The sequence below is a fragment of the Schistocerca gregaria genome, chromosome 8 (genome assembly GCF_023897955.1).
Source record: "Schistocerca gregaria isolate iqSchGreg1 chromosome 8, iqSchGreg1.2, whole genome shotgun sequence".
Classification (NCBI taxonomy): domain Eukaryota; kingdom Metazoa; phylum Arthropoda; class Insecta; order Orthoptera; family Acrididae; genus Schistocerca; species Schistocerca gregaria.
In genome coordinates, this window is record NC_064927.1 from 379032725 (window position 1) to 379176903 (window position 144179).

Genomic DNA, 144179 nt, shown 5'->3' on the forward strand with positions numbered 1-144179 from the left:
TCCAGGGTGCACGTGTCCAGTACGAGCCACACACCACCTGTAGCCTTTTCCACAACTACCAAGGGATTATTCATAACGCTTTTACTGAGTCTATTATTTTATTATCTACCATTTTATTTATTTCCTCCCTAACCACTTCTTTTAAACTCACTGGTATTGGGTATGGTTTAGAGAAAAATGGTGTCTGATTAGCTGCAGAGAATTACACTGAGGTGACAAATGTTATGTAATACCTCCTAATATCATATCAGACCGCCTTTAGATCAGTGTAGTGCAGCAGCTAGAAGTGGCATGGACTCAAGTTGTTGGGAATCCCTTGCACAAAGTTAGACCAATGCTGCCTCTGTAGCCTTCCAAAATTCGAAATGTTATCTGGGAAGGAGTTTGTGCGAGGACTGACATCTCGATTACTTCTGATAAATGTTCAATCGGATTCACAGTGTAGTGCACTGTCATCCACAAAAATACCATTGTTGTTTGGGAACATGATTTTAGATGTGTACAGATCCTGATTGGGAAATTTTCAGCCATTTTTGAAAAACCTTGATTTTTTGTTGTGCTATCTGTTAGACAGAGAGAAGAAAATTTTTGTTCATGAGGAGATAGTGCAGATTTTCTGGAAGAGTCTGACAGAAAGCTTAACCTTGTGATATTACTTGGTTCTTTCAATATGACATCAGTTACTGATTTTCCTATTCAGGTGATACAGTAAAGCAGCATACTGATAATAATTTTTTTGTAGACGAAGATAAACTGAATCAAATAAAAACTTTTGCTGTTAAGAATGGTCTGTCTGATTATGTTACAGTATGTAACATAGTTCCAGACAGTAATTTCCCTAAGAAAACAATGAAATATAATTGTAAGAAACCATCTAAAAAGCCATGGCTTACTAAAAGGATAAAATATCTTGTTAAAAGAATATGGAAAGGTATCTTATAGGCAGAAGAAGGAATGTTCCAGAAACAATGAAACATTATAAAAACCACTGCACTATATTAAGAAAAGCTATTAAAACGTCCAGAAGTATATGCATTATGTCTGAGATTAGCTGCTTTGATAATAAAATTAAAACAATGTGGAAAATTGTTAAAAGAGAAACAAGGAAACCGAGAGCACAGGAAGACTGTATTTCTATCAAACTCAATGAAAAGTTTAACGAAAAGCCATAAGCAGAAAACACTTCAAATAATCATTTTTGAAGTGTTATAGAGAAAATAGGATCTAACTATTCATTAAAAATATGGGACACTTTATGCAAGAGGCAATACCTATGCAATTTGATAAAACTGAAATTCAGTCCACCTCACCTACTGAAATTAAGACAATAATAAATTCACTCAAAAGTAAAAGCTCTCATGAAATTGATGGCATTTCCAACAAAGTACTAAAAGCTTATTCCCAACAGATAAGTAGGATTCTCAGCCAAATACGCAGTAGCTCATTGAAACAGAGCACTTCTCCAGATCGACTGATATATGCTATTGTTAAACCATTGCATGAAAAAGGCGTTAAGTCTGAAGCCAACAACTATAGCCCAATCTCAGTTCTGACAGTTTTATCCAAAAGTCTTGAAAAACCAATGAATTCATGAGTAGCATCACATGTTTGTAAAAATGGAGTACTAACAAAATGTTAATCTGGTTTTTCAGAAAGGCCATATATACTTTTACTGATCAAATATTAAATGCTCTGAATAAACAAACATCAGCCATTGGGAAATTTTGTGAATCATGAAATTTTTGTGGATTAGCTTAAGTATTATGGTATGAGTGGGACAGTGCACAAATGGTTTAAGTCACATTTAACTGGAAGAATACAGAAGGTTGAAATTAACAGTACAGATAGTCTGCAAAAATCTGTAGAGTCCTCTGACTGGGGAGGTATCAAGCATGGTGTCCCACAGGGATCAGTCTTGAGCCCCTTATTGTTCTTAATATATATCGATGACTTGCCACTATATATTCAAAGCTAGTTCTTTTTTCTGATGATACAAGTATACATATATCCACTTATGAAATTTGTTATTAATACCTCATCCCAATTCACAACTGATAGTGAAGTACACAACTACAACACTAGGGGAAAGGTTGATCTTCATTATTCTGGGTTAAATCTGACTTTTGCACACAAAAATCTTTGGTCATTTGCCAAATAGCATTAAAAGTCTGACAGACAGCCAACCAACATATGAAAACAAATTAAAAGAATTTCTGAATGATAACTACTTCTACTCAATAGATGAATTTTTAGATACAAATTAATAACTGTAAAAAAGTATTATACTATGTAAAGAAAACTTATGTTAAACTGACACATTCCACATTATTACGAAATGTCGCAATCATGATCTATGGAACAAGTATTAATCTAATATAATGAAGTTCATGAATGACTGCAGATGGTCTCCAAGAAGACCTTGTTCCCAGCATAGTGTAGTAATGTTTATATTACTCTTCGTTTGTATCCTATGACAGCTTGTAGCAGAAATGGCTCTTCTTTATCAGACGTTATTTGTCCTCTAGCTTTTTATGTTCATTGAAGATCTTACCTGCTATCACCTCCAGCAGAAGTATATCACTTAGATAGATACCAGAGAGCTTCGTATTAGTTTGGGTGACTTATCATACCACTGAACTTTGTACAACCTTGCTGGAGAGGAAGTAACGTAGCATCAATTCTGAAACCATCCCATACACACCATTTCTTTGAGCTGTGGTTTACACAGTGAACCAAATATTCCATATATTGAAATACCTCTTTCAGCTGCACAGCAAGTCCAATTGCAAAAGCTATTTTTTTGTTCAAGAACTCCATGTACTATATTTATGCAAGAGTCCAACAATCTGTGCACTGAAGACGGATTCGTCATGTTTGATGATTAAAGTCTTGTGTGGGGTTTGTCGAATATGAATCTTGTGGTGTCATCTTGCAAATGCAGTCGCCATTGTAGATGCGTAACTAATAACTCCTCCTTAAGCTTTTATACGTCCAGGTCTGTAACTGGGTCAGTCAATAGTGTTGGGTAACTTAACGCTGTTCTGTCTGTAAGAGATCCATGAGGGTACATAAAGCATCGATTCTGAAGTGACGAGTGAGTGAGATAGTTGTAGAGTAACTGTGGTGGCGTAGTGGGTGGTTATACGTTGGACGTAAAAGGTAATCATTTTGACCAAAAAGTGTATGTGAGAATTTGCAGAGCCAATTATATGCGTTTGTATCTACTGTATCTGGCAATAGATTTGCAGTGAGAAAATATCTGTACATCAGTATAACAGCATGTGATGATATTTCGTTGTGTTGTACCTGTGTTGAGATTAGACATGTAGATGTGAAATTATCGACTGTCTCCAATGATTTTAAAGAGAATGTATTACTTTACATACTGCAAACTCATAGTGACCTTTATCATTATAAAACCTATGTTTCCTGAGTATAATTTATTGAGCATCCAAAACTGTTTGTTGTGTATCCCATGCTGAAACCACTCTTGCTTGAACATTAGGTTATGGTCACACAGTTCAACAATTAGCATCCAAAATTTAGGCATTGGACTTACATGTTCAATATTCACAGAGTTGTTGAGTTGTGGCCATATAGTGTTTGTCCATTGACATTAAAGGATCAGTATCATCATCACCGGAATTGAGGACGACAGAGGTGATAGGAGGACTGAAGATAGTAGGGAAGGTACTTCTTCTTAATTATGATATACAGGTCCAGCAACATATATAACATTAGGATATTTGATAGTTCATTACATCTTATTCATCCCATGCGGTGGGTAAACTATGCAACATAAACAATCATCCACTGGCTACTTTTTCTCTCCGCACAGTAGGGATTCTAGCTCACTGTTCTTTACAGTTGTACTCGTACACACAATCTACAGTGCACACATCTGGCACACAACATTTTTTTTATCTCTAAAAGTGCACTTGATTTAAAGTGATTTTTTTTCTTGATCACAGATGTTAGATTGTTCGTTGACCACTTCATTGTTATTTTTCCACATGCCTAGAAAACTTATATGGGTTATTAACTAGTTTACATGTCACTTTACTTCCCAAGATGGTAAACTGTCTCTAATGACCTCATTATCTTCTTTCCCAAGATGCTAAACAATGGTAACTATGAAGCTTACATAGAAGATGACTCAGTCCTAGATGGCCATAGTTACACAGATTGTCAGCAGTAAATAATTAGTTTCTGAAGGAAATAAATAATTTGAACCTTATACTAAGAAATTAAATCCTTTTGTTTGCTGGTACTTTAGTTTTATGCAATACAGTATTAGGAAATTTGCAACAAATTAAGATGAATTAAAAAACTACAGAACAAAACAGCGTCTTGTACATTAACTAATTTTAAATAAGTAGCAGTATTAAAACTGTGGTATAACAACATGTGTACCGAACAGTGTGGCGCAGTGAAGGGCACAGACTATTTCCTTCTCTATCCTCCCATATTCTGAGTTTGTGCTCCGTGTCTAATGACCACGTTGTCGACAGAAAGTTAAATACTAATCTTCTTGTCCACCTCTAACAATAGACGTACACATACAGTATTCAGGCCTTTGTTTATTAGGCGATACAAAGTGTGTCGTTAAACTCGAAACTGCATTATTATACCTGCACATGTACTTCTGTTGACTGTAGTTTGTAAACGCTAAACTGTACTATTCTTACTTTATTTATTCAGAAGAATAATCTGGATGATGTCCTCAAAATTATACTATATAGGTGAGTGTGTTGGTTATTTGACGTTGAATAATAATTATTACCAGTTTTGTTTCGGCCTACTGTGGACCATGGGAAGGAATGGGTTAGTTGCTGGTCTTTTCTTCTTTACCCAGAATATCTTCATTCTTTCACTAAGATTCCTCCTTCCGCTGTCCAAATGACAGAATCCATGGAATGTGTCAGTCTTCATTCGAAACAGTTCTTTATGTCAGATCTCTTTCCGATTGATCCCAACTTTCCTCATTATTATTATTACTACTAAATCTCATAGCTGTTTCTAAGACAGACGACTTTCCAGTCTCAGAGGCTGCATTTTAAAATAATGTATTCCCACAACCGAACTCGAGGCTCAAAATACACTCCTGGAAATTGAAATAAGAACACCGTGAATTCATTGTCCCAGGAAGGGGAAACTTTATTGACACATTCCTGGGGTCAGATACATCACATGATCACACTGACAGAACCACAGGCACATAGACACAGGCAACAGAGCATGCACAATGTCGGCACCAGTACAGTGTATATCCACCTTTCGCAGCAATGCAGGCTGCTATTCTCCCATGGAGACGATCGTAGAGATGCTGGATGTAGTCCTGTGGAACGGCTTGCCATGCCATTTCCACCTGGCGCCTCAGTTGGACCAGCGTTCGTGCTGGACGTGCAGACCGCGTGAGACGACGCTTCATCCAATACCAAACATGCTCAATGGGGGACAGATCCGGAGATCGTGCTGGCCAGGGTAGATGACTTACACCTTCTAGAGCATGTTGAGTGGCACGGGATACATGCGGACGTGCATTGTCCTGTTGGAACAGCAAGTTCCCTTGCCGGTCTAGGAATGGTAGAACGATGGGTTCGATGACGGTTTGGATGTACCGTGCACTATTCAGTGTCCCCTCGACGATCACCAGAGATGTACGGCCAGTGTAGGAGATCGCTCCCCACACCATGATGCCGGGTGTTGGCCCTGTGTGCCTCGGTCGTATGCAGTCCTGATTGTGGCGCTCACCTGCACGGCGCCAAACATGCATACGACCATCATTGGCACCAAGGCAGAAGCGACTCTCATCGCTGAAGATGACACGTCTCCATTCGTCCCTCCATTCACGCCTGTCGCAACACTACTGGAGGCGGGCTGCACGATGTTGGGGCGTGAGCGGAAGACGGCCTAACGGTGTGGTCCCCTACGGCACTGCGTAGGATCCTACGGTCTTGGCGTGCATCCGTGCGTCGCTGCGGTCCAGTCCCAGGTCGACGGGCACGTGCACCTTCCGCCGACCACTGGCGACAACATCGATGTACTGTGGAGACCTCACGCCCCACGTGTTTAGCAATTCGGCGGTACGTCCAGCCGGCCTCCCGCATGCCCACTATACGCCCTCGCTCAAAGTCCGTCAACTGCACATACGGTTCACGTCCACGCTGTTGCGGCATGCTACCAGTGTTAAAGACTGCGATGGAGCTCCGTATGCCACGGCAAACTGGCTGACACTGACGGCGGCGGTGCACAAATGCTGCGTAGCTAGCGCCATTCGGGCCAACACCGCCGTTCCTGGTGTGTCCGCTGTGCCGTGCGTGTGATCATTGCTTGTACAGCCCTCTCGCAGTGTCCGGAGCAAGTATGGTGGGTCTGAAGCACCGGTGTCAATGTGTTCTTTTTTCCATTTCCAGGAGTGTAATATAGTCTGATTGTTCACACACTTTACTTGTGACAGGGGTGTAATTTCTGCCCTGGAGTCCTCAAACAGGCTCTAATCAGCCAGAACACTGTGACCACCTACCTAATAGGCGGTTGTCCACCTCTGGCAAGGATAGCAAGGATAACAGCGACCATTCGTCGTAGCTTGGAAGCAATGAGCCTTGGTAGGTCGCAGGAGGGAGCTGGCACCACATCTGCACACACAAGTCACTAATGCCCATTAATTCCAAGGATGAGGGCGATGAGCTCTGATGCCACGTTCAATCAGTTCCCAGATGTGTTTGATCGGGTTGAGATCTGGCGAGCTGGGGGGGTCGGCAAATCAATTGGAACTCGCCCTGTGTTCCCATTATACTGTTGAAAAATGCCACTGCCGTCAGGGAACCTGATCTAAGGAAGGGGTGTACGTGGTGTGGAACCAGTGTACGATATCGCTTAGCCATAATGGTGTTTGCACGCGCTCCACTGGACCCATAGATAACTATATGAATGTTCGCCAGATCATATTGGAGCAGCCACTAGCTTGTTCTATCCTACAGAAAAGTGGTTCCCCGAATGACGAAGGATTTGCGGCCTCTGATCTGCATGATGATGTAGATATTAGGATTCATCAGACCATGCCAACGTCCAGTGCCCACTTCAACTGTACTTGCCAATGTTGTGGTGTTAACATTGGCACATGCATGGGCCGTTGGCTGCAGAGGTCCATCCTTAGGAGTGTTGTGTGGGCTGTGTGTTCAGAGACACTTGTAGTCTGCCTAGTATTAACACCCAGTATTAACGTCTGATGTTAGTTCCACCACAGTTCGCCACCTGCGCTGATTTATCAGTCTGCCAAGGCTTCAATGTCTGACATCTGTAATGAAGGGTGGCCGTCCAACCCCAAGATGTCTGGACATGATTTCACCATGGGTTGAAGACACTCACCACAGTACTCCTTGAACACCCGACAGATCGTGAAGTTGCCGAAACGCTCGTTCCGAGCCTCCATGCCATCACAATCTACCCTCGTTCAGTCTCATATAAGATCGTTCGTCTTCCCCATTCTACACATGGACAGCACACTACATGCACCATGCGTTTGTCTGACTAGCAGACATTCCCCGCAGGTGATGCTGCTATTGTGCAGACGAGTTTATATCGACAGTAGGTGGATGGTCATAATGTTCTGACTGATCAGTATATTTCACAAGTAATATGATAACTGTTTATTAATGAACTTTCTCTCATACAATCCTAAACCATCTGAAATTCTACCTCAGACATAATTCCCTGCCTGGAACTTTGGCCATCATGAAATGGCTAACTTCCAGTAGTGTTTGTCCGTGGCAGTGAATCTTTTTCAGTTTAAATTACGCTTGTCCGAAACTTTTATCTGTAGATTCGTTCTGGCTTTCTGGGAAGTACATATTGCATCAACACACGTAGAACGCATGTCTGCACGCTCTTCTAACTATTTATATTTTATACTTGAGAACCTGTCATGGTTTTCTGTGGACACATCAAAGACGCTTGTGTATTGTTTTTTGAAGAGAGCGCCACCAAGGTCGATGCAGAAGGCAATTGATTGCTATGAAAAAATAGCAGTTTCAAAATAATTCCTTCAGTTACACTACTGATTCAATCCACTTACTGCTGGGGATATTCATTTCAGACCATTCGTTCCTTACCTCAAAATACATAGATTGTAACCCACGGCCATCGGTAGAGTTTCAGTCCTGAAGGTTTAGGAGACTCTGCATATACATTTTGAATTATGAGCAAATAGTAGAAAATAGAAAGAAACACTGGAACTACAGTACGTGGCAGTATGAAATAAAACGTCACCACCACATGAATTGCTCTCGAGATGATTTATCAGTGTTTATGACTTAAAGAAGTCAACAATGCTGCATGAATGGTATACTGTATCTCTGTAGGTTATGAGTGAGTGATACATTTATTCTTTGAGGGAACAGTGAACTTGTGATGTCTTGTACCTTCAAGATACAGGTCAACCAACCAAAACTGAAGCCACTTGAGAAATGTAAATCATATTTTGAATGTTGAACGTTCTCACTTTCTTCACTCTTACGCACCTTGTTTTAGTTGCGTTGCTGGTGTAGATGTAATCACAGAATGACTTACTTGCTTAATGGTATGGGGATAAGCTAATAAAATAACAGGAATACAAGCAAATGGTGTATTTGGTGAAGCAGTAAAACGTAATTATAATGTTGCTTCAGCTGTGGAAGAGGTATCGGACCTGGAGTTCTTCTTGGCCTCAGTGAAATTTTGCAGCACACTGTTCACAAAGAAAACAAGTTATTAACATGTGTTAATGAAAGTGTATTATAAGCAATAAATTTCTTCATCAAGAGCTAATTTTGTTTCTTTTCGTACGCTATTACACTTATGTTTTTCTGAAGAACAACCGCACTTCTTTCAAGGAAACTACTCTAGTATTATAGTTGAAAACCTTTGGAAACTATTTCTTATTTGCTATTTGTCTGATCATACTGGAAGATGTATGTGGTATTCAAACTCCCAAAAATCAGTTTCTCACTCCCCCCTCCTCTACCCCTCCTTCCTGCTTATCTTTTAGGCTAGTGCACCTAGAGAGGCAGGATATGGCGAACAGTGGCTTAACCGCATCGCAAATAAAGTACCAGTCCATTACGGAATTAGTGTAGTTCTACTGGTTGAGTTGGCGCAGTGGTTAAGACACCGGACTCTCATTCAGAAGGATGGTGCCTATACCCCAGTCCATACATCCAAAGTTAGATTTTCCGTAATTACAAAGCGGTTATGGCAAATGCCAGAATGATGCCTTTGAAAAGCTTATGACCAAAACGCTTTCCCATCCATTCCCACTTCGAGGTGGCACTCCATCTACACTGATCCTGTCGTCAACGCAACATTATATCCTAAATTACTTTCCTTTTTAAACGTAGTTCTCCCTATCTGCTGTTGGCATTGGTGCTGCTACCTGTTACACGTAGTATTCTCAGTACGGTGTGATGTAAATTACAGTCAATGTCCTCTGCTATGACAGCATGTTTCGCCAGTAGTTTCACAAGTCAGGCTTTCTTCTTTACCTAGGTTTCTTTTATCGAAAAATAGTTATTGCTTCTTGTATACCCACACCGCCAACTCTGTTTTTAATATCGTCATGAACCATTCCTTTCTTTTGCTAATTTTTGAGTTTCTTGGGCCTTCTCGACTGTAACAACTTGCTGTATGGACATACGCCTTATTTCTTACGATTTCCGAGATAGAGCAAATTTAGTGTAGGGGAAGGCCTTGTACATTGGGCATGTATTTTTTGGGGGCAGTCGTAGTAAACGCAGAAATTGGGTTTCTGATGTACTTATTTAGCAATTTCATTACTTGTCTCATTTCTCATCAAATTAATCACAGGACATAATCATTTTATCTAAATTCTATACTATAGAGACAATTTTTCAAAATGTTGTATTTGGCTCAAGATACAATGTGGTCTTGTATCATGAACCACAACTTGAGATAAATGTACGAGTCACATATTACGAACAGACACTATTGTACATAAACAGAAGGCTAATAAACTGAACATCGAAATAAACACACATAAAAGTTATTTTTCAGGCTATCCTATGTAACATTTATATATTGTTAACCGCTTTTGCCATATTGTAAACGTCTGTGATCATAGTGTAATATCACCAACTGTTTTAAGGTATAATTTTACTCCCATTTCAGGTAATGATTCATAACCTAAAATAATAAATTGTCAGGAAACTCACAGCATGGTTATTAGGATAAATGTTTATGGTATGTATTAAACATTTAACTTTATTATTTGTGCGCATGGTGATATAACAGTGAATTAAAGACAAGAAAATTACTTGTAGGTGAGAAACAATGATATACAGAAACTTCCTGGCAGATTAAAACTGTGTGCCCGACCGAGACTCGAACTCGGGACCTTTGCCTTTCGCGGGCAAAGCTGTGGGTACCGGGCGTGAGTCGTGCTTCGGTAGCTCAGTTGGTAGAGCACTTGTCCGCGAAAGGCAAAGGTCCCGAGTTCGAGTCTCGGTCGGGCACACAGTTTTAATCTGCCAGGAAGTTTCATATCAGCGCACACTCCGCTGCAGAGTGAAAATCTCATTCTGGAAACACTCCCCCAGGCTGTGGCTAAGCCATGTCTCCGCAATATCCTTTCTTTCAGGAGTGCTAGTTCTGCATGGTTCGCAGGAGAGCTTCTGTAAAGTTTGGGAGGTAGGAGACGAGGTACTGGCAGAAGTAAAGCTGTGGGTACCGAGCGTGAGTCGTGCTTCGGTAGCTCAGTTGGTAGAGCACTTGCCCGCGAAAGGCAAAGGTCCCGAGTTCGAGTCTCGGTCGGGCACACAGTTTTAATCTGCCAGGAAGTTTCATATCAGCGCACACTCCGCTGCAGAGTGAAAATCTCATTCTGGAATGATATACAGGTTTGTAGGAAATTGAAATAATTCCTCCTTGCTCCTGTAACAACAGCTGGCTATACTCTTACCATAGCAGGCAACGGCTGGTGTGAAAAACACTGAAGTTAGAAAGCAATGACCAGAGATAGATTATTGTCTCAAGGTGTACACCACTTTAAATTACAAGCCTTTTCCTTACAGTCTTTTTTATTTTCTCTGTTATTCAGTACATTGTCATTGTTTACAACTTACCACTGTTGTATATAAGTCGAGACGAACAATTTTATACCGGATGCTTGTGATCTATCAAATCGGGAAACTACTGCAAACTGGCCTACAAGAATTGTCTAAGCTACAGCGCATGCAAGTGGCGTTAGGATTTCAATAGTCTCTCGCTCTCTTAGCACAAACTATTAGAGAAAAAATCGGTAGTAACTACCATGTAGGAGATTTCATGTGTTTTAATTTTGCGCTGCGATACGTTTTTGCTAGAGGCAAAAGTGACATTAATGTGAACCTATTTCGGAAAACATTTGGAGTAGGGCATATGTCCATACGAAGTTTTTTGCTTGGAATGAGTGTTCCTGTCCTATCCCTGAGTATTGACCATGGCTCCTGGGACATACTGTATAGTTCAAGCAATTAAGTCGTCAGCTATCGCCCTGTCTGGGGCTGTAGCATATCTTGCTCTGAATGACCTTTTTCTATGACATCATTGTTCTAGAGTCTAGTGTCTTCTCTCACGGATTTCAATTATGGTGCTATAAAACAGAGGCCACAGACTACACCCTTCTTACCTATCCTGTTATAGTCACATTTCGTGTTCAAGACAAATGACTTTTGGTACGCTTCTGTACTAACTTTACATATAAATATAAACTTTTCGCAAAATAAATCTAGGACGACGCAGTATGTTGGTTGATTCTTTTAGAAAAGTATAAGTAGTGCAACAAAGCCGTTTCTGGGACAAATAAATTATAGAAAATGATGGCTGGGTTATCCTTATCCCCCCACCCTCATGACATAAGCCACCCCTCCAGTGTTGGAAATGGTGGAAAATTTTGACGGGAAAAGGTCAATGGGCTACCTTCATTAACCTAACCTTCCCTTCCTTCCCCCCCTCCTACGATGTCACCCACCACCTGCCAACACACCACCCCTGGAAATGGTGGGAAATGGACAGTCTCTTTGCAGCTACTAGAGAGGAAGGATAGTTAGTGTACTTTATTTATTTTTGCTGGGAAACTGAAGATCGCTTTTAATTACACATCTACATGCTTCGTGCTACACAATGAGTGCCTAAAATCGCAATATGGATGAAAATTGTCGATGTCACATAAATGGTGTTATCCTGCTGGAAAAACTTACAACACTAATCGAAACTAGTAGCAGGCAGACTCAAAATAAATAGTAATTCTTCATAGGACGCTCCTTTTACCTACAAGTCAGAATAAGTATCTCTGCTCCATTTGTGAATTAGTGAGAAAAAGACTCAGTCTACAACGATAACTGAAACAACCCCTTAAACATAAGCGTTCTGACTTCTAAGACATTCCTGAGCACTGAGGGAAATGCTTTCTGCAACCAACAAATGCTGGACTTGCAAACCATATCAAAGTTCCTGTCTGCTGACCATCCAATCATACCTACTGAGCAAACACATGTTTTGACATAGCTAAAGTATCATGAAAATCCTGTGCAGCACTATTTCATAGGCAACATTTCCTCGTCCAGTAAAAAAAATCTGTTGTTATTTGTTACGTCTTGCAACGAAAGACGCTTGCTTACCACTCTAGGTTGTGAATCATATCCATGGCCGCTGCCATCCTCCGTCATATAGTATAGCCACCTCCCACTATGCTGGCACCAACAAGCAGTAGCCCTGACTTATTCCTCTAAGTTAAAGTTCCAAGGATACGCTGTGTAGTAAGAACATTCACATCTCTGTTTAAACACCAGACAGGTTGAGAAGTCCATCACCATCCCCACTAAGAGCAAAGTTAGGTCAGGAATACGTTGCACTGTAGGCCATGTATTTCAAAAGACAATGGAATTTCTGGCACAGTCCTACAGATGAAAAAACTGCGAAAGAAAATGAAGTCGTTTGCCTAAGAACCACTACACACCATCCTACCTGGGAGAAAAAGAAACACCGCTGTGGTAATAATTATCATGAAACAAACGTGTCCCGTTGTAGTATGTGCTTTTATGAAGTGGTTCAGGACCGCTGTGCATTGTGGGAGCAGTCGTCGGCACTGTCTTCTGTTGAATGGGGTGCCTTGTAATGGACCATGAGTCCAGTACATAGACCTGCTGAATATTGAGAGAGAGACAGTGAGACTTTTCTCACTCTGTCAGACAAGTCTGACATCATGGATCACGCCCCCTTACAGTCGGACAAGGGATTTTACATCCAAAAAACCTTGATATTTGCTTAGACAATCGTGAATTAATATACTGACATTACCTGCAATATCCGATTTTACATGCAAAAAACAATGATATTTGTGACACTGAAACGTAATAGTCTAATTGAAACCCATTTAAACACGTAAATTTTAAACATAAACATTAATTTCAGACATAGAGGAGTATGGACATATGTACTTGTGGAAAAGTTATGAAGAAAATAATTATGGAATCATAATTACACTAATGTGTAGAAGTTCTGTAAATGAAGGAAACATTTTCCATGAAGAGAACTTCTATTAATTAATAAAATATGAGTCTGCATTATTGTAATTTCGTATTCGAGAAATTATACTCGAATAAAATAACGGACACAAACTAATATAGAATTGTACTTGCTGTTCTGAAGCAATTATAAGTTTATATATATATATATATATATATATATATATATATTTAGTTTTTATATGTTAATTTTAATTGCTACTTAATTAAAAAATCATTTAAAACAATGCTGAGGATTGTTTGGGGTTATTAAGAAAGTATAAATAGTTACAGCGATATTGGAATGGGTAAGTCAGTCTGGTTTTGGTTTTTGAGAAGTGAGCATGTAGCTGCTTCTTTTGTATTGTAAGAATTGTTTACCTTTGTAGTAATACCTTAATCTTGTTTTGAAAGCACAATAAATAATTGAAACATAATATAAAATTGATTTTTAATTTTAACTTTTCTGAAGTTAAAATTTTTATAGTTACCGTGAACTTAGGACTTCAGCTGCGACAGATCTTCTTAAAGGATGAGTACCGTACACAAAAACCCTAATATACATGTTTAACTTTAGAATAGTTACGTTTCAACACTTTTATACTGAAATCATCGAGTATCGTATGAAAATTCCCAGAATTTCATGTATGTTCACTTTGCTTGCCGGAATATCTAACCATTTACGTAACTGTTCTTAATATCAATCACATGTCAGTATGCTACCGATCTCCTGCACAGTATAATTCAGAAGATAAAGGGTGGAAATTACATCTCTGGAAAGCCGAAACTTAAGTGTGATCATTGAGTAACTATAAACTTATCTGTGAAGATTTTTACGCAAAAACTCAAAGTCAGAGGAAACTGGTAGTTCCAGTCGTATTTTTTAATGAATACCGCTGTCAAGTACATAACAGGTTTTAGATCATTCTTATACATTACAAAGTCATCCAAGGTTTTAATGCTCGTGTCTACAGGACCAGCAAATGTCTCTTTCACCAGTGTTTCATCATCTTGATGCTATCAACACATCACAATCGATGTTCTCTGAAACGAATAAAGACAGCAAATGCGTAGAGCGCCAGTATACCTCACAGTCGAACAAGAGGCTTCTGAAACTCTTGAGACCTGCCGCACTGACAACACAAAGAGGTACGACGCTAAGTTGTCGAAACCAAGTCCATCCTCATTCCGTATGCATGTGACATTCGACAATGAGGGAAGCTTCGGAAATACCTCTTCATGACGGCTGTGGTTCTGGAAATATCTATTTCCTACATAAATTTGTATCCTTCTTATGACTGGACATAATTTTTTGACATGTAATCTTTCATACCTCTACAGCTGGACATGCACTGAAAACGCAATTTTCCACGTAAAAATCGGGGAATCTACACTCCCTTATGACCGGACATAGTCCGTTCACTTACCACCCACACTACTTTTTGTACATGTCAAAACACAGAGCATAGTAACTTTATGCTCCAACACACACAAATTTCAGACAAGCAATAGAGTGATGTACCCTCCACCATGCACTGCACAGCCGCTGGCAGCGTATTTGTTTTAAATGTGGGATGTTTGTAGATGATGGAGTCGTCTGCAAGTAGGTGGGGAGATCTGCAATGGAGTTGGTTGCTGACTTGAATGTAACTGTAAATATATTGTACATTAATAGGACTAGAAAGTCCATCACTGTCATCAGAAGCGTTAACTGCCTTAAAACGCCTAGCAGTAAGCATCTGGCGTGAGCTCAGGTAGAATGAATATGTTGGTTCAGATTCATTTGCTGGACTCAAGGAGAGCAACCCAAGCAGTAAGAACTGACGTCATGAGCGAAAAATGAGTTTAATATTCTAGTCCTGTGATGCAGGGTGTAGCAAATTATTAAAGTAATAAGAACAGATATTTTTTCTTTTTTACCTGATGAGAGAATACTTAGAGGAAATATAGGATTTCCACGACTGAAGACGTTCTAGATGCGAATTTTGTTTACAAAGAACTGATTGGTTTTGACAGATATTACCTCACTCTCTTTCTCTCTCTGTCTCTCTCTCTCTCTCTCTCTCTCTCTCTCTCTGTCTCTCTCTCTCTCTGTCTCTTTCTGTTGCAAGTGTTGAGAAAGCTTTTAGCATTAACAGCAGAATTCTCTGTAAATACCGGTATTGTTGGAGGCTGCTGTTGAAAGTTTGGCAATGGGCAGGTTAGAGAGCTGTATCACAGGAAGGACTTTGTGAAAATGATCGATACAGTCCGTTGTTTATGAATGGAGAGGACTGCTGTCCACACACTCATACACACACACACACACACACACACACACAGACAGACAGATATAGACAAGTGTTGCGAAAGTATGCTATTGTCATAGACCGGGGACAGCTTCTGTTTGCTCTCATCCATCTGTACACATGACGTTGAGTGCGTATTTGTGTTTGGATCCTGCTGCATGGACCACATCACTCCTGTGAAATCATAATAAGACTCCGCATGCCATCTCACACAGCAGTCGCTTGGAGTGCTGCTCTGTGCGTCGCTACAGCTCTGCTGGTGGCTGTCTGGTATTGCAGTGGTCGCAACATGCACTGCAGCTGCGCTACATCCCACAATCGCCGGCAGAGCACTGAGTGAGCTACAACTATAGTTCTGCCGGCAGACTGAGACTTCATGGCGTGCCACACTGTGAATTAAATATGCGATTACGAGCATCTTATGTAGTAGGTATTAACCTCTGCTGCGCTAACAGCTTACGAAGCTTTTTCATCTTGTTTTTGAATCCCACAGCAAACGACTGTATTTACAGATGAATTGGTGATACTCTTCACACAATCATTTTTAGCATAGTGTTTTAATCAGTTGCAGGTATGTGTAGCCTGATTTTTTAACATCACTGAAGTTTTATGTAAGTCTGCAGGATTTTGTGGCCATTGTCACTAAAATTAAAATCGTCTGGGTTGTTAGGCCGCATGATACTTCCTTCTAAAATAATCGACGCTTCGACCCCTCTGCTGGGATCTTCTTCAAGATGTTAGGGTGTTGCTGGAATTAGCAATAGCGGTATTATGATTTCTTCTCCAGTAGGATAACACCAGTTGTGTAACATCGCCAATTTTGAGCCATATTGTAATTTTCGGCACTCGTGTAGAAATATGCATGTGTAGTTAAGAGCGATCTTTACTTCAGTTTACCAGCAAAACTAAATAAAATAAACTAACCTAACCTTTCTCTCTGACTGTTGGACAGGCTGACCGTTTCCCGCCATTTCCAGGATCAGGACGATGGTGGGTATGGGTGATGTCATAGGAGTGGAGGAGGGGTGTGAGGAGTTGTTAGTAGAGATAACTCAATTGATCTTTTCCCGCCAACATTTTCCGCCATTTCCAGGGGTGGAAGGGGGTGGGTGACGTCATAGGGAGTGAGGAAAACCCAGCTGCCATTACGAATAAATTATATGTTCCAGATGATTCGCATTAAGAATGATACTAAGGATTTTTTAGTAAGTTGTGTGTCAGTGAGAAAATTCTTCTTCTTTATGGTCCTCCATATGAAATACTACTTGAGAGTAAGCGCGCAATTTTCCTATTATCTTTCTAAAGCATTAACACGTTTTTTTTTATTCCAGCATGGTTATGATTTTTTTCTATTGTAACGCTGCTTCTATGCCACAAAGTCATTTGTCTACAAAGATTAGCAAAATCCGAGTGTTTGACCGAATACTTCGGACTGACGCCGATTATAATCTAGGGACAGTAGTGTAACATAAAAAGTGAATATAAATAACTTGGCGAGTATATGGTGTCTCATTAATATTGATAATTATTTTATGCAGTGATTCTGATGCATCTGTCATTTTCTAGTTGAAAAATTTTCAGTTTGATTGGTGATTAAAGTATTTTGAAAAGCATGGTTCAGTAACATAGCCTGAAAAAATTACACAAAGAGAGACAAACAATTTGCTAATTTAAAAACCATGGCTGCCCGGCAAACAAAGTTTACAGTTCATTACACTGTGTGTCCAACACAATGAAAGCGTTTCAGTGTAGTTGGTAACAGGTATCATATCACTTTCGACCTATAGGTCATTTCACTGTTAGAAAAAGAAAGGAACCTCAAATACTTCAGAGTACTGCTAAATAAGACAGGTATGAGTTAAGGTGATGGAACAAAATATTTGTGTCTGAAACTATTGTTTCAAAATCATCACCTGTTTATAAATTAAGTGAATAGTCCAGTTGTTGTGTGACACCATATACATACATTAACAATGACATTACAAAATTTATGCATCTGTCTTGTTGCAAAACTATTTCTGGTGTTGTTGTGGTCTTCAGTCATGAGACTGATTTGATGCAGCTGTCCAAGCTACTCAGAATTTTGTTTCCTTTACTGCTTGCTCAATATACAGATCGAATAACTTGGGGGAGAGGCTACAACCATGTCTCACTCCCTTCCCAACCACAGCTTCCCTTTCATTTACCCCGACTGTTATAACCGCCGTCTGGTTTCTGTGCAAATTGAAATTAGCCTTTCGCTCCCTGTATTTTACCCCTGCCACCTTCAGAATTTGAAAGAGAATATTCCAGTCAACATTGTCAAAAGATTTCTCTAAGTCTACAAATGCTAGAAACGTAGGTTTGCCTTTCCTTAATTTTTCTTCTAAGGTAAGTCGTAAGGTCAGTACTGCCTCACGTGGTCCAACATTTCTACGGAATCCAAACTGATCTTCCTCAAGGTCGGCGTCTACCAGTTTTTCCATTCGTCTGTAAAGAATTCGCGTTAGTATTTTGCAGCTGTGACTTATTAAACTGATGGTTCGGTAATTTTCACATCTGTCAACACCTGCTTTCTTTGGGATTGGAATTATTATATTCTTCTTGAAGTCTGTCTCATACATCTTGCTCACCAGATGGTAGAGTTTTGTCAGGACTGGCTCTCCCAAGGCTGTCAATAGTTCTAATGGAATGTTGTCTACTCCCGGAGCCTTGTTTCGACTCAGGTGTTTCAGTGCTCTGTCAAACTCTTCGCGCAGTTTCATATCCCCCATTCATCTTCATCTACATCCTCTTCCATTTCCATAATATTGTCCTCAAGTACATCGCCCTTGTACAGACCCTCTGTATACTCCTTCCTTTCAGCTTTCCTTCTTTGCTTAGAACTGGGTTTCCATCTGAGCTCTTGGTATTCATACAAGTGGTTCTCTTTTCTCCAAAGGTCTCTTTAATTTTCCTGTAGGCAGTATCTATCTTACCCCTAGTGAGATAAGCTTCTACATCCTTACATTTGTCCTCTAGCCATCCCTGCTTAGCCATTTTACACTTCCTGTTGATCTCATTTTTGAGACGTCTGTATTCCTTTTTGCCTGCTTCATTTACTGCATTTTTATATTTTCTCCTTTCATCAATTAAATTCAATATTTCTTCTGTTACCCAAGGATTTCTACTAGCCCTTGTCTTTTTATCTTATTGATTCTCTGCTGCCTTCACTACTTCATCCCTCAGAGCTACCCATTCTTCTTCTACTGTAATTCTTTCCCCCATTCCTATCAATTATTCCCTTAAGATCTCCCTGAAAGTCTTTACAATTTCTGGTTTACTCAGTTTATCCAGGTCCCATCTCCTTAAATTCCCACCTTTTTGCAGTTTCTTCAGTTTTAATCTACAGTTCCTAAACAATTGACTGTGGTCAGAGTCCACATCTGCCCCTGGAAATGTCTTACAATTTAAAACCTGGTCCCTAAATCTCTGTCTTACCATTATACAATCTATCTGGTACCTTCTAGTATCTCCAGGCTTCTTCCAGGTATACAACGTTCTTTCATGATTCTTTAACCAAGTGTTAGCTATGATTAAGTTACGCTTTGTTCAAAATACTACCAGGCGCCTTCCTCTTTCATTTCTTAGCCCCAATCCATATTCACCTACCACGTTTCCTTCTCTCACTTTTCCTAGTATCGCATTCCAGTCACCCATGACTATCAAGTTTTCGTCTCTCTTCACTATCTCAATAATTTCTTTTATCTCAGCATACATTTCATTAATTTCTTCGTCATCTGCAGAGTTAGTTGGCATATAAATTTGTGCTACTGTAGCAGGCGTGGGCTTCGAGTCTATCTTGGCCACAATAATGCGTTCACTACGCTGTTTGCAGTAGCTTACCCGCACTCTTACTTTTTTTATTCATTATTAATCCTACTCCTGCATTACCCCTATTTGATTTTGTACTTTTAACCCTGTATTCACCTGACCAAAAGTCTTGTTCCTCTTGCCACCGAAAATCACTAATTCCCACTATATCTAACTTTAACCTATCCATTTCCCTTTTTAAATTTTCTAACCTACCTGCCCGAGTAAGGGATCTGACATTCCATGCTCCGATCCGTAGAACGCCAGTTTTCTTTCTCCTGATAAAGACGTCCTCTTGAGTAGTCCCCGCCTGGAGACCCGAATGGGGGACTATTTTACCTCCGGAATATTTTACCCAAGAGGACGCCATCATTATTTAACCATACAGTAAAGCTGCACGCCCTCGGGAAAAATTACGGCTGTAGTTTACCCTTGCTTTCAGCCGTTCGCAGTACGACAACAGCAAGGCCGTTTTGGTTAATGTTACAAGGCCAGATCAGTCAATTATCCAGACTGTTGCCCCTGCAACTACTGAAAAGGCTGCTGCGCCTATTCAGGAACCACACGTTTGTCTGACCTCTCAACAGATACCTCTTCGTTGTGATTGCACCTACGGTAAGGCTATCTGTATCGCTGAGGCACGCAAGCCTCCCCAGCAACGGCAAGGTCCACGGTTCATAGGGGGAGCTATTTCTCTTAGCATTCGCTATGTGATTCTGAAAAAAAGAAACAGGAAAAACTGGAACTATGAAAATTACAGTGACCTGCTGTTTTAAAACGACTAACTACAGTATCTGACAAAAAAGTGAAGCACATAGAAGATACTGACCAAGGGTCAGTGTAACGTCGTAAACGATCACACCATCAGGGGGTATGTAAATGGCTGGACTTATGATTCTCTGTGACAGAATTGCCACCAACGTGTATTAGTGTTGTTCAGGTTTACAGTAGATACCAGGCCTGGTAGGATACAAAATGGGTGTGAATAGTGTCATTTGTTGGGTGATCACTGTGAAGGATGCCGCGTACTCGTGTGGGACAGCATTATCAGCATCTGGCAGAGGTTGGAATGGGCCTCATTGTGGGTATCGGGATAGTCGAATCGTGCAGTGTCCAGATTTGTGGGGCATTGGGATGTGACAGTTGCCCCATGTTGGAATGCATGGGAATGTGCGGAGAGGCACATTTGTAGTCCAGGTTCTGGTCAGTCACGTCTGTCCATCACAAGAGTGGATCACCTTATTGTTCACCAAGCACATCGTAACCCCTCCACATCTACGAATATCATCTGAGAACAAGAGATGCACTCCCTGCAATATTCTGCGGCATCCTGGACCACTGGACAAGTACTTGCAGAAGTTGGGCGACAAGGGAAATACGACCCATGAGAGGACCGTCATTAAAGCAGGAACACAAACGGCTGCGTTTGGAGTGGTGCCATGATTGCTGATGAATTACATCGCATTGTGTTCAGTGATGAATCGTGGTTGTGTGCTACCATGGACGAGAATCGTTGACAAGTATGGTGGTGGCCTGGGGAGGGATTCCAATTGTCCAATATTTTGTCAAGGCACATTGCTGTTACCCTGGTATCACTGTGTGGGAAGCCATCGGGTATGATTTCAGGTCACGACCAATAGTGGTTTAGGGAACTGACTCAACAAAGGTACATCATGCACATCCTACGTCTCATGTGTTACCTCTCATGTGACTATATCCTGGTGCCGTTTATCAGCAGGACAATGCTTGTCCAGACATGGCACATATCTGTGACTTCCCTACATGATTTTGAAGCACTCTCGAGACCAGAAAGATTCCCAAATCTGTCCCTGATAGGCCACGTCTGGATCCAGCTCGGACGTCAACTGCGTGCCAATGCCAGTATCCACGATTTGCAAGACCAGTTACAATAGTTGTTGGTCACCTTGTTTCAGGAGAGGATACGACGGTTTCATGACATCAGTCCCAACGGAACAGGCACATGTATAAAACCAAAGTGATTGCAACTTCATACCATAACAGTGCTCACGTTGCCGCATTCTTTATAAATGTGACTCGATTTTGTTATCTTTGAAATAACGCCGCATACTCTCTTTACCCATTAAGTTTTATTTCATTTCCTCATCCTCTTTAGGGTGCTTTACTTTTTTTGCCAGGCTGCGTAAATGGCGAAATATGCCACTTATATCTTCTTTTATCACATGTAACCTGGTTTTTCTTCTTTCACCAAACTATTGCAAAATGTTATAGATCTTATAATTAAATTTTCGCTGAGACATTGAAGTCACTTATTTATCTACGATAACGATCGAAGCAGAAGAAATGAACTAAAATTTGCGCTGTGGCTAGGATTCGAATCGACGTCTTCTTGCTTACTTTTTTTTCCACCCTTTTTGTTTGCTTCTGTTTGTTCCATTTGCTCGAGGCGGACGTCGTAAGACATTCGTTTAAGGTCATTGTTAATCGATTAATTCAGTTTTTTTATTATTTTATTATTATTTTATTATTTATTTTATTATTTTATTTTATTATTTTGTTATTTTATTATTTTTATTATTTTATTATTTTTATAACCCTCTGACCGAACACGCTGAGCTAGCGCGCCGGCTACTAGGCAGAAACGCTAACCATTACACCACCACATCAATATGTCCACTATTGCCGCACGAATTACTCAAGTTGAGTGCCCTCACCAACACAGACTTCAATTCATATCTTCAGCTTATTTCCCCTTACATTGTCACTACAGCCAGGGCCTTCCGGCATTGGGATAGTACCTCAGCATTGGACGTAATGGGAAAGTTCAGTACCATAGGTGATTTTATAATTAAATTTTCTCTGAGACACTTACGTTTTTTCTATATCTACGAAGTGGTCGAAGTAGAAGAAATGAATTAAAATTTGTGCTGTGGCAGGGACTCGACCCCGGGTCTTCTTGCTTATTAGGAAAATTTAATTATAAGATCTATAAGATCACCTAAGGTACAGGACTTTCCCATTACGTCCAATGCTGAGGTGCTATTCCCCTGCCGGAAAGCCCTGGTAGTAGTGACAATGTAAGGAAAAATAAGCAGAAGATATGAACTGAAGTTCGTGTTGGGGAGGGCACTCCACTTTGGTAATTCCTGCAGAATTGTTGACCATAGTGCGGTGCTGGTGTAATGGTTAGCATTTCTCACTATCCAGGAAGAAGACCTGGGTTCCAATCCTGGCCACAGCACAAATTTTAATCAATTTCTTCTGCTTCGATCATCATTGCAGGATGTCTTTGAGTGTATGTAGTTCCATTGGCAAGACAAAAACAATTAAGGAATGTTAAGACGTACTGTTTCATGGAAGACGAGATCACTGGAGATGGCACGCAAGCCCAGTTTGGATAAAGAAGAGGCACAAATATGAACATGGTATTTTCCAATGGCGGCACCTGTGCATTTTCGATAGGTGTTTCAGGAAAACCGTGGGAAACACAGGGCCGCTGTCAACCGAGAGAAACTAATGGCACAGCTACTGTCACTGACGACTATTGGGGCGTTCTCGTATCAAATTGGGTAGGATATTAACCAAGGCCAGCTAGAGGCGTGACTGAGCTGCTACTAGCGGAGCCCGATTACTGCATGTGCTGACAACTGGGAATGATGAGCCAAAAACTGTGACGGAATGTAGCAGGAAATGGAGTCTGTTATCCTTGGGCTACTAGCGGTGCCACTACTCGCTCCATGGAAGTGTGCGCACTTATGATACCTCACTCTAGCATGTGTTCTTAGCCCCACAATCTTTTAGGTGTACGTCTACTGCTAAACAGGGTACCATGGACTCTTAGCATTGCAATATAATAATGTTAATTTGTTTCAATAGATATCGAAATACTTGCTTTATAAATATGCAACACATACTTGGCTGTTTGCTTTTACCTCTATTATTTGCTACCGGTTACTGTTTTTACTAGTAATTAATATTTTCAAATCATATATAACAAGCGATTCGCTTCGCACGCATAGCACTAAATATCTACGGCGGGACGGCTTGTGTGCTGCAGCGGTAATAAAGTGTATACACAAACCATCCTCGTGAATCAGTATATCTATCAGTGACAACAGTACCAAAAGGCCTACAGCAACTGCTGAGATGAGCCTTCACATCCAGAGGGAAAACCGAATTGGGGAACATTAATGTATAATATTTTGTGACTGCAAGAGATATCTCGCGAGAAAACAATGACCTGAAGAACGTCAGTAGGAAAGGCCAGTTTTACTTCGGCTGAAGAAAGTTTACTAACTTCGGTCTTGATTACCATTATATATCCACTCACGTAAACAAGAAACTTCTAAAATTATTATTATAGTAAGAGATAGCTGAAAAAGTAGTGTCGTCATCATTTAGATCTTCCAACAGTGTATAGTGTAAACCGCTACTCACTGGAGCACCACACTTGTGGTATTTCAGTATTTTCTTGACCTTAAAACCATTAAGTAAAAAGAAGTAAAAACTTCGAGGCTTGCCGATAACAATTAATTTCTGTCAAAAACAGCTAAGGTAATTAAATTAAATCAGGATATGATGAGCGAATTAGATTAAGAAACGAGATCCTAAAAGTGGAGGATGACTTTTGCTATTTGGGCAGCAAAGTGACTGATGATTGCCGAAATAGAGAGGATATAAAATGTAGATTGGCAATGGTAAGAAAAGCGTTTCTGAAGAAAAGAAATTTTTTAACTTCGGATATACATTTAAATCTTTTCTGAAGCTATTTGTCTAGAGTTTTGCCGTGTATGGAAGTGAAACATGGACGACAAACAGTTTAGACAAGAAGAGAATAAAGACTTTTGAAACATTGTGCCGCAGAAGATTAGATGGGCAGACTGCGTGACTCAGGAGAAGGTGCTAAACAGAATTGACAAGGAATTTGTGTCACATCTTGGCTAAAAGAAGGGATCGGTTGATAGGATACATTCCGAGACGTCAAGGAATCACCAATTCAATACTGGAGGAAAGTTTTGGGGTAATGACTAGGGTAAGCAGGTTTTGTAGAATCTAGGTGGCATTGGTTATTCGGAGATGAAGAGACTTACACAGAATAGAGTAGCATGGGGAGATGCCTCAGGTCAGTCTTCGGACTGGATGCCACAACAACAACAACAAGAACCCTTGCATTTTTATTAGTAAGGAAATGGTTATCATAGCATACCTTACCCTCAAATAAAAACTTAAATAAATAAAAAATTTAAAAAAATGGTTCAAATGGCTCTGAGTACTATGGGACTTAACTTCTGAGGTCATCAGTCCCCTAGAACTTAGAACTACTTAAACCTAACTAACCTAAGGACATCACACACATCCATGCCATCCATCGAACCTGCGGCCGTAGCGGTCGCGCGGTTCCAGACTGAAGCGCCTAGAACCGCTTGGCCACTTCGACCGGCCCTTACCCTCAACTGATCTCTATCCGATGAGCAATTATTATTAAAAAGCTGCTCCGCTAGTCTGCCGGCTTGAGAACTTTGTGTCAACCAACACGCTCCGGTAGTGACGCCAATAGCTAATAACGACTTACATCTGAAAGATCAAATGGTTCAAATGGCTCTGAGCACTATGAGACTTAACTGCGGAGGTCATCAGTCCCCTAGAACTTAGAACTACTTAAACCTAACTAACCTAAGGACGTCACACAATCATGCCCGAGGCAGGATTCGAACCTGCGACCGTAGCGGCCGCGCGGTTCCAGACTTAAGCGCCTAGAACCGCACGCCCACTCTGGCCGGCTGAAAGATCAGGGTCCTGTGCCTTGAACACTGCACAAGCTAGCCTAGTCCAATGATCAGCGCTTGCTGTATCCGTGATAGTCGCTCATCGATGCTAATTAGTGTTAGATTACAAACACAGATGGTAAAATAAATTTAAGACACGGGAAAACTTTCAGGACATCGGCTAATGCATGAATCACTGCTAACGGATATGTTTTGATCGTATCATATGAGAACAGTTACATCACTAAACCAATCTCACTGAGATCTGCTATTCTCGCAGCGAAACTAAATTGTTAAATCTGAAATAAAAAAAAAAAGCACAGCTGATGCCTCTGTTTCACTTATTGATGAACCTGCGAGAGTACATTGCTGTTTGTTTATGAGCCCCTTGTCACTGTTCATCTAAATTAATGGTGTCCAGCCTGGGGATAACTATCCCCCGTGGGCTAAAGTGAAGATTTCTGTGGGATAAAAACAAAATGGATTTGACGAAGATTTAGTGACTACTCTAAATTAGTTTGTTAAAAATATCTCTGTTATCAAAATGTCATTGTACTCTAATACATAGCACTTCGCCACCACCATCATCATCAGCCATCTGATATCGAGTGCTGGACAGAAGCCTCTTCTAGATGTTCGCACGCATTGTACTCTTCATCAATACGAATCAGTGTTGCTCCTGCGAATCTTCTCATGTCGTCTGTCTATTCCACAAGTATATCTTCTCAGTCTTTCCTTATTTCTTGGAATCCAGAAATTAGCTTCCTTTGGCATTCTACTGTACTTCTTCCTGAAAACTGTCCAGCTCAACTCAGTTTCTTTCATCACTGTCATAGTTATGCCCCCCCCCCCCCACTCTAATCTGTTCGCTAATTCATTTATTCGCTTCCCTGTACCTCCTAGTAATATGCAACAAGCTTCGCTCCATATGTTGAAAGATCATGTCTCACTGTTATGAGTCAAAATTACTTATACAAATTGTTTGGTGAAGTTAAGTTTTATACACATTAAAAGTTTCACTTTGATAATTTATTTACTTTACCAATGTCAGTTTTACTCTACTATTTACTGAATTTGCTGTTCATCACGTGATAGCAATCACCTGGCATCAATAATGAATTTTAATAGCAATTTTTTTTCGAGATTTGGAAAATTGGCTTGGGTTTTAAGACCAGTTTCAGTGGATGAAAGAATATTTTCAGGTGGTGAAATTTGAGCGAAAGTACAATTTCCTGGATCTTGTTAAGGCAAAATCGTATAAACAGATTTTCACACAATAGAACTGGTATTGTTTTAGTGAACAATCTGTTGACTGTAGCTATAGTACTGGAAGACCTCTTAGAAATAGAGATTCCATTTACCATGAATTACGGGTGTGAAAGCGGACTTTTGACTGTGGTATCAATGAAAAATAAATTGGTGAACTTGGTACATCACTTATGATGTGAAGTGGCCGACATCAGACCAAACATAAGAAAAGGGCTGTAATAAATAAGTAGAACGGAGCACCTCAATGACTACTTAATTTTTGGCTTAGCGAAAAAAAGCAGGAAACAGTTGAGTTTTAGTTGTTTCTACTTGAACTCAGTATTATGAACACTTTTTTTCTGATTTGTCGTATTTGAACTTTCGTGTGATATTTGTTTTTACAATCCTACATTTAATTAGGTCCCAAACTTTGTTTAGGATACTGCATGATATCTGATGTTCTTCAGGAATAATGGTCTCAGAAAGGTTGGGAACCACTGACTAGTGAAAAGAGATTACAAACACTTTTAACGGGTCAAACATATTTTACGGGAAAATGCAAGGTGCCTCACATTATGGAAGGTAATCACAGTAACAGAGTGCACTTGAGTAAGAAGCTAATATTGAGTCAACACACAGATAAGCTTATGAAAAAACTCTGTTTGGCATATTTTGCTGTTTGAAGCATCTCTCGGACGTGGCGGTCTGTAAGACAAGGGTATTCCCTTATTTTACATTTCTTAAGTCCGTGATGTTGTATGTAATTTTCTTTTGTAGAAACGCCACTAAACTGAATACAGTATTTATTCTGGGTAAGCTAGCAGTAGGAGCACTGTGTAAACGTAATGTAGGTAAGTACAGGGTTTTCACTGGTTTCTTTGGAGAGCTTGGAAATTTTACACTCCATTTCCAATACGTTTACCTCTTGTGCTACTGGTTGCAGATGATAAAAATCAGTTTGAGCTAAAATGAAACATGTACAGTGACAGCACAGAAGAAATTATACCACATAATTTGCTTTCTTTTCCAGGGTCCAAAGGTAAGATATGTACTCAGGTGGAAAGATCTTCGCCAAGATCGCTATCTGACCATAAAGCAAGAAAGGGGAAAACCATACCAATTACAAGAAAATGAAAGCTGAAGTCACATTTACCACTCCTCCTACAACTTATCTGATTATATAGAATCAATGATTGAAAATTCCTATTAGAAGCACGGCAAGTGGTAACGTTTACAGTAGAACTACTTTACTGGTAGAAGTGTGTAGTAAACAAACCTCTGTCGTAGCAGCTGTAGCTAACTACTTTTTATGAAAAATATCTGTTAATTCCTGTAAACATTAAACTACCAGTACAACTATGGAACAAGCAGATCTTCCCATGTTAGTGGTTTGTATGCAGGTTGACTTGGTTACTTTTAGCCTACGAAAGCAGAAATGATGTTATGCAGACTAGCGACTATTTATTATTATTATGTTTCTGTAAGAGGCTTCGTTTTTGCTAAAGTATACCTCGATTCCCTGAAGGTTTTACTTGATGGGATGTAAGGAACACAGTGAATCAATGAAGGTCAATTACATTAACATTTCGAAAATAGCTGTACAATAATTACTTTTTGCGACCTTACATGCGTGTTCACTTGCGTTCCCACAGGAGAAGCTAGAAATATCTCCGTAAATCGTTGTATTTTTACTTAAAATCTTCAGCATTTTGCAATATTTTCAGAAATTAAGAAACAGCTTGCTGAAACACTGAGTTATGTTTTTTTGCATCGTGAAGCGACACAAATCACTAATTTAACTTTCTTCCATTAGGAAACTGGAATGCACTCCACAACTGTGATATAACTTTCAAAATGGTAACAAGTAGCAATCAGTAGTCGTTTCGGTTCTAGCTTTATTAGAGCAGATTCGGATTTCGGCGAGTAACTAACCACTATCAATGCTAAAAACACGAGAAATTCGTAGTCAGAGCATACTACACAAAAAATACGATTCATGACATAACTGATATCGCTTGTACAGCAAATTGCACACAAGTATTTTGGATTTGTTGTATAGGACTTAGTACGTCTACACCTGTTGTTCAGGCCCATGTCACCTTTCGTTAAAGACTGCTGTGTAGTGTAGCGAAGGTAGGCTCTGTGGAGAACAAACCTGTTGGATGTGTGGCGCCCTCCATCTTCTAGCTGTTAAATGTGCCATTAACTGAGTACGGCAGCGCCAATAATCTTTCTTGTGTTTTAGTTTATTTTATTTCTATGAATAATTTGAGACCATAATTGCTTTACTATGGAGTTTTGCGACACAGTGCCACACAGCCAACCAGTGTGTTCTCTGCAAAGCGTTCCTGCATTACATATTATTCTTTAATGAACTGTGACATAGCCTGAACAACAGGTGTAGACATACTAGGGCATGTATAACGACTCCGAAATACTGATATGTAATTTAATCTACAAGCGATATAGGTTAAGGGGGGTAGGACGTCAAACGGGCCGACTTGGAGCAGGAGAGGCACCACAGGACATTTTAATTTCCACTGACTATACTTTTACAAATCAATTCATAAAAATTTGTCAGCATCACCAGGAAGGATTCAGAATTCACACTCATAGCAGTGGAAGTTCTCAAACACAACGAAGTAATTTTTTTTACTTGTGAAATTTCATCATTTTTTCACTTACTAATGGCAGCATTTGTTGCTATAGGTACACTTTTCTTCATAAATAAGAGAGATTCTTCGATGAATTTTGCACAGCATACAAACCATACTTAAAGGCGTATGTAACTCTAGAATTTTCAAATCTATTAAAAACTGTGGTAAAAATTGAGGTAATTAAGTATAAAATTTGTGTTTTTTCTAAACATGGATTTTAAAATATAACAGTTCATTCGTTTTTTTCATAAATTAAATAAATTCTAGAGTTTCATATACCTGTGAGTATGGTATGTATACTTTGCAAAATTCATCGAGGAATCTCTCTAACTTATGAAGACAAGTGTACCTATAGCAACAAATGCAGCCATTAGTAAGTGAAAAAATGATGAACTTTCGCACGTAAAAAAAAAATTATTTTGTTATGTTTTCGAACGTCCACTGCAATGGGTGTGAATCCTGAACCTTCCTGGTGATGCTGACAAAGTTTTATGACTTTTGTTTGGAAAAGTATAGACACTGGAAATTAAAATGTCCTGAGATGCCTCTCGTGCTCCAAGTCGGCCCGTTTGACGTCCCACCCCCATTAAGCCGTGAGTTGTAATTTTTATACTGTGTTCTACGTATTTCTTGTATTTTTAGCATTGATAATGGGGAGTGACTAGCCGAAATCTGGATCTGCCCTAATAAAGCTAGAACGAAAACGATGACTGGCTGTAGCTTTTCTTCATTTTGAAATACTTAATTGTTTTCTTCCTGCAAGCGCCACTCGCGAGATGGTCAAAAACTTCCCAATGATTGATTGACAGTGCAGTTTAGAGGTGTAACACGTACGTTGAGTATGTTGTCCGCAAGACGCTGTACAGTCACTAGCGGGCCGCAGTTCGTACCAATATTAGCAAACCTCTTGTTACGCAAGGGAATAATGACTGTATACGAGCTCCTTTGTGCGTCCTAATCCCTGGTACGTTATTCTCATGCTACCTACACGAGATGTACAAAGGTGGTAGCAAAATGTTCGTACAGTCTTCCTCTGATACCGATTTTCTCAACACGGTTTCCAGCGTTCAACATCAACTATCAACCAAAGATTCTCATACCTATTCTCGTGGCTTTCGTAAGGACGACACCGATCTACTGAGACCCTAGAGCCGCTTCCCAGAATTCGTTAGATTTCTCCTAAGAAGTTGACAGTGCTCTAGAATTGGTGCTACTAGTATGCAGTGCACTCTCGAAGAAAATCTACCAACGAACGTAGATCTCCCGTTCGCACTCTTTACTACTAATTACACATGATCGTCTCATATCATTCTAAGTTTTGGTGTTACTGCTAAATACACTGCCAGACAAAAAAGAGTGAACACCCAAAAGACGTGGTCGGATGTCAGTGTAACCTTGTACTTGCACTGGTCACCGGCGGGAATGTAGACTATTAGAATTGCCAGTTTCCGTGACTAGTTGCACGGCACGAGCGTGCGTTAATGGTGCTAGAGTTTTTATTCTTACCAGAGCTGGTAGGATATACCCTGGAAAGCCAAAGAAACTGGTACACCTGTTGAATACCGTGTAGGGCCCCCCGCGAGGCCGCAGAAGTGCCAGAACATGACGTGGCATGGACTCGGCTAATGTCTGAAGCAGAGCTGGAGGGAACTGACACCATGAATCCTGCAGGGCTGTCCATAAATCCGTAAAAGTACGAGAGGTGGAGACCTCTGCTGGCCAGCACGTTGCAAGGCAAGCCGTATAAGCTCAATAATGTTCATGTCTGGATTGTTTGGTGGGCAGCGGAAGTGGTTAAACTCAGAAGAGTATTCCTGGGGCCACTCTAGCAATTCTGTACATGTGGGGTGTCGCATTGTCCTGCTTTAATTGCCCAAGTCCGTCGAAATGCACAGTGGACATGAAGAGATGCACGTGATCAGACACGATGCTCACGTACGTGTCACCTGTCAGAGTCGTATCTAGACGTATCAGGGGTCCCATATCACTCCAACTGCACACATCGCACACCAATATAGAGCCTCCACCAGCTTGAACAGTCCCCTGCTGACATGCAAGGTCCATGGATTCATGAGATTTCCTCCATACCTGTACACGTCCATCCGCTCGATACAATTTGAAACGAGACTCGTTCGATCACGCAACACGTTTCCAGTCATCAAAAGTCCAATGTAAGTGTTGACGGGCTCAGGCGAGGTGTAAAGCTCTTCGTCGTGCAACCATTGAGGTTACTCGGGTGGGCGTTCGGCTCCGAAAGCCCGTGCCGATGATGTTGCTGACATTTGTTTATGGCCCTGCATTGAAATCTGCAGCAATTTGCGGAATGGTTGCCCTTCTGCCACGTTGAACGATTCTCTTCACTCGACTTTGGTCCCGTTCTTGCACGATCCTTTTCCGGCCGCAGCGATATTGGAGATTTGATGTTTTACCGGATTCCGGATATTCACGGTACACTTTTGAAATGGTCGTACGGGAAAATTCCCACTCCATCGCTACCTCGGAGATGCTGTGCCCCATCATTCGTACGCCGACTACTGCGCCACGTTCAAACTCACTTAAGTCTCGATAACCTGCCATTGTACCAGCAGTTACCGGTCTAACAACTGCGCCAGATACTTATTGCCTTATATAGGTGTTGCCGACCGCAGCGCCGTATTCTGCCTGTTTACATATCTCTGTATTTGAATACGCATGCCTGCACCAGTTTCTTTGGCGCTTCAGTGTACAAGAGACATGGACAACGTCAGATGTTAAGTTATCACTGTGAAGAACATGGAGATGCACCGTACTCGTCTGAGACAGTGTTATCAGCAGCTGCCGAGCCTGAATAGCCAGTGCATTTCTTACATTTTGTATTCCTCCTTCGTAAGTATCGTCATTTTCTCGAACACTGACATTAATGCAAGGTAACCGTGTAATTCGTGATGCGGTTGTGCCCACCTGACTATTAGCAGCTGTCCTGAACGCAGTCGGCGTGCATTCCGTCCGCTCCACACACGCATGTGTCGCATTGTTCTCTGAACATCGTCTCGGGCTGACAGGCGGTGTCCCGCTTCTTTCGGCGCACACTTAGTGGAGCCACTGTACAACATAAAGGCATTGAATTAATACGTTTTGTGGAATCACCTACTTATAGCCAGTTAAACTGACAATATTGTGATACACCTATGGCTGAAAATGAACTCTTATGTCTCACACTGATCATGTTTCGGACTGAAGTCAGTTTTCAACAGACAGTCTATCCAAGAGGAAAGAAAACATAATATCGGATTAAACACGATAAACACGACAAAATACGCCAATGCGAGAATCTATATTAGCTTGACTACCTCGTATCGCAAATATACGCATTTGACGGTTTCTTACTGGGAAATACAAACAACTGTTCAAATGTGTGTGAATTCCTAAGGGACTAAACTGCTGAGGTCATCGGTCCCTTGACTTACACACCGCTTAAACTAACTTATGCTAAGAACAACGCACACATCCATGCCCGAGGGAGGACTCGAACTTCCAACCGGAGCGGCCGCGCAATCCGTGACATGGCGCCTCAAACCGCGCTGCCACTCCGCACGCCAAATGCAAACAACTGCCATGGATTATGTTCCAGATTAAATGTGTGAAAATACAAAGCTACAACCTATGATAGTATAAGTAACTGTTCAAGCTCTTGTTTGCATAAGAGGATGTTACGTTTTCTGAATGTAACAATGAATAGTCACAAAGGTTTAATCATCATCGTGAAAAATAATACTTACGGAACTTAGTTTTCTTGTTTGCACATACATGCCTGCAATCATGGTACACGCTGAAACGCCCTCACCACCGTACCACAGCACACCACTAGGGAATTCAAAAAAATATGGCTCAATCCATTGATAAAATGGAGTATCGTGCAGTAATTCCTTTTCTGCATTTGAAAGGGAATAACTTTGCAATATTAAACTGCGTGAGTACAGTTGCGTAATTTGTTTCTGCTTCTAATACCTGGACATTATACGTTTCGGCCATCATCAGAGTGAGGCGACAAACTAAAGCTACAGTTTTAGTGCCATCATTTTAAACCACAGCGTATGTATATCTATAGAGCAGTCATAGTCTACTGCGCATGTTCTCTACATCAAACCGTCTAGTCACGTGATTTTGGGACAATGCTGCTTGTATGCTATTTGCATAAGTTGAATATTACACGTATTCACTTTATTTTATACACGTTTGTGCACGTTTGAGTTTTAGTAACAGCTGTGGAGCAGTATTGTCGAGCTACGGAGGAAAAGAAAAATAAGTGACAAGAGGACCAGCTACTTTTCATAGGTATGTACATCAAAGGTATAATTCTAAAGGTCATGTTGATAGGATGCACTTTTTATATTGAAATATATCAAGACACGGTTACATAAAGTATTGTAGAGTGCGATTTTATGGCCATATGTTTATGAGACACGTATCAGATAAATTTGCAGGTGTATTTGAGTAAACTGTCAGTCAGTGTTATGTTCATACGCAGATAAAAGTTTTACATAATAGTCTAATTAATTTTCTTCAATTTGTGCAGGTTCTCAAAGCCTTGTATGTGTCTAAGCATTTCTGCATGAGACAGTTTCCTATACAGTGTCATCGTAAAACGAGTAATTAGAACAGATTCGACAATACTAATGAATGAAATGGAAAACCTAAAAAAAATATTGTTAGCTGTCATTTCTTTTATTACTCCAAAATTCGGGCACTGACTTGTATTTCTTTTATTTGTGATTAGTGTATGGATTTGGTTTTTGATAAGATGGGGAAAAAGGCTATAGATATCTTACTTGTCTATAAAAAGCAGAAATGTATATAAAGAAAAATTGAAAATGATAGTGAACAAGCAGGTCGTCCTAATTGTTTACCATATTTAATCTTACATTTCATAGTTCCACATGCGTTGTTTTTCCGTGACACTTCGGCTCCGTCTACGTGTCATTGTAACGTAATTAATTGGAAGAGAGATTCGGTAATATCAGGAAGTGCAATAGAAAACGTAAAAATAATATTGTTTGCTGTCAATTCTTATCCCGTTACAGGAAAGAGGTACATAAAGTGGAATCTGAGCTTTGATACTGTGGCGAAAAAGCACAATACCTTTGGTGTTCACGTTTTTAAGCCAGCTTCAGCGCCAGGTATCAAATTGTTTGGGAAGACGTGTATACAGAGTTTCACGGGAGTTCTGAAAGTGATCTGTCTGTAGCAGCGAAGTAATAACAAGCAAAATACGCTATGCGCTATACCGGGCAAAACACGCTGTCCCAAAATCACGTGACTGGAGCTGCAGGAGATGTTGCGAAAAGATTTCTCGTTCTGCGCATACGAATGCTCACGCTATAGATATACACTCTGTATTAAACCACAGATGTCAAATACCAATGATCTTGTTGATCTAAGGTTAGATGAATAATCGGCCAAAATGAAGTTATTGTGTTTAAGTTGTATACTATCAACCCAAGCTGTAAACCGAGGTGAATGTTCGTGCATGCATGGCAGTCAGTTATTTTTATCATTGTTATTTGCAGCATAGTCGACAGGACCGATTGCGGACCTCTGGTACAGAGCCGAGTGGAGGATCTGAATCAGACAGTTCTGCGACCGGGTAGGCTGCAGGTTCCTCGACTTGCACCATAGGGTGGTTGAGTTTCGGGTTCCGCTGAACAGGTCAGGAGTCCACTACACGCAGGAGGCGGCTACACAGGTAGGAGGGGCTGTGTGGCGTGACCTGGTTTTTTTTAGGTTAGAGGTTCTCGAAAAAACACAAAAAGGGCTTTAGTCTCAAAGAGTGCGGGTCGAACACAGGAATAACGTAGATAAAGGAACCATCGGTATAAGAGTTGTAAATTGTCGTAGCTGTGTTGGGAAAGTACCAGAGCTCCAAGCGCTAATGAAAAGAACTGATGCTCAAATCGTTACAGGCACTAAAGCTAGATAAAGCCGGAGATAAGTTCAACCGAAGTTTTTGCGAAGAACCTAACGGAGTTCCGTAGTTTATCTTGTACAGAAATTGAAGTGGATAGTCCCTGTGAGTTAGAATGAGCAGAGGTCATTCTTGGCAACCGGAATGCAATAGTAACAAGTGGCCTCCCAGTAATGATGATACAATTGCCGAATGTTCCAAAGAAAAGTTGAGTTTAATTTCAGACACGTACTCGACTCGTGCAATTATAGTTGGTGGTGACTTTAATTTAGCCCGAGATGATGGCGAAAATACTTGTCAAGTTACTGGAACATCCACCGTAGTCACCCGATATGAGTCCATGCTGTTGCGACCTATTCCCAAAATGAAGGAGACTTTTCGTGCCGTGTGCTACAACACAAGAGAAGACATCTTCCGTGCCTTAGGGCAGTCCTTGCGAGACATTGTCAGAGTTTGACGCACTGACAGTGTACGATGCCTTCACCTGTGTGAAGGAAGGTGTACGAAATGAGAGGTGATTATGTTGAGGACATGCGGTACGATGAATGTCTATCAACGAAGTCTGGTATGAATTATAAAAAAACGTTTTACGACTACTTTTTACCCAACCCGTGTACATACATGCAGCCGGCCGCAGTGGCCTAGAGGTATTAAGCGCTTCAGTCTGGAACCGTGCGACCGCTACGGTCGCAGGTTCGAATACTGCCTCGTGCATGGATGTGTGTGATGTCCTTAGGTTAGTTAGGTTTAAGTAGTTCTAAATTCTACTGGACTAATGACCTCAGATGTTAAGTCCCTTAATGCTCAGAGCCGTTTGATCCATACATACACTACTGGCCATTAAAACTGCTACACCAAGAAGCAATGCAGATGATAAACGGGTATTCATTAGACAAATATATTATACTAGAACTGACATATGATTACTTTTTCACTCAATTTGGGTGCATAGATCCTTAGAAATCAGTACCCAGAGGTGGTTACCTCTGGCCGTAATAACGGCCTTGATACGTATGGGCATTGAGTCAAACAGAGCTAGGATGGCGTGTACAGGTAGAGCTGCCAATGCAGCTTCAACACGATACCACAGTTGATCAAGAGTTGTGACTAGCGTATTGTGACGAGCCAGTTGATCGGCCACCATTGATCAGACGTTTTCAATTGGTGACAGATCTGGAGAATGTGTGGCCTGGACAGCAGTCGAACATTTTCTGTATCCAGAAATGCCCGTACAGGACGTGCAACATGCGGTCGTGCATCATCCTGCTGAAATGTAGGGTTTCGCAGGGATCGAATGAAGGGTACAGCCAAGGATCGTAACACATCTGAAATGTAAGGTCCACTGTTCAAAGTGCCGTCAATGTGAACAAGAGGTGACCGAGACGTGTAACCAGTGGCACTCCATACCATCACGCCGGGTGATTCGCCAGTATGACGATGACGAATACACGCTTCCAATGTGCGTTAACTACGATGTCGCCAAACACGGATGCGACCATCATGATGCTGTAAACAGAACCTGGATTCATCCGAAAAAATGACGTTTTGCCATTCGTGCACCCAGCTTCGTCGATGAGTACACCATCGCAGGTGCTCCTGTCTGTGATGCAGCGTCAAGGGTAACCGCAGCCATGGTCTCCGAGCTGATAGTCCATGCTGTAGCAAACGTCGTCGAACTGTTCGTGCAGATGGTTGTTGTCTTGCAAACGTCCCCATCTGTTGACTCAGGGATCGAGACGTGGCTGCACGATCCGTTACAGCCATGCGGATAATATGATTGTCATCTCGACTGCTAGTGAAACGAGGCCGTTGGGATCCAGCACGGCGTTCCGCATTACCCTCCTGAACCCACCGATTCCATATACTGGTAACAGTCATTGGATCTCGACCAACGCGAGCAGCAACATCGCGATATGATTAACCGCAATCGCGATAGGGTACAATCCGACCTTTATCAAAGCCGGAAACGTAATGGTACGCATTTCTCCTTCTTACACGAGGCATCACAACAACGTTTCACCAGGGAACGCCTGTCAACTGCTGTTTGTGTATGAGTAATCGGTTGGAAACATTGCTCATGTCAGCACGTTGTAGGTGTCGTCCCCGGCGCCAACCTAGTGTGAATGCTCTGAAAAGCTAATCATGTGCATATCACTGCATCTCTTTCGTGTCGGTTAAATTTCGCGTCTGTAGCACGTCATCTTCGTGGTGTAGCAATTTTAATGGTAATTAGTGTACATGCATACTTATACACACTCAGAAGTGTTGCATCACTTCGATATGTCCTGCAGGTGTGTTGCTGTTGTGATTATTCCTGTACCGATGGGGAGGTAACCTCTGACGTTCTGTGCAGTTATACACAAAGTTACATTGAGCGCTATCATAAGATAGAACGCCGCAGTCTAATGGCCTGTAGCACTTCAGTTGAAAGTAAGGCACCAATAGGGGTGCATTAGACACGTCTGTGGAACAATAGAGTGAACATCCATCATTTCTGGAAGGACAATCACAACCAGTAAACGGGTACGCATCGATACGTTACACGTAGGCTTAACAACCAGTGAAGCTGCTTGACGCGTGCATCGTGGTCCAAGCGGTGTGATGCGGAAATGGAATCAATTCTAATTTAGAGGTAGTCGTTGAGGACTTACAGAGCACAGGCCGTTCACTCTCAACAGGTGCGCAGGATGGTCGATATATACGAGTTTTGCCTCAAAGGAACCATGCATTGAGTGCTCCAGAACTGAATTCGTCGTTCAGAGAGGTGTTAGGACGCCATGCGTTGCATCAAATTGTTATGAGACGATTGCATGATACGACACTCTATTCCCGACAACCATGGCAAGCACCACGTTGTGGACCATAATATCAAGGACTGGCAAGATCTGTTGTCTACGGACGAAACTGTGATCTGTTTGTGCCCTGACAGCCCCAGAAACGTGTTTAGGGAGAACAGGGTAATATCGAACGTCTCCAGCACTGTGTTTTGCATGAGCAGCAATGTGGTGGTCGAGTGATATTCTGGGATGTCATTAGATGAGGCCAATAAACACATCTCGTGGTTGTTCTGGCTGATCTCACTGGTCTACGACAGATTCTACCTAAAGTAACTTCGAAATGGGATTGGTTCAAGGCGGAAAAGCTGGGTTTTATCAAGCTAAATCGAAAGCTGGTTGGATACATTGGACACTGCTAGTAATAAGAAAAATATTTCGCGATGATCCTAATTTGGAGCGAGACCTGGCACTTAAGTCTCGATGAGTCAGTGCCCAACTCTTGTGACATTAGGTATGTTTGCACTGAACTCTGTAAAAATGTTTCAGTTTTGAGTAAGCGTGAGATTTAAAAAAAATTGTAATTGAAAACGTTACCTAAAAAACGTAAATAACGAAAGGGAAAGTCTAGATTTTATGCGTTTAATCAGTGACTTTAATTCGAATGACCACAATTCCGTGTGCCGTACTATGTTTGTGGAAAGGAGAATTTACACTCCAAAGTGAATTTTCGCAAAGTATTGTGCGAGAATTCTAACCACAGAAAAAAATGGTTCAAATGGCTCTGAGCACTATGGGACCTAACATATGTGGTCATCAGTACAATAGAACTTAGAACTACTTAAACCTAACTAACCTAAGGACATCACCCACATCCATACCCGAGGCAGGATTTGAACCTGCGACCGTAGCGGTCACGCGGTTCCAGACTGAAGCGCCTAGAGCCGCACGGTCACACCGGCCGGCTCTAGCCATAGAAATCAGTTTTATTTTCGGTGTCAGTTCACAGTTGAGGCCTTAAATTGGCTACCAAGAATGACTGTGGTGTACGTATGAAATTCGAAGTGCGAACAGTAACTAACACTGACTTGACAGCGTAAAGTTATACATAAATGAAATGAAATTATTGTATGGCATTGCTGGCCGTGATTCCCCACCTGGGGCAGTTAGGCCGCTGAGTTGCAAGTCGTTTTTCAGTTGACGTCACATTGGATTACTTGCCTGTCGATGATGATGAGAAAAAGACAACACCCAGGCCTTGAGCGGAGAATATCTTCGACTCGGCCAGTAATCGAACCTGGGCCCATAGCAAGGCAGTCAGATGCGCTGACCACTCACAGAGTTGTAGAAAAAGTGACAACATACTAGGGTTTTCATTCTATGACTTCCGATAGTTTGTTATTTAGCCAGACCTGGACTCTGAAAACAATTTTTGCATCCTGTCGACTCTTTCTGAACATCTGATTTCTTTTACAGCTTTTCTAGCCCAGAACCGTCACTTATGGCGCCAGCTCAAACTTGTGCTGCAGAAGAATTCACGGAAAGTGAGTGGACTTTCTTGTGTAGGCAAAAACCTGCGTCGTCGCAAGGCCAATACGGGACATAATACAAGGTACAGAAAAACTTAGAGTACCACGGAGAAGCTTATCCAATTCTCGTAGCAGACATTACGCGACACGTGTTTTGTGAGACAGAGAGGTTCACTGTCAAACTGAAATTGCGGTAACACTTTCACTGATCATAAGCACATCTTTCGGAACGACCACGATACCTAAATCAGAGAAAGCCGAACTTATACAGTGTCTTACCAGTTGCGTCACTGTGGTTTTTCTTCGCACATATTCACGAGCCGAAGTCATACAGTGTCTTATCAGCTGTGCCACTACGGTTCTTCTTCTCGTACGCCATTCACGATAGCAGTACCAAAGAGGATAAACCATAATGATACCAGAAGTACCTTCCATTACATATCGAAATGTGGTTCAAAAAAATGGTTCAAATGGCTCTGAGCATTATGGGACTTAACATCTGTGGTCATCAGTCCCCTAGAACTTAGAACTACTTAAACCTAACTAACCTAAGGACACCACACACATCCATGCCCGAGGCAGGATTCGAACCTGCGACCGTAGCAGTCGCGCGGTTCCGAACTGAGCGCCTGAACCGCTAGACCACCGCGGCCGGCTCGAAATGTGGATTGCATAGTACAACGTGTATTAGTTGGGGCAGATATTCGTAGAGTTTTTTTTATAAGTTTAATAAACACACAGCAGATCAACATAGTTTAGTCATCAATAATACACTGATGGAAAAATCGCAACACCAAAAAAATAATCAATATAGAGTAATGAAATTTCGGAAAGACATTTGCCTAGGTAACGTACTGATAAACATTGCAAGATCACAGGTTATTGTAAGCGCGAGGTAAGTCATAGGAAATGTGAAATACTGGGATTATTAATAAGTGGCGTAACAGCCATAATATTGAATGTACGTATGCAAAAAGGCGTACATTGTATTGTACAGGTGCCGGATGTCAGTTTGTGGGATGGAGTTCCATGCCTGTTGCACTTGGCCGGTCAACATTGTTTGTGGATGACGCTGGAGTTGTAGTCCGATGGTGTGGCATATCTGGCGGATTGGAGACAGATCAGGTGATCGAAAAGACCTAAACAGCATCGAAGTGTGCCACGCGAGATTAGCCGAGCGGTCTAGGGCGCTGCAGTCATGGACAGTGCGGCTGGTCCCGTCGGAGGTTCGAGTCCTCCCTCGGGCATGGGTGTGTGTGTTGGCCCTTAGGATAATTTAGTTTAAGTAGTGTGTAAGCTTAGGGACTGATGACCTTAGCAGTTAAGTCCAATAAGATTTCACAGACATTTGAACATTTTTTGAGAATCGGAGTGGTCTTGCCGTCATACTAAATCTCACCCCAGACGTTGAATTCAGGTGCAGGTTCAGTGGAACATTGGTTCCAAGCCCTCACCTTGCGTCTCTCTAATCAACACAGGGCTATCTCTGCCACCAAGACAGAAATAGCTTTCATTAGACAACATAACAGACCTCCACCCTGCCCTGCAATGAGCTCTCGCTTGAGGCCACTGAAGTCGCAAATGGCGGTGGTTTGGGGTCAGTGGAATGCAAGCTACGGAGCTCTTGGGTCGGAGCTACACTTGAAGTAACCTATTTGTGACAGTTCGTTGTGTCACCGTGGTGTCAACTGCTGTTGAGATTGCCACTGCAGATACAGTACGATGCGCCAGAGCAACTCGCCGATCACGATGGTTTTCCTCTAGGTATCCCGGTTTCTTGCGATCGTACGTTCTCGTAACCACCGTTTCTTGCACTCATGTACAGAGTCTACATTCCCGCCAAATCTTTCTGCAGTATCGCAGCTTCTCCTAGTCCTGTTACACGACCTCGTTCAAACTCAGTGAGAAGCCGATAATGGTGTCTTTGTCGCCTTAAATGCATTCTTGGTTAACATCAACTCACCACGTTCAATCTCAAAGGTAACTAATGCTCACGACCGTAACAGTGTCTCTGGTTTGCATCCTCATAGTAATGTCGCACTCTTTCCAATCCTCCATGACAAATTCGAATGATTTCTCCAGTTTCCATGAGATGTTGATGGAGAGTTTCTGCATCCGTGTAGTCTACTGCACAGACCAATTGTTTAATGTGACCCCAGAGATAATAATCCAAAGGATTAAGGTAGGTGGAACTTGCAGGCCGTGGAACTGATCCTCCTTTACCTATTCAGCTATCATGGTAGATACTAGATAGTACATCTCGAACACTGAGACTGACATGAATTGGAACTCCGTCTTATTTGCAGGGACACACATTCTAGAAGATATTGGAGGGTGTTCTGAACAAAGTCCTGTTGACAGCACGTATAAAACGTGCTGTGAGAACCTGTGGCCCTACCACGCAGTCGCTCACAGTTTCAGCCCACAAATTAACCTTAAACTAACGCTGACGTCTATCCTGTACTGTGGCATGAAGATTGCTGCCGACCAGTATGCGTTATTTGTGTAATTTTGTTATTCTATCCCTTCCAAACTTTCCTCGTCTGAAAAAAAAGAAAACTGAAGAGACAAAAAAAAAAAAAGTATTGGTAGCTAGTGCAGCAAACCAGCAAAAGTTCTCCCAAAGTGGGTGATCGACAGGTGTTGGGTCATGTACACATTGTAAATGATACCGATTCATGGGCTGCTCGTGAGGTATCATCCATGCTGAACTTGGCAATGAACCACGTGACAGGTCCACTCTTCTTGTGCAGGTACCTGGGACTTCTTCGACAACCTGCAGAACGTGCTCTACGTGGCCAGGCGTACGAGCAGTACGTGGTCTTCTTCGACCAGTCTGTGGTGCTACGGATCCTATGTCGGCAACGCGACAATAAACATCACGATAGGTTGGATGACTCGTTTGTCTTCGGTCTAGAAAGTAGTCTGATACAGCCGCGCTGCGTCGAGTCCATTACTGTGCGTGCAGACGAACATAAACATCATGTCTCCCTACTCACAAAATGAATATCCTGCCACGTTGAACGGAGCACTTTCAATTAACTACACAATCATCGCGTTGAAGACAAACGAATGATGAATATGAATAAGTCAATCTGCCAACACAAAGCCACCTTGGATACAGTGAGTCAAACGGGTGCTTGGATTCCCATTATCAACTCGAGAACGAAGGATTTTTGGGCAATTAAAATTGCTACACATCGAAGATGACGTGCTACGGACGCGAAATTTAACCGACAGGAAGAAGATGCTGTGATATGCAAATGGTTAGCTTCTCACAGCATTCACACAAGGTTGGAGCCGGTGGCGACACCTACAAAATGCTGAAATCAGTAATGTTTCCAAACGATTTCTCATACACAAACAGCAGTTGACCGGCGTTGCCTGGTGAAACGTTCTTGTAATGCCTCGTGTAAGGAGGAGAAATGCATAGCATCACGTTTCCGACTTTGATAAAGGTCGGATTGCAGCCTATCGCTGACCTACACTGAGGCTAAGAGAAAATTTGAACGCCAGCATCGTGTGCGTATGACATTCTTTTACATCGCTTTTTCAACAGTTCTGGCACCATCAGCTCCGCCAACCCCAGTCACCTCTCAGAGCCGGAAGACTCCACCTGCCCCCTTGATGGGGAGGGAGGGACATTTCCCTCACTGTTGCTCCTGCAACACCTAATTTGGGAGCAACATCCTCTCTCCCCAACCATTGGGGATGTCCATCCCCACTTCTAAGCTGGAGAAGCGCAAGTCTTCCTCGGCTTCTCTCGCTAGGAAGGGGACCCTTGGGTCACTCCCTTCCCAGGTATCTGCTAGTGGGAAAGATGACACCCGCCAGAGCCCAAAAGCAGCTGGTCGTAGGGCTTCATGCTCAACGTTAGTCCTGGAGACTGAGCCAGTGAAGTCCTCCTAGCCAGGAAAACCCAAAGAGCACCGAGAGAAATCCAAGACGAAAACCCCTAAGACCAATGAAATTGCGATGGCACCCCCACCACCGCTACCTAAAAGCTCTGTATCGTAGGATGGGGTGGATATTTTGGCGACCGCTGAGGACCTAGATCTCGCGAGACTCTCAGACACAATGGATATAGACTGCTCAGGCAGTAAGTCGAAGGCAGCAAGTGACTCTGAGGCGTAAACTACCTCATTGAATGTTCCATGCCTTCCCAGTCTAACGATGACTCCATCCTCCAGTGAAATTGTGGCGGATTTTTCCACCGCCTGGCTAATCTACGGTATCTGTTAAGCTTTACATCTGCTATCTGCATTGCTCTCCAGGAAACCTGGTTCCCGGCAATGCGGACCCCTGCCCTCCATGGCTACAAGAGATATGACAGGATCTGTAGCGACTATAAGTGTTAGGTGGAGTTTGCGTTTACGTCCTAAACTCAGTCTGTAGCGAACCTGTGCCCCGTCAAACCCTTCTTGAAGCTGTGGCTATCAGAATAAGGACAATGCAGGAAATAACTGTCTGCAATGTATATCTTCCTCCAGATGGTGCAGTACCCCTGACTGTAATAGCTGCACTGATTGATCATCTCCCTAAATCTTTCCTACTTTTGTGAGATTTTAATGCCCATAACCGCTTGTGAGGTGGCACCATGCTTAATGGCCGAGGCAGAGATGTCGAGACTTCACTGTCGCAGTTCGACCTCTGCCTCTGAAACACGATCTGGTGACATCATATCCTTGCCACATTGTATGTGTAGGGTCTCCGAGGCCTGCTCCCGATTTTTATCCAAAACTTCCTGTCGCTCTGTACTTTCCATGTCGAAGTTGGTGCCTCCCATAATTCCATCCATATCCAGCAGAATGGAGTCTCGCAGGGCTCTGTGTTGAGTGTCTCTCTATTTTGAGTGGCCATTAACGATCTAGCAGCTGCTGTCGGGCCCTCCGTCTCACCTTCTCTGTATGCTGACGACTTCTGCATTTCGTACTGCTGCTCCAGTACTGGTGTCACTGAGCGGCGCCTACAGGGAGCCATCCACAAGGTGCAGCCATGGGCTCTAGCCCACGGCTTCCTGTTTTCAGCCGAAAAGTCGCGTGTCATGCACTCCTGTCGGCGTCTTACTGTTCATCCAGAAGCAGCAATTTACCTTAATGACGATCCACTCACTGTATCGGAGACACCGATTCCTAGGGCTGATTTTCGACGCTCGATCGACTTGGCTTCCTATCTGCGTCATCTTAAGCAGAAGTGCTGGCAGCACCTCAATGCCCTCCGTTGCCTGAGCAACACCAATTGGGGGGCATATTGTTCTATGCTACTGCAGCTCAACAGAGCCTTTGTCCAATCCCAAATTGACTATGGTGTACGCCTCGGCCGGAGCTTCGTCTGGTACTTTCACTTGGCCCTAAGGACTCCGTTAACCCTGCGGCTCTACGCTGTCACTTCCTCTCGATTCCTGACGTGTTCTGGAGCTGAAGTGGTTTATACCGACTGCTCGATGGTTGATGGTCGCGCTGGCTTTGCCTACGTTCACGGCAGACATGTTGAACAGTATTCCTTACTCGATGGCTGCAATGTATTCACTACAGAGCTGGTGGCCATTTCTCGTGCACTTCAATATGTCCGTTCAAGCCCTGGGGAGTTTTTCCTTTTCTGTACTGACTCCCTGAGCAGCCTGAAAAGTATTGATCAGTGCTACCTTCCTCATCTCTTGGCAGCGTCTATCCAGGAGTCCATCTATGCCCTGGAACGGTCGAGTCGTTCAGTGGTGTTCGTCTGGACCCTGGTCACATCGGAATCCTAGGAAATAAACTTGCTGACAGGCTGGCCAAAAGGGCTACATGGAAACCACTTCTGGAGAAGGGCATCCCCGCAACTGACCTGCTTTCGTTGTTACGACGCAAGATTTTTCAGCTTTGGGAAGCGGAATGGTAAAATCTCAGTAGGCACAACAAACTGCGAACCGTTAAGGGGACCACGAATGTGTGGAAGTCCTCTGTCAGGGCTTCTCGCGGGGACTCCGTGGTTCTCTGCCGACTCCGCATAGGCCATGCCTGGGCGAGCCATGGCTACCTCCTGCGCCGTGAAGACCCACCTCAGTGTGAGTGCGGTGCCTGGTTGACAGTGGCTCATATTCCTCTGCTCTGTCCTTCTTTGGCTGTCCTGCGACTTCATCTTCGGTTGCCGGACTCGTTATCATTGATTTTAGCACACAACGCCACATCCGCTGATTTGGTTTTACGTTTCATCCGTGAGGGTGGGTTTTATCATTCGATCTGAGTTTTAGCGCCTGTCCTTTGTCCCTCTGTGTCCTTTTAGGGTGGAGGTCTTAATGTGTTGCAAGGTGGATGGCTTTTTATTTTCGTGGTCGGTCAGCCACTGTCTTTCCTGTTTTACTGTCTTCTGTTTCTAGCGTCTCTCTATTATTTCCTTGGCCTATTTAGTTCCTTTTAGTTTTTGTTGCCTTCTCTTCGTTCTTGTGGTCTTTCCTTTCTTTCCGTTTTGTGTTATATGTCTCGTCTACTTTATTCTCACACTTGTGGCATTGTTTTATTAGGAACAAGGGACTGATGATCTCGTACTTTGGTCCCTTTCCCCCCTCTTTTATACCTATCAACCAACAAACACGTGTACTTGCGAAACCTTTAGCAAATTAAACTTGGAGAATGGGTATGCACATAATTGAAGAATTATGATCGGCGATAAGTGTCATACCCAAAATTAAAACCATAATTATTTTGCAGATTTAAACATAAAGTTTAACTGGTTCTTATTTATTTAGTGAGTGAAGTACAATAACATACAAAATACAGAGCATACTCCAACGAAATGCTACAGACAAATGCAAAGTTACAAAATCTACCATTTCATTCGAGACTGTCTAACTGAACACAAAGGAACAGTAACGTTAAATGAGGTTTCAGTAGAAACTACTCACCTCCTTTCTCCCATTCTGGTACACGTTGCGAGCATACTCTCAAATAGTTGGTTCTTTTACACGTCAGAGTCTTTCCAACTGCTGCTGCAACAGAAAAACAACAGGACAAACACATATCACATAAAACAAATAAAATGCCAACGAGCGTTACAGATATCAACATCTCACTGACATAGGTTTACTCGTGTGGCAGGTAGATCGTAGAGTGGAAGTGTTACCTGTCAGACGACGTACACACATTTCAGTCTCAAGCTATTAAAAGAGCGTTACTCATATCCATAACACCAGAGTAGACAAAAGGCATGTAATACATGACCATATATATAAAACAAGAAATCACTTCTAACATTGACTGAAGAGGCAACACAAAGTCTTGCCTCAAACGTCTAGTGGTGATAAACTCCTGGAAATGGAAAAAAGAACACATTGACACCGGTGTGTCAGACCCACCATACTTGCTCCGGACACTGCGAGAGGGCTGTACAAGCAATGATCACACGCACGGCACAGCGGACACACCAGGAACCGCGGTGTTGGCCGTCGAATGGCGCTAGCTGCGCAGCATTTGTGCACCGCCGCCGTCAGTGTCAGCCAGTTTGCCGTGGCATACGGAGCTCCATCGCAGTCTTTAACACTGGTAGCATGCCGCGACAGCGTGGACTTGAACCGTATGTGCAGTTGACGGACTTGGAGCGAGGGCGCATAGTGGGCATGCGGGAGGCCGGGTGGACGCACCGCCGAATTGCTCAACACGTGGGGCGTGAGGTCTCCACAGTACATCGATGTTGTCGCCAGTGGTCGGCGGAAGGTGCACGTGCCCGTCGACCTGGGACCGGACCTCAGCGACGCACGGATGCACGCCAAGACCGTAGGATCCTACGCAATGCCGTAGGGGACCACTTCCCAGCAAATTAGGGACACTGTTGCTCCTGGGGTATCGGCAAGGACCATTCGCAACCGTCTCCATGAAGCTGGGCTACGGTCCCGCACACCATTAGGCCGTCTTCCGCTCACGCCCCAACATCGTGCAGCCCGCCTCCAGTGGTGTCGCGACAGGCGTGAATGGAGGGACGAATGGAGACGTGTCGTCTTCAGCGATGAGAGTCGCTTCTGCCTTGGTGCCAATGATAGTCGTATGCGTGTTTGGCGCCGTGCAGGTGAGCGCCACAATCAGGACTGCATACGACCGAGGCACACAGGGCCAACACCCGGCATCATGGTGTGGGGAGCGATCTCCTACACTGGCCGTACACCTCTGGTGATCGGCGAGGGGACACTGAATAGTGCACGGTACATCCAAACCGTCATCGAACCCATCGTTCTACCATTCCTAGACCGGCAAGGGAACTTACTGTTCCAACAGGACAATGCACGTCCGCATGTATCCCGTGCCACCCAACGTGCTCTAGAAGGTGTAAGTCAACTACCCTGGCCAGCAAGATCTCCGGATCTGTCCCCCATTGAGCATGTTTGGGACTGGATGAAGCGTCGTCTCACGCGGTCTGCACGTCCAGCACGAACGCTGGTCCAACTGAGGCGCCAGGTGGAAATGGCATGGCAAGCCATTCCACAGGACTACATCCAGCATCTCTACGATCGTCTCCATGGGAGAATAGCAGCCTGCATTGCTGCGAAAGGTGGATATACACTGTACTAGTGCCGACATTGTGCATGCTCTGTTGCCTGTGTCTATGTGCCTGTGGTTCTGTCAGTGTGATCATGTGATGTATCTGACCCCAGGAATGTGTCAATAAAGTTTCCCCTTCCTGGGACAATGAATTCACTGTGTTCTTATTTCAATTTCCAGGAGTGTATTTTAGAAAAGAGTCAGAAACTTTAATTTTGTACCGGATGACTGGACTGAGGCAACACACATTGATTATGCACGTTGTAGACTGTCTATGACCTGCTTCCTCTCAGAGGAATAAGTGATAGTGAAAGAGATTTACCATCTCTGGGAAGCGACAGTGATCATTTTATCTTGTAATTATGTAATAGGCGTATTTAAACTGTTTTAGCATGTAATTATCTGAACTGTTTCTTATTTAAATTGTTTTGTTAATTAAATTGCATTGTGTATTATTGAGAAAGAGCGGGAAACCGCGCATAGATACATTTTGAGAAAGAGCGGGAAACAGCGCGCAGTAATACATCTGTAATGGTAGCAGGGATTGTCTGCACCAAAAACCATTGTTGGCGGCGAGACCGCATTTTTGTAGCATTGAGCGTTGGAAGCGAGCAGTTGCGAGTAAGATGTGAGACGAGGCAGTCGTAGCTAGCGAGACATGAGAGGAGGTCGCTGTAAGCGAGGTATGAATTAACACTTTGAAAGAAGCGGTGTGCTCGCCAGCCACTCGCTATATGTAGCGCAATGCTAGTTTTTAAGAATTTTTGTAAAGAACTATGCCCCTTGTAATTGTTTGTCAAGATCGTTCTCAGAATATAGTTATGTAATTTTGATGGAAAATTAGGTATGTAGCGCAACGCTACTTTTTAAGAATTTTTGTAAAGAACTATACCCCTTGTAATTGTTTGTCAAGATCGTTCTCAGAATATAGTTATGTAATTTTGATGGAAAATTAGGTATGTAGCGCAACGCTACTTTTTAAGAATTTTTGTAAAGAACTATACCCCTTGTAATTGTTTGTCAAGATCGTTCTCAGAATATAGTTAACTTCTACCAGATTAAATGCATTAAGAATTTTCTATCCCAAAATCATTCACGTAAATGCTTTACGGAATTTATTGTTATCTTAAAAGAAAAGTCTAAACTGAGCTTCAGCTTTTATCAAATCTAAATTAACTTCAACTTAAAGAATTCCAGTCACAAAGTATTATGAAACTCCACCAGCAGCTTATAATTATGTTAAAGAGAAGTAAGTATATTCATTCCACAGTTTGCTGTAGCAGTCAGATGGCGATCCAGTATAAATAATTAAAGGTAAGAATCAGTCTTAATAATTTCAGGTAACGACTGAGGGCCACGGCGACAACACATTTTATGTTTCGTCGTAATAATCAGCAGGTAGTCTTGACAGAGCAGCAGTTAAAAGATTTTAAGAGACGCAGCGTTCAGTCAGCAAGCAAACGTACATCCAATATTAGACGGGAAGGTTTCACTTGGCGATATCCATTCAGTACGACATTTTAGTGAATCTACTGTGGATATGAATATACTGACTTTGATAATAGTGTGAATAAGTTACTGTTAAGTGGCGCAACGCATATACTAAAGTGTATAACTTTTATTCACAGGTCATCGGCAATTCTGTTTGCTTTATTGATTCGGCGTTGAAAAGTGTTTGTTCAGTGTTGAATCCGCTTTGAACAGTGATATATTTTGTTGCGTGTGATGATTATAGACAATGTCCCGCAGAATAATTACTCGTTCTCAAACTGATAAAACTTTTTGTTGCGTGTGATGATTATAGACAATGTCCCGCAGAATAATTACTCGTTCTCAAACTGATAAAACTGTACAAAATACTGACGAGAGATTCTTTTCTGGAATAGGCAGTAATAATACGTGTGAAAACCCTGATTCTGAAACGTTAGGTGAACAGACATTTAATAACTGTAATAATATGGAAGCGTTTAACGAACAAGTAACTTCAGAAATGCCCACAGACAATGAAACGGTAGTGCAAAATAATTTGGCATTAAATGCAACAGACGGTACACAGTCACAAATTCCGCATAGTAGACATAACAGTTTCAGTAACGAAACCACTACAATGCAGTCAGACAGAGAGACTCCATTAAGCACTGATTTAGATTCAAACGGTACACAGCTACACAACCTGCGTAGCAGATCCAACAGTTCTCATGACCAAAATTCCGAAATTACGGAAAACGTGATGCAGTCACAATCATCTGAGGATGTTCAAATGAACACAGATCTACAGCCTTTAACAACGAATACAAATACACACAGAAGTCAATCCGAAACGGATCCAATAATGGCATTTTTGCTACAAATGAGACAAGACATGAATCAAAACTTTAACAGAGGGTCACAAGAATTAGAAAAAAGGTCACAAGATCTAAAAGACGAAATTAAGGCAGAACACGCACACACAGATCAGAAATTAGACAACATGTACCAAAATCTAAAACACGAAATCAAAGTAGAAATTCAAACAGTCGCTGAAAAATGTTCACAATCAACACAAGAATTACGCGACAAAATTCAAGAAATATCCGATAACCAAGCAACATTTGCAGTTAGTATACGGGAAACAATGACAGAAAACTTTGCTAAACAAAACGCTCAGATTGATGAACGTTTTAACAATCACACAGAAAACTGGTTGATACGTCACCGTAAACTGGTGCGATCGCAGGATAAAGAACGAAAATAATTACTACAAACAATCACTAAACAGCGTCAGGACGACAAAAAGAAAGTGTTTGCCCAGGGCAAAACATATGTAGACAATCACATACAGTCGATCTCGGAAGAAATCGAAACGGTCAAAGAAACAAATAATCAAATACAAGACAGGCTTACAGAAATCCAAACACAGACAATCGATGTGAAAACTTCTACAGACACTGAAATCCAGAATGTTAAAGATAAATTAACAGAGGACGTTCAGACACTAACTGACAAAATAGAACACATAGAAATTAACCATGACACAGAAAATTTAAAGGCAGATTTTAAGAAAGTCACCAAAAGCAACCGTAAATTACGAAACGAACTGACAGAAAAGATCAATGAACTCACTACAAGAATAGATCTTTTAGATACTAACAATGACGAGAAATCAGACGACACTGCACCAGTCCCAGTGCAACAGAACTCTAATAGTAATAACACGCCATTGACAAATATACAACAAATTATCACAGATCTAAAATCGCGTAATGATCCATTGCATCAGCAAATAAATTCTCTACAGCAAGAGATAGCGGACGCACAAGAAACCGCCGCACATAATCATTTTCAACAGAACACACACCGTTACGAAATGCCTCAGATCCATAATACATATAATGTTGGTAGACTTCAGAGAGTAAGAGATTTTACCCAGGAAGAAAGACACCTGAATCCATATTCAAGACAATACGACAACACTTACACACACAGACATGACAGTTTTGATCACAAACATTTTCTTTCAGTTAGAAAGTTTAAAACATTTAAAAACGACAGGGCGCAAATACATCCGTTTGATTTTATCCAACAGTTCAGGGGAGCACTTCCACCATCATGGCCAGTACAACATAAGTTAGAATTTATTGCCAGTTTTCTTGAAGGAGAACCAGCACGACGAATGCGACCAATTGCTAGACAATGTTTTTCCGTAGAAGCATTTGAGGAAGCATTTTTATCAGCATATTGGTCTGACACTACACAAAACAGCATCAAAGATCGGCTACTTAGTTTGCCAAACTTTGAAAATTCTACCTTTCCAACAATCACACAATTTTTCGAGTACATGGTGGAACAGAACCAGTACCTCAACGAGCCATACAGTCAATCGGCATTAATACAGCTTTGCATTTCAAAACTGCCCAGAGCTTTGAAAGTGTCATTACTGACAGGGCAACAAAAGGACAATGTATCCGCTTTTAGAGACATCTTACAACTATTAGAAGCACACCAGGCAGACTACGCATATGTTAACAAAAATTTTTCACGACACAACGGAAAACAAACAAACTCAGCTACTTTTGAACAAACACGATTTGGTAATAACAATCCGAGTAAACGCTTTCGCAGCGAAAATGACAACGAAAACAGGAGTAATGAAAAACATTATACTGACACGGTAAATTTATATTCAGGACAGCAACAGAATCCGAGACTTAACACGCAACCGAATAGGTCAAATTTCCATATGAATCATCGCTCAGATAATGCGACTGGGGAAGGCCATTACGCGGGTCGACCGCAAAATGAACAAAAACAAACGTTTCTACGGGGCGCAGGTGGGCTGCCGTACAGTCACAGTTATAACGACAGGAGAAAAGAAAACGAACACAGACCGCCGAGGACGTTCCACAATGACAATTTTAACGGAAACTACAACAGGGCCCAACAGCTGCGTTACCGTATGAATGTACCAGACACCAGATTTCATCCACCAGACACTGCTAATAATCAAAACGGCAGAACTGTACAGTTGATAGAACACATACCAAACTCCCAAGCTGAAAATCACATATCGGAAGAATTATGACTAGAGAAAACCTGCAATGAATCTCTTAATGTCGATACTATGAAATCACACAGAGAAAACATAACGACCGAAAATGCCATTACATTTGACGACGTGAGAGACACATTGTTACAGGAAAAACCAATCCTACAGAAAACAATATATCACCCAATAATAGAGATAAATTTACAGTCGCACAATATTTTAGCGATAATTGATTCAGGTTCACCTATGTGCGTAATTAACGAAGACACATTTAACAGATGCAATAGCAATTATGATTACCCAGTATTTCCTTTAAACAGAACGAAGGTCAAGGGAGCTTTTGCAGAAAAAGGCATTGAAGTTAAAAGACAGACACAATTAACATTTGTTTTTGCAGGGGAAACGTTCCACAGTGATTGTTGGATAGTTCCGAATTTAACAACAGACATGATATTAGGAATAAATTTTCTTGTTCAGTACGATGCGAAGATTGACTTCAAATCGTCATACCTCACACTACAAAAGGAAAACAGGGAAGTGATCGTAAGATTTCAAAACACAGTATCCTCCGAAGAACAAAATATGCACAGGATCGAGATTATTACTGATTCTCAAGATAACGATTGTTATATCGCACTATACACGAACACACTTAATAATGACTTGGTAGAGGAACAGGAGTACAATATGTTCGAGACAATTACACGCAAGGTAGACAATAGTGTAGCAAAATGCGACGCAGAACGCACAGAACTTGAAAATATTCTGGTACAACACAAAGCAGTTTTTGCCAATGTTCCAGGAACAATGACAGGATTTATGTACGAATTTCAGGTGAAACCACACGAGACTTTCAAAGCAAAGCATTATCCAATCCCACACATACACACAGAAGCAGTTAAGAAAGAATTACGAGCAATGATCGATCAAGGAATAATAGAACCAGCAGCCAGCCAATATATAAATCCACTACACATTGTTGAAAAGAAGGATGGATCACTACGTTTAGTTTTAGATTCACGTCAAGTTAATAAAATAATCATTACAGAAACCGACCGACCACAGACGTTAGAAGAGTTACTGCAAAAATTTCATGGCACCTCCATTTATACTACACTCGACCTCAAATCAGGGTTTTGGCAAATCCAACTACACCCAAATTGCCGAAAATATACGGCATTCCTTTGCTTTGGGGAATGCTATCAATTTTGTAAACTTCCGTTTGGACTAACGATTTCGTCTGCCGCCTTTATACGAGGCATGAATACTATTCTGCCACAAGATCTGAAAAACAAAATTACTACATATGTCGATGACATTTTAATTGCAGCAGAAAACTGGGAACAACACAATCATACTCTTCAACAATTACTGAATACATTCGAGCAGAATGGTATAACTATAAACTTGCGTAAATCTGAATTTGGTAAAGCGTCAATAAAATTTCTAGGGCACATTATCTCACAAACAGGTATCGCACCAGACCCTGACAAATTGCAAGCACTGAAAGACATCGACGTGCCAACAAACAAAAAGGAACTTCGGAGCTTTTTAGGTCTTATCAATTATTTTAGAAAATTTATCCACTACAAAGCATTAGACACGCCCTTGCTATACCAGCTTACAAGTAAAAGCACACTTTGGTCATGGAATGAAGACGTTGAAGCTGAATTCGAGAACTTGAAAGAAGCATTATTAAAAGCACCTTTGTTATCACACCCTGACCCAACACAAAACTTTTCCGTTGCAACAGATAGTTCAACCACAGCACTAGGAGTACATATTTTCCAAGAAATAAAGGAAGAAGATAAGACAGTCGTGAAACACACTGCTTTTGCAAGCAGGATACTTTCTCCAGCAGAGCGCAATTATTCTGTAACAGAATTAGAGACACTATGTGTAATTTACGCTTTTAAGCGATTCCGTCATTTTCTATATGGCCGACATACAACAATATATACCGATCACCGAGCAATCCAGTTTTTATTGTCAGCAAAACTTACGCACGATAGATTAAGCCGCTGGAAATTATACTCACAAGAGTTTGATTTTACCATTATACACATTCCAGGCACGCAGAATACTGTTGCCGACGCATTGTCGAGGTCCATTCACAATAAACGCATGGAGAAAGAAAATACCTTTTGCTACAACAACCATAGTATTATGTATATTAAACAAGTAGCTTTCGAAAACTTTATATCAGCAGCATTACAGGATATAGAGAGAGAACAGCAGAAAGATGAAACACTGAAAGAGATTGTAACGCTTTTGAAAGACAGAAGTAACGCTAAAGTCAGACTTCATTACACTGTACATCAAAATATACTCTTTATTCGATCATACCGAGACGGTAATAATTGGCTTTTATGCATTCCGGAAGGGATCGTAAATAAACTGATATGGTATACACATCTAAGTTATGGACACTACGGAGCGAGGAAATGCTTTCTGATTCTGCGACAAAATTGCCACTTTAATAACATGGAAAAACACATAAGAAAAGTAATAGCATCATGCAAGATATGTCAAAAAGCTAAATCATCAACAGTGTCACACATTCCACCATTGTATCCCATCATACCGGTTAAGTTAAGACACATGGCAGCAGTGGATCTTTTCGGTCCAATCCCCAGAACAAATAATGGTTATAGTTATATTTTTGTAGCTGTAGAACTAACATCCAAATTTGTAACATTTTCTCCACTAAGGAAAGCAACAGCAAGAACAGTATCAAGAGCGTTTGTAAGAGATTTTTTATCAGTAGTAGGACGTGTACAGAAGGTTATTTCGGATAACGGTCCGCAGTTTAGGTCAGACGTATGGAAGAAAATGTTAGAAATTAAGAACATAACACCTATTTACATATCAAGATATCACAGTTCTTCCAACCCATCAGAAAGAATAATGAAAGAGATCGGGAAGTTATGCAGAATTTATTGTCATAAAAGACATACAACATGGGATAAATATATTTTACAGTTTCAAGAAGTGATAAATGCAATACCCAATGAATCTACGATGCTATCACCAACCGTAATACTGACAAATAAAGACCCACCGAACAAAATTACCGAACTAATTACTTTTCCTAAGACGCGTAGGCTTCGACATTGTGAAATAATAGACACAGCATTAGCAAACACTAAAAGAGCTGCAGATCGGCGGAAGAAACAACAGAAGCAGGTAAGTCGACTACAGAAGTACGAGATTGGCGACAAAGTACTGATTCGCACTCATTTTCTTTCCTACAAAGGTAAGCACAGATGCCGTAAATTCGAACTTCTGTATGCAGGCCCTTACAGAGTTCGTAATATTCCACACGCTAATGTAGTGCATGTGGAAACGCTACGTAAGAAGAAATCATTAGGGAATCATCATGTATCCAACGTGAAACATTTCTTGACTTAAATTTTTGCATTTCAGCTGACGAAAGGACGGCGTGACACGTAAGTATGCAACAATGGTAGTTTCAGCGCGCTTCAGTAACAAACAAAGCCGCGACACGCAGCGGGCCGCTAATATTTCACCGTACCTTAAAGAACACAGCAGTACTTAATGATGCTACGCCAGCCAAGACAAATAAAAACACGAGAAACATTTCCTAACTTAAAGAGAACATGCAGACAACGACACGACGTATGAATTTGTGCACTGAGAGCTCATAAATGAAAGAAATTTTTTTTATAACGTGACATAATACTTAAGAAAATGTCGATTTTTGCAATAGCTAAACTGATAATATAGATCGTTCATTAATCAATTATTTTAGTGGTAACATTAACATGTACTCTTTATTCCAGAATGCAGCATTGTTGTCACACGTCATCAAAATGAAACGTAGTTTTAGTTAGAATAAGGATGTGAATCTTTAGGTCACGCAGATAGCTGACGCTAATTGTCATTACAGAAATTTTATAGGTCATGCCGGGAGCTGACGTGATTTTGCAGCAGTTAATATTATGATAAAGTGTTTTATAGGTCATGCCAGGAGCGGATGAGAAGTACCAGAAGATGTTTATTGAAGTCATGCCGTGCACTGACGATAATTAATACTGAATGTTTTATAATAAGTCATGCCGTGCGCTGACGTTAATTAATGCTGAATGTTTATAACAGGTTATGCAGAGAGTTGACACAGATGCAGAAGAAGAATGTGTATGTTATGTTAGTATATAAGAAATGTATAATGTTAAGAAATAATTTTGCTAGCATGTGACACATTGCAACACTATGGATGGGGACCACACATTACAATGTCTAACCAGAATAATGTTTACCTTAATTTTCAGTTGCAAAAGAATACTTTAAATAATTTTATGACAGTAATTTTATTGTATATTATGACCTGACATTTGACGACTCATAACTGACGACTACACCCCTGAATGGAAGATAAAATTTTAGGACAGTAAGTCAAGAAATGCATTGTCAACAAAATTTATAATTAATGATGTAAGAAACTAAGATATGTAAATACAGAATAAGTAATAATGTACTTGTCTATAACAAATCTGTATACTATCAAATACTGAATAAGTAGGAACTTTTATGTCTTTTATATATGGGAATAATTTTCTGGAAGAATTCTTAAATTAAAACTACATATTGTTACAAATTACGACACAACATATTTTGTCATAGGGAAAATTATTTTGTAGTCAAATTATGGTACCAACAATGTCCGTGAACCCATTGCCAAAACAATTTTACCCGTACCTTAATTTCTGTGCATCCCCATGGTTATTGAGCACAGAATCAGTGAATTGTGAAACACGTGACTTCAACCAATGATGTTCTCAACGAGGTGTTTGCATACCTAGATGCACACCACAGCCCGATGTATGTCAATTGGTGCCTGCATACCTAGATACACACCACAGTATGATGTACGACAGTAGGTGTTTGCATACCAAGATGCACACCACCAACCTTAATGGACCATTGGAGATGGAACTTAATCCTGATGTGGCTGCGGCAACTCAGGCTATTCGACGACGTACTTAGTGTTTGGGTACACTAAAACTATGGAGCAAGGCGATGATGGAACCACATGGCGAAACCTGGTGTTGTGCTATGTGAGGGAAAGGAACAGACCTTTGAGTGCATTCACAGACAGTTGCCAGTGCTTTGACCATGCTATCCAATTCCTTTTGTACCTTCCTTAATTGTGGTACTAAGAGATGCCAATTTGAATTAAATGTTTCATAATGTAAACTTTCAATTGCTTCATATGATCTGTATATTGATTTTCACATTTACTCTTATTCTTGTTGTTAAATTTAAGGGAACCAAATTTTACTTGATGTACAATTCCTACTAAAACCCTTTCTATTTACATATTCTCTTTATTAGAGATAGACAAATCATTTCGTATGACAGCATTTGTGTATACACTTTGTTCAAACTATTTTCTATAATCAAATTTTATACTTATGTTGAGTCCATATGACTCAACAACGTAGTAAAATTTTAAGAAAGCCGAGTAGCGGCATATGTAATTATGTAATAGGCGTATTTAAACTGTTTTAGCATGTAATTATCTGAACTGTTTCTTATTTAAATTGTTTTGTTAATTAAATTGCATTGTGTATTATTGAGAAAGAGCGGGAAACCGCGCATAGATACATTTTGAGAAAGAGCGGGAAACAGCGCGCAGTAATACATCTGTAATGGTAGCAGGGATTGTCTGCACCAAAAACCATTGTTGGCGGCGAGACCGCATTTTTGTAGCATTGAGCGTTGGAAGCGAGCAGTTGCGAGTAAGATGTGAGACGAGGCAGTCGTAGCTAGCGAGACATGAGAGGAGGTCGCTGTAAGCGAGGTATGAATTAACACTTTGAAAGAAGCGGTGTGCTCGCCAGCCACTCGCTATATGTAGCGCAATGCTAGTTTTTAAGAATTTTTGTAAAGAACTATGCCCCTTGTAATTGTTTGTCAAGATCGTTCTCAGAATATAGTTATGTAATTTTGATGGAAAATTAGGTATGTAGCGCAACGCTACTTTTTAAGAATTTTTGTAAAGAACTATACCCCTTGTAATTGTTTGTCAAGATCGTTCTCAGAATATAGTTATGTAATTTTGATGGAAAATTAGGTATGTAGCGCAACGCTACTTTTTAAGAATTTTTGTAAAGAACTATACCCCTTGTAATTGTTTGTCAAGATCGTTCTCAGAATATAGTTAACTTCTACCAGATTAAATGCATTAAGAATTTTCTATCCCAAAATCATTCACGTAAATGCTTTACGGAATTTATTGTTATCTTAAAAGAAAAGTCTAAACTGAGCTTCAGCTTTTATCAAATCTAAATTAACTTCAACTTAAAGAATTCCAGTCACAAAGTATTATGAAACTCCACCAGCAGCTTATAATTATGTTAAAGAGAAGTAAGTATATTCATTCCACAGTTTGCTGTAGCAGTCAGATGGCGATCCAGTATAAATAATTAAAGGTAAGAATCAGTCTTAATAATTTCAGGTAACGACTGAGGGCCACGGCGACAACACATTTTATGTTTCGTCGTAATAATCAGCAGGTAGTCTTGACAGAGCAGCAGTTAAAAGATTTTAAGAGACGCAGCGTTCAGTCAGCAAGCAAACGTACATCCAATATTAGACGGGAAGGTTTCAATCTCCAACACACATTGATTATGCACGTTGTAGACTGTCTATGACCTGCTTCCTCTCAGAGGAATAAGTGATAATGAAAGAGACTTACTATCTCCGGGAAGCGACAGTGATCATTTTATCTCCAACGAAAGTTGTTCCTCATGACATGTTCTATTATTCCAACAGGTGTGTTGCAAATTCTTTGAACCCTGTTTATTACGTAACTTATCTTTACGAAGACTGCTCTGTTTAAAGATTAAGTAGGGACCAGGCACACTGAAATTTGCTTATAACTCTGTTAACCCATATCTGAAGCAAATTTAAACGTTTAGCATGCGAGTGACTTGACAAAGCTTTTATGGTACTTAAACGAACTGATTAGCCCAATACAACAAAACTGATGGCCGCTGATGAAATGAGCGAGACTTATTCGGTCATTAGAAAAGACATCTTACCGCAGCGCCACCTGTCGACGCCATAAATACTCCACCCTGGTAGCCTAGAGTTAGTCGTTCAATAAGATTGACGGCATTCACGTCGTTAACATTCGATTCCAAAATGTATTTCTTTTCATGTCGTTCACACTCTATTCTTTGACTATTATATTATGCCATCTTGTTTGAGATTGTTACAATATCGGTCGTAATCTTGCTATTTGATATGGTGACCACCGATGTAGCCATGAATGACTGTGAACCAGAATCCAGTTCAGAAGCCGCACTGATGGGTTGTCCTCGAGTCTACTAACACCGTTCCAGTTCAGGACAGCAACTTCTCTGAAACTCCATCCTCGTTCAGGACAGAGAGCCTGCTGGACTATTGGGCCAGGATCAGCATTCGACATGACGTCTTGGCATCCGACATCGTGGTCCGTCGGTTGAGCAACGCAGGCAGTGAGCTGAGAGGGACCAAGTACTCTCAGGACGGCATGTGAGTCAAGCAATCACACGTCGTGATCACAGCCTCATCCGTAGCGTACAAGCCGACGGGAAGCGCCTTGCAAACCAATGGGCGGGCAACCCGCAACACTCTGAGTCACCATCCCGCGGTCGGCCTGAGGCAGCGATCTTCAGCAGCCCTGAGTTTGTCTCTGGATTCAGCAGGTTCCACAAAGCCACCAGCCGCTGTGGAAGACACATCGATGAGATGTATTCTGAGGAATAAGAGGAATAATATTTAGTCTCCACACAGGTTCCTTGGCATCCTTCCTGACAAAACAGTAGGGGTTTCTAGCCCAGGATTTGGTGATTACTACAAATTGGAGGTTAGAGGTGCTCAAGCCCAGCATTAGTTGGAACTGGAGAGCAAGCAATGTTGCTCAAACCAAAGGAGGGCAAAGATTCTGGCAGTGGTTCCGAGATGGTGCACCAACGTCTGCAACAGTCACATAGGGTGAGTTGGAGAGAAACATTGTACTTGTTCTCAAGAAAATTATATTTTTTGCCATATTCAGGTTGGGGCTTAAAGATAGGAAAGTTACTTTTAGTAGGTAAAGTGAGCTATCTGTAATAGTTTGTTCATGAAAAAAGGGAAAAGTGAATTGCATGGACATGGCCCAACGCGAGAAGCTAGTTCTACTGGTATGATAACAACTGTTATGGATCACGTTTCTAAATTGTTAGAGGACAGGGAACAGCAGAATATATAAAACGAAGAACTAAACGAGCTGTTAAAAGCCTTACTGCCAGGACATCATCTACAATCGTGTTTAGATTAAATTAAAAATGTAGCAAATGTTTCTTCCTCAATAGTTAACCTAGTAGGGGCATAACCCCTTCTCTGGAAAAAAATCAGAGGACATTATTATACTTATGAAGGATGTGTTAGCCAGGAACAAACTAAGTAGCTCGTCAGATGAAACGCCAGTTAAGTATTATAGGCGATGTTAAGACCTAAATCAGGTTTATGTAGTTCTTAATATGGAGTCCGCATCTGCAGAATTAGCAGAGGTTTTGCAGCAAAGGAACAGAAAGTAAAACAGTGCGCGGCTTTTTTAGAAGTAAACTCAGTAGCCTGCCGCAGAAAGCGAATCAATCGGCGAATCTTATTCTGATAGGATGCACAGAGAGAATGTATGGACTTAAGAGCAAACACAAAAGCCAGATAAGGATAGCGGCATGCTTAAAGAAGCAGACAAAAGGGCATTAGACGCTTTCCTGGGATGGATTCTCCAAGATATTTCACGGCAGATGTTGACGGAAAACAAAGAGTCTTCAGCCGCGGTATTTCGCATTGCCACAAACGTGAAATAGACAGATCAACAAAAACGCTCAGTGAGTTAAATATACACACATCAAAAAAGATTTTGCATCACCTCGGTTCCGAGAGTTCCGGAACCTGAAGAGAAAAGTGAAATAGATATCAAATAAACATAATTTCCGTCATTTTTATTGCTCATGAAAATCACACATTGTATGTTGTACCACCATACAGCGAGACCTTCAGAGGTGGTGGTCCAGATTGCTGTACACACCGGTACCTCTAACACCCAGTAGCATGTCCTCTGAATTGATGCATGCCTGTATTCGTCGCGTAGTACTATCCACAAGTTCATCAAGGCACTGTTGGCCCAGATTGTCCCGCTCCTCAACGGCGATTTGGCGTAGGTCCCTCAGAGTGGTTGGTGGGTCACGTCGTCCATAAACAGCCCTTTTCAATATATCCCAGGCATGTTCGATAGGGTTCGTGTCTGGAGAACATGCTGGCCACTCTAGTCGAGCGATGTCGTTATCCTGAAGGAAGTCATTCACAAGATGTACACGATGGGGGCGTGAAATGTAGTCCATGAAGACGAATGCCTCGCCAATATGCTGTCGATTTTGCTTTCACTATCAGTCGGATGATGGCATTCACGTATCCTACAGCCGTTACGGCGCCTTCCATGATCACCAGAGGCGTACGTCGACCCCACATAATGCCACCCCAAAACAGCAGGCAACCTCCACCTTGCTGCACTTGCTGGGCAGTGTTTCTAAAGCGTTCAATCTGACCGGTTTACCTCCAAACACGTCTCCGATGATTGTCTGGTTGAAGGCATATGCGACACTCATCGGTGAAGAGAACGTGATGCCAATCCTGAGCGGTCCATTCGGCATATTGTTGGGCCCATCTGTACCGCGCTGCATGGTGTCGTGGTTGCAAAGATAGACCTCGCCATGGACGTCGGGAGTGAAGTTGCGGCCCGCATCTCGTGGTCGTGCGGTAGCGTTCTCGTTTCCCATGCCCGGGTTCCCGGGTTCGATTCCCGGCGCGGTCATGGATTTTCTCTGCCTCGTGATGGTTGGGTGTTGTGTGATGTCCTTAGGTTAGTTAGGTTTAAGTAGTTCTAAGTTGTAGGGGACTGATGACCATAGATGTTAAGTCCCATAGTGCTCAGAGCCATTTGAACCATTTGAAGTGGAGTTGCGCATCATGTAGCCTATTTCGCAGAGTTTGGGTCGTAACACGACTTCCTGTTGCTGCATTAAAACCATTATTCAACACGGTGGTGTTGCTGTCAGGGTTCCTCCTAGCCATAATCCGTAGGTATCTGTCATCCACTGCAGTAGCAGCCCTCGAGCGGCGTGAGCGAGGCGTGTCATCGGTAGTTTATGTGTGTCGGTATCTCCATCGCTTTGGTTCACTCAGAGAAGCCTGGACTCTTCCCTTGCTGACAGCCCTTCCTGGCACAAAGTAAAAATGCGGACGTGATCGAACCGCGGTATTGACCGTCTAGGCATGGTTGAACTTCAGACAACAAGAGCCGTGTACCTCCTTACTGGTGGAATGACTGGAACTGATCGGTTGTCAGACCCCCTCCGGCTAATAGGCGCTGCTCATGCATGGTTGTTTACATCTTCGGGCGGGTTTAGTGACATATCCACAGTCAATGTCTGTCTTCAGGAGGTCTGGGAACTGGTGTGATGCAATTTTTTTTTGATATGTGTATTTACTTCTGTTAAGGAATGAAAAAGAAAACCGAGGATCTGTTAGGATATCAGTTTGGCTTTTGGATAGGTAAAGGTACCAGAGAGATGGTTGTGATATTTTGCTTAATAGTGGAACACTGAAAATGAATAACAGGATCTTTTGAATGGAATTAACAGTCTACTGACTACTGAATGTGGATTGAGACTAAATGGAAGAAAAAAATGAGAGTAACGAGAAAGAGCAGAAATGAGATCAGCGACAAAGTCAGAATTGATCACGAAGTAAGGAATTCGCTACATAGACAGCATGATGGATGGAACAGGGAGGAAAAAAATGAAGACTAGCACTGACAAATAGTGCTAGTCTGAAGTCAACTAGTGTCAAACATAGGCCTTAATTTCAGAACGAAATTTCTGATTGGAGCTCACTATTGTTTGTTACCGCTTCACAGACTATGGGTAAAGCGGAACAGAAGATAATGAAAGAATTTTGTACTTGGTGCCACAGAAGAATTTTGAAAATTAGGTAGACTGATAAGATAAAGAATGAGGAGGTTCTCTGTAGAGTCGGCGAGGAAAAGAATATATGGAAATCCCTGACAAGAAGAAAGAAAGGATGACAGGACATCTGTTGAGACAGTATGTAATAATTTCCATGAACTAGAGGGAGCTGTAGAGGGTAAAAACCTGTAACGGAAGACAAAGATTGGAATACATTCAGTACATAATTGATGACGTAGGTTGCAATTGCTACTCTGAGATGAAAAGGTTGACGTGGGAGAGGAGCTCGTGGTGGGCCGCATCAAACAGTCGGAAGACCGATGACTGAGAAAGAAAAAAATGAATGGTACCGTTGTGATCAGCAGGGGCATTTGAAGGTACAGTATCGCCAAAAACACAATGCTGCAATTGTAGGGTTTGGTGCAAGAAGGAGGCAGCTCCACTTTTTCCAGTTTGTGGCAAATTAAAAAAAAACTATTTAAAAATTCCGTTTTCACCAAAACTAAAAAGTTGTCAGCCTTGGTGTAGGCTTTGGGGTATCTAATACTACTGACGAGAATACACACAAATGCATGCACTCAGATACTTGGAATAGAGTTCTGAATTTTGGAGCTGGCTCTGTTTTGCTCCAAAGTGAATGAAACAATTTGTAGGATCATTTTCTTCATAATTAACCATACTTCAGTTTAAAAGACATTTATTAGTACAACATTATTTGCATAATACATTAATTCTACAGTTCTTCTTCAGTCTTCTTGCTTACCTTCAGTCAGCTCAGGGTAGTTTCAAGCGTCTGACGTCAACTGGTCGTAGAACCACATTTCCTTTTGCCCAACATACTTTCTGGTGAGCTCTTTGACATCTTTAAACGTTTGGCCTTTAAGCGGGAGGAGGCAAACATAAGCTTGATGAAGGTAGTCCATTGTTATGAGACTCCCAGGTCCTTGGTTGCAAATTTGCGCATTATCGAAGACAGTCAGCCGTACAGTCGCACTGCATTGGATAATCCCTTTACCGATGTATGCTGTTCATAGAGGAATATTTTGTACTTAGTGATTAAATATTTTCCTCTTTTCTTTTTCGATAATGATACGTAAGGGTTCTTTACAAATAGTTTCTTCAACGTGTCAACAAAGTGGAAAATAAGTCTCTGGTCCACTTCAGTGACATGAAACACGTGATTTTTACACCGGTCTGCTGAACATTACTAACACAACTTCCTTTTTCATGCAAACTCGGAGTACAGGAAGCTCCAACTGTTGGATTTCTTTGAAACTAGTGGGTGGAGCTGCCTCTTTCTTTCTCCAAACGAAGGGGCTTTTTTGTATGTGGTAGAATGTTCAACTCAATATAGCCAAAAAGTGGAGCAGCCTCCTTTGCGACAAACCCGTCAATTACCTACGGTCCAGGCATAAGTCTTGGAATTCTAGATCCAAAAAGCGGGGCAAATACAAACGAAAATGAAAACCGTTAAACGCTCCGTCGGGAGGAGTTCCCAATAAACAGCAGGACAGTAAAAAACACAGAGACTGATTGTTGCTTGATAGCTTGGGCGAATGGTAAGAGGTATGAATTTCTAGTGGATACTGCTGCACACGTACTGGTTGTGGGTCTGGACCTCGTGGACCAGAGGAGATACAGGTTGCGCGAAATAGGGGATAATAGGGTAGATTGAGCAAAAAAACACTGTTCAAGTTTAAGATAAGAACAACATGTTTTCGTGAGAAAATGGAAGTGTTGCCAACAGTGGGACAAAAATTTTCTTCAGTACTTAGACATCGTGCTATAATCGACCTCCGGCAATAAACAGTTGAACTCAAAGGTTATTCGTTTCTGATAGGTACGGATGTTGCCAATATTTCTGTGTTATGATGTACACGCCAATATTTAACTGCGTACAACTACCTTAAAAGTTGCTGCTCATGACAGAACACCGGCGGGTGTAGGGAAGCTAATTGAGTTTACAGTAGACCTCGACGGACTGTAGCAAGCTTTATGTTTAATAGAATCACGAGTAATGACATTTTAAATGAACAGCATTGTTTTATAAAGAGAAGTATAGCACAACAAAGGAACATAGGTGGCCATGGCATGGTGCCAGTAAGCCTGTAGAGTTTCAGTACGGGAGAAGTGAGTCTTTCGAAGGAGTTTGTAATAGCTGCAATAGAAGTTCTAGATGGAAAAGGAGGTGATAGAGCATAATGTCAAGCAAACTGTCAGCATATCTGCCTTGAGTGCTATGGGGGATTACGATCGGTCAATCAAGGAATCACTGTTAATGCAATACAAAGATTTACATGATTCAGCGAGCCATACCCATAACACAGCTTTGGATTCCAACGGCAATTTATTGAGGCATATCCAGCCGTTGAGCGAACAGTTCGTAATTCAGCTGCTTGAAGGCGTAATAGAACACCCAGTTAGCCCTTGGTCAGCAAATATAGCACTGTACCGAAAATGTTACGTGATGGAACAAAAAAATATCGATTCTGTTGTGGTTACAGATATTTAAACGAAGGACAGTAATCGACGCATATCCGATTCCTAACACAACCAAAACTTTGGATAACCTGGCATAGAGTAAATTATTTTCCACAATAGATTTAAGAAGTGGTGATCACCAAATTAAAGTATGTCCTTAAGACAGACCTGGAACAACGTTTACAGTACCGCCTCGCCATCACCAGAATGCCTGTTAGTTTAATTAGATGGAGTCCTTTGCGGTCTGAAACCTAAAAAAATGCAATAAATGCGAAATGAAGGCCATTGATCGGACTATAGCTCATGTAGTTAACACGAAGTCTGTGTCCCACAGAACATTACACATCATCATGCAGTCCGAAGCAGCAGTTGCAGAAAACAGCAACAGAGTCTCAACGATAAGAAAAAGAAATAGAATTAAAACCGGCTCCAGGTCAGGTGGCCTACTGAACTGCTGGTCCAGTTCTCATTTTGGCACGCAAATATCGTTAATATCGATAAGCGTGTGACTTTTTAAACTGAAGTGGAACCTGCTGAATTCAGAGGCAGACTCAGGGCTGTTGAAGATCGCTGAGCCGGCCGCGGTGGTCTCGCGGTTCTAGGCGCGCAGTCTGGAACCGTGCGACTGCTACGGTCGCAGGTTCGAATCCTGCCTCGGGTATGGATGTGTGTGATGTCCTTAGGTTAGTTAGGTTTAAGTAGTTCTAAGTTCTAGGAGACTAATAACCACAGCAGTTGAGTCCCATAGTGCTCAGAGCCATTTGAACCATTTGAAGATCGCTGCATATTCCCCGAGTGCTGGCTGGCGACTCAGAGTGTTGCAGGTTGCCCGCCCATTGGTTTAGTAGGCGCTTCCCATTGGCTGGTCCGCTGCGGAGGACGTACCGTCCTGAGAGTACTCGGTCCCTCTCAGCTCACTGCCTGTGTTGTCCCTTCAGATGGACCACGATGTCAGATGCCCAGATGTCATTCAGAATGCTGATCCTGGACCACCAGTTCAGTAGGCCATCTGAACTGGACGATGTGGATGCTAGTTTATAGTCATCCATGGCTACAGAACGGTGACCATCATGTAATGTAGCAAGACTATGACCAATATTGCAACAATCTCAAACAAGATGCCATAATATAATAATCAAAGAATCGAGTATGAACGAAATGAAAAGAAATATATTTTACAGCCGAGTCAGGAGCTTTAATTTTGCTCTGTCTATTTCGTGTCACATGTAGCAAATGGCTGGATTGTAGGGAGCACAAATTGCCTATGCACATTGTGGAATGCCTATGACTAGCTGCCTCTCAGGGGTATAACTAACAATGAAAGAGACTTAAGCATGGCCAGGAAGCGTCAGTGATGCTTTTATATCGAACAAAAGTTGTTCCCCAGGACATGATCTATCATTCCAATACGTGTAATGCAAATACTTTGAAAGACAATGTAAATCACTTAACATAGCTTTGTGAAGACTGCTCTATTCAGTGATTAAATAGAGCTTGGCACACTGATGTCTACGAGTATCAAAAATAGACCTTCACTTCGGAAAGCAGTTCCAGAGAATGTACGTTTATAGAACAGCATAGTATGGTAGTGAGACACAGACTGTGGGAAAAGCGGAACAGAGGAGAATCGAAACATTAAGAACATGCATTTTTAAGATGTGTTGAATATGATTCGTTCAAACGATTGAAATGAAATTCCATGTTGTAAAAAAAAGTCTGTTTTAAACGATTTACTGCGAATGGGGTTTCATACAAAGATGATGTAGGTTGATGTGGAGACTGGTCTTTCACTATAAACGGTTGGCAAACGACTGGCTTAGTTCAGATGTCGCTGTACTCCTCAGAAAGTCGATCAACGTGAAGGGGACGCCAGGACCCCAAGGGTAGATCAGGATAGTGACAAAGTGCATAACTCCATATTGGAGAGCCGGAAATTAAAGGTTGGCGAAATACTCATGCCTTAGGTGAATATTTAAACATGAACAAACTTTGTGTAAGGTGACTAGACACAAACTCCAAAACTGACGTCTGTTAAAAGTGTGCAAAGTTGTGATATATTATATGTATTCGGGATTTTGAATATGGGCAACCATCATCTGTAAAATGGAATGAGGACAATGAAAATTTGCGCCAGACACGTCCTTGAACCCGGATTTCCCGCTTATTGCAAGCGGTCGCCATACAATTTGGCCATCTGTGCACACCTCAGGAATCAAACCAAACTTCCATACGTCATCAACCATTCGTCTACAGCCTGTACTCGCACGCATGTCCAAAGGAAGGCGCACTGCGGCGACTGCACTCGTTATAGAATACTACATTACATATATTCACAATTGAGAGTAAGGACAACCATCAGCTATACAATGTAGTGATGGAAAGTTGTACAGACTTTTTTCATCGGTTAGTCACTCTGGCGTCGCCACTTCGCGCTGGAAACAACTGTCGTAGTACTTGCAGTGTATCCTGATGCAGTCTGGAAAACCTGTGTGATAGTGTGGATAGATGTCTGTCTATTACAGATTACGATCTTCTTCAACTGCTGGCCGCTTCTGTCCGTCAACAGACGAGGTCGACCCGTACGCTTTCGTGCTGTACGTGTCCCTTCACTTTTCCACTTCACTATCACATCGGAAACAGTAGACCAAGGGATGTTTAGGAGTGTGGAAATCTCGAGTACAGACGTATGACACAAGTGACACCCAATCACATGACCACGTCCGAAGTCCGTGAGTTCCGCGGAGTGTCCCATTCTGCTCTCTCACGATGTCTAGTGACTACTGAGGTCGCTGATATGGAGTACCTGGCAGTAGGTGGCTGCACACTACACCTAATACGAAAAACGTATGTTTTTGGGGGTGTCCGGATACTTTTGATCATCTAGTGTATATTCGAACGCCGTTAGCTCGACCAGCTACGTTTTGGTGACGCTCGGCGCTACTCGGCTGTGTTCTGTCAGTAGTTGACAGAAGTTGAGTATTCTCTCTTGTAATTGTTTAGAGATTCCTCTCGTCAATGCGTTCGGGCTGCTCCAAGGTGCGTCCCATGTTCCTAGTAGTTTGGTCACTCTTGTATTAGGGTGGGTCATCCGTTGTGGTGTGCCCGCTGTTGCGTGGAACTCAAACCGCCTATTAAGATAACTGTCTTTTCTGCCTAAATATTGTTGTTTTACTTGAAAGGGATTTCACGAGTGAGTTCAGTGGAATAAGTGGAATTCCGTTGTTCTATGATCTATTTATTGGTTTAAGGTTCCAGTTGGGAAATTTGCTCTTTTACTTAAAATCTGCAATTTAATATTCTGTACTGTTGCTTGTTTTACGAATGAGGAATTAGTCCCGGTAAATTCCTTTTAAATATATGGGCAACTATGCTTGACATCTATGTTTATCGTGGGCTATTTGTCATTTAGTTAAAGGAAAGGATCTTTACTTAACTTGTTTCATTCCATATACTCTTGTAAAGTCTGTATAAGCTTTTTAATTACATTAATTATTGGTGGCTATTGGAAGGCTGGTTTTGTAAAAGATTTTGTTAAACTGTTTTGGGGGATTTGTGTAATAAATTTGTGTGAACTACAAGCCTGTGTTTGCGTTTTCTTGTGATTGCCCTTTGTGACTGGTTTGAGGATTGTAAAGTAGCACCCCCCAGTGTGCACCGGCACTAATCAAGGGGCGCCGTGCTCTTTTTGGATGCTGGTAGAAGCGTTTCATTATTGAGTCGCAGATGGTATTCTAGATGCAGGGCGCTTTGCAAATTCCCAGATTTAAAACCCATGAACAGAACTTGCAAGACTCTGATTGGCTAGATTCTTCCTTTGGTGATACCGGAGCACGTTTTTGTCACATTGAGGAGTTTTCTTGGCCACTGGATGTGTTGATGGCTGATGGATTGAGTTTGGAGCTTCTGTTGAAGTTTTACTTTGTTCATTAGTCAGGACTGATTTTGGATCACACCGGGAGAAGTTTTATTTCGGGTTTCGACCTAATCTGAAGTTTAGATTGTGTTGACTTTTCGTGTGGTCCATGGTTTGCAATGTAGACACAAGGGCCGTGAGGGGTGGATATCGAAGTGGGGCATTCATCATCTGGTGAGACCCAATCTCTCTACGGGTTTGCAAGGATGCCCTGAAAAACGGACCACAAGCTGGAAACGACCAATAGAATTATCGGATTCCACTCTCTGACAAGGTAGCTATCAGATAATCTCTGTACTGTCTATCTCTCCCTAAGATGAAGGTTCTGTGTAAGCTAGTAGACAATATGTATGAAGGAGCCATTAGGATATTGACATCCTTATATGCATCACCTATATTTTTAGCCGCCAAGGGCAATGGTGGGAGGGTGGGATTTCAGACTAGTAGTTGATTACTGGCTACTCAAGCATAACGTAGTTCTGGAGCCCGTTGTCCCTTCCTGATTTGCATGGCTGTTTTTCCTGATTTTCTGGGGCCTGCTATTTCTGTTTGGTTGATCTCAACCAGACGTACTAACGGGGCCCTCTGGCCAAAGAATCCAAGGTGGCCACCGCCTTTGTTATGAACTGGAACTTACATGACTTCAATCAGGTGCCCTTTGGTCTATAGAGGGAGTGCCCATATTTTTCATGTTGATCGATTTGGTGTGCGGAGTTTGTTTACAGTTACCTGGAATATGTTGTGATACTCAGTGCACCGTTTTCTGAGCATTTAGAGTATTTGCGTTAGGTTTTGGAGCGTCTAAGGGAGGCTTGTTTAACAGTCAATCCATCCAAGGTCACTCCAGAGCGTCAGGAGATCTGTTTTATGGCTCATTTGGTGTCTGCAGAGAAAGTCAGAATTGACTAATCTACAACTGGGGCCGTTTACAGTTTTCGTCCACCCAAGACAAAGAAAGGGGTAGTTCGATTCATCGGCATGACAAATGTTTTCTACGTTTGTGCCCATGTTTGCTGAGCTGGCAGATGTCTACAATTTGTAGGGTCTGAGAGCCAGCAGGCAGCTTTTGACATACTAACGATCTTCTTGAGTAACACTAACTTCCTCAAAAAGATCTGGTCTGTTTGTCGCCAAGATATCTAATATGTTCTCATCTCGAGCTGATTTTGTAACCAGTTGCTCAAGGTTGTAAGTTGAGAGCGCTCCTAGAATAACGTCACAAGAGTCTTTGCTTCTGCCCCCTGTGATAAATGTGTAATTTTCCCAGTCAATGGACGCCAGATTAAAGTCCCCACCTATAACTAATGGATAATTTGGATATTTATTTCCTGTTTTCTCAAGACTTCCCCTAAAACGTTCTCCATCGTTTGTTGCGGATGCTGGTGGTCTATAAAAACATCCTAATTCAATGGTCACTCCTAGTATGATTGACATCTTTATTCAGTCTGTTTCACAGTCCGACCCAGTGTCGATCTCAACTGCGTTTAAACAGCTTTTACCTGTAATGAACACACCACCTCCCATAGCATCAGTCCTATGCTTCCTAAATATTGTCCAATCCTAGTTCAAAATTTCACTGCTATTTATGTCTTGTTTCAACCAGATTTCGGTACCTAATACAATATTGGCATTACTATTGTTTATTTCGGAGAGTAACTCAGAGATTTTGCTATAGACACTTCGAAAATTTACTAACTTGAGATTTAGCATATTTAAATCCTTTGGAATGACCTGTATAGGCGAACTAACAACCTAACAATTTTTACAGTGTGTTGCGAGTGTGTGTGTTTGCTGCAGGATTATCACCTGAACAGAAAACTTACATTTTCCAGCCAACAACTGTCTAGCCATAGTCAGTCACTGAGCTTATTGTTTAAAGTTTGGGAACTACGGAACGATGTAAGGAGGTTTGAGGTGTTCTCAGAAGTGTAACAGTTATTGAGTAGTAGTGGGGCGTTTAGAGAAGTCGACAAGGAACACAGGAAGTTACTTACAGCATTTGCGCGTTTGAAGGAACAGATGCAGGTGATAATCAGAGCAGTGCCAACAGTCAGCACACCGCGCAAAGCCAGAAGAGAGAAAAGTGGATGGATGCAGGAGGTAGTGTTCTGCAAATCTTGTTTGGGACAGCAAACACAAGAGAATGAACATATTGAATGAAACTGTAGCAGCCACAAAATAGTTGGCGGAGGCGAATAGAGCATTCGATGCGGGTCATGGATCTGGAGGATGGGGTGGTCAACAATCAGTCAAGATTTGGGAGCCGTAAAAGCATGAATCAGGTACAGGATGTGAGGATAATACCAAAAAGATTGTTGCACTCCTTAGGCGACAGCATATGGAGTGCAAGAGTGAACCTGACTAACTTACAGGAAGCTGTGCATCAGGAAGTTTATGGGCACTTGAACCTCGTCTTGCTGTCTCCTGAGCAGTATTTGAAGGAATTAAGAAAGGATTAGGAAAAGATAGCGCCAGAATTGCAGTTAATAGTGGAACGGTGTAGCCAGAACGTGCCATTTTGCTACTATAGTTCAGCAGTGGAGGCGACGACCTATAATGCGCTACTGCACCTGTCAGTGAGGTTGGTGATAGTGAGCAAGCATTGGGAATTTTAATGCTATCGAGTGAAGTTAGAGGCAGTGGGGAAGTCTGTTGAAGTGAGAACAGAGGGTGTGTTGCTAGTAGTGGAAAATATGGGGATTGACATTTGATGATGACCAAGGGTGAGTTTCAGCAGGATAGTTAACATATGCCCGGCACGTGAGGTCGCCTCAGGTGGAAGAGCATGTGCCGCGCAATTACTCGGAGGTAGAGAAGATTGTCAGTGATGCTGGAAGAGATGATCGAGCCGAAACCATACTTTCAGAGATCGGGTTTGCAATGGATATACTCAGTATGTGACAATGTCTTAGTGGTAATTAGTTGCTATGAACAAGGGAGACTCATACGAGCAAAACGTTGACAATTACAGTATAGTGGACTGTTGGTGAGCAAGACTAAATGTGACGCAGGACCTACATTCCATTAAGACGGGGACGACTCTGTTAAATGCAACAGAGCCACAGCTGTACTGGCCAGGCGAGTCCCTAGAGGTATTGTCCAAGCACAGCTGTATCTTCCTTAAAATCACCTGGGAATAAAGCTTGGATAATTCATTCAGTCGGGTGAAAGTCACGGAGGAGTGGTGAATCACAGCAGAAACAATTACTGCAGCATGTAAGTCAAGATCGAGGTGGTAATTCAAACCAATGTCGAGCCATCCTGACTTAGGTTTACGGTGATTTCCCTACATCACTCCGGGCATATGCCGAGATGGTTCCTTTGAAAGGACACAGTTGATTTCCTTTCGTAATCCGAGATTTTGTTCTGTCTCTAACGACCTCGGTGTCGACGGCACGTTGAACCCTAACCTTCCTTTCCTTTTTTTCGAGATGGCAGACGTCAAGCAACCGTGACTTTAACTACCTCAGTTTCTAGCGCTATGGTTTCTCTGATTTTGCTTGTCTTAGTCTCCATGTATCTGAGATGATGAGATGTTCAGAGGCCTGATTCAGGGACAATTCGAGTTCCCATGGACTGGATTCCTTGAGCAAAGTGTGAACAGTAGTTTATTAGCGATTACTATGATAACTGACTAGGAAATAGGTATACCCAGTCTAGTGATAAGTGTACTCATATGTAGAATAATGCGTGAGAGGTACCTTGGGGGACCTCTGTTCAGAGTAAGACGCTAGGGGTCATTTCTTCTCTGTACGTCTAATTATAAGTGTACTCGTCTGTAGATTAATGGGTGAGAGGTACCTTAGGGCAAATCTGGTCAGAGTAAGACGGTAGGGGCCATGTCTTCTCTTTATGTCTAGTGATAAGTGTACTCATCTGTAGATTAATGGGTGAGAGGTATCTTAGGGCAAGTCTGGTCAGAGTAAGACGCTAGGGGCCATGAATTCTCTGTACGTCTAGTGATAACTCTACTCATCTGTAGATTAATGGGTGAGAGGTATCTTAGGGGAAGTCTGTTCAGAGTAAGACGCTAGGGGCCATGTCTTCTCTGCACGTCTAACGATAAGTGTACTCGTCTGTAGATTAATGGGTGAGAGGTACCTTAGGGCAAGTCTGGGCAGAATAAGACGGTAGGGGCCATGTCCTCTCTTTATGTCTAGTGATAAGTGTACTCATCTGTAGATTAATGGGTGAGAGGTACCTTAGGGCAAGTCTGGTCAGAGTAAGACGCTAGGGGCCATGAATTCTCTGTACGTCTAGTGATAACTCTACTCATCTGTAGATTAATGGGTGAGAGGTATCTTAGGGGAAGTCTGTTCAGAGTAAGACGCTAGGGGCCATGTCTTCTCTGCACGTCTAACGATAAGTGTACTCGTCTGTAGATTAATGGGTGAGAGGTACCTTAGGGCAAGTCTGGGCAGAATAAGACGGTAGGGGCCATGTCTTCTCTTTATGTCTAGTGATAAGTGTACTCATCTGTAGATTAATGGGTGAGAGGTACCTTAGGGCAAGTCTGGTCAGAGTAAGACGCTAGGGGCCATGAATTCTCTGTACGTCTAGTGATAACTCTACTCATCTGTAGATTAATGGGTGAGAGGTATCTTAGGGGAAGTCTGTTCAGAGTAAGACGCTAGGGGCCATGTCTTCTCTGCACGTCTAACGATAAGTGTACTCGTCTGTAGATTAATGGGTGAGAGGTACCTTAGGGTAAGTCTGGGCAGAATAAGACGGTAGGGGCCATTCTTCTCTTTATGTCTAGTGATAAGTGTACTCATCTGTAGATTAATGGGTGAGAGGTACCTTAGGGCAAGTCTGGTCAGAGTAAGACGCTAGGGGCCATGTCTTCTCTGTACATCTAGTGATAAGTGTACTCGTCTGTACATTAATAAGTAAGAGGTACTTTAGGGGAAGTCTGGTCAGAGTAAGACCCTAGGGGACAGGCCTTCTCCATACGTGAGAGCAGTGTAATACTGTGATCTGGACAGAAAATTATGAGGATAGAAGCCGCCACCTTATATTAACGGCCGTGGATTGGTTGTCACCAGTGTGGCTGCATGTGGGTCAGGATAACAAATGCAACAGTGCATTGCAAAGGAAGGATATCTAAGATTAGAGGTAAACAGCGGCGCGCAGCGGTAACCATGTAGCAAGAGGGACGGTGTCACCAAATAAGCGAGTAACACTTGTTACCAACAAAGTGGCTGGGCGCCGGGTTGTAGCGAAACATATAGCTACCGGAAGCATATGAATGAGTCTGGACTTCAAGGCAAGGATCAATTCTCGCCGCCACAAGGCAGCAGCACCAACACGACGCCAGAGCGGCGCCAGACAGCGAGACAGCTGGGCTCCGCTAGCAGCAGCCGTGGGTTACAGACCCGGCTGTGCCTGGAATTTACACGAAGTCCAACAACGCTGAGTTCTTACACCCAAACCTCCAAATATCAGACACTCAGAACGGTACCAAACGCTGTGTGTCGATAGACTATCAACATGAACACCGATTTAGTTCATGTTGTGTGCTATCGTCCAGACGAAGATGCGTAAACGGTGGTTAAAAGTAACATTCGAACTACGGAGTATAGGAAAAGCGTATCTCTGAGGTCTGAATACGGGGAACTTCGGTAGGGGTCTTGTTAGAGCGGTGGATCGTCGTACATAATGTCCCGACTTCGAAACACGATGATGGCCATATTTTTTTTTCTTTTTTACAATTTATTCGTGAAATATTTATACACTTTGATCAGTAGTATCCGGACATCCCAAAAACATACGCTTTTCAGATTAGATGCGTTGTGCTGCCACTTACTGCCAAGTACTCCATATCAGCGACCTCGGTAGTCATTAGACATCGTGAGAGAGCAGAATGGGGCGCTCCGCGGAACTAGCAGACTTCGAACGTGGTCAGGTGATTGGGTGTCACTTGTGTCATACGTCTGTACGCGAGATTTCCACACTCATAAATATCTCTAGATCCACTGTTTCCGATGTGATAGTGAAGTGGAAACGTGAAGGAACACGTACAGTACAAAAGAGTACAGGCCGATCTCGCCTGTTGACTGATAGAGACGGCCGATAGTTGAAGACGAGCGAAATGTGTAATAGGCAGAGATCTATCCAGGCCATCACACAGGAATTCCAAGCTGCATCAAGATCCCCTGCAAGTATTATGACAGTTAGACGGGAGGTGAGAAAACTTGGATTTCATGGTCGAGCGGCTGCTCATTAGGCATACATCATGGCGGTAAATGCCAAACAACGCCTCTGTTGATGTAATGAGCGTAAACATTGGACAACTGAACAGTGGCGAATGTGTAGTGCCAACAGTAAACTTAGGAGGTGGTGTTGTTATGGTGTGGTCGTGTTTGTCATGGAGGGGGCTTGCACTCCTTGTTGTTCTGCGTGGCACTATCACAGCAGAGGCCTACATTGATGTTTTAAGCACCTTCTTGCTTCCCACTGTTGAAGAGCAATTCGGGGATGGTGACTGCATCTTTCAACACAATCGAGCACCTGTTCATAATGCACGACCTGTGGCGGAGTGGTTACAAGGCAATAACATCTGTGTAATGGACTGGCCTACACAGAGTCCTGAACTGAATCCTACAGAACACCTTTGGGATGTTTTGGGAGGTCGACTTTGTGCCAGTCCTCGCCGACCGACATCGATGCCTTTCCTCAGTGCAGCACCCCGCGAAGAATGGGCTGCCATTCCCCCAAGAAACCTTCCAGCTCCTGGTTGAACGTATACCTGCGGTAGTGAAAGCTGTCATCAAGGTTAAGTGTGGACCAACACTGCAATCAATAGCATGAAAAATCACAAAAATAAGGGCGGTGGTTGCATCGTAATACATCAATTACATCCCGAAAAATTGCGAAGCGAAGTTGACGCCTGACATAAATGAAGCACACAACTAGCGCACGTCCTGAGACTCAAACGTGCACCTCACACTTCCTGTGTCAGGGGCTCACACAATGGGAAGGTATGCACAATCCACAAAAAATAAACAAGTAACGCGTCCAACGCAAAGATACGTTTTTCATATTATAAATGTATGTTTGTTCTATCGAAATGACAACTAGATCTACAATTAGAGATAAAAAACTTTAATTCACTTTGCTAAGCACATTTGCTAGTGCCCTGTCGCCCACAGAAACTGTATTGTTGTGCATTACATCCAGTATAGAAAATACGCTCACTCCTTGAACAATGAAACTGTGTCACGTCAACATATGTTCGAAGTGCCCTCCGTTTGCACCAATACACGTTTGCAGACGGATAAGAGAGAGTGTTGCATAGATTGTAGAGTTTCTGCAGATATTGCCGCAGTAATACGATGTTGCATATCCTCTACTGTTGTTGTGGGTTCTTGATACACTCTGTCTCTCAGTGCGCCCCAGAGAAAGAAGTCTAATGGCGTCGAGTCGGGGGACCGTACTGCCATCCCACAGTACCTCCCTGCCCCGTCCACCTGTTTGGAAATGTCGCATCTAGAACGTCTCTGGCAACTTTTCCATTGTGTGCGGGACATCCTCATGTTGGAACCACATTGGCAGACGAGTTTCCAGTCCTAGATCCTCCATGAGGACCGCTAGTGTGTTTTGAAGAAATGATGCATGTTGCTGTCCATTCAGTGTTACACGGTAAAAATAGGGACCTACAATACAGTTTGCAATGATACCGCACCAAACATTGGCACTCCACTGTCGTTGATGAGCAACTTGACGAATCTGGTGGGAATTTTCCGCGGAATAGTAGTGCATGTTCCGCAGATTCACATTACCATGATTTGTAAATGAAGCCTCGTCCGTAAACAACGTATTGCTTAGGAATACTGGATTACCTTGCAACTGATGAAGTGCAAAACGACAGAATGCAATGCCGGATTCAAAGTCATTCCCGTACAGTTCTTGGTGCAGTGAGATGTGGAACGGATGAAAGCGATGCCGATGCAAGATTCTGTACAAACTACTGTGGCTTATTCCTACACCTCGTGAAAGTTCTCGTACACCCACCTGAGGATTGTGCGCTACAGCAGCCAGAACAGCAATTTTTTTTTTCCATTGCCAGTCGCTGTACGTCGACGTTTTGTGGGAGCCCAGCTTCCTGTTTCCGTGGGTGTCTTGCACATGTTGCCAATGGTTCGACGTGACGGACAGCGCCGATCTGGGTAACGTTCAGCATACAGTGTCACAACTGCGGTCGCATTTCTGTGACATTCGCTATAAATTAAAATAATATCCAGTTTTTCTTCATTACTGAAGACAGGCATATCGGCTAGATGACGTCAAATGTAACAAGCCACAAGGAAACAGATTTTAATGTGGCAACGTATGTGAATTACGTTACAGTATGAGAGCAATTTAGCAGACCAGATTAGGAGACATATGTACACTAAAGGCAGAGCGTGACGTGGTGATATTGGTATGTTTACGGCAGGATACAGGGGCCAGTGCAGGCAAAACCTGCTCTGAGCACAGTACTACACGCTATGCATTACGTCAGAAACTGTGACCCCATTTCGATCGTTTATAAGCCACATATTTCAGACCAGATGAGCTTTACAAACGTGAAAGAAAATGTGTTACCACTCATTGTACCTTTAGTTGTCATTTCGCAATAATAAACATTATGTGCAGGACATCCATCATTCTGATACCGAATTATTTGACACATTATAAGAGGTGGACCTATTCAAGGAAGGTACAGCTCAAGAAGGGGCTAAATTATCCCCCTTTAGGAGTGCCATCGATGTAATATGGGCCATTGATGTGTTGTCATAGAACACCACACCAGTTATTAACACGCCACTGACGTAGTTCGTCAATCACATCACGATTACCGGCAGCGTGAGGTACACGCTTGAGTCTCAGGACGTGCGCTAGCTGTGCACTTCATTTATTTCAAGCGTCAACTTCACATTTTCGCGGGTTTGTAATTGTCGTAATGCGATGCAACCAACGCCATTATTTTTGTGATTTTTCATGCTATTGATTGCATACGAAATAATAGGGTTGTCCATTTAAAAATACACAAGTTTGTATTGAAAATAGTATTTGTTTACGTTTTAAAATTTCGCATAGAATTTGTTTTCCTAAGCCCTCGCCGTACGTTAATGCTGGTGAAAACCGTTTTTGAAAATCTATTGTTGATCCAGAGATATTTGAAGTGACAGAGTTAAATGAGACACCCTCTGTATATCCCTTACTGTCATTTATTGTTAACAGTGTTAGCTTATTCCCAAGAATAAGCAGCTGTCACTCAGTTAATACTCGGCAGAAATCAAACCTGCATTTGGATCGGACATCCTTAACTCTTGTGCAGAAAGATGTGCAGTGTACTGCTGCATCTATTTTCAATAAGCTACCACTCGAATTCAAAAATCTTAGCAGTAATCCACGCGCTTTCGAATCGAAAGAGTATCTTCATGGGTGACTCCTTCTATTCTGCCGAGGAGTACCTTGAAAAAGTAAGCTGATTCTTGTTGTACTGTTGACTGCGTTTACTTAAACTTATGGACTTACTTTTTTTGGTTCATAAACATTTTATTTTTATCTGTTATGACTTTTACGTTGTAATTTCAAGTAGTGACAAGTTTCATGACCTTGGAGATTTTCTCCTCAATTTGGCCCTACGGAACTTGACGTGTAAATAAATAAACAAAAAGTTCTGCGTTCATGCCTTCATCTGATTCCTTGACTGTAGGAAAGCCTTTGGTTGTGTTGTCTGGAGAAAGTTGTGCCAGGTGTTTGCAGAGTTCGGTGTCCCACCACAATAGACAGCAATGGTCAGATGTCTGTACAATAATCAGTTCTCAGCTGGCACGTCTGATTCTTCGGTGTATCAAAAGGTGTCAGACAGTGGTGTGTTCTATATCCTCAACTGTAAAATATCTGTGCGGAACGAGTCGTAGGAACTGCTGTTGATGGTTGAACTGAAGACATCTGAATTTGTAGTAGAACTATTAACAACTTCCGATTTGCTGATGACAGCAGGTTTTTAGCCATCAGCGAAAATAAACCTTTCGAAGCTTATGATTATTGATCGAGAAGAACAAGTTCAACTCACAGGTCGATTAAAGGAACTGGATGTAGCGCAACCCTTCATCTATCTTGGGTCAACAATATGCAACATGTGAAGCTGTTGAGATAAGGGGAAGGATCAAGCGAAGGCGAGTGGCTATGAAGAACCTCTCTACGATCTGGCAGAAAAGAACAATAACAAACCGCACAGAAGTCCGACTTGTTGAAACAATCGTTTTTTCCGTCTTTTCTTAAAGTAGCGGAACATGGACCTTTAAAGCTAGAGACAAGCGTATTGATGTATTTTAGCATTGGTGCTGGTGTAGGATGCTGGACATAAAATGGACTGAAACAAGAACAGAAGTGTCCATTATTGAGTAACTGAGTATCTCTAGGCGTCTTTCTCCTCGTGTCATCAAAAAAATCCTTCAGTTCTTTTGTCACAATGTGAAAAGAAATGCAGAAAACATAGAGAACATAATCATAGAAGGGAAGATCTTGTACAAGAGACCTGTAGGAAGCGCAGCGATTAGGTGGATGGATAAAATCAAGAAGATCTCTGGTGTAGCTCTTCAGCAGGCTCTAAGAGAAGCTGGTAACCGTCCAGGATGGAAGTGCTTGGTCCATGGGCTCATGACGCTCAGCAACGAGAACGATGACTTGTGATGACGGACCGAGAAAATGACCAGGTGGGGTCGCTGCGAACACCTTGCTCTTTGCCTCTGTTAGCTCAGTTCTCGAACTTCCTATCTACACATGGTCAATATATATAGCTGTAGTATTTGATTTTCAATTTTCTAGAACTAGAATAATTATGAGGAAGCATGACGGCGGTATTTACTGTTAATTATTTACATTTGAAAACTCTAGTCCGTCTCTTAGCCGTGTGACTAGTGCAGCGGGTTGCTATAAAGCGGACCCTAGTTCGATTCCTGGCCGAGTCGGAGGCATTCTCCGTTCGCGGACTAGCTAAGGTGATGTCCTAATCATCATTTCATCATCGTCGACACTCAAGTCGTCAATGTAGCGTCAACTGAAAAGACTTCCAACTCGGGGCCGAACTTCCCTAGGTGGAGACTCCCGGCCATCAACACCATAGCATCATTTCATTTGATAATTCCGATAGTTTACCGGTGAACCATCTTTCTTCGAAATGAGATAACTACGGCAGCTTAGCTATTGCCCACTGCAAAAGAAAATAATTGAGGCAGTAATTACTCACCATCTGGGGGTTTACTTGGATAGGCGGCGCACACTTTCATATATTCAATGGTCTTACATTCATTGTTCACAACCTCGGGCTTTTCTGAAATAAGAGTAAAGAGGCGACAGTCAGTAATTTTTATTAATTTATCTCACGTGGCATGATTAGGTTCCTCTGACCCTCTATTATGAACACATCAAAAAAGGTTTTGCATCACCCCGGTTCCCAGAACTCCTGAAGATAGACGTGGACTGTGGATATTGTATCACAGACACAGTTCCTTTGACTGCTCAGAGATGTCACTAAGCCCGCCCAAATATGTAAACAACCATGCATGAGCAGCACCTATTAGACGGAGGAGATCCGACAGCCGATCAGTTCCAGTCATTGCAACTAGGAAGGAGGTACATGACTCGTGTTGTCTGTAGTTTAACCATGCCTAGACGGTCAATACCACGGTTCGACCGCGTCCGCATTGCCAGGAAGGGCTCTCAACTGGCAAAGTGTCCAGGCGTCTCGGAGTGAACCATAGCGATGTTGTTCGGAAATGGAAGAGATACAGAGAGACAGGAACTATCGATGACATCCCTCGCTCAGGCCGCCCAAGGGTCACTACTGCAGTGGAACACCGCTACCTACGGATCATGGCTTGGAGGAACCCTGACAGCAACGCCACCATGTTGAAGAATGCTTTTCGTGCAGCCACAGGACGTCGTGTTACGACTCAAACTATGAGCAATAGGCTGCATGATGCGCTACTCCGCTACCTACGTCCATGGCGAGGTCCAACTTTGGCAACCCCAACACCATGCAGCGAGTTACAGATGGGCCCAATAACATGCCGACTGGACCGCTCAGGATTGGCATCACGTTCTCTTCACCGATGAGTGTCGCGTATGCCTTCAACCAGACAATCGTCGGAGACTTGTTTGGGGACAACCCGGTCAGGCTGAACGCCTTACACACATTGTCCACCGAGTGCAGCAAGGTGGAGGTTCCCTGCTGTTTTGGGGTGGCATTACGTGAAGCCGACTACTGGTGATAATGGAAGGCGCCGTAATGGCTGTACGATACGTGTGACTGCCATCCTCCGACCGATAGTGCAACGGTATCGGAAGCATATTGACGAGGCATTCGTCTTCATGGACGACAATTCGCTCTCCCATCGTGCAGATCTTGTGAATGACTTCCTTCAGGATAACGCCATCGCTGGACTAGAGTGGCCAGCATGTTCTCCAGACATGGCCCCTATTGAACATGCCTGGGATAGATTGAAAAGGGCTTGTAATGTCACCACAGAAAATACCCTCTACCACGCACCAATTAATCATTTTCAATCAAACCATCCACATTCATTCACTTTGGAAAAGTTATCTGATCTGATTTTCTCGTACTATATGCGGCGACAGCTCGACGACGCCAAAGTATTATTTAGTTCGTTTATTCTTTGAAATAACAAAGATGCATATATGCATTCTCCATGATTGTGAGAGTGGTAATTAGGACAGCTTCTGGAGTATCTATTGAGGGATTGGCGTGTTTCTGAGAGATATATATTCTGCTTGCTTTTCTTCTCGCTAAAGCGAGACAATTAACATTTGTGCCGCTAGTGGTTTTTTTGAAGAGAAAGAGATTGTAAAAGGAAAATAATTAAGGCGTGGAATCACCGGAGATCTGGACATGTAATGGAGATAGTTTTAATACACGATTTCCTCCATAAATAAGGTTTGTGACTCTTTTGTTCTGGAGTGAATGAACGAATGAGTTTTTTCTGAGTCATTTGATGATCACGTTGGCCCTGTAATTAGTGGGGAAGTTTCAGCTGTGTCGAAGAGAGCCTGCAATCACGGAGTCTGTGTTAAATCGTCAAAAAAGGCTTCGTACACATCAGGAATTCGCCATCTTTCGTAAAAGGAACAAATTGTCCAAACGATTGATTCTCCCGACTGACTGTAGTGTTTAACAGTAACAATAAATGTAAAGATCTCTTACAGCTAGCTAGCCGCTAATTACCAAGACGAAGAACTCCACCAAAGATCCTATTTGGCTGATTTCACGTAATGAAATATTATATTAAAAACTGTACATAGATAAAGGAGAGAAAGGGAGAGAGCCAATGAAAATAGAGATAATACTAATAATCCTCCATTAGTCTAATTTTTCGCCTCTTATCACGGATCAGCCAAGAACTGGGAGCGCCTTACTTTACTGTATAGATTTATGTGTGAAGGTGAAGGGATCTTAAAGGCAACAGATACACGTCTATACAGACAAGACATTACACAGAGATAGCGGCTAGCTGCATTCATCATCTATTCTTAAATAAAGAGACGGCAACTTATTATCCGAACATTTAAAAATGTTAAAAGCTGTTTATGGACGACGTGACCCACCTACCACTCTGACAGGTCTGCATTGAGGAACGGGACAATCTGGACCAACGGTGCCTTGATGAACTTGTGGATAGTATGCCACGTCGAATACAGGCATGCATCAATACAAGAGGACATGCAACTGGGTATTAGAGGTACTGATGTGTACAGCAGTCTGGACCACCACCTCTGAAGGTCTCGCTGTATGGTGCTACAACATGCAATTTGTGGTTTTCATGAGCATTAAAAAGGGCAGAAATGATGTTTATGTTGTTCTTTATTCCAATTTTCTGTACAGATTACGAAACTCTCGGAAGCGAGGTGATGAGAATAATTTTTTGGTGTGTGTATCTTGATGGGATGAGAGATACAAGGGATGAGAGATGTGGTGCGACGTGAGTCCGGAAACAGGTGGATATAGTCACGAGAGCGTAGCAAGTCTGAGTTGTCCGGTAATAGCAGACGACACCCAAGCCTCTGCTCTTGGCGGACTGTCCACAGCACGAAGTACTCTGCGGCTTCCAGAAGGCCAGCAGGCAAACCGTTGTCCACAGCTAGTGATTTTTAGCGGGCGACTGACCTTTGCCGGGTGGCCTGTGGAAGCGGTGGAAAGGCAAAGGCTGCAGATTATTTCACGGCCGCCCCAGAAGTAACATAAAGCTACGTAACAAGCAATGACACCACATAAAAGCGAAAAACGAGTCGTGAAATCACGCTTCAGAAACTGCTTTCTAGGTGGAACAGTACATTTTATCTTCAGAAATTAATAACTTCTAAACATCTTAAAGGACCAAATTCTCAAAGCGTCCTCCAACAAAACTTGAAAAAAGAGCTATATAATAAATAATATGTAAAACAGTAATTATAGCGGCAGTATAAGATAATGAGTAAGAATAATTACCTGTAGAAGTACAGTTCTCCTTAGGTTTAAATACACTACTGGCCATTAAAATTGCTACACCACGAAGATGACGCGAAATTTAACCGACAGGAAGACGATGCTGTGATATGCAAGTGATTAGCTTTCCAGAGCATTTACACAAGGTTGGCGCCGGTGGCGACACCCACAACGTGTTGACATGAGGAAAGTTTCCAACCGATTTCTTATACACGAGCAGCAGTTGACCGTCGTTGCCTGGCGAAACGTTGTTGTGATGCCTCGTGTAAGGGGAGAAATGCGTACCATCATGTTTTCGACTTTGATAAAGATCGGATTGTAGCCTATCGCGATTGCGGTGTATCGTATAGCAACATTGCTGCTCGCGTTGGTCGAGATCCAATGACTGTTAGCAGAATATGGAATCGGTGGGTTCAGGAGGGCAATACGGAACGCCGTGCTGGATCCCAACGGCCTCCTATCACTAGCAGTCGACATGACAGGCATCTTATCCGCATGCACAACGGATCGTGCAGCCACGTCTCGATTCCCGAGTTAACAGATGGGGACGTTTGCAAGCCAACAACCACCTACACGAGCAGTTCGACAACGTTTGCAACAGCATGGACTATCAGCTCGGAGACCATGCCTATGGTTACCCTTGACGCTGCATCACAGACAGGAGCGCCTGCGATGGTGTACTAAACGACGAACGTGGGTGCACGAATGGCAGAACGTCATTTTTTTGTAGGAATCCAGGTTCTGTTCACAGCATCATGATAGTCGCAACCGTGTTTGGCGACATCGCGGTGAACGCACACTGGAAGCGTGCATTCGTCATCGCCATACTGGCGTATCACCCGGCTTGATGGTATGGGGTACCATTGGTTACACATCTCGGTTACCTCTTGTTCGCATTGACGGCAGTTTGAACAGTGGACGTTACATTTCATATGTATTACGACCCGTGGCTCTACCCTTCATTCGATCCCTGCGAAACCCTACATTTCAGCAGGCTAATGCACGACAACATGTTGCAGGTCCTGTGCGGGCCTTTCTGGATACAGAAAATGTTCGACTGCTGCCCTGGCCAGCACATTCTCCAGATCTGTACCAATTGAAAACGTTTGGTCAATGGTGACCGAGCAACTGGCTCGTCACAATACGCTAGTCACTACTCTTGATGAACTGTGGTATCGTGTTGAAGCTGCATGGGCAGCTGTACCTGTACACGCCATCCAAGCTCTGTTTGACTCAATGCCCAGGCGTATCAAGGCCTTTATTACGGCCAGAGGTGGTTGTTCAGGGTTCTGATTTCTCAGGTCTGTGTACTCAAATTGCTTCCATTGAATACCCGTTTATCATCTGCATTTCTGCTTGGTGTGCCAATTTTAATGGCCAGTAGTGTAGTTAATAACTCTTTTAGGGTTATGTGCCGCAATCGGTCGAAATGGAACCCTTATATGATCCCTTTGTTGTCCCTCTGTCTGTGTCCGGCTGTTAAATATCCTTTTCTCAGGAACGGTAGACACATCAAGTTGAAATTTATCACAGGCTGAGGTCTATTGTCCCTTGGCGGTGTAAAATATTGACGATTCTAATTCAATGGAATATAAGGATACATCCATTTATGTCATATATTTTAATTAAGAGAGAAAGGAAATACAGATATTGGCTACGAGCAGCAGTGATTGAAATAAATGCGGAAAGCTGAATGTTTGTGCCGGACCGGCATTCGAAACCAGATCACCGGCTTACTAGGCGGATGCTCTGACCACTTTTTTTTATTGTTGTCGACCTGGCCAAGCGGTCTGGGCTGACGGCCCATGACATCCCGTCAAGTTGATTCTTGAACTCTTCACGCAGGATTTCTTTTCTTTTCTTTTTCTTTCACAGGACAGCGAGTCCTCTGACCAAACACGCTGTGCTACCGTACCGGCTGCCACTACGCGACCAAGACACAGTGGTCGTTGCAATTGAATGACCTTCCCTAGCACGTATCCCATCACACCCGAATTCTAAAGTTACCCACACACTACTGATTGTACATTCCATTTGCCTAGAATCGTGAAATTTGGCAAAAAGGAAGGTTTCATAGTGCAACTACAGGAAAAAAATCCTAAAACTGTAAATTTGTAATTGCATCAAACGAAGATTTTTTTTTCGTAATTCCTTACCTGAATCTCTGACTTTTTGTCGGTTCATTAAGACCTCTCTCTCTTGAGAACGGATATACTTATCAACTTGAAATTACGTCGCATACTGAAATCTGTGGTTCCTGGGCGGTGTAAGAAATTGAAGGTTCTAAATCAGTGCAACCATTTATGTCACATATTGTAATGCACGCCGTAAACTCACTCATAAAAATCTGAAGGGTACTTCACGTTGGCCTAGAATCATGAATTGTTGTAGAAAGGAATGTTTCACAGTGAAACCTAAGGAAAAAATCCGAAAATTGCGAATTTGTTACCGTATCACACGAAAATTTATTTTTTCTGGTAATTTTTTATCTGTCTGTCTGATCGGTCGTCCGTTAAGACCCATTTTTCGTAGGGCCGGGTAGACGTATCAAACTGAAATTTATGTCACATGGTGAGATCTATGGTCCCTTGGCTGTGCAAAAAATTGAGGCTTCTAAGTCAATGAAGGCAAAAGGCTACGGTCATTTAGGTCACAGATTTGATACAAACTCACTCATGAAAACATAAAGCGTACTTCCCGTTGACCGACAATACTGAAATTCGGCAAGAAGCAAGGTTTCATAGTACAACAAAGGGAAAAAACCTGAAAATGTTGATTTGACACTATATCACACGAAAAAATTATTTCTTTTGCTGTTTGTTTTCCGACGTCCAACTTTAAATTAAAACAATTAGTAGTTCTGCATTCAGGCTGACTGGGTCGCAAAGGTAAAAGTGAAACATCGGGCAAGGAATGAATTTATTGCTGATATAATGCGTTTCGGAATTTAATCATCATCAGATATCAAGGAGTGATTACTGAACGTATTTCGAGTAGTATAAGGAACACACAACTTGAGACGCATGCAGTAATCGCTCCTGCGTATTTGATGATGGATATATTCCGACACACGTCATGTGAGCAATAATGTCATTCCTTGCCTGAAGTTTGAATTTTACCGTTGCGATCCAGTCAGCCTGAACTAAGAACTACTGATTATTATTATGTCGGTCGCCTGCCTCGTGCATGACTTTACGTCACACTTAAGTAATTGAAAGTAAAACATCCTCAAAAGTCTTGGAATGCCTGGGAACAACATTTTGTAGTAGTAGTAGTGGTAGTGGCTTTATTCATCCGTAGATCTCTTTTTACAAGGATATATGACATGTCAAAGTATTTACAAATTTAGATAAATTTAAAATAAGCTAATTCGTGTACACATATATTTACAGACTTCTAGTCAGAGACAATCATTAAATTTACTCCTGGTATACTGTACCTTTTTTTTTACAAATAACTTATTAAATAATGTGATGCCAAATTGTTCACTCATATCTCACTACACACACACACACACACACACACACACACACACACACACACACACACTGGTGATCTCTGGGCCATTTCCTGTACCGCAACTTCCCATTTGCTACCCTGAAAAGCTGAGTCAGCATCCCTCCATAATGAGTGAGATGTTGAGCTCAGAAAGAGGAAGAGGTGTTAGTATTATGTTACGCATGGCTTTGGGGTAAGTATTTCTAGAAAGGTAAAAAAGAAGGAAAGAACATAAAGTGCAGGTTTTATGTGGAATGTTGGATATTTTATTATCATTATTATTATTATTTATGTGTATAACATATTTATCAAACCCCTACTCTCTTTTAGCTAAGTAATCCTTCAATGTACAAAATGTATTGTGTAACAGGTACTTTTTAGCTGCCTTTTTAAATAAGTGTATCTTTGCAATTTCTTTAATTTCTTTTGGTAATTTATTGTACAGTTTTATTCCTTGGTAGAAAATGCTGTTTTGAGTTTTATGTTTATTTCTTCTTGGTGAATGTAAGTTGAGTCTATCTCTTGTTGCATGGTCGTGGGCAGAGCTGTTTGTGCTGTAATTACCAATGTTATTTTTGATGTGTACAACTGACTGGCAAATGTATTCACACAGAGCAGTTAAAATCCCGTGTTCTGAACAGATCTTTACAATGAGCTTCAGTAGTATTTTTGGTTATTATTCTCTTCTGGAGTTGTATTGTGTTCATATTTTGTGCATTTGTTCCCCAAAAAAGAATGCCATAGCTAAGAATTGAGTATACGTATGAATGATATGTAACTAAAAGACACAGCAATGTACACACTGATGATAGGATTCTAAGGGCATAACATGCTGATGACATTTTATTTGCAAGTATCTTTGAGTGTTCATATCACTTCAACTGAGAATCAATATTCATTTCTAGAAATTTTGCATTTGTTACACAGTCTATAGAAGTTCCATGTACATTTAATGTCACATTGACTTTCTTCCTCTTCAAACTGAGAGTAATGGCATTAGTTTTCTTTATGTTCAATGTCACTTTGTTACTTATTGACCAATCATAAACTTCCTTGAGAGTTTCATTTGCTTTCTCTGCAAGGAGTTCTCTTGTTTTCTCAGTGACTACAACATTGCTGTCATCATCGAAAAGGATTTTTTCACCATTAGTAACTCTAGTGATTAGTAATCACAAACTCCTTTTTTAAACATAAGAACATTCACCGGTATACTTGGGAAGGCAGGGGAACCAGATCTGTCCTTGACTATATAATAACAGATCAGGAATGCAGGAAGGCCGTGAGGGACACACGTGTATTCAGGGGGTTCTTTGATGACACTGGTCATTATTTAATCTGCAGTGAAATTGGGATTGTGAGACCGAAAGTGCAGGAGGTCAGATCCATATGTAGGAGGATAAGAGTGGAGAAGCTTCAGGATAAGAAAATCAGGCACAAGTACATGACAACGATCTCAGAAAGGTACCAGTTAGTTGAATGTAGTCAATTACAGTCATTGGAAAAGGAATGGACAAGGTACAGGGACACAGTACTAGAAGGGACTAAAGAATTTTTGGAACAGTAGTGTGTAAAAATAGGATGAAGCAAACAGCATGGTGGAATGACACAGTCAAGGAAGCCTGTAAAAGAAAAAAGAAGGCGTATCAAAAATGGCTACATACTAGAACTCAGGTAGACAGAGAAAGTTATGTTGGAGAAAGAAACAAAGCCAAACAGATAATTGCAGCATCCAAGAAGAAATCTTGGGAATACTTTGGAAACAGGTTGGAGACTATGGGTCAAGCTGCTGGAAAACCATTCTGGAGTGTAATTAGCAGTCTTCGAAAGGGAGGTAAGAAGGAAATGACAAGTATTTTGGACAGGTCAGGAAAACTGCTTGTGAATCCTGTGGATGCCTTGGGCAGATGGAGAGAATATTTTGAAGAGTTGCTCAATGTAGGTGAAAATACGATCAGTAATGTTTCAGATTTCGAGATAGAATGGGATAGGAATGATGATGGAAATAGGATCACATTTGAGGAAGTGGAGAAAATGGTCAATAGATTGCAGTGCAATAAAGCAGCTGGGAGGGATGAAATTAAGCCAGAACACATCAAATACAGTGGAATGTCAGGTCTTAAATGGCTACACAGGATAATTGAAATGGCCTGGGAGTCGGGACAGGTTCCATCAGACTGGACAAAAGCAGTAATCACACCAAACCTTAAACATGGAAACAGAAAATATTGTAACAACTACAGAGGTATTTCTTTAATCAGCGTTGTGGGTAAATTCTTCTCAGGTATTGTTGAAAGGAAAGTGCGTGTATTAGTTGAGGACCAATTGGATGAAAATCAGTGTGGGTTTAGACCTCTTAGAGGTTGTCAGGACCAGATCTTTAGCTTGCGGGAAATAATGGAGAAGTGTTATGAGTGGAACAGGGAATTGTATCTATGCTTTATAGATCTAGAAAAGGCATATGACCGGGTTCCTAGGAGGAAGTTATTGTCTGTTCTACGAGATTATGGAGTAGGAGGCAGACTTTTGCAAGCAATTAAAGGTCTTTACATCGATAGTCAGGCAGCAGTTAGAGTTGACGGTAAATTGAGTTCATGGTTCAGAGTAGTTTCAGGGGTAAGACAAGGCTGCAACCTGTCTCTACTATTGTTCATATTATGTATGGATCATATGTTGAAAACAATAGACTAGCTTGGTGAGATTAAGATATGTGAACACAAAATAAGCAGTCTTGCATATGCGGATGACTTAGTTGTGATGGCAGATGCGATTGAAAGTTTGCAAAGCATTATTTCTGAGCTAGATCAGAAATGTAAGGACTATGGTATGAAGATTAGTATGTCCAAAACGAAAGTAATGTCAGTGGGAAAGAAATATAAACGGATTGAGTGCCAAATAGGTGGATGGTTTCAAGTACCTAGGATGCATATTCTCACAGGATGGCAATATAGTGAAAGAACTGTAAGCAAGGTGTAGCAAAGCCAATGCAGTGAGTGCTCAGCTACGACCTTCTGCAAGAAGGAAGTCAGTACCAAGACTAAGTTACCTGTGCACCGTTCAATCTTTCGACCAACTTTGTTGTATGGGAGCGAAAGCTGGGTGGATTCAGGTTACCTTATCATCAAGGTTGAGGTTACGGATATGAAAGTAGCTGGGATGATTGCAGGTACTAGTAGATGGGAACAATGGCAGGAGGGTGCCCACAATGAGGAAATCAAAGAAAAACTGGGAATGAACTCTATAGATGTTGCAGTCAGGGCGAACAGGCTTAGATGATGGGGTCATGTTACACGCATGGGAGAAGCAAGGTTACCCAAGAGACTCATGGGTTCAGCAGTAGAGGGTAGGAGGAGTCGGGGCAGACCAAGGAGAAGGTACCTGGATTCGGTTAAGAATGATTTTGAAGTAATAGGTTTAACATCAGAAGAGGCACCAATGTTAGCACTGAATAGGGGAACATGGAGGAATTTTATAAGGGGGCTATGCTCCAGACTGAACGCTGAAAGGCATAATGAGTCTTAAATGATGATGATGATGATGATGATAGTAACTCTACTGGGAAAGTCATTGATGTATGTCAGGAACAGTATTGGTCCTAATATGCTACGTTGCGGAACCCCCATATTAATGTATTTTGGTTCTAATAAGTATTTTACTAAATTCTTAGGTCTATTTGAAATATGTGTTATCTCTACATTTTGTACCCTGTGTGTTAGGTTTGATCGAAACCAGTCGTTAGCTACCCCTCTTATTCCTAATGCTTCTAGTTTATTTAATAGAATCTTGTGGTCGACTGTACTAAACGCCTTAGAAAGATCCAAAAATATGCCTGTGTCACACTCATCTTTATCAAGAGCATCTATTACAACTTTAGTGAATTCTACTATGGCTGACTGTATTTTTGCCACTTTGGAAACCAAACTGTGACTCGTTTAAAAGATTGTATTCATTTATTTAGGTAATTCATTAATCTATCTTTCATAATTGCTTCTATTATTTTTGAGAATGCTGACAGCAGGGAAATGGGCCAGTAATTTTCTATGTCTTCTGCATTACCTTTCTTAAGCCAATGTTCCTGATGTGAAGGATTCATTTATTATATTTGTTAAGGGGCCTTGTATAATCCCCATGCATTGTGTCAGTACACACATTGGTATTTGATATAAGCCTACTGACTTTTTATTTTTTATTTTTTGAATTGTTTTACCGACTTCATTCTCTGTGGTTGGAAGTAACATCATTGCATTTAGTGCAACATTATGTACAGGTGTTATATTTGTTTGGGGGAAGTTTTGCTTTTACTTCTCTGCAATAATTGAAAAATGCTCGTTTACGTAGTTCGCTAAGTGCTGTGGATCATTTATTACTTTATCCCCTTAGCAGTATGTTATTCTGTATTTGTTTGCCTCTCCCCGTTTCCTTTTTTATAACGTTACGGACTTTTTGGTTTTATTCTCTGCATTATATATTATTTTGTCATTAAATGAATTTTCTGCAGCAATCAGCATCTTCCTATAGATCTTTTTGTATCTATGATAGAAATTTAAGAATTTTGCCAGTATGATTGTCGATAAGAGGCGAAAGAGATCGAGATTCTCTATCCCCTGGAGTGGATGAACTGTCTATGTGCATAATTAAGTTTATACCGAACCCTCAGTGCGCGAGTCCTAATCGCATCTGGCCAATTTTTTTTGCGTCATGAATCTTTTCTCTGGTTTCATGCAGCTCATCACAAATTCCTCTCCTGTGCCATCTCGGAGTAGCAGTTGACACCTTTGTCCTCAATTATTTTCTGGATGTATTGCAAACGCTGTTCTCCCCTACAGTTTTCACTATCTACCTGGTAAGTAATGCTAATTGCGACCATTAGATCAAATGAGATACAAGTAACTCAGGAACTAAACACTTCAGCAGAAAACTCAAGTCGTCACGTACATGCTGGTGAAATCCTAGTTCTGCGTGACTCATAATATAATGGGCAATGTAATGAAAGTGAGAGACAGGGAAAAAAGTAAATAAACTATTTATCATTTCAGAAGTAATTGGCATTTGCGGGATAAGAGGGTCAATAGCTTTATGGGAAAATGTTTGCGGTTGCCCATGGTGGAACAATGATTGTGCCTTTCCATCCAGAGCAAATCGATGACGAATATCCTGATTCAGGGATCCAAAAATTTGGAAATCGTACGCGGACAGATCGGGACTGTGTGGAGGACATACAAGGCCTCCCCAGCGAATCCTCCGTAGTGTACGCGAAACAAACATGGCCATATGTGGGCCATCCCATAAACATTTCCCCGTGATGGCATTGACTGTCTTGTCTCATAGTGGGATAAATGTCTTGAAAGTGGTGCCGATTACTTCTGAAGTAATAAACAATTCACCAATTCTGTCTTGTTTTCATTTGACAGCCTTTATGCCTTTGGCAGCGCTAAGCTTTATATAGTTTTTTATTCGCTGGGAAGTCATTTACAACAACATTACATCAGTATGAATACCATTTGCAGAATAATAATTGTAAGACGTGTATATTTCTATTGTCTACTGTCAAACCACAATTTATGAAAGATGTTTATATTTTATTGCTAGAATTAAGTAGGAATAATTAATATTTATCATGTTGGAAATAATTTTGGTAGCAGGGAATGTCTGCACCAAAGTATTGTTGGCGGGAGAGACCGCACTTCAGCGTTCGTAGGAAGTCAGTAGTAAGCGAGATGTGAAGTGAGTCGGTAGCAGGTCAGAAGCGAGAGGTTGAGAGGAGCGGTGTGCCTGACAGCCACCGGCTGTGATTTACAAGAGATTATAAACGGATGTACAGAGAAATCAGCTAAGTGTTATCATAAGAGGAACTAATATTATTGAATTATTTTTTTGAGAAACTCAAGATTACTGAAGGTATGTTTGCGCAATGCTAGTTGTAAGATTATTGTAAAAAGTAAGTCCCATTTGAACGTTTGTAAAATCATTTCATTCAGAATATAATTAATTTTTGCCAGCAATATTGCACTACTGATTATGACCCATCCCAAAAACCATCAACCTAAAACTTTGCAAAATTTTATTGGTGTGAAGAAAAAGTTTAACTATGAATTACGTAACTTCAGTCAAATTGGTTAAAGGATAACCTCAGCTTTGCTAATAAAGAATAACGTCAGCTTTGGTAATAAATACAGCCACTTATTATGACAGCCCACCAGCAGCTGATAGAGTATAGTAAAACAGAGTAAGTATATTCATGTCTCAGTTGGATGTAGCAGTCAGATGGCGATCCACTAACAGTAAAAAGAGGCAAGGAACAGTTTTGGATTATTGCAGGTAACGACTGACGGCCACGACGACGACACATTCTCTGTTTCGTCGAAATAATCAGAAAATCAGTTTTAGTAAGCACCCATTTAAATTTGTATGCGAAGATTGAGAAAGAGAATTAATTTCAAAGGGAAGATTTCATTTGTTATTATTAAGCAAGAGATAGAAATCCTAAGGGAAGGTTTCATAGGTTACTGTAGAAGGGAAGGTGGCGTAGGGCAAGAGAGATGTAGAGGATACGGGAAGGTTTCATAATTATAGCTATTAAAAGTCTATCTTTTTAGGTTGATTAGCAACTTGAAGCAAATGTGGCAAGAGCAAGCCATTACTGCTTATTTTACCCTCGGCAGGAGGTCAGGTGTTGAAATGTGGGCGTATGGATCCAAAACGGTTAGTCTATACTAACAGGTATAGTGCACGTAGTGGTGCAGTTACGCCCATGGAGAAAACATCAGGTCGAAATTTTCGTTACGTTTTTGTGGGAATATTGTTCGTTAGGCTGAACGAGCTTATCGAGACAAAAACCGTGCAGAAGTGTTACAACTGAAACGTCCCCTTAGAAAAATTACACACGACTGTGCTTAAACTGACACACAATAGTTTTTAGCGCAACGCAATCTGACTTTCAATAATCCCTACGAAAGAATGGCCCTGACTAACATTAACCTATATGTTTCACAAATCACTTGCCTCACAAAAATCTTCGTTATTCGAACTACTGCAATACAGCGAGCGCCACTACTGCCAGCTAACTAAAAGATTGAAACTACGGAAGTCACTAACTACTGATAGGCACAGTTAGCAAATGAAAGATTTTAATAGAGAACAAAAAATGTATTTACCTCACTAGTCATAATATATATAGCAGTTCATGACACGAATTCTTACAAATTTCAAAACTCCGCCATCTCTCTCCCCAAGTCCACCACGGCTGGCGGCTCACCTCCAACTGCGCAACGCTACGCGCTGTTAGCATCCAGCTGCCGCTGCCCGACACTACAATGGCAGACAACAATGCAAACTAGTCACAGACTGCGCACAGCACACACAGCGATTTTCATACAGAGCGCTACGTGGCGGCGGCGTTACCAATAAAAAAACCTAAACAGCCTACTTACACAACTACTCTATGAACTTGCACAAGTTCTGCACTAGTTAGTCGACTTATAAATGTTTTCCACACGTGTTAGGTCAATTTCGAATCTGAGCGGCAGCATGGTGTTAAATACTAGTAGAATTCCTGAGTACCTTTTTGGGCTTAGAAGAGTATTCCTCAACACATATTTTTCAAATTTAACACTGAACAGCAGCGTGCTGTTCTGGAATTTGTGAATTCTTGATCGAGCTCTCCGATAACTGTCGCAACGCTCTGGGCACTTACATTGAAAGTATATATTAACTAGATGGCACCAGCGGTCTTTTAGAGACGTTTTTGTTTTGCCAACAGTACCTCGTCTGCATTGTTAATCAATTATCAATAACTTCGCAGCACAGCAATCGGCAGTACAACAGCTTTGTGGCAGGCCGATGTGGCCGAGAGGTTCTAGGTGCTTCAGTCCGGAACCACGCGGCTGCTACGGTCGCAGGTTCGTATCGAGCCTCGGGCATGGATGTGTGTGATGTCCTTAGGCTAGTTAGGTTAACGTAGTTCTAAGTCTAGGGGACTGATGACCTCATATGTTAAGTTCCATAGTGCGTAGAGCCATTTGAACAAGTTTTTGAATGGTTTGTGCCCGTGTTCTAAACTTGAACTCGAGTCACTGTACTTTAAAATTCGGACACAACCTTCATTAAATCCTTTTACCAGCAGTAACAGTGTATAAATAAAATAAAGAATGAGGGTTATGTCGCAGGCCAACCAAATATTCTTGGGGACGTGCATGTGACATGCGATACATCTAATAAATCCATTATTAATAATAATGAACATAATAATAATGACAGTAATAATAATAGAAGGCTGATATAAATGACTCATATGTTTTCGAAGTTCCGTATTTTGCGAAGTCGTTTATTATATGTACAAATTTGATTCATGCATGAATGGAATCGGAAACTCGCCGAATTTGCATTGTGACCGCTTGTTGGCATTACGAGAGCAGTGCCTTGACAAAATGGCAACAAAGCAAGAAAAGAGTTTCTGTGTTTTTATATATGTGAGAAGTTTACTGACGTAACAGTGCAGCGTAGAAGAGGAATTATAAAAAAGAGCAGCCATGTAAAAAGCTCATTGTGCGTTGCTATAGAGTCTTTGGGGACGCTGCTCGTCTCCGTAAACAGGAAAGTACCGTTCGACTAAGTGTGGCAGATGCAACTGTGAAGAGTGTGCGAAGAGTGTGTCGGGTACCTCTTACGTTCATATGTTGCAGATTTGGTTGTTTCCACAAGTGACTGCTGACTCCGAGAATTTCCAGTTTACAAAATATGAAATAATTACACAGTTTAAGTGAAAAGAAGGCACATGGAGCTATCCGAATGGGATGGAAATCGGCAGTTGTGATGTACATGTACAGAAAAAACAAATTGTTACAGTTTCAGAAAAACTGGGAGATTTATTCAAGAGATTTCAGCAGGTCAGTAACACATTGGTCTACCTTCGTCCTCAGGCAAGGAAATATACGGCTTAGCATTGACTGATAGAGTTGTTGGATGTTGTAATGGTTCTTTATTAACGTAACCATTACGGCACTCCAACCCCAGTTCTCGATACCAGAAATATCGTACTACTTTTCTGCGAAGTAAGAGACATATTTTTGTGACAATATTCACATTTGGTTTTATTAATGTGGGGGTACTCCGATGTATCGATATATTACAGTGATACGGTTCTTGTGTGTATTCATTTCTGTGAGAGTGTCATAATCTTTGACTTGTACCCGTTTTGGCGCGAATGCGCACAGAGCAATCTTTGTTTCACTTTGCAGAAGATGAGTTGTTATTTCGGGTCGTAAAAGAACAGGCAAGTCTTGTGTTTGGTTAAAGTCGAAATTAAATGTATGAAGCTTGATACAAAACTGTTTGCTGGATGATGTGTCCATTAAGAAGTAGTATATGTGAATTTACAAGAAGTTTAATAAAAATTTGAATGGTGAACACCAAGTCAAAAATTATTTCTACCATACCATTGTTCTGATCTAGGACTGTTTAATCATTAATAATTTCCTGAAAAACGGATTTGTTAGGTCTTCAAATATTGCTAAAATACAGATCTGGACCTTCTAGCAGTCAAAGTGGAATCATCCTAGAATCAACAAGATGAGCCATAACAACTTCGACGAAATCTACGTGGAAATCCATTCAAGATAAGTGCCAAAATTAATGTCTTTTTTACAGTGACTTCATTATTTCCATTCTGACGATACAATCCACAGTCAATAACTTTGTTGTTGCCCGATAAAGCGAACGTATGCTGCGTGAGCAACATTGTTAATCTGATTTCTAACCTACTTTGCAAGTGGTGGTATTGTCAGAATGTCCTCCTTAGGGATGTCATGCCAAACTCAGTCCATCTGGCGCTGTAAGTTGTCACGATCAGGAGATAGTTGAGGGCCCTCCGCATAATGCTCCAAACGTTATCACTTGAAGAGAGATCCGGCGACCTTGCTGCCCAAGGCAGTGTTCGGCAAGCACGAAGACAAGTTGTAGAAACAATCACCATGTGAGGGTGGGCATTACCTTGCTGACATGGTTGCAATGAAGGGCAACAAAACAGGGCTTCGAATATCGTCGACGTATCGCACTGCTGTAAGGATGCCGCGGATGGCTATCAAGCGTGAGAAGTGGCACCCCAGTCCATGACTCGCGGTCGTCGGGCCGTTTGGCAGGCGACAGTCAGGTTGGAATCCCACCAGCGTCCGGGCCGTTTCCCGAAACGCCTTCACTGGTCTTTGGGGATCGTTTCCAAGCGGGACTAGTTACGGAAAACAATTGCAGTCAATTAGATTCCAGGCCGAAGACATGTCTGGAGACGTCCCGGACAGCAGTAGGGCACCATCCTCACTGTTGGCCTCCATACAGCATGACAACCGAGAGTCATGGACTGGGCTGCGATGTCTTCTATTGTCATCCACTGCACGATTACAGCACAGCGGTACGTCGACGATATTCTGCACCCCGTTTTGTTGTCCTTCATGGCGAGCCGTCCTGGGCTTATATTTCAGCAAGATGCTGCCCGTCCGCAAACGGCGAAGGTTTCTGTTGCTTGTCCTAGTAATTCTCAGATTAGATTAGATTAGATTAATTATTCATTCCGTAGACCCATAAAAGAGGGAATCCTGGGTGTGGAACGTGTCAGATAAACACATTACAAAAATGTAATTAGAAAAACTTGAGTTTCATTAATTTTAATGATCGTCAGTTAATAAACAGTAAAATTATGTACATGAATTAAATTTAAACTTCTAATATTTACAGGTTTAATACTTACATCTGCTTTCATTATATCCATCATTCAGACATTTGCTAGTTTCCTCGCTATTACAACCAAGTATCGACAAAAATTAAAGTAAATTATTCATTTCAGTGATCCTCAGTTATGAACAGTCAGATTATGTACAAGATATAAAATTAAACTTCCACTATTTACAGACTTAAGACTTACATCTGCTGTCCATACATCCATCATTCACACAGTGGGTAGTTACTTGGCTGTTACAACCAAGTATTGTCAAAAATTAAAGTATAATAAATTTTCATTAAAATGGTCTACTGCACTTGTTGAGAAACTCTTGGATGGAATAGAAGGAGTTGGCCACCAAAAATTCTTTTAAATTATATTTAAATTGTGCCTTGTCTGAAACTAAACTCTTAATGGTTTGCTGGTAACTTATTGAAAATATGCGTTGCTGAATACTGAACTCCTTTCTGGGCAAGAGTAAGTGATTTTAAATCTTCATGTATATTGTTCTTATTCCTAGTGTTGATACTGTGTACTAAGCAATTAGTTGGAAAAAGAGATTATTATTTATAACAAACTTCATTAAGGAATAAATATACTGACAAGCTGTGGTCAGCAACGTCATCGAAACTCTCCCCAGTTGAGAACGTTTGATCATTAAGGGCAGGACTCTCCATCCAGCTCAGGATTTTGGCCATCTAACATGCCGTTAGGACAGAATTTTGCACAAAATCCCTCAGGAGGACATCCTACAACACCATCAGTCAATACCAAGCCAAGTAACTACATGCTTGAGGACCAGAGGTGGACCAACTCCTTACTGACTTGCTCAATTTGTGAAGCACTTTCTCTTAAATAAATCATCAATTTTTTCTGAAATTGTAATAATTTTGATCGTCTGTACAAGTAAATCACATCCTCCAATTTTCGATTCGGAAAATTCCTTCGGCGTGTATAATTTTGTCTTACAGTCCACATTGCTTTGCAAGGATTTTACAACTTTATGAAGTGCATTTCAATAACAAAAACGAAGTGATTTCTAGCCTTTATTTTCAAATACAATAATTGAGGGAAAAAAATTAAGTTTGACAACAAGGCGTTCACACTATACTGCTAGTTCAGCCTGTCAGTTAAATACACTCATCGATATCTAAGAGAAACGTTGATATTCGCTGCGTGTATGAGAGCTTGAAGTTGTTCTCTCACTGAGAGCTGCATTTCATTGTTCGACCACCACAAGCACACCTCGGCGCAGGAGCAGGTGGGCAGGAAGAGTGCTGGTAATTAATCAGTTCCGTTGGTCAGTACAAAGTAGGAAAATGTTCAGATTTCCTCCTATATTCGTCGGTGCTCGACTACACTACTAGTTCAGTTGTATAAAAACACGCAACAACAGCTCGCGGTGTTGTTGGTTCAAATGGCTCTGAGCACTATGGGACTTAACATCTGAGGTCATCAGTCTCCTAGAACTTAGAAATACTTAAACCTGACTAACCTAAGGACATCACTCACATCCGTGCCCGAGGCAGGATTCGAACCTGCGACAGTAGCGGTCGTGCGGTTCCGGACTGAAGCTCCTAGAACCGCTCGGCAACAGCGGCCGGCGCGAGTAGTTGTATTCGTAGTATAAATGAAATGAATATTGTACACTTCACCATACAAACAAAACAAACGTCACTTCCCATATGAGACTATCTGCACTTATTTAAGCTCCATTTCTCATTTATTTGTCCTTTCAAATGCCAGACTAATAATTAATGAAACTGTTGACCCAACAATCGTGAACATGTTGAATAGTACAGATGAATGGATACTAATTTTAATGATTAATGGAAACCACCTGAGCTGCATTATTAGCTACACATTTATATTCTTAGTTCCGGTTTGGTTGCCGACTTGTGCTGAACTCATGATGTACACTGAGGTGTCAAAAGCCACGGGATACCTCCTAACATCGTGTCGGACTCCCTTTTGTCCAGCGCAGGGGTGCTACTCGACGTGGCATGGACTTAACAAGTCGTTGCAAGTGCTCTGCAGAAATATGGAGCCATGTAGCCTCTATAGTTGCCCAAAATTGTTAAAATGTTGCCTGTGCAGGGTTTTGTACACGAACTGACCTCTCGATTATGTCTCATTAATGTCCGATTGGAGTCATGTCGGACGATCTGGGTGGCCAAATCATTCGCACGAATTGCCCAGAATGTTCTTCGAACCAATCAAATACAGTTATTCCCTGTTGACATGGCGCATTATCATGCACAAAATTTCCATCGCTGTTTGGGAACATGAAGTCCTTGAATGACTGCAAATGGTCTCCAACTAGGCGAACCTAAACATTTACAGTCAATAATTGTTTCGGTTGGACCAGAGGACCCAATCCATTCTATGTAAACACAGCACCACCAGCTTTCTCAGTGCCTCGTCGACAACTTGCGCCCATGGCTTAGTAGGGTCTGCACCGCAATCGAACCCTATCACCAGCTGTTATCAACTGAAATCGGGACTAATCTGAGCAGGCCACGGTTTTCGAACCGTCCAGGGTCCCACCGATACGGTCACGAGCCCAGGAGAGGCGCTGCAGAGTATGTCGTGTTGTTATCAAAGCCATTCGCGTAGGTCGTCTGGTGCCATATTCCATTAACGCTAGATTTCGCCACATTGTCGTAACGGATGCGCTCCTTTCTGCCGTTATTTCAAGCAGTATTGCTTGTCTGTTAGCACTGAGAGCTCTGCACAAACGTCACTGCAGTCGGTCATTAAGTGAAGGCGGTCGGCCGTTTCGTTGCCGTGGTCGGAGGTAATGCCTGTAGTTTGGTATTTTCACGACACTCTTCACACTTTGGATCTCGAAATATTGAATTCTCTAACAATTTCCGAAATGAAATGCCCCACTCGTCTTACTCTAACTACCATTCCGCCTTCAAATCAAAGTCTTTTAATTACTGTCGTGCAGCCGTAATCAGGTAGGAAACGTTTTCTCATGACTCACCTGAGCACAGATGACAGCTCCGCCAATGCACTACACTTTAATACCTTGTGTAAGCGAGCTACCACTAACTGTATATCTCTATATCGCTATCCCATGACTTTTGTCTGTTTGTGGAACATAATGCTAAATATCAAATCCAGAAGAAAAGACCACAAACTATCAGTTGACTGCTGGTGGAAGTATGGCGATCAGTCACGGCATGCTGCGTACATGAGACACTAGAATCTAGGATGTGTAGCATGCATAACACCACTTTCTCCATGCTCTACTATTGGCACTACACACGATGGCAGGTAACGAGCTCCAGGCATTCGCCAAATCAGACCCTTCCACCGGATTCCCAAGGAATCATCTCTCCAAATCAATCGTCTTCAGGGATTCACCTCAAGCGTCGATTAGTACTGACTACAGAAAGTGCGAAATGCTAATTAAATCAACGCCCTAAGCTGTCGACAGGCGCTGATATACGTCAACAGGGACAGTTAAAAATGTGTGCCGCGAACCCAGGATCTCCTGCTTGCATGGCAGACGCTTTATCCATATGAGCCACCGAGGGCACAGAGAATAGTGCGACTGCAGGAATTTACCCCTTGCTCGGTCTCCGTGAGACCTACATTCCCAACTTAATGTCCACACGCTATTTCGTTGTGACCCCGCCCATTACTCTCATTACTCGTGTCAGACAACCTTACCGAGCCCTGTAAGAGTTCGGGCCATGCGTGTGCATCCAGCACAGAAGAAGAAGATCAATGGCCGGTTAGCCTTTACTATATGAAGCTGGTATGTGTTCTTTCGGATTGGGAGGGAGGAGGGGGGAGGGGCACTACGAATGTAGTGTGTGGACATTAAGTTGGGAGTCTGGGTCTCACGGGGAGCATGCAAGGGGTAAATACCTGCAGTAGCACTATCCTCTGTGCCATCGGTGGCTCAGATGGATAGAGCGTCTGCCATGTAAGCAGGGGATCACGGGTTCGAGTGCCGATAGGGGCACGCATTTTCAACTATCCCCGTTGATGTATATCAACGCTTGTCGACAGCTTAGGGTCTTGATTTAATTATCATTTCATTCTAAGAGAGCTGCATGGTCAGCAATGGTATCTGTTTTTTCGCACATGTCCGAAAGAACATCATACTATCTTCACGCAGAAAGTGTGTCTTACGAGGAACTAGTTGATCATTCTACCACATTCTTCTCAACTCCCTGCATACAGTCATTGCGCTGGCTGAATTGCTGGCAGCGCTTTGGAACTTATGAGTGATTCCTTCCGCTGTTTTTTTCATAACCACTCTCCGTGTCCTTCAGAACAAGAGATCTGTCTGGTCTTGGTTCAGCTGAGGTCTCCTGTCCGACCTATCCTGTGGTTAACTGCTTCCCTACTGACAACGCAGTGCTCCCCACATCCTTTCCAACTGGCGGGTCCTCCTGCCATGACATCTAGAGCACCGGCCTTCCTTCCGTAGCTATTTCTGTGTACTTTTCACCAGATAGTGCATTAGTAATAAAATTGGTGTTTCAGTTTCCATAGTCTCTGCAACAAATTTTCTTTTTGATCGCCATCTCACTCGCACAAAAAGAACGTCTGATTTAAAACGCTTTCTGATGTTGAGTCACAGGAAATTGTTGGAGAGTCTCGGAAACCTGTCCTGTGAATGGGACTGTGAAGTTGCTGTGATGGTAGAGCTTTTTTTATGGTAGAATCTAGATGTTGTTGTTGTGGTCTTCAGTCCCGAGACTGGTTTGATGCAGCTCTCCATGCTACTCTATCCTGTGCAAGCTTCTTCATCTCCCAGTACCTACTGCAACCTACATCCTTCTGAATCTGCTTGATGTATTCATCTTTTGGTCTCCCTCTACGATTTTTACCCTCCACGCTGCCCTCCAATACTAAATTGGTGATCCCTTGATGGTTACAACATGTCCTATCAACCGATCCCTTCTTCTAGTCAAGTTATGCCACAAACTTCTCTTTTCCTCAATCCTATTCAACACATCCTCATTAGTTATGTGATCTACCCATCTAATCTTCAGTATTCTTCTGTAGCACCACATATCGAAAGCTTCTATTCTCTTCTTGTCCAAACTATTTATCATCCATGTTTCACTTCCATACATGGCTACACTCCATACAAATACTTTCAGAAACGACTTCCTCACACTTTAAATCTATACTCAGTGTTAACAAATTTCTTCAGAAACGCTTTCCTTCCCTTTGCCAGTCTACATTTTATATCCTCTCTACTTCTACCATCATCAGTTATTTTGCTCCCTAAATAGGAAAACCCCTTTACTACTTTAAGTGTCTCATTTCCTAATCTAATACCCTCAACATCACCCGACGTAATTCGACTACATTCCAATAGCCTTGTTTTGCTTTTGTTGATGTTCATCTTATATCCTCCTTTCAAGACACTATCCATTCCGTTCAACTGCTCTTCCAAGTCCTTTGCTGTCTCTGACATAATTACAATGTCATCGGCCAACCTCAAAGTTTTTATTTCTTGTCCATGGATTTTAATATCTACTCCGAATTTTTCTTTTGTTTCCTTCACTCCTTGCTCAATATACAGATTGAATAACATTGGAGAGAGGCTACAACCCTGTCTCACTTCCTTCCCAACCACTGCTTCCCTTTCATGCCCCTCAACTCTTATAACTGCCATTTGGTTTCTGTACAAATTGTAAATATCCTTTCGCTCCCTGTATTTTACCCCTGCCACCTTCAGAATTTGAAAGAGAGTGTTCCAGTCAACATTGTCAAAAGCTTTCTCTAAGTCTACAAATGCTAGAAACGTAGGTTTGCCCTTCCTTAATCTAGCTTCTAAGATAAGCCGCAGGGTCAGTATTGCCTCACGTGTTCCAATATTTCTACGGAATCCAAACTGATCTTCCCAGAGGTCGGCTTCTACTAGCTTTCCATTCGTCTGTAAGGAATTCGCGTTAGTAGTTTGCAGCCGTGACTTATTAAACTGATAGTTCGGTAATTTTCACATCTGTCAACATCTGCTTTCTTTGGGATTGGTATTATTATATTCTTCCTGAAGTCTGAGGGTATTTCGCCTGTCTCATACATATCCCCCTTTTATTTCTGGTAGGCAGTCATCTGACTGGTTTCAGTCAGGGGCCTGCCATGACTTATCCTCCCGTACCTAACACTTTTTCTCAGACTAGCACTTACAAAATCCTCAATTTTTTGTTTATTTACTTCAGTCTCTGTCTACAGCTTGTGAAGGTACAGCCATCAGCGACAGATAAACTTTTCTGTTCTATTTTGTGTCATCCCTTCGGTTTCTTGTACTAAGTATTAACGTCTTTGATGATGAAGCATAGCTGTGTTTGGTAAAATGTTAAAGTGCAGCTGCAATTAATTTATTTTTCTTTAATGGATAAATATGTTTTCTTATTATTACTTGAATATGGAAAGAATTTAAATTATTTTGTTTATTTTATATGTATTTCTAATATTATTTATTTATTTCATTAAAAGTACAAAGTAACCCACCGCCTTGATATGTAAGGTGGGTCGGATGCTTCTAAATCCAACAGCAAACACTTCTCATTATTACAATCTTATTGGTACGCAGTTGTTAACGCTATTATAAAGAACATAATATATAAAAAATTCTCTACGGTTACAGTGAACTAAGTGCTTAACAATTATTCTATATAAATTGTTTCTGCCTAGTTGTTGAGAATGTAATTTATATGATGCAAATGTCAAAGAAAAATAAAAAAAGTAACGAATACAATAAGTGTGGTGAAAATGATTTGCGATATGCAGAGGGAAGTGATATACTGTATCTGGATGTGTGATATAGTATATATAGCATGTTGGTTGGTAATGGCCTATTTCTACCTATTTCAGGTGAGAAGTTCTCGGTAGAACCTCGAGCTATTCTCAACTGAAATGGTTTGTGCTTTGTAATATTAACTGCAATGTGAAGAACTGCCATGTAAATCACAGACGCGAAATCACAGAGAGCGATACAGAGAGCTGACTTAAGTTCGCGATCGCGGTAGCCATATTCGCCGTGACGAACAGTTATATCGCGGTCGGAAATCATCGCGAACGTTGTGTAAAGTACTGGAGCGACACCTAGGTATGTATAACGAGTAATGAACGTGCAAATGCTAAACCTGTGGATTATTACTGATAGTTACTTCTATTGAGCCAGTGGCCTACAGATAAGCTGCACTGCCGTGCGCTCTGCCCAGTTCAAGAGTAGCAGATTTCAGTAGTTCAGATTGTATATCGTTTGTTTCATTATATAACTAGATTATTTCATGTTTGAAGTCATCTATTAGCTTTCAAAGGAACTTTGTTGGCGTACCATGAGTTTTAAGTATTTTTATTTTTATTAAACTCCCTTTTTTTATTAATGCTGCTGCAGTTGCATGTGTTTTACCTTTCGAAAGTAGGTTTACAAACGAGTGTGTAGTGTTTTCTTCAAAGTGAGTTGGCAGGCCTTAGTGTTTTATACGTTGGCGCGCATAAATCCCGGCGTCCGCCATAGAATTAAAGCTGTTTGTTCTTTATTGGTCTAAGCTTCGCGGCGAGGCCAAACTGAGTGTGACAGCTGTCAAACCATGCAGGTTATGTTGAAACACACAGTACTTAAAGTCATGCTACCACACTTTCACGAGTAATAACTTGGTCGTTGGTGATTACCGGGGTAAGTGAACAGATGTATTGTCTAATCCTATAGTGCTTATGGGATTAGTAGCAGAATAGCATGTACTACAGAATTTAGTAATTAGGTTGACTCACCTCCTCCACATCAATTCGCGAGTAAAACGAGTTCTTTTGAACCAAAATAATCAGATAGCAACTGAGTTAGTCTATTTCTAACAAAACATTGTATAAACACATGGTCCATAATCTCACGCAGTACACCCCTGTGAACCTTTGTCTTCACAGACTCCTATAATGAAAGTATTCTCTGATGTCTTATCACACATCCTATAATTCTGTTCTTTCTTTTCTATGGACACCACCTAATTTTCAGTATCTTTCTACAGCACCACATCTGAAAATTTCCCTGTTTTCCCAGTCCTCTATTCAGTTCCATACGATGTCGTGCTCGTCACGTGCACACTCAGTAATTTCTCCCTCAAATTAAGGCCCAAATTCGATACTTCTAGACTTGCTGTAGCAGAACTCCGTAATTTCGTCTGCTTCGTTGTCCACAGTTTTGATATTAAGTATAGCACTAATGTCATTTGCGCTATCTTCACTACTTTTTTGTTTACTCTCAGTGCATTTTCTGCCATTAAACAGGTGCTGCAGTTGTTTCTTACTTTCGTTGAGCGGTGACAATGTAAGCAGCGAATTTTGTCTTTGATCTCATTTTAGCCTGAATTATAATGCCATTCATGAACCCATCCATTATTTTCGTCATTGCTTCTTGTGTGTACAGGTTAAACAAGAGGAGAGGACTGCAACAGTGCCTTACGCCATTATAATGAGAGCACTTCTCTATTCGTCTTACATTTTTACCGTTCTCTCTTGATTCTTGTGCGTATTGTAACATTACCAGTATTTCCATGCAGCTTCATCTTCCGAGAACATCTTACACCATTTTACATTGTCGAACGCTTTTTCTAGACTGGCAAATCGCATGAAAGTGTCTTCACTTTTTTAAAATCTTGCTTCCACTATGAAGCGAACTGGTTTCCTGGTTACTAACTTTTCCTGACGAGAAACTGAGCTTCATCTAAGGGGTCCTTAATTTTCATTTTCATTCTTCCGCATAGTATTCCTGTCAGGAATCTGGATGCGTGAGATGTTAAGTTGACCATGGAATAGTGCATTTATTTAGTTTCTCTTGCTATCATCGAGACTGTGTGGATATTTTTAAGAAACTGAAACTGGAGATCAGAATGTTTTCGTTGTCTGTTGTGCTTTTCGCATTGACGTCCATTTAATCTTTTCGGTGGAAGTCTTGAAACAACTTTCCAGAGAGAGTTTACCAAAATTGCATATTGCAAGAGTTCAATCACCTTGTGAGTAGTGTTCGTAAATTAAAGCTGTCATTCCATACATACCCATATGCGGTTGATCACTTACTTTCGATCCATCAGCAAATATTTGAATTACTTGTTGCCACCACGGCATTGCGCAATTGTCGTACATATTTATTGAGGTAGGACGGTTTGTATTTGGGGAGCAGACGGATGTTGCAGGTAGTGAATAGCTGAGGAAAAAGAATTTGGAAGTGTTGCTTTGTTTCGTAAACTAGTTAGTAAGAAAACTTTAGAAGTTAAGCGGCGGAGGAAACTATTTGTCAAGACTCTGGTCATTAAAGTGCAACACCGAGAAGGATAGGAAATAATATCCTGGAGACGTTTCAATAGGGCATAGCAAGAGGCTGTACTAACTCAGAAATGTAATGATTTCTGTCGAAATTTTCGGCAATGCCAACAAGAGGTGATCGTGTTATTACGTAGTCGTACCGGAGTAACGACTGATGATTATCGTCTCAAGTAGGCAACCGTATATTGTAATCATCTTGATATAATATTCCAATTGACCAACTGACTGCCATCTTCACTTCTGTATTCTGATGCACATTCTCACTGGAGCTGAGCTTCCAACAGAACCGGTGGCTCCTACGTACACCCCGGCCCTCCCACCGTGCGTGCGTGAGCAACAGCGCTGCTGCCCTCAAGCACAAGAGAACAAGTAGTACACTAGTGGGAGAAACAGGCAAAACTATATATCACTAGCAGAACACTAATTAAAAGGGCCAGCCGGCCGAAATAAAGATCGCTGTAGTTTAATATCGCACAAAATAGGATTCCATGTCTTACTTAAACAGAAACCGTTATCCCATCAGTAATATTGTCAAATAATCAAATTTCAATAGATTTCTTTAGACCACATTCACAGCAGCAGTAACGAGAAGCGATCTGATTATTCGACATCTTATGTCCCTCCTTACGACAGTGTTCTTTCACTGTGGATTTCTCTGACTCGAGCAAAGGAGCAGAGGATGACTTGGGGCTGATGAAACCTGGAGTATACAAAATACCTTGTCATTGCGGGATCACGTATATTGACCTAACAATCTGTACTATTTAGTACCGATGTGTAGATTACCATCGTCACACTCATTTGATCGAGCCAGAGAAATCCACTGTGGCAGAACACTGTCGTAAGTAGGAACGTAAGATACTGTACACTGGGGTAAAGTCTTGGAATGACGATACGCACGTATGCAGATGACAGTAGTATAGTGTACACAAGGTGTAAAAGGGCAGCGTATTGGTGGAGCTGTCATTTGGCCTCACGTGATTCATGTGAAATGGTTCCCAACGTGATTATGGCCGCACGACAGTAATTAACAGACTTTGAATGGGAAACAGGGGTTGGAGCTAGATGCCTATGACATTTCATTTCGGTAATCGTCAGGGAATTCAATACTCCGAGACCCACAGTGCCAAGAGTGTGCCGAGAATACCAAATTTCAGGCATCACCTCTCATCATGGACAACGCAGTGGCCGATGACTTTCACTTAACGACCGAGAGCAGCAGCGTTTGCATAGTTTTCAGTCTAACAGGAAAGCAACACTGCGTGAAATAACCGCAGAAATCAACGTGGGACGTACGACGAACGTATGCGTTACGGTAGTGCGGTGAAATGTGGCTTTAATGGGTTACAGTAGCAGACAACCGACGCGAGTGCCTTTGCTAACAACATGACACCGCCTGCGGCGCTCTCTTGGGCTCGTGACCATATCAGTTGGACCCTAGACATCTGAGAGACCATGGCCTGGTCAGATGAGTCCTGAATTCGGATGGTAAGAGTTGATGGTGAGGTTCAGGGGTGGTGCAGACCCCACGAAGCCATGCACAAAAGTTGTCAACAAGGCACTGTGCAACCTGGTGTGGCTCCACAGTGGTGTGGCCAACATTTACATGGAACGGAATGTATCCTTTGGGCCTACCGAACAGATCGTGGCTGGAAATGATTATGTTTGGCTACTTGGAGATCGTGTGCAGCCATTTATGGACTTCACATTCCAAGACAACGATGGAACTCTTGTGGATGACAGTGCGTCATGTCACTGGACCACAATTGTTCGCGATTGGTTTGATGAACATTCTGGACAATTGGAGCGAATGATTTGCCCAGCCAATTCACCTGACATGAATCCAGTCGAACATTCATGGGACATAATCGAGAGGTCAAGGAGCTCTTACACGATATTAACAGGTATCCCATGACTTTTGTCACCTCAGTGTATAAAGAGCCACAAATATTTACTCCTGTTTCCAGCTGCTGGTAAAATGTTCTAAAGCAGGCAATTAAAATCCAATTAGCTGATAACATTATTAATAAAGATAATGTTTTACCTTTAAGTAAGAGATTGAGTCCGATTTTATCTGATATTAGACAACAATAGTCTTCATTTCGACCAGCTGTCAAATATGGAAGAAATCTAACGTCATACACATCATTTCGTGCTTGGCTCATGTGTTGAGAAAAGGTGTTCGGTAATTGGAACAGTAGCTAACTAGGAAAAGACGGAAACATCGAGAGTGTAAGATAATACATCGGCCATACTCCAAGAAAGTCCGTCCATTCTGCGCCAGAGAGTCAGTGTTACCGTGTTAAACAGGACGCAGAGTATCGCCAAAGTTTGCAATTGTTTGCATACAGATTGCAACTGTAAATGTGTTAGAGCCAAATGATAAACCAGCAGAAATAGGTTCACAGTTATCATGCTGGAAAAAAGCCAATGGATGAAACATCCCTTATCTCAAATTATTTCTGTAATGAGACAACCTTTCATCTTTCTCAGAGACTGATCATACAAATTGTGAGAATCTGGGAGTCAGAAACCGGTTTATGACTGAAAGGTGAGCGACATAGCCCAAAGGCGAAGATGCCGGGAGTCAGAAACCAGTGTGCGACTGAAAACTGACTGACATAGTCCAAAGGTAAAGATGTGATTTGTCATTATGTGTAATCACATAAGTAGGAGGGCAATGCCAATTCTGGGACAAATATGACATTGGGTGCTGAGTGACTGACCCCAAACACAATGCTTCAACAATGACCTTGAACCATCAGCTTTGCATTGAATGCATGACATCATCATGCGCTTCCCTCTCCTCCAGTCACAGCCCAGTATTTTGACTGGACAATAAAATGAAATAGTCAATCAATATCCAATATTTTACCAAATATTAAAACAGATCATTCGTTGCACCACAGAAACATATCATGCAAAAACATAACATTTTCTTAAAAGCGTCTTCATACGTGCACGAGAGTGCAGCAATAAGAAACAAAGGAAACAGCTCAATAAAATGCATCTGTTAAATCCAAACGTAATGCATCGCCCACTGGAAAGTATTTCCAGTGGAACGAAATACTTTACATTAGTATGCAGAAACGGAATGCTACTTGTTAGTCTAAGTACAGGGCAATGAACAGAAGTTTTTAGTAGACAGAGGTCTACGTGTGTCAGTCATTAGTATGGACCTCTTAACAAGGAAGAGACTTAGGTTTTCACAGTTCAGATTATGCAGGATGGCTGCCGATGATGGACAAATGCCCGTTGCCAGTGACATCTGTCACACCATAGTATATTCACAGATAATAGTGCTCCAGTTTACAGGAAGCTGTATTGTGTACCAAAGCACCTGCAACCACTGATGGAGAAATTCACTTATCAACAACAGGTAGAAGCAATAACAGAACATAGTGATAGTCCATGCAATTCAAACATCGTCATCATTCGAAAAAAGGTCACTTGATTGTAGTAGGATGTATAGATTCCGTAACAATCACCAATACTAAAACACATAAACCATTACTGTAACATACCCAATCGCCAATATTACTGAGACCACTGCAGATATTTTTCAACCTTGGATCTAAGAAGTATATATCACTAGCTAGAAGTGATTCTAAAACTGACTTCACAGCACCATATGCTAATTATCAGTAACGCAGAATACCATTTGGCCTCAAAAACATGCCAATTGCATTTCAAAGACTGTAGATTGGGTACTTCATGGACTAAAACGGAAGATATATATGATGTACGTGAATAATGTCATTGTATTTTCAAAAGATATAGAACAACATATAACAAATTTGGAATTAGTGTGTAATATGCGACAAGCAGCACTTGTGACATTCAGTGTAGAGAAATGTCATTTTGCATGGACGGAAGTTATGATGGGAATTTAGTTAGTGGGGAAGATGTGAAAACTGATCTTCATTTATTATGAGCAGTCTGTGACATCATAACACCAAAGAAAACAAAACAACTTCAGTCACTCCTGGAATTATGCAGATATTATAGAAAATTCGTCATTTACGAAAATTACTGAGCATTTAATCCAGTTATTAAGAAAAGGTACAAAATTTTGATGGATGACAGAATACCAAACAGCATTTGAGTCACAGAAAACATTTTTGATATCAGATCCAGTACTGACATTTGCATATTCCAAAAAAGAACCCATCCCTTCTTGTGATACTAGCGATACTGCAGCTGGGTGCATTCTCAGTCAAAATTTAGATGGTAAAGGACATGTAGTCACTTATGAATCTAGACAACTCAGTAAGGCACAATGGAATTACTCCAAGGCAGAAAAGGAGGTGTTAGCAGTCGTTTATCGAATTGCTTACTTCCACTGTTACTTGTATGGACAGAAATTTAATGCCGTAACAGACCATATATCACGAAAATGGTTGTTGAGATTCAAGGATCCTTTTTAGTAGATTGACAAGATAGCCACTGGAATTGCGTGACTTTGTTTAAGATGTAGTTCATAAAACCAGGGATGAGGTATACAAAGGCAGACACTAAGTAGAGTGTGGCTCAATGGCAGAAGGCATAAGCAGCTGACAGAAATTGCCAGGTATTCAGGCCATAGGCGCAGTTTGTGACACACAAGTTTTCTCTGCAGATAGACAAAGTCCATCCCACAAATGGTGGTCTGCGCTTTGTCGATCTGCAGGTGGTTCCAGCAACATTCAGGTATGAAGTTTTGCAACAAGCACATGACCACATGTTAGCAGGGCACTGTGGTGGCAAAACTGTGGAGAGAAGAGTTGTCGAAAATTAATGGTGGGAAATTACGACTCATGATATCGATCAGTATGTAAATTTCTGTGAACATTGTGTACACTGGACTGATCTTAATCACCAGAAAGTCCCACTGTAGAGATTTCCAGAAGCAAGCCAACAGTTTGTAATGACTGAACTGGATATTTTAGGATCATTTAAAAGAATCCCTGCAGGAAATAAGTATATATTAACAATAATATATCATTTATCTTGATAAATGAAATATTAGGAACAGAGTAGCACAACCATTGTAAATGATTTATTGGATCCTTATATTCAGAGTAAAGAGTACCCTAACAACAGATCAGGGTACAATTTCATATCGAATCTAATGAAACAGTTGTGTCATTTCCTTCGAATTTGGAAAATACAGACAAGTGATTTCCAATCACAAGCAAATAGACATACATAATGCGTGCAGAGGACTGTTTCTGAAACGTAAAGCCTTTATGTCAGTAGCCAAAACAACTGGAACACATACACATTCACAATTTAGCATATGGATGTAATGTCCACATGAGGTACCAATCTTCCACCATACTAGGTGATTTATGGCAGAAAGATGCCACCTTCTTTTCGACATGATAAAACACAAGGTTGAAGCTGACAGCGAGCCAATAGAAGAATTTTCAAAATTTTTTGAGAGGTTTCACAAATAGTGAAATGAGCCAGTGGTAAAGCATTAGAACTTTAGGAACAGATTGGACAAAGTGTAGGAAAAGTATCACAATACAGAGTTGGTCTGTGGTTATTGTTAACAAACCTATATATAAATAATGGTAAAACGAACAAGTTTTTAATTAGGTACTAGGCCCATGCCAAGTCAATGAAATGACTTCACCAGTAAACGACAGATTTTAGTTGCTGACAAGAGCACCTGTTATTCATGTGAATGGGCGCTGTCGATGCATTACTGCAAGTCTCATTAGCTACACCAGCATCGAAAAAAGCATATAAAAAGAGACAGTCAAGAGATACACAAAATTCCTTACGAAATCAAGTCATGGGATAAGTAATTATGACCATATTATGGTATCTGTACAGATATATTTGGTGATCTTGCAGCTCTCGAAGAATGAAATTATAATGAAATCTAGACCTTTCGCTGCTTACAGCCGTTGATAAATATCAGTGGGGACCGTTGAAAAATGTGTGCCCCAACCAGGTTCGCGTCCTGGTGGGGCACACGTTTTTCAGCTGTCCCCACTGATATTTATCAACACCTGTAAGCAGCAAAGGTCTAGATTTCATCATAACTTCGTATTTTTATGTTGTTTTTAGGGTTTGTTGTACATTCGTCTTCTTCAAATATTGCTACGAATATATTAGTGTCATACACAATAGAGTTCATAAGTTTGTAATGGGTATTATTGAATAATAAGTAGGGTAGAATTTATTTTATTTTTATTTTTTTGTGTACACACTTTGTTAGAACAGAGTGAGGCAACTGATAAGCAGTTCATTACGTGGTGTGGTAACATGGATATCCAAGAAGGTTATGATATTTCTTATAACCCTTCATTTAGTCAAGGGAGAATAATGAATACAGTTCCGAGCTTTGCATTATTTTATCACATAGCAGTTGGTGAAGTCAGTTTGGATAGAGAAAAACTGCATGCATCTATTCGTTTCCTAGTAGCTCGCATGAACACACGATATCACTGTTTTGCCGTGCACCTGTGTCCAATAGAGTGCGGAACTATAGGCACATAGATACAGGTCAAAACGCAGGAAGTGATAGTAATCTCAGAATAGACGAAGATGAGTGTCCTCATGTCACTAGCAGCGTTACAAGAAAGTCTAAGAGGAAGCTCCATGATTTGTCCAACAAAGTAATACACGGTCATGTGAGGTAAAGTTGTTCTCATTCAAAACAGAGGTATTATACTGATAAAGAGACGTGTTGGTTTCACGACCACATTTTCAGGAACTGGGAGCACACTTGATTTATTCAGTGTCCGCGCAGGAAGTTGTCATTGTAAAATGTTACAAAAATGGAAAACCCACAGGCACAACCAACATAGAATTATGAAGCAGTGGTGTATTGATAGACGATACAACTTGAGATATAGCAAGAGCACAATTTCACCTTCCAGTTATCGTCATCAGTATGACCACAATCAACTTATCACAGCTATTTTGTGCTGGCCAAAGAAATTTCACAAGTGTTACCAGCATAAACCCTAACGTCCACGAAAACACTGCAACCTATTACACCCACTGGAAGAACTGATAACATCACAAGAAGGGTAATTTCCCTCAGAAAAAATATGCTAGCATATTCAACACTACACAGGTAAACATCAGAATAACGAATATAAGCATCATCCCTATTAGTAACTGACAAGTAAAGTCGCTCATCCCTCTGAATCACCAATACAGTTAATACCTGTCGAATGGCTAAATACTACTTATAATGAACAAAAAATGAAAAAGATAATAAGATTCTAAACTTGTATTAGAACACAGAGATTCAACAGAGACAATATGGGATTTGGAAACAAAACAAGAACTTTGTAAATATGCTTTTACAAACATCTAAATTACAACAAATTGTATACTGTGTAATTGTGCATGTAACATATATGTCATGAGGTTGTTCCAGAGGATAACTAAGGAAAACTTTGAGACAGTATTTTTTAAAAGGAGTAGGATACGTTATATCACAGAAAAAATCATGGGCAAAGGCAAAATTTTCTCGAAGTTATCTCCAGCTTGCGTTAAGCCAGCTCAAACCACGTCACTGTTACGTGTAGCAATCAGAATGACAAACAGACTGAGAACTGATACTGCAAATAACTCAACACACCCTGGAAGTTATGGCTTTAACTCGCTCGAGCGAGCGATCGGAATCGTTAATTCAGTAACATGATCTCACTGAGAAGGGATCATAACGTCATTATAACAGCAGTTCACTATGCTGCAAGACTGAGTAGATGCTCCGCAAGAACACCTATCAGACCACTGCCATGGCAGAAAAGCACCAAGCTGAACACTGAAAGCGACTGTTGTGACTATTAGGTGGGGCAAGGATGAGCTCTAACTGAGGATACATGCGGTCATTCTCAGCAGAACATGTCATTGCCTCAGATGTACAGCAACAAACACTCACGTTTCCAAGCCTGTATACTATTCAGTTACAGTGAACCAGATACAGTGCAGACCCTGTGACAAGCTGCTTACCATTCCCCAAGTGACTTCTGCCTTTGAGGTTGCTGCTGCCTCGTACATAAGTAATGGTCGCTATGAACTGTCAACATCTCATCTGCTGATGTGAAGTCTTGAGGACTTCTGTCTCCTGCTTGCTGAGAGCTGAACTTATGATGATTGGCACATCTTCAACCTGTCACTGTATGCAGAAGAGACACTAAAGGCTGCTGCCCCTGACTTCCTTCTGTGAAGAGACATCAGTGTCCATGGACAAACTCTGGTGGGTAGCCATCATCTATGAGGAGAGGTCTAAGCCAGTCTATGATGTAACACGTTTCTACAGGAAGCGACGACAAGACTTGGCCTTCCATAACTGGGGGCCTACTGCAGTGGATTTAGCATGTCCCAGCCAGTGATCCAACTTTGGATTTATTTCAGTTAGCCTTTTGCCTTGGAGGGCAGCCATTTGAGACTAGGGCAGTGCAGCTGCTCTGCCACATACACCTATGTGGGCCTACTGTCACTCTACCCCTCTGCTCTTAAGGTTGGACAGTACTGCCGAGGGCCATCTGCCTCTACTGGAACCATTCCCTGCCCTAAGCTGCAAAGCTGTACCCAAACTGCACACATGCCTGTCATATACTCTGCATGGCAACTTCCTGCCCAGCTGCTAGCTTCACAGCAGCCTGTAGGGGCGTTGCCACCACAGAGTGCCACTATGGGAGTAATGTGGCACTAGGTATCACCAGTCATTGTCCAGGAAACAACACACTGCTCATCTCAACCTTGCACTGTAAAGGTCTTCCACTCCAGGCCTCTGCATTCCACTGCTCATACTCACTGTCAGATTGTGGCTCAAAAACTGTTAGAATACTATTAAAGTTTTGAGTGCCTCCAACAGATGACGTTTACTGTCAGGCTAGGGCACATGTACTGTCAGCTACTGATGTTAGAATACTTTTTGAGTTCTGAACGCATCCAGTATAATACTTTTTAAGTTTTGAACGCATCCAGTATCTGACACCTACTGTCACGTTATGGCACACAGTGTCAGCTGTAGATGCTAGAATACTGTTTGAGTTCTGAAAGCCTATTTCATTGTTTCAACAGCCAACTGTCACTGCCTTGCCTGTTTAGTATACTAGTTACCTGCTTAGTATGTTATCTCAACCAATATGTATTTCTGCATTTATATAACAGTAATACAGGTAATTTAGACTTGCAAATATTTATTTTGAGAGTCCATTGTGCCTAGCACCAATATGATATAAGGATCGAAATACTGTTGAGGGCAGGTACTACTTAACTTGTAAGATAGATCATTAGTGACAATAAGTAACTTGACAAATAATACATAAAAATTGCATGTGGAAATATTCGAACTGTGCGTCTTAAACCAAGTAAGCTACAATGAATGAACTTCACTCATTGCCGAGCAGAGTATAGAGAACATGGTCAACATCAGGGTATAGACTGATTGGTTGTTTCAGCTTAACTAATGGATTTTGATTGACCATTGCATAGTAATGGGTGTTAAAGCGCTAGGCTGTAATTGGGATATATATATATATATATATATATATATATATATATATATATATATATATATATATGTGTGTGTGTGTGTGTGTGTGTGTGTGTGTCAGTGTGAGTTTTGCTGATGAACCAGTGGCAGGTTGCTGCGAAGTTAGGACAGTATCGTACAAATTGATCCTAGGCAAAGCAATGTGTCCATTCTGCTGACAAAGATGTGACAGATTGCTGCTAAAGGCCCTGCTGGGGTACATACTGAATGGATGTTTCGTTTTAATCGTGGAAAATACTGGTTTGATTGGTAGAGCAAAATATGTATATGTATTTTGGCTTAGAAATTTTCTGTTAGGCCTCTTTATAAGAAAGAGTTGTGGCTTCATAAGGAGCCATGTGTGTTCTGCAGTGTTATAGAAGATTCAACTACCATGGGGTACATTTTGACTGGCTTTTTCATTTTAATGACAGGTAAAATCTTGGGCTGCGATAGACTGTTTTAATGGCTCGTGGAGTGCTGGACTGTGATTGGGGAAGATGAGGAGGGGAATGTGAGGGAAGGGGAAGGAATGGTGGGAGGGAGGAGATGGGAGGGGCTTGGCGACATCATACATTCAGTTTGACACTGACAATTCAACGTCATTCATGTCATAATGCATTCATGGTCAACCTGATGGTTCAATGTCGATTCATGAATTCAAGGTCAAGCTAATCGCCCAACATCCAACGTCATTCATAACATCATGAATTCTAGGTCAGTTATTGCATTGACGGTCATATTTGTCCCAGAATCAGCATTGACCTCTACTCACATTATTGCTCAGTATTTCTGCAGTGAAACACCAATACCTGAAAATGTACATTTGCACCTTTTGATGTAATATATGGCACAACTACTGCATTATCCCAAAATGGTGCATCATCATATTGTGGCTTGCGTGTTCATGAGCTCCTAAATAAAACATTTCGACAATGGCGTTTTTGGAAGGGGTGGCCGAATCTCATAGGCAACTTGTTCAGGAAACATTCTTCCCACAACTTCTTTCTGTGAGGTTTTGTTAAGGGAATAGCGTACAGAAGCAAAATACGAGAAGTCATTCACAGGATTACAGCCATCATTTTAACAATTGGGTTCGCTGCAGTGACCATCGCAAGGACGCAAGTACCTTCTGGACGTGCTTTGAGCAATTAATGGTGATCAAATAAAAGTGTTTTAACTGGGGCAAAAAATTTAACACATATCACATTTTATAACACATTTTAGATACTTGTCTTATCTGTCGCATGTGCAACCTTCTACTTTCTCTTTCTCTTTTTCCTGGTCTTTATCCTGCATCCTCAGGAGCTCAGCATGTTAATTATTGGATTTGACATTATTAGTGGTAGAGGGTGAGTGTCACCACTCCTTCACCTCAGAGACGGATTTTTTGTCTGTGTCGAGTGTTAGCCCACGTGAAAGTGTGCGAACATGTTCTAAATGTTCACAAATCGTGTAATGGATGTAGGATGTGGGTACGAACCGGATGTTCACTAAGTGTGCTGTGGGAAATCGCGCAAAAACCACATCCATACGGAGTGGCACACTGGCCCTTGTCGTTATTCTGGTAGTTGATTATATCCTGGACACCCGCGCCTCCCTGAACAATGGAACAGCAGTGCAAAGGCGCACTGCTATCTGGGCTGGTCATATGGATGGGTAATACATTTTTGAACTTGGAAGGGGCTTAATGAATTCCCTGTACATAATTTTCACTCTCTCTCTCTCTCTCTCTCTCTCTCTCTCTCTCTCTCTCTCTCTCTCTCTCTCTGTGTGTGTGTGTGTGTGTGTGTCATGGAGCTTGTGGCATGTGTGTGTGTTCCAGTACAATTCTGGAAGACCTGGTGCAATATCAATCAGACTTGGCCCTTATTATCAGGAAACTCCTAAGTGGAGCTGAAGCACCTCTAGTCTCCCCTATTTGCGAGTATTGTGCATAGCAAAATATTGACACGTAAGTGTAGTTCTGGAATCTTGGGAACAATTTCTTCAGAATTGGTAAGAATATGAGTAACTTTTAAAAAATACATAAACTATCTATGTAAGACACCACAGGGACATTTACGTATGGGGGTGCAGTTGTGAAGTGGTAAATGTGAAATAATCTCTAACAAACTAAATTAGTACAGAATCTATAGTTTTCGGTGTTGCTGACGTGAGAAGTAACAGTCCTGAAGGCGTTCAATCAATGGAGGTGTGGATTTTGATATCAGGGGGTGACATGCATTACATAACTTGGGTACACTTGGAGAAATTTCAACACATGTAACATACAATTTGTCGTTGCACCTGGAGGAAAAAATTATATTTTTCTGTTAAATTAATAGCACAATAAATTTGTAAAATATTTTACCTGAAAAGCAATCGATTGTATTTATATTGATTATATAGAAAAATGTAACTAATTTTTGCGCTGTAAAATGATTCTGTCCTTTTTCACACCTAATACATGTCGGGATAAGTAAGAAACAGAACAAAAGCATGTAATCAGCCGGTTAAAAGAGATCAGTACCTAGCGTAGAACGAACAAAATGGAAATTAGGGAAAGACGAAACATACAGTCACACATACTGAACATGGTCTTAAAATTAATGACAATGATATTAACAGCAATAAGAAATACATAATTTGTACTTACCATTACCATCAAATTTAGAGCCATAGTCATCATCATAATCATCGTCATAATCAGCTGTCCATACTGTCTGTGGGGCTAACAGGGCAACAATACCGATTAGGAGATATACCGTTTCCATGTCTCCTGATGCTGTCAGCAGCCGCCTGCTGTCGTTTGCCTTTATACCCAGGCCGTGAGCCACATAAAACTTCCACTCTTATCTTTCCACAGCCGTGGGCGCTCGTGTCGTCCGAGCGCCAACATAACTTGTTTTACACGAAGGCCATGTGAGTAGCTCCAGATTGCTAACCCAAGGGTCTACACGTGAAACTACAAGCTGCTCTAGGATTTACAATCTGTTGGTTATCACTTCTTTCCCCTCTGGTAGTAGCTTCTTAATTCGAAGTTTTGGCATGAGTTTCAGTCCGTGCGAAACGTTATACTGTATAATAATATTAGGCGAAAGTAGGGGTGGGCGTTGTCCATCACCTAATAGGACCTTCTGTGTATGTATTGAACTGCAGACCTAGAAACGACAGAGAGGCTTCGTCCCCACCGTAGCCAACAGTGGTACACAACCCGACAACAGGCTACAGCAGTCCACTCACCTCACCGCCGCCCCACACCGAACCCAGGCTTATTGTGAGGTTCGGCCCCCAGTGGATAACCCCCCCCCCCCCTTAACGTCTTATTCCAGTCGAGTGTAACCCCAATGTTTGCGTGGTAGAGTAATTATGGTGTACGCGTTCGTGGAGACAGTGTTTGGGCAGCAATCGCCGTCATAGTGTAACTCAGGCGGAATAAGAGGAACCAGCCCGCATTCGCCGAGGCATGTGGAAAACAGCCTTAGAAACCATCCACAGGCTGGCCGGCACAGCGGACCTCGACACTAATCCGCCGGGCGGATTCGTGCCGGAGACCGGCACTCCTTTCCGCTCGGGATGCGGTGCGTTAGACCGCAAGGCTAGCCGGGCAGCCTAACATGACCTTACTTGCTACCTCCATGTTTGACTGGTCCACGTTACCTGGTGTGTGCTGTGACAGTTCTTGGAGACTTGTTCGTGATACGATGTGGTTTCTGCACGATGGTGCACCAGCCCACTTCTATGTTAACTTTCGCGACCACCTGAACAACGTGTTCCCTAACCGCCGGTGTGGGAGAGGAGGACCTATTCCATGGACAGTGCGATTGCCGGCTCTCACACCTCTGGAATTATTCCTCTGGGATCCTGTCAAGACATTGATGTATGAAACCCCAATGGAAAAGGATGAGGACCTGTTTGCTGAGGTCCAAGCTGCCTGTCTCGTGGTACATCAGTCACGAGGGATCGTTGAGAGAATGTGGCAGAACTTCTTGCTCCGTTGCCATGCATACACTGGGACTCTGAAAAATTACTATGAGGCATTTTCTTGTTATTGACAGCTGTGTTTCTTCACAACACAGTAAATCTGCATTTCCGAACATTGGTTCCCTATCTCAATGTAGTCGATTGTGAACCCGCTATCGCCTACTTCAATTTGATCCGAAACATTTAAAACACCCTGTATATGAGGGACAGCCAGATGAAAACGAAACAGATGGGAAGAAAGTAAGTAAACTGTCTTCAGGTAACAAGGTAAACAGCAAATCAGTTACATTTTCTTTCATTTAAAAGGAGGTGTTAGCCATCCTGCCCGCACCGTGGATGATGTTCTCATCAGTAATTGCACGCCCTGGAGCAGCAGAGCTCGGATATTGAAAGTTATTACTCCCTATTGTAAAGTTTTCAGAACGACGTCCTGTGTGCCGTCATTCTGCACCGTATGCGCTCCTTGCCACAGCTCTGGTTGCTGCGTAGCAATGAGTTACAGGCGTTGCACAGCATTTTCTGTACTGAAATTCTTTACATGCTGTATATTACGGTTGTGACACACGGTCTGAATTGGACTTGGTTCTTTCACCGCCCGTGTCCAGCAATATATAAGAAAATTTGTTAGTACTCCTGGAAACAATGTTACTGTGCAACAACCCTCTTTCAAGAAATTCGCCACAAATTTCGGGTTGGTGTCACCCTAGAAAAACTTCATATAGAGTCCTGCTAGTACGTCCTTTAGAATTACACTCCTGGAAATGGAAAAAAGAACACAGTGACACCGGTGTGTCAGAACCACCATACTTGCTCCGGACACTGCGAGAGGGCTGTACAAGCAATGATCACACGCACGGCACAGCGGACACACCAGGAACCGCGGTGTTGGCCGTCGAATGGCGCTAGCTGCGCAGCATTTGTGCACCGCCGCCGTCAGTGTCAGCCAGTTTGCCGTGGCATACGGTGCTCCATCGCAGTCTTTAACACTGGTAGCATGCCGCGACAGCGTGGACGTGAACCGTATGTGCAGTTGACGGACTTTGAGCGAGGGCGTATAGTGGGCATGCGGGAGGCCGGGTGGACGTACCGCCGAATTGCTCAACACGTGGGGCGTGAGGTCTCCACAGTACATCGATGTTGTCGCCAGTGGTCGGCGGAAGGTGCACGTGCCCGTCGACCTGGGACCGGACCGCAGCGACGCACGGATGCACGCCAAGACCGTAGGATCCTACGCAGTGCCGTAGGGGACAGCACCGCCACTTCCCAGCAATTTAGGGACACTGTTGCTCCTGGGGTATCGGCGAGGACCATTCGCAACCGTCTCCGTGAAGCTGGGCTACGGTCCCGCACACCGTTAGGCCATCTTCCGCTCACGCCCCAACATCGTGCAGCCCGCCTCCAGTGGTGTCGCGACAGGCGTGAATGCAGGGACGAATGGAGACGTGTCGTCTTCAGCGATGAGAGTCGCTTCTGCCTTGGTGCCAATAATGGTCGTATGCGTGTTTGGCGCCGTGCAGGTGAGCGCCACAATCAGGACTGCATACGACCGAGGCACACAGGGCCAACACCCGGCATCATGGTGTGGGGACCGATCTCCTACACTGGCCGTACACCTCTGGCGATCGTCGAGGGGACACTGAATAGTGCACGGTACATCCAAACCGTCATCGAACCCATCGTTCTACCATTCCTAGACCGGCAAGCGAACTTGCTGTTCCAACAGGACAATGCACGTCCGCATGTATCCCGTGCCACCCAACGTGCTCTAGAAGGTGTAAGTCAACTACCCTGGCCAGCAAGATCTCCGGATCTGTCCCCCATTGAGCATGTTTGGGACTGGATGAAGCGTCGTCTCACGTGGTCTGCACGTCCAGCACGAACGCTGGTCCAACTGAGGCGCCAGGTGGAAATGGCATGGCAAGCCGTTCCACAGGACTACGTCCAGCATCTCTACGATCGTCTCCATGGGAGAATAGCAGCCTGCATTGCTGCGAAAGGTGGATATACACTGTACTAGTGCCGACATTGTGCATGCTCTGTTGCCTGTGTCTATGTGCCTGTGGTTCTATCAGTGTGATCATGTGATGTATCTGACCCCAGGAATGTGTAAATAAAATTTCCCCTTCCTGGGACAATGAATTCACGGTGTTATTTCAATTTCCAGGAGTGTATATGCACTGACTACATTACTAACGTATGTGTCCCAGTCTGCATGTTGGCCGTTGACGCGGTAACTCACAATCTTCGATACTCATCAGTGAACGTGTTCTGTCTGTCCCTTTACTTGCAGATGAAACCGGCTTCTGGAGTTCTGCTGAACTACCCTGAAATATCAACCCCAACTACTTGAAAAGATTTGGACGGCTCTGGTAAACATTTAAGAGGATTCTTTTTATGCCCGAGATTGTCCGACTGTGCACAAGGTATGCAATTCTGCATATACATGTATTGGTGTACGTCACGTTTCTTTGTAAGCAACCAACACTTTTCTCCTACTCTCCTATTAGTCACTCTTCGGCCTGGCCTGACGAAACATTACCATGCGCCTGCTGTAACACTTAATTCCTTAGCGATAACGAAACCACTATGCGCCGTCCGCATTTCATAGGTCTGAAAAAGTTCGTTTTCATGTGTCGTGGACTGAAGCGGTGTCCTAAATTCCTGACCGTCTGTGTCAGCTGCCTATTCTCTCTTCCATTCTCTCATACTTTTCCTAAGTGTCTGCGGTACCACAAACTTGCTACTCAAAGTATATGCGATTGTACGCTTTTCTCCAAGTCTGTATAATCAAACTCACTTAACTTAAGGGCCCACCTGGTTAATCTGGGAGGAGCCTTCAAGCCCAAGTCCAAGCGTTTTTCCATGATTTAGATAAACACAACGGGTACACAAATGGTTAAAATGGCTCTAAGCCCTATGGGACTTAACATCTGACGTCATCAGTCCCCTAGACTTAAAACTACGTAAATCTAACTAACCTAAGGATATCGCACATCCATGCCCGAGGCAGGATTCGAACCTGCGACCGGTTGGGGACTGAAGCGCCGAGAACCGCTCGGCCACAGCGCCCGGCCAACAGCTACACATAATAGAGTCTTTAGTTATCAATAATATAGTCTCCTACACTATTTGCAACTGTCTGCCATCACTGGAGAAACTTTTAGATACCACGTCTGTAGAAAACACGTGGTTTTGAGGCGACGAATTCGACAGAGAACAGAAAGGTAAAAATCTGAGAGTCCAAGATAAAGTAAATAGGGTGCGTGCGGAATGACCTCCCATCCCAAAATCTGTATATGCTTTTTCTCAGTGTAGCAGAATGCGGACAGCGTCAGTATGGAGTAGCATCACTTCACGCAATCTTCCTGATCGTTGTTGTTGGATTGCCGTCTGAAAGACTTCCAGGTGTTGACAACATATGTCAGCAGCGATGGTTACGCCTCGGAGAAGCAATTCATAGTACATTACACCGTTACTGTTCCATAAAATGCATCTTTTGTGGATGTGCGCACACGTCTTGGTACGGGGATTTGCTACTTTGTTTGGGCTCAGCCATTTCTTTCTTTATGCGAACATAAAGACACAATTTCTTTTCACCAGTAACGAAACAGGATAAGGACGGTCGGTGATGTTCTCTAAGCAATTGATGACGAGCAAGTAGAGATGAACATATCGAAACCTTCTGATTTTTGTAATTTTGAGTTAGAGCATGCGGTGTCCACACACTCAATTTTTGACCCTCCGCATTGTATGAAAATGTTACATGATGGTGGAATGAACACAGTCCTTCACATTTGCTAGTTCTCGAGTATACTGACGTTGATAATTGTTTATTAACGCGTTTAAAAGATCCTCATCATACGCCGTACATATTCTTTAGCTTGGGGAGTCACTAATGTCAAAACGATCCTGTTTAAAACGAGAAAAACTATTTTCTTCCCGTGCTCTGTCCAACGCCATTATCCCAACACACGGAACAAATGTTTCTGGCTGCCTCCGCTGCCATATTCCATCTACTGAACTCAAACAGACGGATATTTCGGAAACGCTCCGGTTTCTTCAATTGGAATTACATTTTCTAGCGTCCACAGCTGTGCTATAGCCAAACGACAAAAAGACTATATTTAAACTCAAGTAGGAACAATGAACTACGATCCTTGGTCAGTATATTTGTTTCCTATAAATACGTAGCTACCCTAATAGTCGGTGCCAAATTCAAATGGCCGAGCGGTTCCAGGCGTTTCAGTCCGAAACCACGCTGCTGCTACGGTCACAGGTTTGAATCCTGCGTCGGGCATGGATGTGTGTGATGTCCTTAGGTTAGTTAGGTTTAAGTAGTTCTAAGTATAGCGGTCTGATGACCACAGATGTTAATCCCCATAGTGCTTACAGCCATGTGAACCATCTGAACCAAATTTAAAGGATTCTCTGTTATCACACTACGCGACATTCCAGCACAAATTCAGCGTAAAAACACACCGAGATCCCTATTTTTAGCTTTTAGATGTACTGCCGTATTCACTTCTTCAGTTCGTGTCATCTTATGAGTCTTCGGATCCTATCCGAGACTGACTTAACCAACTCGCTTTGCTTTTGAGTTAACGTGTTTAAAATGTCTTTAAAGATGCGAGTACCGTTCTGTTAGCGATACCTCTGCCGTAACCCCTCAGCTAATTGTTGGAATGTTTGTGCATCCCACAAGGTTTCACGGTAGGTGACGGATCAGTCGTAAGTTGGCCGCACAAAGGCGCGTTTCGTCACAAAACCATCCCGCTTGATTGAAGGTAAAATCTCACTGAGAAATACAGCTATGTCTTTCGTTGCCTTGTCAGGAAAAAGGTACTTCTGAATTTGCCTTCGCAAGATCGACAGAAGGAGATGGTATATTCTGCGTGACTTTAACTTCCTGAAGTTGTCCCGATACCTGTTCTGTATCAGCCTACAGCGCTTCTACCTGGCTTCTGTAATGGTCTAATTTCCCATTTTGCTGCTCAAGCGCAGTTTGTGGTCTAGCGATCAGGTCTATCATAATGACAAGAGGGTCACTCGTATCAGTGGAGCGTGTTTACATCGGCATATTGCGTACTCTGCTACTGCTCGACCTAGGCCATATACAATAGAAAAGAAGCAAACACCAGATTCCAAGCAGAAGATGCACAATAACGAAGGTATTATTCTAATTCTTATGACGCATCATAGCCCGCGTACGTTCTTTACAAGCCCGTGACAAATGACCTCAACATCAGCAAGAGAAACATCTGACTGGCGCTGTCTTGGCGCATGGAAATTTGTGCCGTGAATGATTATAAAACCCACGCCTAACGGAAGTCTAATACGAATCGCAGCAGTGCCTCTGAACTTGGACAGGTCTGGAGGTCCACAAACCTGTACCAAAGTTCCGCTTAGAATAAGCGTCTCTGTGCCCCAGCAAGGCCAAATAAATTTTCAATGAAACAAACAGGGCAGCCACAAGTCAGAGAAACAATTCTCATTCACCACGCTTCATTTTGAAGTGTAGACTGCAAGACGAGCGAAGGTGATTGCAGCGATGTCTGCACAGGGGTACCTCGGTTGTACAACGTTTTCGTGATACAGCTGGCCACTTTCGACGGCAGTTGTGTGGTGTTTGGTGTTGTGAAGACCACTCCAACCACTGGTTGTATCAGTCACCCTTCGGCTCGGAAGGACAGTGGGTGTCGAGGCTGAAGACGCTGCAATGGGTTAGAGGCCGAACCCCGTGGCCTAATGATTCAGTCTTACACCCGAAGGGGTGAGAGAAACGGCGGTTTTTGAAATCAACTTGCTCTGCTTTTCGAGTCGTGGCAGTCTTCGCATGCTCTAGATTACGATTGTGACACACGGTCTGAGTTGAATTTAGTTCTTTTACCGCAAGTGTCGAGTAGTAGCTTCGAAATTTTATTAGTGTACCCAGAAACAGGATGTGCAACGACATTATTATAGATTATCATTGTAATTAAATTCATCTCTATTTTTTCTGGAGGTTGTGGTGTTAATATTACACAATTTAGGGGTGAGTGAAAAAATGCAATACTGTGGGATTGAGGATGCGTCGAGTCAAATGGTATAATATGATTCGTAATAAAATTTTTGAGAAGAAAACTAGCAATATAGGTAGCACCTTAGGTGACAGTAAAAAAAAAAAAAAGGGGAAAGTGAAAATGAACGTTACTATTCAGTCCCTTTTGTAGGTGATATATCATTTAGGATTGCACAATTGTTGATAAAGAAGATAAAAAAGTTAATTCACAACATTAAAACAGAATACGACCCCTATGTAGCTTAGGTGTTTACAATATGACATACGATGGATGTCCGGCATTTTACATCAGACAAACTTGATATCAGATATAAAGAACATCTTTTACGTAAGAAAGGTACTAAAAAATAAAAAATAACGAAAAAACAGCTTTGGCTTTTTCACATCCCAGAGACTCCTCTCCAAAGGATCCATGGAAAACGATAAACGTAATGTAATTGTATAGCTCTACATTAACAGAACTCTTACTAACATTGCCTCTTTCTCCGAAAAAGAGCCCAAGAAAGCATTTAATTTTATTACTTCATACAATAGGAATTTTTTGTACCTCTATATTATTAAAAAATGTTGCAGTTAGCTCATTTAAGACTTCTCGGTACTTTTTTATCTTTCATTTTAACTCAGCTGTTATTACTTCATTATTGTTACTCTGTGTCATACTGACAGATTACTATTTGTTTGTTGCGACAGCACGTTAATGCAGGAAAAGATAAATGTTAATAAATGAACTTTTTATTACAGCAACAGCTCGCAACATGTGACAGATTTTGCGGTTGTTTATGTAAGCACTGTAGCTAGATGCCTTGCGTTTAGTTCGACTTTTGCCTTTGTTCAACAGCCATTCGTATTTCACTCTTACAGTTCCAATGTAAATTTTAATTTAAATACTACATGTAACCTGAGATAGTTAGCTCGTGATTTAGGTAACATGTTTTAATCATCGTAACCAAGTAAATACTCGTTTCGTTTTCCAATTGGGTATTTTCATTTTTTTATATCGTAATTGGTAGCCATAAATTGTTTACTTTATGAAAATTTTTAAGTTACATCATGTACTTGGGAGAAAGGTACTCATAGTAGTAGGGTAACTTAGATGAAGTTTACGTAAAAGAACTTCAGGCAACTGATAGGCTATTCATTCTATTAACTGAAGCTTACTCACAGTTGCTGTTTATAGGGATGTGTTTGTTCGTTATTTCAAAAGTAATTTTCGTAACTGTTAATACACTTATCCCTGTGTGAGACAAGATGGTCATTGTCTTCATGGAAAAATATTTGCGGTTGCCTACGGAACCATGACTATCACCAGGTGTGGACTTCTTCATCTGAAGCAAATCGTCGGCCACGAATTCTTTAGGGCTCCAAAAACATGTAAATCAGGTGGGGGGGGGGGGAGATCGGGACTGTACGTAGGATATGAGAGGACTTCTCCACGAAACTCACTTCTGCAGCCTGGTGGAAACAACCTTTTCACAATGTGGGCGGGCATTGTCCTGCAACAGAATGATGCCATCAATCAATATTTCTCGGCGTATGGACTTGATGGTGAGCGTTAGTTTTTTGCCATGTACCGCTGTGCTTTAATTGTAGAGCTATATTAGAGAATGTCAGCGAACAGCGGGCCCTTGTAGTGAAACGAAAAGGTTAGGATTTTTTTTCAGATCTGGCATGCCTTAAGTTTCGGCTGTACAGCAGAGGTTTGTTGTGATGCTCTCACACATTCTCTGTACTGTCCCAATCTCTCCCCATGCGATTTTCACATTTTTGGTGCACTGCCGAGAGGCATTCGTGAGCGTCGATTTCTTTCGGACGAAGAAGTTCACGCCTGGGTACAATCAAGGTTTCGTAGTCAACCGCAAGTGTTTGTCCATGAACGCATTGACCGTCTTGTGTCATAGTGACATAAGTGTATGAAGAGTTATCGCGACTATTTTTGAAATAATATAGTTCACTTACTTTTTTTTATCTGTCTTGTTTTGCTTTGACTGTCTCTTATACATTGTCAGTGCAAAAAAAAAAAAAAGGCTCTCAAACAAGAAGTTTGATTAGTACTTCTTTATTTCTTACTTGTGTAAAGACTTCACCTCAGAACATTTAAGTCAATGGGTAGAGGTTCCAGAGTTAATAAATGGTTATGTAAAAGAAGTTAATATGGTACAAAATTCATAAAAACAATCCCAAATTAACATGATAATATTTTCTCTTAACAAGTAAAAATTTGATTTTAAATGTTTTATAGTGGAAGTTACATGCTCTGTTGTAATGATCGTCACAATCATATTACATTAGTTATTAGTAAATCTGCTCAACAATAATAACACAGGACTTTGCTTTCTGAACTTGGAAATATCACCTTATCACTAACAAGTATCAAGTGTTGTTTGAAACATTTACTGTATTGCATACAAATATTATTATTGTGTAACTTGTTCGAAAAACTATTTGCTTGTCCTCCATTTCTGTGCTATACTTTTTCTGTCGCAAAATGTCACATTTTCCATTTATTTTGTTGACCGATGTGACCGTCTTATGTTTTTAATATTTGCTTAGATTTTGAATATTTTTTTCAATATTCTGCAGTACTCCTTTGTAACGATCTCCAGCACCATAATATGAGTTACTCCTGGATGAAAGAAATTTGTAGTACAAGGGATGCCCAGAAAGCAAGTTCCAGTCTGTCGGTAAATGTAATCCACGGCGAAAATGAGAAACATTTCATTTGCAGGAGTTAGCTACACTTTCCAGATACTTCTCTACATTTGTTGGAGCGTTATATCAAATTTTCAACACCATCATCATAGAAGGCAGCCGCCTGTGGTTTCTAATAATTCTCTATTATGGTGTACAGAGTGTAGCCTGCCCCCAAGTGTTGTCTACGTATCCAGCGTTTCGTGTGAACAGGATAAGCCAATTAGGGCTGTGTTGTGGGTAATCGAACACTTCCCACCGAAAAGACTGCAGGAGCGTCTTCACTGCCCCTGCAGAGTGTGGCTGAGAATTGCCATGGAGAAGGAAGTGCGAGGCAGTTGTTTTAGGTGGGCTGCATTCATTAAGGCGAAGCCTCTCAGCAGGCCCTACTGCTTGGCTGGAGACATCGTTGTTCTAGGCACCTTTACTCGTTCACAGTGCGCTCACAACTCAAAAGAACTTCTTCATGCTATCGACGGTCATACTAGCGACACCACCCAACGCATCTGTGCAAAGCTTCATCGGAATTTCGCTGTGGTGTCCATTTCGCGACTTCATTTTCTGATAAATGGACACGTATCTAACTGCTTAGCGTGCACCCATATTCAGATGCAGATTTATGTTAATGATCAATAAACTGACTCGTTCAACGCCATGTCTATATTTAACTTACTGACCTATAAAATGACTTTATTCCCAGAGTAATTCTTGGTTTTTGTGAACGTCTATTTAATATAGTTATATTTAGATAAAATCAGTTGCTAGACGAAGTGTAACCATAGTAAAAAACTGTATTTTTCGTTGATGGCATGTTTGCTGTAAACATCTTGAAGACATGTAGCCTAATTTAGTTAATTTTTAATCTGTTCACTACCTTCTGACAGGCTACATACCCTCAGTTCTGGAGAAATGCAGGGACACATAAAGCACTAATTCCTGTATGACACCTTACAAGTTAGGTTGAAGAAAGGCAATCCTAAGTTTTTAGCACTAGTGGATTGAGGGAAGCTTTTGAAAATGTTCACTGAAACACGCTTTTTGAAATTCTGAAGGTAAGACGGGTAAAATAAAGAGATCGGTAAGTTATCTACTAGGGTCCCATATAAACTGTCCATCACTGTGGTAAATTGTTAACAGTTATCGTTTAAATTGCCGATGGGCGTTCAGTAAATAATGCAAGACTTTTTTTCTGGCCGATTTTCGTTGAAAAAGTCCGAAAATTTCTGTGGGACATCGCGGAATATTCGTGCTTGGGCCCCTGTCGTTCCATCAACTTCCGACAGGTGACGGCACTATATGTAGCCTTCAGATGGTGTTTGCAAGCAAGCGTTCCAAGCAGAGAGCTGTCACTGAGTTTCTTTTGGCAGAAAACCAGATCATGGATATTCGTAGGTGCTTGCAAAATGTCTACGGAGATCTGGCAGTGACAAAAGCAAGGCGAGTGGTTTGGCGGGACGTCTGTCATCAACGAAACAAGGTCGCGAAAACCTGTCCGATGTTTCGCGTGCCGGCCGGCCACGTACAGCTGTTGGGTTGGGTTGTTTGGTGGAAGATACCAAACAGTGAGGTCATCGGTCTCATCGGATTAGGGAAGGACGGGGAAGGAAGTAGCCGTGCCCTTTCAAAGGAGCCATCCCGGCATTCGCCTGGAGTGATTTAGGGAAATTACGGAAAACCCAAAATCAGGATGGCCGGACGCGGGATTGAACCGTTGTCCTCCCGAATGCGAGTCCAGTGTACAGCTGTGAATCCTGCATCTTGGAAAGTGTGGACACTCTCATGCGAGGTGATAGACGCATCACAGTCAAACACTTCGCTTCACAACTGGGAGTCTGTGATTGTAGTGGTGACACACTTCTCCACCTGTTAGGTACTCGAAGTACTCAAAGGTTTGTGGCCGATGGGTTCCTTTCCGCCTGACAGAAGATCATGCAAGTGACGAGGGACCATTTGGGCGAAATTGCTTGCTCGTTACAAGATCGATAGTGATAATCGTCACAGGCGATGAAACATTGGTTCATGACTTCTAAGCGGAAACAAAACGGCGGTCCACGAAGTGGTGTCACACATTTTAAAGTTCGAAGTATCACGCTCAGACGGTAAATTCATGGTGATGGTCTTCTATGACGGTGAAGGGACTATTCTGTTTGATGTCCTCCGTCATGGTGCAACGATTATCCCTGAAGTGTATTGTGCTACCTTCAGAAAATTGAGAAAAAGACTTCAGCGTGATTGTTGCCACAAAATGCAAACTAACTTCTTCGCCATGACAAAGCAAGGCCTTACACAAGTCCACGCAGCCGAAAGGAGCTCGCAAAACTTCATTGGACTGTTCTTCCTCACCACTGTAAAGCCCGGATCTCGCACCCTCCGAGTTCCATCTCTTTGGCCCGATGAAGCTGTACGTGGATCATGGGGAGGTTATTGATGCACCAAGTCGTTGGATCCGAACGTCGACCAGTAGAATGGTATCGTGCGGGAGTACAGGCCCATCCAGTAAGGTGATGTAAGGCCGTCGAATTGAACGGAGACTATGTTGAATAATAGGGTTTTGTAGCAAAAGGAGTGAGGAAGAATGTGGTTGTTGGAATCCTGAATAAAAACAATCCGCTTTTAGAAAAAAGTGTTGCATTACTTACAGTACGCCCCTTGTATCAATGGTCCAAAAGTTGCGTCTACGGCCGGGTCTGCTGTCGCGACTTCTCTGACAGTTCGTGTCCATGACAGCAAGTTGATAACTTGGAGAGACGCTCTATCCAATGATATGTGGCTTTCTGCGCCCATCGCCAAATAGTACTGTGAGTGTTATTTGTAAGTAATATTTTCTCCGATTGAGATAGCGACGTTGCACATATTTTGAAACCTCTCTGATTTTTTAATAATTTTCTGGGGTGATTTATCTGTACGACGTATGTCATTGTGACGATGGATATTGATGTAGTTCAGTTCTTATTCGAGTCACAGAGCTCCATTCTGACAATTCACTGGAGCTCTGATTTCTGTTACGCCCAACTGGACCACTTTCAAGCAGATCATAAATCGCTGTCTGGAGAGTTATTTGCTCAGTAACTGGAAAAAGGATGGGAAAGACCGACCATGATTAAATAACGAAATTCTTAAGACGTTAAAGAAGGAGAGGCTGTTTCACTCTGGGTTCAAAAGAGAACGCACAAATGATTCAAAAGTGGAAGTACAAATGACGACGAGCAAAGGTTAGTGGAGATTTGTGCGTCTGAGAAAAGATCCATGCGTGGAGCATCTTCTACCACCGTCGTACCTTAGCAGAAGGGCTGACAGAGAACCCAGGAAAGTTTTGGTTCTGTGTAAAGCCGCTAAGCGAGTCTAAGGTTCCCATTCACTCCCTCGTTGACCCGTCTGTTGTGGCCGAACGGTTCTAGGCTCTTCAGTCTGGTTCGAATCCTGCCTCGGGCATGGGTGTGTGTGATGTCCTTAGGTTAGTTAGGTTTAAGTAGTTTTAAGTTCTAGGGGACTGATGATCTCAGCTGTTGAGTCCCATAGCGCTCAGAACCATTCGAACCATTTGAATCCCGCCTGGTGTGACAGTCGAAGATAGCAAAAAGAAAGCCGAAGTTTTAAATTTCGCGTTCACGATTTTGCTGACGCAGGAAAATCATAGAAATATACCGCCATTTGACCACCGGACAGACTCTCGTATGGCCGACACTGAAATAAGTATCCTCGGAGTGGAGAAGCAACTGAAAGATTTGAAAGCAAATAAGTCACCCGGTCCGGATGGAATTCCAGTTCGGTTTTGCAAAGAGTATTCTACTGCGTTGGCCCCTACCTAGCTTGCATTACTCGCCCAGTAAAAAGTCCCAATCGACTGGAAAAAAAGCGCAGGCGACTCCTATATACAAGAAAGGTAAAAGAACGGACGCGCAAAATTACAGACCAATATCCGTAATTTCTGTTTGCTGCAGAATCTTCGAACATACTTCAATTCAAATATGATAAATTTTCTTGGGATCGAGAAGCTTACGTCCACAAATTATCATGATTTTAGAAAGCATTGCTCGTACGAAGCTTAGATTGCCATTTTCTCACATGATATCCCGCGGACTATAGATGAAAGGCAATAGGCCTATTCGATTCTTCTAGATTTCTGGAAATGATTTGGCACGGTGCCCCGTTGCAGGCTCGAGTTGGAATAAATTCACAGATATGTGAGTGGCTCGAAGACTTCGTAAGTAGCAGTACCCGGTATGTTGTCTTCGATGGCGAGTGTACATCAGTAACAAGGGTATCGTCAGGAGTGACAGAGCGAAGTGTCACCGTTTTTCTCTGTACACATAAATGATTTGACGGACAGGGTAGGCAGCAATTTGCCGTTGTTTGCTGACGATGTCATGGTGTACGGTAACGTGTCGAAGATGAGTGACTATAGGAAGATACGAGATGTCTTAGAAAAAACTTCTAATTTGTGTGAAGAAGGACATCTAGCATTAAACGTGGGAAAATGTAAGTTAATGTGTATGAGTAGGAAAAACAAACCCGTAATGTTCGGATACAGCGTCAGTAGTGTATTGCTTGACACAGTCATGTAGTTTAAATATCTGCGCGTAACGTTGAAAAGCAATGTGAAATGGAACGAGCATGTGACGACTGTCATAGAGAAGGCGAATGGTCGACTTCGGCATATTGGGAGATTAGGAAAGTGTGGTTCATCTATAAAGAAGACATTATATAGAGCGTAGATGCGACCTGCTCTTGAATACTGCTTCAGTGTTTGGGATCCGTACCGGGTCGGATTGAAGGAGTACATCGAAGCAATTTAGAGGCGGGCTGCTAGATTTGCTACCGGTAGGTTCGAACAACACGTAAATATGACGGAGATGATTCTGGATCTCAAATGGAAATTTCTGGAGAGAAGGTGGCGTTATTTTCGAAGAACACTGCTGAGAAAATTTAAAGAATGATTCTATTGCCGCCAACAGACATTACGCATGAGGACCACGAAGAAAGACACGAAAAATTATGGCTCATGCGGAGGCATATACACATTCGTTTCTCCTTCGCTCTTTTTGGGATTGGAACAGGAAAAGAAATGACTAGCAGTGGTATAGCGTACCCTCCGCCGCGCACCGTAAGGTGGCTTGCGGAGTATCTATGTAGATGTAGATACGATGTAGATGTAGAGACAGACAAATGATGACAGTTTCAGACAAAGTGGATGATTTATTCAAAAGAAGGGGCTTCACAAGATGAGTAAATCCGTAACGCCTTCATGCGTCTCTGTCCCTTATGCAAGCAATTACTCGGTTTAGCATTTGTTGAAAGCGTTGCTGGATGTGCTCCTGGGTAGTGACTGTCAAATTCTGTCAACTGGCGCGTTGTTGATGTTGTGGTCTTCAGTCCTGAGACTGGTTTGATGCAGCTCTCCATGCTACTCTATCCTGTGCAAGCTTCTTCATCTCCCAGTACCTACTGCAGCCTACATCCTTCTGAATCTACTTAGTGTATTCATCTCTTGGTCTCCCTCTACGAATTTTACCCTCCACGCTGCCCTCCAATACTAAATTGGTGATCCCTAGATGTCTCAGAACATGTCCTACCAACCGATCCCTTCTTCTAGTCAAGTTGTGCCACAACCTCCTCTTCTCCCCATTTCTATTCAATACCTCCTCATTTGTTATGTGATCAACCCATATAATCTCCAGTATTCTTCTGTAGCAGCACATTTCAAAAGCTTCTATTTTCTTCTTGTCTAAGCTATTTATCGTCCACGTTTCACTATCATACATAGCTACACTCCATACAAATACTTTGAGAAACGACTTCCTGACACTTACATCTATACTCGATGTTAACAAATTCCTCTTCTTCAGAAACGCTTTCCTTGCCATTGCCAGTCTACATTTTATATCCTCTCTACTTCGACCATCATCAGTTATTTTGCTCCCCAAATAGGAAAACTCCTTTAGTACTTTAAGTGTCCCATTTCCTAATCTAATTCCCTCAGCATCACCCGATTTAATTTGACTACATTCCATTATCCTCGTTTTGCTTTTGTTGATGTTCATCTTATATCCTCCTTTCAAGACACTGTCCATTCTGTTCAAGTGCTCTTCCGAGTCCTTTGTTGTCTCTGACAGAATTACAATGTCATCGGCGAACCTCAGTTTTTATTTCTTGTCCATGGATTTTAATACCTACTCCGAATTTTTCTTTTGTTTCCTTCACTGCTTGCTCAATATACAGATTGAACAACATCGGTGAGAGGCTACAACCCTGTCTCACTCCCTTCCCAACCACTGCTTCCCTTTCATACCCCTCACTCTTATAACTGCCATCTAGTTTCTGTACAAATTATGAATAGCCTTTCGCTCCCTGTTTTTTACTGCTTCCACCTTCAGAATTTGAAAGAGAGTATTCTAATCAACATTGTTAAAAGCTTTCTCTAAGTCTACAAATGCTAGAAATGTAGGTTTGCCTTTCCTTAACCTTTCTTCTAAGATAAGTGGTAGGGTCAGTATTGCCTCACGTGTTCCAAAATTTCTATGGAATCCAAACTTATCTTCCCCGAGACTGGCGCGTTAGGTCGTCAAAATCCAGATCTCGTATGAGGGCGCTGCCCACAATGCTCCAAAAGTTCTCAATTAGGGAGAGATCCGACAGCCTTGCTGGCCAAGGAAGCGCTTGACAAGCTTCTGCTGCTTGTCCTCCTGCCTGCCAAAACCTTGGCCAGCAAGATTGCCGGATCTCTTCCCAACAGAGCACTATGTAGCAAGGCCCATCAATCAGCTAGGGAATCTGACCACCTAACGCGCCATTCGGTCAGAATCTGGCACGATATCCCTCAGGAGGATATCCAACGAATCTATCAGTGCCAAGCCAAGTGACTTCTTGCAAAAGAGCCAGAGGTGTACGAGCGCGTCACGGACTTGCTCACAAAAATTGCTTTGAGCACTATGGGACTTAACAAGTCCCCTAGAACTTAGAACTACTTCAACCTAACTAACCCAAGGACATCACGCACATCCATCCCCGAGGACCTGCGACCGTAACGGTCGCGCAGTTCCAGACTGAAGCGCCTAGAACCGCTCGGCCACAACGGCCGGCCCGGACTTGCTCAATTTGTGAAGCTCTTTCTCTTGAATAAATCATACAATTTTTCCGAAACTGCAATCATTTCTTTCTCTGCAGTTGTATATCACATCTCCGATTTCTATCGTATTCGGACAATTATTTTAACATCCTCTTTTCTGTCTCAGAGTGTATATGGTGTATTTAAATGCTTTTCGATAGGCTTTGGCGTGGTTATTGTTCCGATTGAATGAAGCAACAAGATTACTGTTAACAGTCACTATTTATTTGTTTCTGCAACGTTTTTCGTAGGTTTACATCTACACAATAAGGTCAGTTTATGTGAATTAACGTGGAATGTGTGTGTTGTGTTACGAGTGTAGAGTGATCTGTGGCACTGTCTAGTGAAGATAAAGAGCAAAACACTAATTTTGTACATCGGTCGTAGTTTATGGAGGTCTTTGCGTGAAAGGATGAAAGAAAATTTAAATGTGAAGGTAAAACGAAAAAAAAACCAAACCTGCAATTTTCACAATCACCTTTTCTTATCATGTTACAACACTTACGTCACACATTATAAACACTGGATTGGCGAAGATGGTGTCTAGAATTTTATATAAGTGCAAAAAACATGTATCAAAACATCACTACTTCGGGGTAAATATCGGCTGCTGTGGCCGTGCGTTTCTAGGCACTTCAGTCCGGAACCGCGTTGCTGCTACGGTCGCAGGCTCGAATCCTGTCTCGGGCATGGATGTGTGTGATGTCCTTAGGTTAGTTAAGTTTAAGTACTTCTAAGTCTAGGGAACTGATGACCTCAGTTGTTAAGTCCTATAGTGCTTAGAGCCATTTGAACCATTTTTGAATTCGGGGTGAATCTCAAAGCTTTGTGGAGACCTTTTGTTGCATAGATGAATAGAAATGTGAGTGTAAATACCTCCAGCGATCCTTACATTCCGAGAGCCCGATAGCGCAGCACCTGCATTTATCGATGTGGCTGACATCAAACAAGTCATAAACAGATTTAAATATCGAGACTCCATCTTTGCTCCCTTCAATGTTTTTGTATGTGGCGGGAAAACGGAGTCTGTGACCGCTAGTTTATTTTTCATTTTTGTTTTTACCTTACTTTTATATTTATGTTTTCGTTCATCCTTTCAGTAGAAGACCTCCACAGAACTATGAACCATGTACTGCAATAATGTTTTTGTCTTCACTACTGGATTGTGCCATAGGTTGCCCCAAAGTCGTAACACAACACACCCATGCCATATTAATTCAAATAAATCGACCTAATAAAGTAGATCTAACCACTGAAACGCGTTGTGGAAATATTTTAATATTGACTGGTAACAGCAAACTTGTTTCATTCGATTTATTGAGTACGGGTGATCACTTTCTTGTAATATTTGCAGAACTAAGAAAGGAAAGAGTGAGAAGCAAGATGACCACATCGGGGAAGCAGGAGGAATGTTTAATAGTAGTACTAAAATAGTTTACTACATAAAGCTGTGATGTAAAGATGACGATTCATTCGTTGAGGCTAATTGCAGCACAGCTAAATACAGCCATAAAGAAACTGATAATCCAGTTTTCATTATGCTTTAGATGTCGAACAGGCATTGACAAAAGGTCAACATGAAATTACTCTGATAACCTCCCAGCGTCCTTTCAGTAATATTCCTTTTTACAGTTCACATTATACCGGAATGCTATATAAATTGTATTCATAATACTTTTATTTCCGAGCTCTAGAGTTATAAGCCAGAGTTGTTTAGTTGTGTACTTTCTAGTAGGGTAACACACGCTACAGTGATTGACGATACATACTTAATTCCAAACTGAAGACTACGTAATACGTAAATGTAAAAAAATTCTGTTTCCTTGGAAACAAGATATTAACGTTCTGAAGAATGTCTTAAAACCTATAACATTCACGATAGATATCAATCAGGATTCCGAAAGCATCATATGACGAAGTGACTTAGTGATATCAGACAAGCCATGAACAGACGTGAGGCAAACATACTAACTCTCTTTGATTTCAGCAACGATTTTGTTTGTATATTACGAAAATGTAAGAACTGAATTCTCAAACAGTGCCCCACTTTGACGGCAAAGATAGAGTAGATACCAGCGAGTAGTCTGTAAGTCGGAGTAAATATCATGGAAAGATGTATTCTCAGGACTCCCACAGGATTTAGCCATTGTTTCATTGTTTCACCGCGATACTTGTTATATTCTTGTAAATATCATTTATAGGCTAATGGTGTCCTGCTGTATCGAAGTTCCAGCTCCAAGAAGATTGAATCCGCCATGTTAGGCATTAAAGATTGTTCAGTATCATGAAAGGAACGAAACCTAGGTCTTCAACTGAAGACAGAGGCGTCCATGTGATCCTCAAATCTCACCAGAAGTTTCTCTGAAAGTACCTTCGTTAAACATGCCGGGAAGAACAAACCATTACACCAAATAGAAAATCTCTCTCATGCCTAAAAACAATTCAAAAATTTAGAAAAATATTTGCATTTAAAAGAAACTGGTATTAAGCTTCGTCTAAACTATACTACTGCTGCACGGTACAACACGGCCGAAATAACGAAAACTTGACTCGAACTAACCATAAATGCGTGTGTTAGATATGCAGTGTCCTCAGAAATAGCGTGAGAAGCTTGTAAGGCTGCTGAAGGATGGGTTGTACTGACAAATAATTTTTGAGAAAACAATTCGACACTTTGCGCCGTTTACGAGTTAATTATCATTGAAGTTAGCCAATCGGGCCGTTTAGTGTGCAAATTGAAGCGGTCCGCTACATGCAGTTAGTGTCAGTTGTTCTCGTGGCGTAGATGACAGCACACGAGACTGCTCAGCCTTTGACTCGGTTTCGATTTTACGACCTTCCCAAGTCCAATTTTTGTATCGCTCTCTTGTTCGATTTTAGGAAACCAGATGAAGCACACGTTTGGCGACACCGTCTATGGTGAGCTGCTTGAAGTTGTGCGCGAAGTCCTTATTGGCTAACTTAAATGCTAATTATCTTGGAAACAGAACAGTATACCTAATTTTTTTCTTAACGGTTATTTATCAGCACAAGCTGTTCTGCAACACCTTTGCAAGCTTTTCAGACTGTTTCTGAACAGCCTGTATGTGTAAAATTCAGCTGCTTGATCGTGTCAATCCTTACAATGGGTGGACACGAACGGTCAGGCGACATGATTTTGATATGCTTTGTTTTCTTCATCGCCATTTATGTCTCAGAACATCCTTTTTCATATCACATTCCAATAATCATTCTGTAACTGCAACATAAAGTGACAGAATCTCACAAGCGCCTACTCTTGACATTATTTTTTTTCTTACCTTCATTGTCACTGCCGCGCGGGATTAGCCGAGCGGTCTGCGGCGCTGCAGTCATGAACTGTACAGGTGGTCCCGGCGGAGGTTCGAGTCCTCCCTCGGGCATGGGTGTGTGTTCTTGTCCTTAGGATAATTTAGGTTAAGTACTGTGAAAGCTTAGAGACTGATGACCTTAGCAGTTAAGTCCCATTTCACACAAACATTTTCTTTTCTTTTCCTTTTTTTTTTATCCATTGTCACTTCAAACTTATGACTATGGATCAATCTACCTAGTAACCCCCTTATGATTCACAACCACGCTGCATTCATGAGAAGGTTTTTTATCTCATATCATCGGCGTAGCGACCCTCTCAAAATATTCCATCTGTCTAACAGTGCCATCCATATTTCTATCGCACTATCACCTTTATCCTAGCTTTCCATGTTCCCTTTTGTTTCCTTGTTCCTTTTTTCCTCCGTCTGATCTGTTAGTTTCAACCCATTATTCCTCGTTCTATACTTGACCAGTTAACTTTTTCTATATGTTTGGCTTTTCCCGAAGAACTGTCATGAATTTATGTAGCCATGTCGTTACTACCATTCAACAGGAACGTCTTGTTATCGGGAAATTACTTAAATTATCGTAATACAAGTAGGAATTGTTCATCATCACATTAACAGTGGCTATTATTATTATTATTATTATTATTATTATTATTATTATCATCGTTACTACTACTACTACCGCCTCTGCTGTGTACAGCTCAAGCAGAAAGCGACAATTCTTTAAAGATGTCCGGTTAGGTGAAAGCGATGATCTTATGTCCCTAATCTCTCCAGTTAAAATGAATGAATTATATTTCCCAAATTCACTTGTCATATGCCGTTTTTATGACCATCGTGCGACCGCTTATAAGTTTACTGTTTTCAAATAAAGCTAGGCATATTACTGTTGGAGAACAAATATGGTGGATGAGGAAATGTCACATTCACAATAAACTTTCCTCAGTTTAAAAATATTAACATTACCAAATTTTGCTAGTTTACTAATATTTTTCTGAGATATTTGAGATCCGGCACATTGCTGTTCATCAACACATACCATTTGACTGACAGCACGTTTAAACGTGCAATCTGTGACGTTAGATCGTAATTTGAGCGTCATTATATCATTCATAACCCTAAGGAGTTTCAAAAACTTCTGCAGCATCCGCTAGAAATATGAATTTCAGTATGTATAGTGAAATATTTCACTTCTGAACTTGTTTTGTGTGTGTAGATGTGATCAAATTTAGAAACTACTTACTCTGCTTTTATATTATTATAAATTGCGAGACGCAGGGTGTCTTGATCATCATCAACGTCAGCGCGTCTTGGAGGATCTGCAGGACGATGGCTACAGAAACTCGATCAGTTAAGTAACAGTGGTTCAGTGGTTTAGTGCGTAGTGATGGATCATTGACATTTCATCCTGAGCAGTCTGTGCAATAAGCCTCATATATGAATTTTCCTGGAACTAGGTGGAATGCTAAAGTAAATTGTGAACTGTGTGATTAAGAATACTGAATGTGTTTGCAAAACAGAGGCTAGAGAATCAGAATTCAGAAATCAGGGATGGCGTGAAGAAATGTGAAAGTTATGGTATTCAGAGTGTTTAAATAGTGAAATAACACGAAGGGACAGTTCACACGCAATATTATAGAAGACTGCGAATTTATTTCGAAAATATTGTTGGAAACTGGAACATCGTGAGATTTTTGACTGTCTTTTGCAATATGATTTTCTTATGAAACATGATTGTCTTTTGAAATTTGATTGTCTTTTGAAATATCTGTAAAATGAGATTAGAGGCCGTTCCGTGGAGCTGCTAAGTATCTTTACAAATTATTGAAATACAAAGTTAAGGTTGTGGTACCTGGACACACACACACACACACACACACACACACACACACACACACACACACACACACCAAGACATACACACACAAAAGACCCAGTTTTGAAATTATATCCTGGTCTTGCACGTTGATGTCAACTTGTACTATGTACACTTTGTCAGTGATATTAAAAAGGCGAATCAGAAAGCAGTTGCTAGTATTTTTTTATTTTTTATTTTTTAGCCAGTACACCTTTCTTGATTCAGCACGGCCTTATCTGCCTATAGGTCTGTGGCACGGCGCTGATGACAGTTAATATACTCCACAGCATACGAGCAATGAGGTATGATTGATTTTCTATGGAGCAAGGGGGAGCCGCGTGTAGAAAAATTTTCGCACTTTGAGAAGTGTGAGATGGTGATGTTGTGAGTTCCCAAAAGGCCATGATAACTTGTATGACAACGAGCATTTGGTGTTCATCACTGACTGACGACATTTCCTGTTTGGATAAAATGGTGAAAGTGAATCAGCGTGTGCACCCCAAGCACTTTTTCTGGGAGCTTGACAATTTATATTTGAGTGTTTCCAACATCGTTCATGGGTCCTTAGGGTGCAGGGAAGTCTTATGTCAATGAGTTCTAAGCTGATGGATGACCGTGCTGAAAACCAAGCGAGTAATTGCTTCGCTGAATCATCTGCAATGGTAAGCCGTGGACGGTGACAGTTGCATCCACCGCACTGTTTGTTACTGGTGGTGGAAAGTAGACACCGCATTTCACGCCAGAATAGAAGCAGCAGAGCATGGTGTGGAAACATCTGGGTTCGCGTGTGACTAACAAATTCTATTCAGTGCCATATGTTGGGAAAGTGATGCTAACGGTCTTGTGAGAACGCCGTGGATCATTCCTTCTGGGCTTCATGCCACCAATTGACGACAGTTCTTGTTTCACACTGTCACGTCTGTGAAGAAACGCCAAGGGGTACTCAGCGTGGACAGCGTCGTTATCCTCCACAACAACGCGAATCCACTTGGGGCAATCAGAGCCGCTGATAAGCTCCAGTCGTTTCACTGGGAGGGTCTGGACCACCCATCATATGAAGGAGACCTCGCACCGAGAGATTTCTACGTTTTCAGTCTGCTGAAGAAATTCCTCGCACGACTGCGATACATGAACGACAATATAGCCGAAACAGTGTCCGATGGTGGTTCTGCGGACATACGGATGAATTTCAAATTTAGCGCTGCGACATACGTCTGAACCGTACTGGGGACTTCATGGAAAAGTAGTGTAAGGTACGTAGAAGGACATGTTTATTAGTAATAAATTGTACCTACCTTATTTCAGCTAATAAAAAATATGGGAGTAAGGGTAAAGACTTTCTAAGTCGGCCTCGTACACTCTAAGAAAAAAATGGTACACGACGAAGGAACTAGAAACGGAAAGTCCGTGTGGCAAGGGCCTCCCGTCGGGTAGACCGTTTACCTGGCGCAAGTCTTTCGAGTATTACAAATAGGACAGAAATCTGTAGTGTTGAGCTGTGGCGCGGCTGGCGTCAGTGTTCTCGCACTTACAATGGCGTCACTGCCATCGGTACAGGGTCACCATCTTTGCCTTCCGCGTTTCAGGCCGGTGTTCGGGTGGTTAAAGGAGAGAGAAAAGAGACAGCGGAGTGGATATTCGCAGGGTCGGAGATGGCTTGTTCACGTTTACCGTGA

General features: G+C 41.9%; 1 protein-coding gene across 2 annotated transcripts; it reads right to left on the bottom strand.

Moving 5' to 3' along the window:
* Positions 1–8612: 8612 nt before the first annotated feature.
* LOC126284746 (pacifastin-like protease inhibitor cvp4) lies at positions 8613–120256 on the bottom strand. Of its 2 annotated transcripts, none has more exons than XM_049983888.1 (5): positions 120129–120256; positions 81243–81326; positions 46434–46514; positions 32247–32387; positions 8613–8728 (listed from the first exon to the last, which is right to left on the bottom strand). In XM_049983888.1, exons 1-4 carry the CDS (start codon positions 120244–120246, stop codon positions 32254–32256), a joined length of 417 nt encoding a protein of 138 aa, XP_049839845.1. In that variant the 5' UTR covers positions 120247–120256; the 3' UTR covers positions 8613–8728; positions 32247–32253. The 2 variants fall into 2 exon arrangements, with proteins under 2 accessions (XP_049839845.1, XP_049839844.1); XM_049983887.1 differs by having other exon boundaries at positions 46434–46517.
* Positions 120257–144179: the final 23923 nt, after the last annotated feature.

Bases quoted from the DNA above. Each gene is read 5' to 3' on its own strand.
- LOC126284746 (XM_049983887.1), bottom strand. From the start codon at position 120,246: ATGGAAACGGTATATCTCCTAATCGGTATTGTTGCCCTGTTAGCCCCA. The intron at 81,327-120,128 runs GTAAGTACAAAT...CTCTTATTTCAG, and splicing joins CTCTAAATTTGATGGTAATG to AAAAGCCCGAGGTTGTGAAC. The intron at 46,518-81,242 runs GTGAGTAATTAC...TTTCTGTTGCAG, and splicing joins TCCAAGTAAACCCCCAGATG to CAGCAGTTGGAAAGACTCTG.